The 141,929-nt window shown below is 45.5% G+C and overlaps 5 protein-coding genes across 11 annotated transcripts; 3 read left to right on the top strand and 2 right to left on the bottom strand.

Moving 5' to 3' along the window:
- The first annotated feature begins 269 nt into the window (after positions 1 to 269).
- Positions 270 to 29,697, top strand: MYLK3 (myosin light chain kinase 3). Of its 7 annotated transcripts, none has more exons than XM_082232901.1 (14): positions 270 to 340; positions 684 to 819; positions 13,753 to 13,843; positions 14,962 to 15,373; positions 16,982 to 17,544; positions 18,667 to 18,772; positions 20,581 to 20,674; positions 22,192 to 22,301; positions 23,525 to 23,666; positions 24,405 to 24,475; positions 25,012 to 25,140; positions 25,859 to 26,011; positions 27,189 to 27,321; positions 29,074 to 29,697. In XM_082232901.1, exons 1-14 carry the CDS (start codon positions 285 to 287, stop codon positions 29,143 to 29,145), a joined length of 2,268 nt encoding a protein of 755 aa, XP_082089027.1. In that variant the 5' UTR covers positions 270 to 284; the 3' UTR covers positions 29,146 to 29,697. The 7 variants fall into 7 exon arrangements, with proteins under 7 accessions (XP_082089027.1, XP_082089029.1, XP_082089031.1 ...); XM_082232905.1 differs by lacking the exon at positions 270 to 340 and adding an exon at positions 458 to 607 and having other exon boundaries at positions 700 to 819; XM_082232903.1 differs by lacking the exon at positions 270 to 340 and having other exon boundaries at positions 457 to 819; positions 13,753 to 13,825.
- An 845-nt stretch (positions 29,698 to 30,542) lies between these two features.
- On the bottom strand, positions 30,543 to 37,435 carry ORC6 (origin recognition complex subunit 6). Its single transcript, XM_082233023.1, has 7 exons — positions 37,221 to 37,435; positions 36,208 to 36,337; positions 34,639 to 34,802; positions 34,097 to 34,186; positions 32,863 to 32,975; positions 32,556 to 32,630; positions 30,543 to 31,366 (listed from the first exon to the last, which is right to left on the bottom strand). Exons 1-7 carry the CDS (start codon positions 37,283 to 37,285, stop codon positions 31,239 to 31,241), a joined length of 765 nt encoding a protein of 254 aa, XP_082089149.1. The 5' UTR covers positions 37,286 to 37,435; the 3' UTR covers positions 30,543 to 31,238.
- Positions 37,436 to 37,757: 322 nt separating this feature from the next.
- VPS35 (VPS35 retromer complex component) lies at positions 37,758 to 65,773 on the top strand. Its single transcript, XM_082232909.1, has 17 exons — positions 37,758 to 37,873; positions 42,617 to 42,715; positions 43,362 to 43,458; positions 44,231 to 44,354; positions 44,676 to 44,858; positions 47,117 to 47,330; positions 48,819 to 48,902; positions 49,114 to 49,223; positions 53,960 to 54,056; positions 55,574 to 55,722; positions 56,712 to 56,919; positions 57,128 to 57,283; positions 58,439 to 58,561; positions 59,496 to 59,675; positions 61,448 to 61,687; positions 62,994 to 63,137; positions 64,599 to 65,773. The coding sequence occupies exons 1-17, from the start codon at positions 37,871 to 37,873 to the stop codon at positions 64,776 to 64,778; spliced, it is 2,391 nt and encodes a 796-aa protein (XP_082089035.1). The 5' UTR covers positions 37,758 to 37,870; the 3' UTR covers positions 64,779 to 65,773.
- Positions 65,774 to 68,264: 2,491 nt separating this feature from the next.
- LOC309538133 (histamine H3 receptor-like) lies at positions 68,265 to 76,372 on the bottom strand. The gene is made up of 3 exons (XM_082233397.1): positions 75,656 to 76,372; positions 73,195 to 73,361; positions 68,265 to 71,214 (listed from the first exon to the last, which is right to left on the bottom strand). The coding sequence occupies exons 1-3, from the start codon at positions 75,783 to 75,785 to the stop codon at positions 70,330 to 70,332; spliced, it is 1,182 nt and encodes a 393-aa protein (XP_082089523.1). The 5' UTR covers positions 75,786 to 76,372; the 3' UTR covers positions 68,265 to 70,329.
- Positions 76,373 to 106,806: 30,434 nt separating this feature from the next.
- Positions 106,807 to 130,265, top strand: SHCBP1 (SHC binding and spindle associated 1). The gene is made up of 13 exons (XM_082232913.1): positions 106,807 to 107,192; positions 109,224 to 109,409; positions 110,872 to 110,987; positions 111,857 to 112,068; positions 112,722 to 112,814; positions 117,300 to 117,533; positions 118,672 to 118,840; positions 119,590 to 119,710; positions 124,641 to 124,772; positions 126,848 to 126,966; positions 127,434 to 127,520; positions 128,488 to 128,638; positions 129,339 to 130,265. The coding sequence occupies exons 1-13, from the start codon at positions 106,928 to 106,930 to the stop codon at positions 129,656 to 129,658; spliced, it is 2,205 nt and encodes a 734-aa protein (XP_082089039.1). The 5' UTR covers positions 106,807 to 106,927; the 3' UTR covers positions 129,659 to 130,265.
- The last annotated feature ends 11,664 nt before the right edge of the window (positions 130,266 to 141,929 follow it).

Raw genomic sequence — 141,929 nt, forward strand, 5'->3', positions numbered from 1 at the left:
AGGGAAGAGGAGCAGTATTTTCTTATAATACTTGGAAACAGCATCATTTTTATTAGAGCAACTGATGAAGGTGGAAGCCAACATGTTTCGCTTTAAGAAATTAAATTTTCTGTTTTCTACTCACTGTAATAAATACAAACAAACAAACACACTTTTCTTTTTCTTTAAAAAGAGGCCATGACCTAAACCCGTCTCCAGAGGGCAGCCTACGCCGGCAAACTGCATTTTATAAACAAGAAACAAGCCCTGATTTTCTCCCCAGCCTCATGTATCCTACCTCAAAAATGAGAAACAGCCGGGAGAAGTGTCCTGTCCCTGGCAATGTTGCCAGGATGTATATGTAGATGATCAGCCTTTTGGGGGAAGGTTTAAAAATGGAACGCCTTTGGTCCTGGGGGGATTTCCTCCCTCTGTGTTAAGAGATGCAGGAGACAAATAGATACTAATTAGCTGTGGAGAGAGCCTTGTGGCTCCCTGACCTTTCGCTCTAATCCATTTGGAACGGAGCACCCTATTGAAATATGTTTGTGCCAAGGCAGGACAGTCAGTGTAGCTCAGGCTGCTGCATGATGCCTCTGCGGCTGGAGACCTTGACAGATCCATAAGTGTATGTTCCCCTTTTCCCCTTTCCCCCTGATAACAGTTTGCAACAGTCCTTTTACATCTTTGTTTTGTAATTTAAGGCTTCTGCCCTCCCAGCCCATCTTCCAGGCTTTCAGTGTTGCGCTGCATTCCTTCGTCCCCTCTGCTGCTCCTCGGAAGTGCTATATGCTGGTATCCAATGCGGCTTTGGTGCACGGATGGAAGACGAATGAAAGGGTAGGTACCAGTGGAACGGGCAATGCTGGCTTTTCATTCTATTTGTGGCTCTTTCAGGCATATTTCTTGCGAATCATGAATGTGACGTTGCAGCCTGGGGCCCCCTTCCAGGCTGGTGTTTTTCTGCAACATGCAATCGTAATGGATTAGTGGTGGAATTATCCCGGGCCGTCCACACATTGTGCTGCTTTCTTAGCATTCCTGTTGAGATGCGACAGGTGCACGCAATCTTCACTTTCTGGAAACAATTGAAGACATGCTTGTTCTGACATGCTTTCCCAGGATCAAAGCAGTTTGATCAAAAAGGATAAAATGATATATTTTTTTCCAATAAAAACAATGGACAACAATAATTGAAAGCAATTGAACAAATTTAAAGCAGCAATAAACAAATAACTGAAATAAGCATGAACATTCTGGCTATCTTGGTAGGCTTGTCTAAAGAAAAATGCTTTCAGCAGGAGCTCAAAAGAGTACAGTGAAGGTTGGTATCAATAGGCAGGAAGTTCCAAAGTGGGTTCTTCTGTCTTGATTTAAATATATATGTTTCTGTGTTTGCAACTCTTTTTACGTGTAAATCGCCTTGTGGCGGTGGTTTAGAAGATGATTAATAAATCAGTAACAACCACAATATAATGTTTTGTAATACCTCCTTAATGTTGTTGCATTATTGCCATCTGGAGGGACACTCTTGTTCCACAAAGAGTGGAAGGAAAAACAATAACTCCAGAACCCTGGCAGTATGAAAAGTTAGAGGATTTTATCAGGAAGTTGTAGGACACACAATGATTGCAAATGAAGCCGTCTGTCCACCCTGGAACTTTTGCAGACACAAAGAGTAGGCAAAGTGGGATTGCATCTCTCTGCCCTGAATGTCAGCACAAATCATGTGTCTCTTATTCCCATCTAGTTCCACTCTTTGAATTCTACCGTCACGCTGTCTCATTGTAACAGGAGCAGGAAATTATGGGTTGGGTCCAGAGATCCCTAAACGGAAGTCTGCTCATGAACCAGCGTTCTTTCATCTCCTGCAAGTGGAAGGGTGCCGTGTGTGTGTGTGTGTGTGTGTGTGTGGTACTGCCATTTTTATGGAAAATGGCAAGGGGGCTGCAGGCAGCAGTGAAATATTTGTGTAAGTCTCTGCTGGATTGCAGTCTCTTCTGCAAATGGAAGGGCACTCTCGTTTGGATATCCGAGTCTATGGGTTTCAAACCATAACCAGACACCGGTTTGCAATTCTGATTTGCAGGGCAGTTGTAAACTACAGCTTGGCAGTTCAGATGCAATGACAAACTATGGTTTGCCACAAACCAGGAAGTAGTACAAAATGAGAAGGAAACTTTGTATGAGCTTTAGACTTCCAGGTACCTTTGTGTAGCACCAAACTATGGACTAGCCTTTGTCTTGGGAATTTGATGGCTTGACTTTGCTGGTGCATATTTTTGAAATGTTATTAAAGTCTAGTGTTTGGGAGCCGTTCTGTTTGGAGTAGGTGGCATAAGACTTAAAAAAAAAAAAATCAGTATCTGAAATGATCTGTGCTGCAAAACCTCTCTTGGAAGCAGTTCTCTCACAGCCATGTTCCTGCTTCCAATATTCTCTTGGGAACAGTGTGGGTTAACAGATTTGTAACGCCAAATGAAGAACATGCTGGCCATTTGACTTTTCCTCCCAAATGCCAAACACGTTTGCTTTCTCCCTGCCTGCCTCTTTTCGAATCTGAGAAATATGAAGAGGAACAACATATTCTGGCTTGCAGAAGATAAAGCAGAATGGCTCAGAGAAGCTGATCGATCAGTGGAATTATCTCCACGAATTGCATGTAAGACATGCATTGATTGAAGACAATGCAGGACGGTCGAGGTGTCCTTTTACACTAGCATTCTCTATTTAGAGCCGCTAATGGAGGGTGGCAGGGTGGTGAGTGTGTTTGTTCCAGCCTGGCTGCCAAATTTCCTAACGGGGACCCACTCGATCACGCAAGCCTTGTCCTTTTTCTTCTTTGGCACTCGCTAGTTCTACGTGCATTTGCCGCTATCTGAACGCCTCTCCTCTGCAAAGCACAGGATAATAGTGTTATTTGCAAACAAAAATATTGACTTGCCTCAAGTGCCCCTATCTAAACATGGTTGTTTATCACATTTGCATCACTTCCTTCAATAAGCTCTTTTTTTTCTGCGGGTGGAGCTTAATGGCTAAGATCTATGATCCAGGAAGTTCGCTGTCTGAATTTTGCCTCTGTCGCTAGGGAATGAGACTGATGCACATAGCTTCAGCTGAGAGCGGCAGGAAGCTGGTTTGTAGCAAAACAGCCCATTGTTCCATTTTGTTCAGTACTATCTAAACCAGGGTTCCCCAAACTTGGGTCTCCAGCTGCTTTTGGACTACAATCCCCACCATTCCTGCCCACTGGTCCTGCTAGCTTGGAGTTATGGGAGTTGTAGTCCAAAAACAGCTGGATACACAAGTTCAGGAAACACTGATACACTCACAGGGAATGGCTCTCCAGGGTTTCAGACAGGGGCCTTTTCCAGCACTAGCTAGACATGCTGGTTCTTGAACCTGGGACCTTTTGCATGCAGCTGTGAAGAGCCTTCTGGAAACCATTCACTTCAGGTTTCTATTTGTTTATTTGTCATTTAATCTCAATCAGACAGAGGTACATCTTAGCTGTGGTTAGTGGAAACAAGGTGTCCTCAAGCCATCGTTCATGGGGGTGGGGAGGGCTATCAGTGGCTACTAGCCATGATGGCTATGCTGTGCCTCCACATCTGGAAGCATCTGCTTGGCTATTGTGTGAACTTTGGCCTGATCCAGCAGGCTCTTCTTATGAGAAATTAAATTCAGTTTTCATTTAATGGTGCACTTGCCATTCGTACAATATACCCTTCCAAAACGACATAGCCCTCCTTCAAGAGTTGCACATGAGATGCCAAGAGAAACTGAGATTGACATAGTTGCCCTAGGAGAAACAAGCTAGCCTGGCCCAGTGGATTAAAACTGCCTCAGAGACAAGCACTCTGGGTAGTTTGAGGTAAGTGTCCCCACCTCCCAACTCGGGGCATCATGTGGGGGTGGGGGTGGGGGCGGGGAGAATCAGCCCTCCCTGTGTTTCGAGGCCTCATGACTATTCCTATTGAGCACTTGTATTGTCAATCAGCCTATTCAGTCCTATGCACTGTGTTTCACAGGCACAAGGAAGCCCGTCCCTCACCCTCAAGGGCAAATAAGCATTGTGAAAAGGAGAGAGAAGTATTGGGGATGGAGGGATATGGGCCAGTGGAGTCACACCCTTATTCAAAAGTTAGGTCTTCATTGTTGGCAATGAGGATCAAGAGAATTTCTGGCCAACTCAATGGATTCTGTACAGTGATAGCATAGCAAACCATAGTTTGGTGTTACAAGAATGGGCATGGCCTCCCACTGGGCTCACACTTCCCTTCCTCCGGTGTAGTCAAAAAGAGAGCAGAAGCTTTCCCTTCTGTTTAGTGCGTTGCCTGAACCCTCATCTGTGCCTAACCATAACTATGGTTGATGAAAACAAGGCAGATTCATAAGCTTCACAAGTTTCCAGCAACTGGTATTCAGACACTGCCTCTGACTGTGGAGGCAGAGCACAGCCATGCTGAGTAGCCAACAACATTATTATTTTTTTATTATTTATTGAATCTATATACCGCCCTATACACGGAGGTCTCGGGGCGGTTCACAGAACAAAATCAAAATATAAAACCACAAAATATATAATCAAAATAAAAACCCAATAACCCCCTTCTCCTCCATGAATTTGTCTAATCCTCTTTTAAAGCCAACCAAGTTGCTTCTTGCTCATCCTTATACCTTTCACACACATTTTTTGCTCATCCAATAGCCAAATTACAAGGGGTAACAATGTGGAGGGGGGAGGGTGCCCTCTTGGGGGGGGGGCTTCAAATTAACAGCATCCTCTGTTTTTGCACCCACAGACTTTATCAGTGACCCAGGAAGTGAGCTGTAGGAATACAGATAAAAGCCAGGGCTTGGGAGATAAGGAAGTGGCTGAAATGCCTTGTGTAGTGGCAGATAAAGCGGAATGCCTGTTATGGCAATGTCCACAGAGGCTTTGTTTCTTAATGCAGTCAATAGCTGCAGGGTGCCTTGGTGGTTTGGCCCAGCAACAAGGCCAAAGGGGGAGGGAATGGGGACGCTGTATCAAGGATCCCCGTTGCATAAGACGCTTCGCTTGAACATGGGAGGGTCTTGCGTTTCCGATTACATAAAGAAGTTTGCGGTAAGCAAACATATATATTTATATATTTGTAAATATATATATTTTTAAAAGTAACTTTAAAAACTGCTTGTATGTGAGGTCTAATTGACTGTGTCACATTTTGTCTCAGATATCCAGACCCTTTCCAAGTTAGTCATTTTCCAAGTGACCTAGAGATGTGTGCTGGTTTTAGTTTTAATTGTATGTTACATTTTTTTTTTTTTTGTAAATCTCATTGATGTGCACTGTTTTGATGCATGCTACGCTGCAGTCCTGTCTGATGAATAGTGGCATAAGAGAGGACCAGATTGATAATAATGAATAAAAAGTCATAAATACAACAAGGGATCTGTGTGTGTGTTTGTCCAGAATGGATCCTATTTAAATTACGTATTTTCATTTTGTTCTGCTTTTCTTCCAAATCTTATCACCATTGTGTTGTTGTTTTCCTCTGTCCTGTCCTATATGTGTTAATAATACATCATCATTGGAGGTTGGGGAGTAAGGTCTGGAATGGTTTCACTGGAAAACTGTCACAAATCATGCAAAGAGAGGGATGAACTTCAAGGAGTTTCCTGCTGAAAACTGTTCAGTTATTCTTCTTTTTGCCCAAGAAAGCAACACAGCATAAAATGAAAATCAGATAGGTGGGACTTGGGGAAGCCCACTTAACAATGTTTAGAAAAATAAGGATATGACAAGAATTTGTTTGTATTGTTTGTCTTTTCTGTTTGTGTTTTTTATTTGTGTTATAAAATGAATAAAAAATTTTGGGAAAGAAAGAAAGTACGGTAAGAAAGTTAGATTCTTTGTTTCTAGTTTTTCTCTGAGTATGTCACTTAATCATTTATCAGAGATGGCAGGGAGAGAGGGAGCTTTTGAGGGGTGGGGAATGAGTAATAACCTTGGTGGTTTACTTAAAGGATAGAAACCTTTGCTTTTAAATGTGCATTCCTCTAATCCTGGGATTGGGGACCTTGTGACGCTCCAGATGTTGTTGAGCTCCATCACTCATCAGAACCAGCCAGTAAATCTAGAAGTGAGAGTTGTAGTGGAGGCCTAAAGTTGTCCATAGTTTTTCTAATCCCTTAAATCCACAATTTATTTTCAGCGAAGAACAGTAATGCAGCTAGGGCTGGACTTTGGTGCTAAAATTCTAGGCCCCACAGCCCTTCCCTGCTCTACCCACAAATGACCACCCGGTTAAAGGCAGATGGTGTGGCAGTTGCAAATAGGCTTCATATCAGCACCTGACTTGGCACTGATATCGTAGAATATCAGTTGTCTCCATCACTGTCATTTTATAATTGACGGGCAACCAGCCAACTATAGAGATGTTATGGTAGTTACAGGTGCTCCTCCAGTGGTGTAGCGTGGGTTGTCAGCACCCGGGGCAAGGCAAGTAATTTGCACCCCCTAACCTGTGGATTTGTGCCCCCTAACCCTAACCCCCAGATGTTGCGCCCGGTGCGGCCGGCCCCCCCCCCGCACCCCCCACGCTACACCACTGTGCTCCTCTTACGGTTTTCACCTTGAAAATATATCATACTTTTCTACATCAGAATGAGGGCTTATTTCCAAGCAAATGTGTTGATCGTTAGATGGCCACCAACTTGGATGTCTTTAAAAGAGGGTTGGACAAAGTCATGGAGGGTAACGCTACCAATGGCTGCTAGCCACAATGGCTCGGCTCCGCCTTCACTGTTGGAGGTAGCCATGCTTCTGACTACCAGTTGCGGGAAACCACAGGAGGGGAGAGGGCTCTTGCGCTGGGGGCTGCTTGTGGGTAGGTAAGAAATAAAGTAGACAGGAATATTTGTGGTAGAAAAAGTTGCAGAATTTTGGCAAGGAGTTGATTGGAAGTGAAACAGTATGTCTACCCTTAAATTTTTGCAGGTACAAACAATATTGAAAACTTCAGAGCATGGGAAGTCACCCAAAAGATATATAATTTGGCATTGAATATTTGTTGTTGGTTTTTTATTGTATCATAATTTGGAATGTTTTAATGTGGCTTTTATAGGATTGTTAAAATGGAAAATTTAATAAATATTATTTAAAAAAGAAAAAAAGAAAACACATCATGCATAACTGCCCCAATACAAATGATCATGGATGCACAATGGAAAGGGCATCTGAAGGGACCATTAATGGCCTAACTCCAGTGTCATGGTAAACCAAACCATGGTTTACCTGGGACCACATGAATGCAGCTTCCTAGAGCAGTGTTTCCCAACCGGTGTTCCGCGGCACACTAGTGTGCCGTGAGACACCGGCTGGTGTGCCGTGGGAGGGAGGCGGGCGAGTCGGGCGGCGAGAGGCGGCGGCGGCGAGGATCCGCGTTGAGCCGGGGGCGGCTCCGCGGTGGTGGTGCCGAGCGGCGGGGCAGCGCGCGCAAAAGGGAGGAGCGCGAGACAGCGGAGGAGGAGGAGGCCGGCATGTCCGGGCAGCAGCAGCAACAGCAGCAGCAGCAACTCCCGGCGACGGCTCCTCCTCCGCCCGCTATCGCCGCCACCACCACAACAGCCGCCGCCGCCTCAGCTGCCGCCGTCCCTCAGTCCCTCGCTCTGCTGCCTCCTCCCACCCTGGCAAGGGGAAGGGAAAAAACGTTCACTTTTGTGCGTCCCTCCCGGCGTGATGCTGCGCGCTGACGTCACGGGGCGGGGCTTTAATGGTGGTGTGCCGCGAGATTTTTTTCCGGTAAACAGGTGTGCCGTTGCCCAAAAACGTTTGGGAAACACTGTCCTAGAGAGTCACTTGCAGCCTCATTGCTCCTTCCATAACTTTTTACTTCTACGTCATGCTGAGCTAAGCCAAAGTTTTGCTCCACATGTGCTCTGAACCCAGGCTCATGGGCCCCACCTGCACGTTACATTTTAAGTATCTTCATATGACTTTAAACGGTCATAGGTTCCCTCAAAGAACCGCGGGAACTGTTGTTTGTTAAGGGTGCTGAGAGTTGTTAGGAGACCTCTGTTCCCTGCACAGAACTACAATCTCCAGTGTGGTTTAAAAATTGACCCTCTTCGCAGGGAACTGAGGGATTTTGCCAGGCCTGTAGCTGTTTTTAGAGGCAAGTTGATTCATGTGGAGGCTTCTGTAGGTGGTCAGTTGCTGCTGGCGGACCAGCCCTGGGAATGTGGCTCCAAGTGGGGAGACACCAAAAGGAAGACATCAAAAGAGTTTATCCCTTTTGGGTATCTCCTTTGGGATATGGTGAGGCTGAGAACGTTCCCTTTGATGATGCTTCTGAGGATGGGCTTGCTCCTGGGAGACAGAGAGAAGCAGGTACAAAGATGTGAGTCAACGTGACTTCTACACGAGGGGCAGATGCTGAGGAGCTGTATCTCTGGTGACAGTATGAATGTGGCTTGTGTATGTAATTTCAATATGATTGATGGTGCTTCTGGTGGTTTTTGCTCTTTTATATTTGTATTAACTTATTGTATTTATTTATTGTGCATTTGCATTTACTGTACTTCTATTATATCCTGTATTTATTTTAATTGGTTTCCTGCTTGTGTGTTGGGGGGGCAGTTTGGGCAAAAAGCAGTACAGTGGTACCTCTGGTTACAAACTTAATTTGTTCTGGAGGTCTGTTCTTAACCTGAAAACGTTCTTAACCTGAGGTACCACTTTAGCTAATGGGGCCTCCCACTGCCGCCATGTGATTTCTGTTCTCATCCTGAGGTAAAGTTCTTAACCCGAGGTACTACTTCCGGGTTAGTGGAGACTGTAAGCCGAAGCATTTGTAACCTGAAGCGTTTGTAACCTGAGGTACCACTGTATATAAATAAACCAATGAATGAATACTGTGGTTAGGTGATCAGAAACTCTTGCTTCTCTACTAGAAATCACCCAGAGATCTACCAGTAGATTCAGATTTACCTTCTGTGCACACCTGTGGTAAATAAAATAGTCTTCATTGCCTTTCCTACAGCAGACAGTGAAGGAACCAGGCATATCATTCTTGAGAGCTCATTAGCCAAATCCAGATGTTGCAAGGCACCAGTTGGCAAAGTATTAAGATCCAAGAACTTCTTCTCAAAATACCAGTAGCTTTTAAAAATTAATTAAGCTGTGAATGAAAGAGTTCTTGGTCTGAATTGCATCTCTGCTGTGAATGCGCTGGATATTCTTCTTGGAAGGACTTGGACCCCTGCCCCCACAGCAAGAAGATAATGGTCTTGGCCTACCTCATAGGGTCGTTGTGAGGTTTGCGACAAGAGAACCAATGTGCTGTGCTTTGAATGCTTGACAGCTAAGTATTGCTGTTGCCAGGCATGACTGCTCCTCTGCTCAAGCTGTTACCCCTTCCTTGGCTCTCTGTTGTTGTGGAACTGCCGAGCCTAAGCTTCAACTGATAAATTATTCTTGTACGTGCGACTGACGTCAAATGAAAATGTCACAGAGATCTAAGTTGGCAGGTGAGCATGTGCCAGAGAGCACACACTGAGAGGAAGGTTGTGGGAGACCCGGGTATCGAAAGGGACTGCTTGGGGAGCTATTCCCATGGTTGGTGTGGTGGCTGGGAGCTGTCCCTGCCCCTCCAGGAAATACTCCAGTTACTGCTAATGGAAAGAAGATACTGACACACACACACTCTCTCTCTCTTTCTCTCTCTCACACACGCACACACACACACCTCGGTACAGATGGAACTACCGAAACAAACACATAATCAAAAGCTTGTAAGAATTAGCCTGGCCCAATGATTTCAGCGAGATTCAGGTGCTGCAAACATTTCCAGCGTTAGAGCCTCAGTAATTTTTGTGGGAAAATCATTTTTGAGGGCTAATTATTTTACCGTTAATTGTGGAAACAATGTTGACATGCCATTCTGCAGAGATTTTCTCTCCCCCGTTTTCCTTTTACACTGGGGGCTCTCTTGGCACCGAATGAAGAATTCAGTTTGAGTTGTTTCAGTTGACAAAGGCATGCTGGCAGTAGATATATACTCCATATCGCTGTCATGACTGTCTATTTTTAAATTTCAACTGCTGGCCAAGTTTGGGCGCGGAAGGCATGTATGTGTTTTGATCATTGTGCGCGCATTTCTGCTTTCACAATGCTGGCTTCTTTTAGGCCATACCATGTTGTATCCAGCTCAATTCCATCCTTTCCTTTTGGGACGAAGCAAAGCATTTTATGTCGTTTCAGTGCACACCGCTGGCCTTCCCCAAGGAGTAGGGGAAAAACAGCAAAACATTCTTGCCCTCTCCTTTCTCTGGGTGGGGATGTCTGCTACATGACCATTGCCAATTCTCAACATGGTTATCAACAGCCTCTCAAGGAAAGAATTTTAAACGATTCTGTGACGTCAGAAGGCCAAGAGGGAGGGGGAGACATCCCTCAAGCCCACCGCCAAGTTAAGATCATCATTATAAGCCTGCAGGAGGAATATCTTACATAGCAGCTAATTAGTGACGCCCTCACAAAGTGTTCTAGAATTTTCCTTCCTTTCCAACTCGAGATGGAATTTCATAGAGCTATCCTCTAATTTCAACAAGTAATGGGGCTACCTGCCTAATCCATTTTTTATTTTTTTTGCCACAATGTCTGAAAGCAACCAGGAGATCGACGAAGAGTTTGTAAATAAGTCACAGGTTACGAAAGGGAACAGTTTAAGCACAATGGACCAAAAACTGAACCTTCTCAACGAGAAAGTAGACAAACTGCTGAATTTTCAAGAAGACATGACGGGAAAGCTTCAGAAGGTTAACCAAGGGATCGATGATTTGGGGAAAGGCCTTCACAGGCTCACCGTCTCACGGACGCCTGCCGACCAGATCGGTGGAGTAAAAAGGGGCCTGAAATTTGAAGATGGGGTTCACCAAATGGACACCCAAAGCACATGTACCGAGATCCTGAAGCTTATAAAAGTGACCCACCAAGATGCTTCAAAGTACAGGGAGAGGCTGGAGAAGATGGAGAAAATGGTGGACTCGGTGGACAAGGTTGTGAAATGTTTGGGGGAGACTTTCAAAAACTCAAAGGTGGTGGATTTTATCCTGAAGGGTGTTGTCCCTTGGCCGAAAGGGAGCCTGGTTGAAACCGCAGAAGAGGTGAGTCCCCCTCTCCCCACGTTGCTTGTTCAAGACCTCCTGCATCAGTAGAAATCTTATCACATTTATTTAGTGGGATGGGGAACCCATGACCCTCCAGGTGGTGTTGGCCTCTATCAGTCCCAGCTAGCATGATCAATGGCCAGCAATGTATGATTTTATATTCCAGACAACTGGTCTTCAACTGATGAATCAGGACCTTGAAGTGGTAAAAATATATGAAAATATTAAAACAGAAAACCAAGTATACATAAGTAAGGAACATATTTTCAATATTTGCTGGATTAATATTTCCCATGGGCAGCTGGCTGACCACTGAAAGAAACTGGATGTAATGTTGATAGTTTTTGAATAAAATTGTTTGTGCCCTGGAACTGTAGGATTCAATGCTAAGTTTAGCATTCTCTCTGTCATGGTATTCTGCCCATCCTTTCATATGATTATACTTCCTGAAAGAGAAATAATTTTTTAGTTTTCAGGCAGACATATTCTATAAGCCTTTACATTCTTTTTTTGTCTCTGTTTATGAATTGCTAAAAGAGCTGTCTTGACACATAGCACCACTGTTTCATTGTATTTGTTTATGTGTTCAGTTAATTTTATATGTTTTGCCTTTGTTACATGTTGTCTAAATTTCGGTAAGTCATCACCAAGAGGGCTGGAGCAGATCGCTCCCCCCCCCCCCCGATCCAGACGATCTTTCCTTAAGTTCTTTGGTCTGGATAGACCTGTTGAGATTCATTTGTAGCAGGAGACGGCGTCAGTATTATCAAGTGTAACAGTATAAGCAAGGGGGTGCAGGCCTGGTGTGCATGTGCGCACGCACAAAAATCACCCCAGAAACATGTCTCCAGTTATCTGTGTAAGGTCGTGAGTTTAGACAAGAGCTGGGAGCTGAGTAGTAGGAGAAATGGCAAGGCGGTATGAAGGTAGACTGCTGGAGATTATAGGGTGCATGGTATATGCATGTGGCAATGTGCTGCAGCTGTCACGGCAAGATCAAACTGCAAGAGAAGCTTCTAGACCTCATGGCACTATGGCACAAACATGTGCATTCCCCCCCCCCCGCCCTTCCTCCTCGCCTCACTCTGGATGCTTTAAGTACTTGGGTCATGTAAAATGTAGTCGTTTCTAATATGTCTATTGTAGTACAGTGGTACCTCGGGTTAAGTACTTAATTCGTTCCGGAGGTCTGTTCTTAACCTGAAACTGTTCTTAACCTGAAACACCACTTTAGCTAATGGGGCCTCCTGCTGCTGCCGCGCTGCCAGAACACAATTTCTGTTCTCATCCTGAAGCAAAGTTCTTAACCTGAAGCACTATTTCTGGGTTAGCGGAGTGTGTAACCTGAAGCGTATGTAACCTGAAGCGTATGTAACCCGAGGTACCACTGTAAAGTGATTTGTGTGTGTGTGTTGCTGACACAGCTCCTTGACAAGGGCAACTCTAGGTAAGCCTCCAGCCTAATGTTAAACATGCAGGGAGTTTCAAACCACTGGTGCTGCTACACCGAAAGATGCAACTCTGAACGCAGGCAGAACAAACAGCCTTGCAGAAATGTTCATTGCACACATCGAAGTGGTGGAGCAAGGAGGTCGAGAAACCACCTCCTCTTACTTGCTGTGCAGTGATATGGATTGGGTCCAGAGGGAGAGGGCAACGGAAGGAGCACTGATTTCCATGGCAAGGACACTGAGGCCATTTTGACCAAACGCTTCCCAGCCCGAATCTGAAAATGACACCAAGGGAAGTAAATGAGGAGAAAGGTTATTTAACCTTTGCAAGTTAACCGTGGCAAGTGGGTGGCTATTAGCCGCAATGGCTATGTTCCCCCTCCATTATTGGATGAAGCCCTAAATGGCCTCGGTCCTGTATACCTGAAGGAGCATCTCCACCCCCATTGTCCAGCCCAGACACTGAGGTCCAGCTCCGAGGGCCTTCTGGAAGTTCCCTCGCTGTGAGAAGTGAGGTTATAGGGAACCAGGCAGAGGGCCTTCTCGGTAGTGGTGCCTGCCCTGTGGAACACCCTCCCAGCAGATGTCAAGGCAATAAGCAACTATTTTACTTTTAAAAGACAACTGAAGGCAGCCCTGTTTAGTGAAGTTTTTAATGTTTGATGCTGTATTGTTTTTAATATTTGGTTGGAAGCCGCCCAGAGTGGCTGGGGAAACCCAGCCAGATGGGTGGGGTATAAATAAAAATTATTGTTGTTGTTATTATTATTATTATTATTATTATTATTATTATTATTATTATTATCCCTCTGAATACCCAGTGGCTGAGAATCACAAATGGGGAGAGTGCAGATGCCCTCAGGTGTTGTTCTGGGCTTCTAGTAGGCAGAGTTCTTCTAATGTTCCTTTGCTCATCCCCGACCACAAGATTTTGGGATGGCCACCGACTTGCATGGCTTGTGGGAGGGAGGGATAAGACAAACTCATGAAGGCTAAGACTTGTCAAGAGCTACTAGTCCTGCTCTTGTACTCATTGCCTGCCACTGAGGCATCTGGTTGGCCCCTGGTTGGTTGGGAGAACAGAATATGGGACTAGATGGGCCATTGGCCCTGATCCAGCAGGCTCTTCTTACATTGACCGGACTTTCCCTTTCCCCCCTTTTAGACTAAAGATAAACCAGAAGAAAAAGGTGCAAAAGGGAAGCATGCACCTAGCAGCAAAGGAATCCAGGCAGAAGGCAAGTACTCCTTGAAAGGTATCTATAAATGTATCACACTGAACAGATTTGCAGAGCGGGCACAGCGTCGATTGCTGAGAAATTTCATGGCACTTTGGTCAATATCAGGACCTTCACTCAAGTTGGGGTCTTAATAAGATAAGAAATGCAACAAATGAGCTAAATGTTTATTTTATTTCTTGATTTCAAATATTCGTTCTACACCTTTAGGTGCCAGACAAAAACATTTCTCTTTAACCTGGCCTTTGGTTGCTCGACATCCAATGCCCTTTTAAAATGTGTGTGTGTGTGGAGTTATTGGGTTGTTTTTGTTTTTATTGTGATTTTATCTCATGAACTGCCCTGAGATCTTTGTGTATAAGGTGGTATACTACTACTACTACTACTACTACTACTAATAATAATAATAATAATAATAATAAATGTAGTGCACACACAGAATGGAAGGCGAGATGTGGTTGTGGCACCCAATTTTGGCCTCGCACAGGGCACCGCTGAAATTTGAAAGACCAGAGTCTACCCCTGATACCACTTTACAGTAGCTGCTCCCAAAGAATCCTGGGAACTGCATTTGTTTCTGTTTCTCTCTTTTTAAAAAAATAGTGTCCAGTGATTCTTACTTTCCTCCCAGAGGTACAATTTTCAGAGTGGTTTAACAGTTGATCCCTCTTCCCAGGGAACTCTGGGAATTGTAGCTCTGAGGGGGAAATAGGGGGCCTCCAAACAACTCTCAGCACCCTTAACAAACTACAGTTCCCAGGCAGCAGATTTGATTCCTACATATAAAATTCTATGATTTAATACTTCCCCCCAGAGAATATACATCCTTATTCAGAGGCTCCCCAAAGTTTTTACAATGAAGACACACCTATCAAGCCTTAGTCTTAAGGACCAACATACACATCCCATGCAACTGATACAGAGAACATCATTTTTAAGATTCTATGGGAGAAGTAATAACTGCTTGAAATGGTGTGGTGCTGCTTTAAATGTACAGTACAAATGAAGCCCTAAGCAGTGCTCTCCTATCTTTTTTCCTTTTTTCTTTTGCAAAGTGGGTCCTCCACCCCATATATACCGCCTTCCACTAATGGTTCATCCAATGCTTTCTCTGTTCGTATCATTTCTGTCCTTAGGAAACAAAAGGGAGAAAAAGTTGGATGGCGGTGATGGAGCATGTGAAAAGGTGAACGTGGCTGGTCCGGTCCTTTCGAAAGTTGACTGCAGTCCACATACAGAACAGCAGACGGCCCAGTTGGAAACCAAAGAAGCTCAGGGACAGGCAGGTGACCCCATAGCTTGCCCAAAGCAAAAGGACACTGCTGGGGTCAGTGCCGTGCTCCAGAACAATGGCCTCTCCTGCGTAAGCAGCGGCAATCCAGCTGGATGCCAGAAGACAGACAAAGCCTCTGGCCTGGAAGATCCTCTTAAGAAGCATGCCAATCCAAAAGCAAAGGGAAATGAAAACGAGGTTTCCCGGCTTGGTGCTCCTTCTGTGAAAACTGTGTCATCTGCCTCTAAGCCTGGTGGTGAAGTTATACGGACAAGGTAATGGCATAGCCTAGAGGTGGGCAAAGCTTTTTCACCTTGCAAACAAGGCTTCCGGGGACTGCGTGCTCATGGTGGTGGTCAGGGATAAAAGTGGGTGGAGCAACAGAGGTGACTCATAATTTTGTAGGGGAGGCTACGTTCCAACCATGCAAAAGCCAGAGCCTTTGAGAGACAGGTCTGTCTCTCCTCCCAGGCAAACAAGGGGCGTGGTTGCAGTTCAAGGACATATTCTAAGCAGACAAAAGTTCTCAAGGGAGGCATCAGCGCAGGGTAGCTGAGGGGTATTACCTGGGGAAGGGGCCTGGGGAAAGTCCTGAGGGCTGGGTAGAAAAGCCCAGAGAGCCACATTCAGACATCGGGTTCCCCACCTTTGGCATAGCTTCTTATTTTCTCGTAAAATGCTTCAGAATGCCAGTTGCTGGAAAACACAGGAGAGAGTGCTCTCATGCTTGGGTCTTGCTTGTGGGTTTCCCATTGCGGGCATCTGGTTGGCAGCTGTGAGAATAGGATGCTGAGCTAGGTGGGTCATTGGCCTAATCCAGCAGGTTCTTCTTACGTTCTTATCTGGACTGGAGGGCACCATGTTGGCCACTCTTGAACTAGAGTACGAAAGCTGTATACAAAATGTGGCCAGGGTGGGGCATTGCTCATGCTACAAGATGCTCTTTAGATCCAGGGTTATATACTTAAAACAAACACACAAAAAAATCCCTCCACTGCAGGCTTTTGGAACAATGTTATTGACAAGTAAATCTATTCAGCAACCAGGGACAGCCTGCGCATGAGGCTAGGGGAAGCAATTGCCTTTGGATGGCAGGCTCTGGACTGTTGCAGAGAGGCAGGGAGAGACAAGGGACTGCAAGTTTGCATAGGTTGTGTCCAGCAGATGGCAGTATTAGAAATACAGGCATTGCACCAAACAGGTTACTTTGTGTTCCTGCCATGTTGAAAACTTGATCAGGCGATACCTTGAATTACGGTCAGATTGGTCATGCTGCAAGAACTGAAGTTTTCACCTTGCAATAGTCTTAAGTGAAGGAAGTATTCTGCAGATTTAATTAGGGTAGGTCAGCCTTCCGCAACCTCTAGGTGTTTGGAACTACAACTCCCATCAGCCTCAGCTGGCACAGCTGCTCTGAATCATATTTCCAGTAGGAAGAAATACCCCCACAAAGGTAATACCTTCATTAGGGCCAGCTAAAACAGTGGCTCCCAAATGGGGCAGTGGGATTATCTAGTAGGGCGCTAAGAGGCAAGGGTTTGGCAGGGAGGTGCTAGAGATGCAAATGACCGTCAGACTTTGAAAAGCTGGTATCAGTGGATCAAGTTCATCCATTTGGTCGATTTAATCAAACTAAATAGTTTTAATTGGATTTTGACTAAATGTGCAATTAATTGTTACTGCTTTGAATTTTATTGTCGTATTATCTTCTTTAGTGGGTTGTGCAGAATGCAATTGTGAACAATGCTTTTCATGGGGTAGGATAGGGAGCACTGAGGATGAGTTTGTGGAACTAAGGGGGAAGTGGCCCAAATAAGTTTGGGAACCACGGAGCTAAAAGTTCACAAGGAAACATCTGAAACTGAAAAGTGTTTGCTCTGCAGGCTTTCGATCAACATGGAAATGAGCGATGCCCAAGACAAAGCGTCGAAGGGGAAAGAAGCTGGTGTTGGAAGTCAAGGAGGCAACAGCAATGGAGCATCAGCAATTTGCCCACCGCTATCAAAAGGTGAAGGAACAAAATGCTTGCCAGACTCTTGTAAAGCTAAGCAGCCCTCGAAGAACAGCAGGGCTGAGCCAGCCCAAGAACCAAGAGGAGCAAAGTCTTCGGATAAGCAATCTGAGCAGGCGCCCAAACTGATGGGTCCTCCTCCTCCATCACCACTTAAGAAGACCGAAGGGAGAGCAGAAGTCAAATGCAAAATGGCTCCATGCCCAAATTCAGTGGCAAGGGACTCTGGGAAAGATCCAGGAGGCAAAGTGAAAGCTCCCAAGGAAATGACAAGGATAACGAAAGACTCTGTGAAAGACGGCAGATTGGAGACTGTGGAATCGGGTAGCTCACCTGCAGAAAGGGAAGAGAGAAGAAGACCCAGTCAGGTTGCCACAAAACCGACTGAAGATGCTGCATCTTTAGCTGCCAGTAAAGTGGAGGAGGTCATCATTGGTAAGAAGCGGGACATGTGCTACCCAGACACGCCTGGGTCACATGGACACTACAAATCTAAAACATTTTGAAAATGATTCAGTGGCATTGAGGAGGGGGTTGGACACTATGTCCATTGAGTGCAGTATTGCCCACACTGACTGGCAGTAGCTCTCCAGGATTTCAGGAAGGGGGTTCTTGTGGTCCTACCTGGAGATGCCAGGAGTTGAATCTGGGACCTTCTGCATGCCAAGCAAATGCTCCACCAGGGAGCTTTGGCTCTTTCCCTTGTAGAGTTTCATTAGCAGTTTCCTATCCACCCACTGGCCAGACCAAGACCTGTTTAGGTCCAGCAAGGGAGGACTTTCATTTTTTATTGGAAATTTGATTTACAACATGACATAACCCCCCCACCCCCCAATACACCTTCATTAAACGTGAACATAACACGGGCTTTCAGACCAGGGGTGGGGTGGGGGGACAGCAGGGGCTTAATTTGCAAATAGTTCATTGAGATGAATTGGTCAATTGTGGCTCCCTTCAGTTTCTCATTTTTCCAATCTTAAATTCTATTCCTTTCATTTCCACTTCACTTTGCATTAAAAAAAAAAAAGTCCCGATGAAAATTCACCGGTATCTTAGTGTTAATTTGGTATGCCACTTTGCCTAACATGCACAAGAGGTTCCTAATGTAATGCATTTTTGCATACTAATATATACATTTTGTATGCACACTTTAACCCCAGTACATACATTTTTGTACACATTCCCTTGGCTGGTGAAAGGCATGGCAAAACTGTGAGGAAGACAATGATTTTCAAGTGGGTGGGACATCACACAATATAGACGTAATTGCCTACAGCGTACAGATACGCTTTTGACATTTTCACCTTGTGTCTTAACAGCCTCTCATGTCAAACTGGTTGGGCAGATTTCGGAAGCACTTGAAGACCTATAAGGCTGCATGGAATAATTAGTTGAGCGGTACTCACCATAACCAGTTATGACCAGATCAAGTTAATAGATTCCGTTGATTTAATACATTTTGTTGATTTATTTAAACTAAATAGTTTTACTTGGCTTTTGACTACATGTGCATGCAAGAAAAACTAGTGCAATAAGCACCATTTGTTTCTGCTTCAGATGACAGCCCTCCGCCTCCTGCTCCTTTTGAACATCGGATCGTGAGCATCAAGCAAACTGAGCTGACGGCGTGTTACTCTGTGTGCCATCACGAAGTCTTGGGAGGGTGAGTCCCGCTAAAACGCCCTCCTTATTATTTTTATATTTTTAAAAATCATACCAGGTATGATAACATCTAAACCCAGGGGTGAGAGACGGGATACGGTTGCCAAACCAGAAGAGTAGGGAAGATCAGTGTTGCCCAAAGTGGGCAGTAGTGGCCTCTGGGGGTTGGTGGGGTTACCTAAGCAAGCAGGTGTGTCAACTTTAATAAAATATTGGAAGGAGGCCCAGGTAAGCCATATGCTGCATAAGCGATCACATGATGTGGTGCATGCACACCAGGCTCCCCCATCAACTTAGGGGGAGCCTGGCCCCCTCAAATATTTTATTGTAGGGCTGAAGATGCCTCAGAGTTGACTCCTAAGCAAGGGGGTGGCAGTGGGGCAGTGGAGATGGAAATGACTATCAGACTTTGAAAAGCTAGTACCACTGGATCAAGTCCATCAGTTCTGTTGAATTAATTCAACTACATCATTTTAATTGGATTTTGAATACATGATAAATTAATTGTCACTGTTTCTATTTTTTTATCATGCTGTTATCTTTATAATTATCATTATTATTCATTTCATTTGTATACCACTTTATATATGTTTTAAAAAATAATCTAAAAGCGGTTTGCAATAAAGCATCCAATGAAACAGTCCAGAATAAAACATTGCTGAAGAAAGTACAGTATAAAATAGAGTACTGTACATTCAAAGCAACTTGATTAACGGGAACCTGAAATACTACCTGAAAAGATTTCAAAACAAAACATTGCCAAGGAGGTGAAGTACAGAATACATTTAACGCAGCAGAGTAAACAACAAACCCAAAACCAATTATCTTAACATTTCAATGGAAAACATTATAAAGAAAGTCAAATGTAAAATGCACATTTAAAACAACATAATTAGTGAGAGAATAAAGCATTATTGTCCAATGATGCTGCTGTTGCTATCAGTCTTGCCAATGTTGGTTCATGTTAGGCAGTGGCTGTCGAAGTTTGGGTTGATGATCTGGGTCTGCACTAAGAGGCAGCTAAGATGGTCTTCCTTAGTGTGTTGTGCAAACCGCAGTTCTGAATAATGCCCTTTTAATTCCCACAGTGGTTTAACAACTAGTCTCTTTTCCTAGGAGACTCTGGAAACTGTGTAGCCGTATGGGTCTCCTAACAACTCTCATAACCCTTAACAAACCAGAGTTCCCAGGATTCTTTAGGGTGGAGCCATGCCTGTTTAAAGTGCTATGATACTGCTTTAAACACATCGTGCAGATGGGGCCTTACTCAGGTCCTTTCATGTGAATGGGTCTATCCTGGGTAGGACTTAGTGGAGAAAACCCTACAATGTTACTTTGACATTTCCCAACATCTGGACTGAGGTTGTAATGTAGAAATTGAGAAGGCCCGCCCGTAGCTATTGATTCTGGCATCATTTAGAAACAAACAGATTTAGCACAGAAATATCCACTCGAAGGAAGCTTCGGTAATGTGTTGCTAAAGGACAGAGACCAGGCGTGTCCAGTTATGGAACCCAACGCAGACCACCGTCAGGTTGTCATTCCACGGTGAAAACGAGGAATACAAATGGGGTGTAATATTTTAACGTAAGCACTGGACAACTGGCTGGAAAGATCAAGCCTAATCCCCCCCTAAGCTGGGAGAAAGAAGAGCCCTTAGACCTCCCGACCTCCACGATTCCGTTCCCTTTGTACCAAGTTATTTTTAATTGACGATAAGAATAGTTTGTCTCTGGAGGCGTCTGCGGTGAGTGGGCCTCTAAGCCGTTTCCCCTCCGGGCTTCACTGCTTTGTCTTCTCCATCAACAGGGGGCGTTTTGGTCAAGTTCACAAGTGCACCGAAAAGTCAACGGGACTCTGCCTGGCAGCCAAGATCATCAAAGTGAAAGTAGCAAAAGAAAGGGTAATTATATCCTCGTTAAAAATAAAAAAGACAGGCAAAGAGTGGGGACCTTTTCTTTCAAGCCACGTCTAGCCATTGCCTCCAAGCAAGATATCCTACTCTCCCTTTTCCCTTTCTAGCCTTCTCTCTAAACCCCATGGCTACAGAGCATCCTCAGTCCTGATTAGGCTGTTTTGGGGCTCTTCTGCTCTTTGGGTTTTTTTTTTTTTTTAAAAAAAAGCTTTTTAAAAGCTTTTTTTTGTGCATTTTTGCAAACCTTGAGGTCTTCCCAATCATGGTGATACCAACCTCCTCTCTCAGCTGAATCTGTTTTGGTTACAAACTTGGCAGCACTTGCCAGTTGAGTTTGCTGTTAGAAGGACTGGATAGAAGGACTGGATAGTTCTTCCCACAATCTAAAGCCCAGTGGGGTTAGATCCTGGGACTAATTGGGGTTTGTGAGAAGAGATCAGGAATGGTACGCAGGTGCACAGTACACAGGTTTGCATTTGATCACAAATAGCAGATCCAGGCCTGCAAATGCACAACAGTGAATATTGATTCCTTTTAGGTTATGCACTTGGTTTGTGGTGGGCAGTTTGCTGGTGCGACCCAAAAACCTTTTAACTGGAAGCTAGACTCCACTGAATTCAGCAAATCACACTTCCAGGCTGCTGACATTTTGGGATACAGCGTACTCCCAAGCAAGCTATTGTTTATGGGAAAGTGTCAGGCTTTGGGGGCTCAGCTTCCTCCTCCCCCCTTGGCTGTAGATAAGCAGTACAAAGAGAAAGCAGTCTCTTACCAGTAACAGAAATGTTTAATGAATGCAGCAAAAGAACAAGCAACCATTCTCGGAGTGCAGGTGCTCCCAGTTAAGGTTCCGTCCATTTCCCTCTAGTCACTTCCGTCCTCTCATCTCCTAACCTCCTGATCTCTCAGCCATTGAGCCTTTTGCACAGCCACCTTATCTAATCTCCCAGCCTTGGGACTGAGAGGCTGCACATCTTCCAGTGTGAGAGTCGGCTAGCTCACACTCTTCCCATCCTTCTTGCTGTTCACCTCCCAGTTCTGTCCGACGATTGTCTTCTGAACTGTGCCCCTCAGCAAACCATTGTTCCAAATCAACACTACTCCACTGCTCCTGTGGAGTTTCAGGATCCTGGCCATGAGCGGGGGGGGGGGCACCATTCCTCATCAGAGTTGTACTCCTCAGCCTGGTTTCTGACAGAAAGCCACCTTAGCCTGTGCAGGATCACCCAGAGCCCTAGCAATGGACAAATAAAACAATTTTGGTTCATAGAAATCTCACTGGGACCCGCTACTGTTGCTGGGCCTGTGTGGGTGCCGCCATATTACCCAGCTAAGGGAGGCTTCAGGGGTGGGGTGGGGGTGGCCTGCAACAGGTGGGGAAGCAGCTTTCTGTTTCGCCTCAGGCTGCTCCTGCTGTGTGCCTTCTAAACCCTCCACCCCACTGAAACGCAACGTCTGCAGACTGCTGCTAACGCTCACAATACTCTTAATCTCTAATATTTCAGGAGGAGGTGAAAAACGAGATCAACATCATGAACCAGCTAAACCATGTGAATTTGATCCAGCTCTATGATGCTTTTGAGTGCAAGAACAACCTCACCTTAATCATGGAATAGTGAGTCATAAAATATCTTTTGAGTGTCTTGTGCGAGCAACTGCAGGAGAAACGCTACAGAACATGTCCGTTATAACATTGCATAAACCTGCCCTCCCCGCTGGGTGCCTTCCGGATGTTTTGGACTACAACTCCCATCATCCTTGATCACTGGCCAGACTGGCTGGGGCTGATGGCAGTTGTAGTTAAGGGCACAAGGCTGGCAAAGGTTTGAGCAAACAAAATAATACATAATATATAAAACAGCTTGGGTTGTCCTTTATTCCCAACTTTACCAATTGAAATTGAACCTTTCTGATCTATTGATAAATCAGCTAAACCTGTGATCCTGTGCACACTACAGGATGAGTTCTACTGAGTTCCACTCCTGTTCCCTCTCACAGAGCTACAATTCCCAGGGTGGTTTTATCACCAATCCCTCTTCCCAAGGGGCTCTGTGGACTGTAGCTTTCTGAGGTCTGCTAGCACCTCTCAGCACCCTTAACAAGCTACAGTTCCTGGGATTCTTGGGGGGGGGGGAACTGTCACTGTTTAAGTGGTATGGTACTGTTTTAAATAGGGATGGGGTGGTGCTGTGGTCTAAACCACTGAGCCTAGGGCTTACCGATCGGAAGGTCGGCGGTTTGAATCCCTGCGACGGGGTGAGCTTCCATTGCTCTGTCCCAGCTCCTGCCAACCTAGCAGTTCGAAAGCACACCAGTGCAAGTAAATAAATAGGTACTGCTGTGGCAGGAAGGTAAACAGCATTTCCATGCGTTCTAGTTTCCGTCACTGTGTTCTGTTGCGCCAGAAGCAGTTTAGTCATGCTGGCCACATGACCCAGAAATGCATATTGTTGATGGGGCTATCAGTGGTTCTGCCTGTCATTGACTTGGGCTCCACCTCCTAGCTGCCCTGCTTTCTGCTCCAGTTGTTCCAGCAGGTACCACCACTGCCAGATCCATTAGGTTCAAATTGCAAGACAAGGTATTTTCACTAAAGATTAGGAAGTACTTCTTGGTGGTGCAAGCTTTCTGACAGTGGAATAGGCTGCTTTGGGAAATGGTGGACTTAGGCTGGATGGCTCAGTTGGTATAGTTGGCTAGATAACTTTTGATGTCCTTCCAACACTTATGAGCCTATGACTGATATCTGCTGAAGTTGGGACCTAATGTATGTAAATCAATTGAGCTGAAAAGAGGATACCCATCTCACTTCCATGTTCTGCTCTGTCTCCCTATTAGTGTCGATGGTGGTGAACTGTTTGACCGGATCACAGATGAAAACTACAACCTCACTGAACTAGATGCTATCCTTTTCACCAAACAAATATGTGAGGGCATCTATTACCTGCACCAACAGTACATCCTTCATCTGGATCTGAAGGTGATGGAAATTTCTACTCCATGCCAATTTATAGCCAAAATAATTGCAGTTTATGCAATTGCAGCAAAGAAAATCTGAGCAAGAATTTTGAACCAAACCCCCGTAAGAACAACCCCAAGAAGTTCCAAGGTTGATTTTAAATTTGATTCGGTTTTAACCAGAAATTATAGGAGACTTCTGCTCCTATTTGTTTGTGCATTTTTATATATTGCATTGACTTATGGCTATGCATTGACTTATGGCTATGAACAATCAATATTTATTGTATTGTTAAAATTCAGTAACACCTCCCAATCACAATCCAGTGAGAAGGGTGGCACCATTTTTCCCCTGATCTTTTATACTTTACTTACTTTAAAAAAAACAGGTTTTTTGTTTGTTTTAAAAACGCAGCTTTATCATAATTTATGGTTATGTGTTGTTGATATCTGTGTTGCCAAAGTCAGCTGGTAAGCTTCATGGCTAAGTGAGGATTTCAACCCGGGTCTGTCTGGTCCTAGTCCAACAGGCTAATCACAACACTTCATTTGAAATATCAAAGTCAGGCATCCAAGGCTAAAACCCAGTGGGCAAAATTCATCATGTTTTGGTGCCTGAGCAAATAGCATTTGAGCTTGGGGCTTTCCCCTTGCCATGCTGAAACATAATTTTACACAGATGAGCTTTGGAATCACATACAAAGATTGCAGATGACGACTTCTCAGATTAATCTAAGCATGCTTTCTTCTTCCTCTGCAGCCTGAGAACATACTGTGTGTGAATCGCACAGGAAACCAGATTAAAATAATTGATTTTGGATTAGCAAGGAGGTAAGCCTCCCCACCCCTCAACTTCTTTTGGCTGCTAATTTTTTTTAATCTAATACTTTATATCCATGTTTGGGAGTTCACGCAATAATGTTCATGCTAATGCAACAGGTTCCCCCCTTACTTCTTCCTCTAACCCCACACCCCTTGGCTCTTGAGGGGATGTTGGAAAAATGCCTTGAACAGTGCACAGAGTGGGGGGGGCAGGGGGGGATTGTTCCATTCAGCAAGCTGAAATGCTTGAGCTGATATCATAATAGCATGATGCCGAATTCCTCTCCTTGCAATGGAAAGGCGAAGCCTGCATGTTTTCAATGGCATGATAGAGTGTTTAGCTGTATGTATAGTGCAGCTGGGAACCTCCAGCTCCCATTAGCCCCAGTCAATGTAGCCATTGGTCAAGCACGATGGGAGTTGTAGTCCAACAACCACTGCCAGGTTCATCATCTATGCATGGTTCATGCGCCTGCCTACTGGAGCACCACATCATCGATGACAAATCTGCACCTCTCTCTCCCCCCCCCCCATTGTTCATCAAGGTACAAGCCCCGTGAGAAGCTGAAAGTTAATTTTGGCACGCCGGAGTTTTTGGCTCCCGAAGTGGTGAACTATGACTTTGTGTCGTTCCCGACAGACATGTGGAGCGTGGGCGTCATAGCATACATGCTGTGAGTAAACGCTCTGGAGAACATTAGCTCTGTAGAAAAGGCCACCAAGTGGCATTTTGTAAGGTCAGGATGCAGAAGACTTCTGTCGAGAGACTTTGTGGGCCACCAGGGAGTGGATCATTGCGTTATCCTCCAGCGTGGGGATGATGGATATGGAAAAGAGAAGAGGAGTGGTGTCACATAGCAAAAGAGGGAAAACCCCTTGTGACGCAGCAATGAGTGGATCATTGCGTTATCCTCCAGCGTGGGGATGATGGATATGGAAAAGAGAAGAGGAGTGGTGTCACATAGCAAAAGAGGGAAAACCCCTTGTGACGCAGCTATATTTACACACTCAGACCGTAGCACCAAAGCAGCACTAGTTGGAGCGCATTGGCACATTTTATTTATTTATCTTATTATTATGTATTAAATTTATTGGCCCTCCAGATGTTGTTGCAGTCCAACTTCATCAGCCTCAGCCAGAACGGCCAGTATTCAGGGAAGCTGATGATGGGACTTGTAGTCCAGCAACAACTGGAGTGCTGCAGATTGCCCATCTCTATAGGCTGGATTGCTGCCCCCTTGCAGAATGTTCCAGAGAGTTGGAGCAGCCCCTGAAAAGGCCCTGCACAACGTGCTGTTCTTCCACTGCATCAGACTAGACAGATTGCACAGCCTCTTGGGCATGAAAAGAGGCAGGAATGTCTCCATATGACACCTTGGTTTCCTGTTTCAGTGTGAGCGGCTTGTCACCCTTCTTGGGAGAAACTGACACGGAGACCATGAATTACATTGTCAATTGCAGCTGGGATTTTGATGCGGAAGCGTTTGAACAAGTGTCGGAAGAAGCAAAAGACTTTGTTTCCAGGCTCCTGATAAAGGAGAAAAGGTACAGTGCCTCTCGTTTGAAAAAGCAATTTATTCCTAATAATTCTTGTTGCCACCCCTTGACTTGGATACAATCACCCAGCCTGCCAGATTCCCTTGAAAATTCTCAGCCCAGCTGAATCCACCTCTGTCCTTGTGCCCAACGAACCTGCTTCCCATCTGTTGCACACGAAAGGGATGGAGGGGAATGGGCTTCTATGGTCTGCATGTATACTGAGATATGGAATCTTTCTCAAACCAAAGAATGAGTCCAGGACTGGTGCACTCTCTGTGGGTCGTTTCTGATGCATGGCAGGGCATGCATCAGATTCAGAATTCCTGCACAGGCTTGTCTCTTACCTACAGCATTAAGATCTGAGATGAGTCTCTGCCTGCTATGCCTTAAAAGAAGCAGAATCTTGTCTCCGGTGGTGCTAATACAGTTAATAAGAGATCCCTTGTCTTCCAGTCTTAGCAGTCGGTGCTCAGATTGCAGATAACAGATCTTGCGGATGTGATTGGTCCAGAGTTGGAAAGATGACAAAGTCCCTACCAGAGAATAATGGCAAACCAAGTTGATGGACTATGCCGAGATGGCAAAGCTGACTGGAAAACTCAGAAACCAAGGGGATAAAAACTTTATAAAAGAATGGGAAAAAATTGTAAGTTATCTAGGAGACCACTGTAAGCAGATGGAAACAAGAGCAGGATTCTGACACACTTGTAGTGTAAAAAACATTATGGATAATATGGTTCAATATATAAACTGGAGTACAGACTAATATGCAGTTGTGGATATTTAAAATAAGACTCTATGGACGGGATGGGGGGAAGTCTTGAGATTTGGAGAATCTCCACATACAGTATGACTTTATTGATGTTTGTTTATTTGTATTTTTTATTTGTAAAACTAATAAAATTTCTTGAAAATAGATAACAGATCTCAGTGACTGACAGGTGGGTGTGATTTGCCTAAAACGACCTCGCAGACCAAATTCAGAGGCCCGCAGGCTAGAACTTCCCCACCACTGATGTAGACCATCCCTGCAACCTGTTTGCTTTCATTTGGTTCCAAAATAATCAAACAAGACATTCAAGCCTAATACTGAATGACTGTTGTTTCATTTCCAGAGAAGGTCAGATTCCACCTCATGTGTCCATTCACAAATTCTCTTCCACCCTCCCTCGTATCTTCACAGTGGCAGAACAAGTGCCGCAAATTGCCTTAAACACGAATGGCTGGCAGACCTGCCTGGCAAAGCCAAGAAGTCCAAGGTGCGCTTGAGGTCTCAGCTGCTACTACGGCGTTACATGGCTCAGAGGAAATGGAAAGTAAGCTCTGCATTGACTTCTGACACTTTTTCCAAGCACCATTCAAGGTTATTGTGACTGTCATCCGTGATGCCCACTGGCTGCCTCTCTCAGCTTGCCAGGCCATGTTCAGGTTCTTCTTACTCAGAAATGAAAACCCTAAACAACTTGGGACCAGGGGTGCCTCCAGACGACCTTTCTGTTAGCAAGCATATTCTGTAATATGTCACTGAGGCTCGCCTGGCACCATGATTACATGTATTTAGGCAGCAGGCAAAAACTTCCCTTTTTAATCAGGCCTTTGGCTTTTATCTCTGGCCTTTTTGAGTGGGTGGGATGTTTTCATGTAGGCTTCATGTTTTGTTTTTTGCTTAAAGTATTGTAAGTCGCTTGGAGTTGCCATAGCGAAAAAGGTGACAAATTTAATTATAGTGGTACCTCAGGTTACAAACACCGCTAATCCGGAAGTAGTACCTCGGGTTAAGAACTTTACCTCAGGATGAGAACAGAAATCGCACACCGGCAGTGCAGCAGCAGCAGGAGGCCCCATTAGCTAAAGTGGTACCTCAGGTTAAGAATGGTTTCAGGTTAAGAACGGACCTCCGAAATGAATTAAGTTCGTAACCAGAGGTACCACTGTAATTAATAATAATTGATGCAACAATGGTGCATTTATGCAGTCAGTGTGCTTCTGAGTATCAGCTGCAGGAGATGGCTGTTGCCTTCCAGCCCACCATTTGTGGGCTTCCAAAACACATCTGCTTGGCCACTGTGCTAAACACAACAGAGGATTAATCCAGCAGTTTTCTTACATTCTTATGAGATTTCCCGACAGAACATTTGCTGTGCATGCAGGAGGTTCTAGGTTCAATCCCCAGCATCTCCAGGTGGGCCTGGGAGAGTACCCTGCCTGGAATCTGCTGCTGGTCAGTGTAGACAGCACTGAGCTAGATGCACCAAGAGCCTGACTCAGTGTAAGGCAGGCATAGGCAAACTCGACCCTCCAGGTGTTTTGGGACTACAACTCCCATCACCCCTAGCTAACAGGACCAGTGGCCAGGGATGATGGGAATTGTAGTCTCAAAAATACATATGGAGGACCGAGTTTGCCTATGCTTGGTATAAGGGAACTCCCTCTGTTCCCAGTCCTTTGAATCTGACATCTCCCGCATGGCCAGTGCTGTTCTTCGGAATCTGAGCTGTCTTGGTTGCAGTGCTGGAGGAGTAACCACAAGAAAGGCAGTGACTGCAAAAAGGCGTTTGCTCCACGAAGATATTAAGAATTCCATGTCCCGCCTCCCCAGGAGGGTTCAGGTATCGCTCTGCATTGTCTGCGTGACAAAGACCAGAGGCAGCTGCTGCTTTGTTCTTTGAGCCTGTCAACGCCTTGACATGCCCCAAATGGTTGCAATTAACAGCAGGGTACCTCCAGGCATTGGGCATGCTGGCAACTGGGCAGAAAAAGGATACCCAGCAGGCTAGATGAGAAGGAAGCTGTCCAAAAGGACCCCGTGAGCCGAAAGAGGACATATGCATGTGAGACCCTCCCCGTCAAGAGGCAATACGCCTCTGAGTGAGAGTTGCCGAGAATCGCAGGTGGGGAGAAGGCTCTTGCGCTTGCATCCTGGGCTAGATGGGCCATTGGCCTGATCCAGTAGTGTCGATACGATGAAGCAAGATTCAAACAATTTCCAGCTCCAGCTCCTTCCTGTGCGACACGACACCCAATCCTGTCACTCTTAACATCCCAGTGTTGTTTGTTTTCTTTTGCAGAAGCATTTCTACGTGGTGGCCGCTGCCAACAGGCTGAGGAGGTTCCCGAGCATGACTGAGAATCCTGCATAACCTGTTGTAGAAGACCGAAAATGGAAGGACTCTGGTTTTTAGCCATTGGCCCACCCTCACCCGTTTTGACAATTAGGATGCATTTCCTCCTCTTCCATTATCCCATAGCCACAAGTGTGCTGAGGTTTCTGCCTCTGAGCCCTAATAGGATAGAGCGGGACTTGCTATACAAGGAGGAAATGGGTTCTGTTGTGGAGGGGGGACAGTGACCGTGAGTCTTGCCTCATAATGCCTTCATTTCTCTAATTATATCTTAGTGCTTAGCAGTGACCCTATCTGAGTGGGACTGGTTTCCTTTGAGTAGTTTGAGAACTGTGAGGTGTATGCTATAACAAAGCAACACAGCATGTCCTTGCTTACAGCTGATTTCAGCCGGTTTGCTTTCAAGTTAGTACATTGGGTGGGTGCGACGAAACAAATTGTATATCTTCCCAAACATTTGTTTCCCACTGGACACTTTTGCTTCCCCTGCTGCTGCTGCTTTTTGATCTCATTTGCCTCCTTCCTCTTTGTCGCCACTGCCGGTTGCAATAAATAATTATATTAATTCAGGATGAAGGGTAGAGATGTTTCAGGCTTGCGGGATTTACTTTCTATTTTACAATAATACTGAGGTCCCTTCACCTGAGCCAGGTGTAAAAACAGTGGCTATGAGGGCAGCACCACTTACCTTAAGCATCACACGAGCCTCACAGTGGGACAACTTACACAGACAAGTCTGAATGTTCATCAAAGTTCCTGCAGATCAAGAAGCTGATCTCCAAATTCTTAAAATCAGCCAGCAGGCACTCAAAAGGCAACCAAGTAACACTTCTCTTTCGGTGAGGATGCGATGAGCAATTGAAAAAACCAACCAGCTATCACAGCAAATTAATTCTTTTTCTTTACGTTTACTTAGTTGGAAATTCTTGCAGATAGACCCACTGCAAATCAATAATTACAAATTACATCCTGTTTAAGCCCCATTGCCTGTGGTGATCCACACAAATGTTTGCTGTGATCCATAACATCAGTTGTTACTATCGACTTATTACAAGACACCTAAGGAGGGAGGTGCAGTCTCACTTTGTGGGGAAGGCAGGATATATTAGGGATCCACCTTTTGGGGCCTGTTTGCAAACTGGAGAAACTGTCATTCAACATGCTAAACCACTACACTACCAACTGGCTATTCTCAGTAGGGCGGGTTTCCTTTTTTTACACTTCCTTCAGCAGCCTCAGGCATGCATATTTTATACTTCCACACAGGGGATTCATCAATGACGAGTTCTGCATGCATATGATAATTTGGAATGCGGTTGACTGGCAGTAAGATAGGGAAACAACACTAAGTCTGATTTATATATTGATCTCTGTCATTTGTAAAACAAGACTAAAAAGGAGAAGAAGAAAAAATATAGAAATAAAAGTATTTATTGATGTTGCTGCAAGGGAGTAATGTCTTACACAAAGCCACAATAAAAATAAACCTGAGAGACAGAGTTAAAATGCGGAGTTAAAAATTGTGTTGTCTAAAAACATTTTGGAAGTGGGAATGAGTTGGCAGCAGGCATATTCAGATACCAAATCTTTGCACCCTGATTTGAAGTGTCTTCCATGGAAGCAACCTCCATTGCAAATAATGGTTTACACCTGAGCAAGCATGGTTATGGCTGAGATGCCTGGATTGCCAAATCCAGAATTTGCCATGACATGCAAGGTTCCCTCCACCTCCAATAATCTGACCTGTGGCACAGAAGTTCTTTCTCACTGCAAAAAACAGTTCCAAGCTTCACAGAACAATATAATGTGGAGTTCACAGAGGCCCTTAACAGCAAAATAAAGAGCCCACACATTTTGAGGGCCATTTCAGTAGTGTAGCCCTCCTGACCAAGGAGAACCAATCAGTAGGGCGGGCTTTCTGCACTCATCCCAGAAGCCTCCAAGGGAGGAAGCAGGAAGCAAAGGCCAATTCCCACAATCCATGTTTTGCGCTACGACACCCAGCTGGGAAGTGTGCGCGCTCAAACCAGTGCCTAGAAAAACCATCACGAAGGTTGCTGGCCTAAAAATACCATTGATTCTAAAAATCCCATCAGAGCTGCCTGCTCAGGTCAAACACTGTCCCTTTGTGATTTAGCTGCGCTTTCCAAAATTCTCCTCTTCCATTCTTCATACTCTTCTTTTGCCTCCGTTTCAATTTTCGGACGCTTGCGAGGGGCCTCTGCTTCCATTTCATTTGCTGTCGTGGGGTGGAAAAGAGAGACAAGACTTTGGAGAAGATGCTTGTACAACAAGTAGTCTGGAAGAACCCAAATCAAGTATACTTCTAGCTGGTTAAGGACTTGCTCCACCCTCTCAGTCATCAAGCCCCCCCCCCCCAAGATATATTTACGTATGAAAGTATTTATAATTCCGCCTTCTTGCAAAGCACCGGGGCAGTGTGCAACCATATTAAAATAGTAATAAAAGAAATGCAAAACAATCATTAAAAGGTCTGGCTGCTCAAGGGACCTTTCAGACAGCTGCATAGGCCTGCTGGCATGAATAAAGGCCTTCAATAGATGCTGGAAATTCATAAGGGAAAATGCTTGATGAATCTCCGTTGGATGAGGGCTCCACAGCACGGAGGCCAGTCAATCTTATTTAACACGGAGGACAAGTATTAGCACCACTTCTGCTATATGTCTTGGGGCTCCTTTGAGCTTGCAGACACCTCCCTCTTGTGGATAGATAGCAAATGCTTTAGCTAGATAAGCAATGGCACAACACTGGAAATAAAGGGAGCAATACATGTGGCAGAGAGTTCTCTTGATTAATTCCCATTTCTAATGTTTGCGGAGAATCAAGATGACTAGTGTGTCCTTGTCTTCCCTTTTTATTTTACTCTTATTTATATCCTGCCTGCTGTTTCAGAATTCAAAATGGAGCCCATCCAGGCACTGCCCGAATCATGACCAGTTTAGCTTTTGCCAGGTTCCCACATCTGGTTGCCTTAGGCAAAACGTGGACCCAATCTTCCAGGCCTGGAATGTGGCTTTGCACAATTGCTTAAGAAACACAGTTATGTCTGACTTGAAAGCAAAACACGTCCATCACTGGAGGAACCTGTTTCCTGCTGCAGACATTAACTCAAAGGCAGGGGCTCAGCATGTATTGGCTGTTTTTGTGTTTTTAACTATCTTTACCGCACATTGGTTGTTTAGAAAGCGACTAATAAAAACAACAAAACATTGCTCTAAATATCACTATAAAAACAGCAAGATGACTCTTTCACTTTTACCAACCCTGGACGCCCCAAACTGGTTCATCTAACACAGATGAGAACACTTTCCTATCACTGAAGCTGCTCTTACAGCCTGGCTCCCAAGTTTCCAACAAAGGACCCTGTTTTGCAGAAGCAGTAGGCGAGCGAGTCAAGTTTCACCTACCAGCATTCTTGCCAAGGCCTTCCAGCAAGGTATCTTGAGGTTTGGAGGCCTCCGTGGCCAATGGAACACTTTCACCTTTGGAAGAAAAGAGAACAACCTCCTCAGTGTGGTTTATGTTAAATCTGGACTTCTAGACCAGGGCGGGAAGTTGTTACCATCATTCAGCCAATTTTCAGGGGTGATGGGAGGTGGCATTCAGCAGCTTCACAGACTCCCCACCTCTTGTTTCAGATCATGGGTAAAAATTATCACCTGCACATGCTGGAGAGAGGACTGAGGCTACAATGGATGAATAAGAAATACGTACGGCCCATTTGCTGGCTTATCTTCTCTAGCTGGCCGTGGAGACGGTCAAATATGGTTTTCTTCACCCCAGACGCAGCTACCATTTTGTTCTTATCCACTTTAAGTTTCAAACACCTGCAAGAAGAGGCAGGCTGATTTTCAAAAGGATCATCCAACCAAATATTTCACCATACTCTTCGCTCCGATTGTAAACAGTCATTTGCCTGTAGCAAGTAAGAGTTGCCTGCAGGAAGCCGGACATCTAGAAAATGCAGAGGTGGCCAAAAATGGTGCCCTAAAGATCCTGCTGAACTACAACTCCCATAAGCCCCAGCAAACATGACCCACAGCCAGGTACAGTGGGTGCTTTAGTTCATCTACATCTGGAGTTCCTTGAAGTGCAATTATGATGGAAAGGACAATCCTAGGGAGGGCAATCCTTGTGTAAAGGTAAAGGGTAAAGGGACCCCTGACCATTAGGTCCAGTCGTGACCGACTCTGGGGTTATGGCACTCATCTCACTTTATTGGCTGAGGGAGCCGGCGTTTGTCCAGACAGCTTCCGGGTCATGTGGCCAGCATGACTAAGCTGCTTCTGGTGAACCAGAGCAGCACACGGAAACACCGTTTACCTTCCTGCCGGAGCAGTACCTATTTATCTTCTTGCACTTTGACGTGCTTTCGAACTGCTAGGTTGGCAGGAGCAGGGACCGAGCAATGGGAGCTCACCCCGTCACGGGGATTCGAACCGCCAACCTTTTGATTGGCAAGTCCTAGGCTCTGTGGTTTAACCCACAGTGCCACCCACGTCCCTAATCCTTGTGTACTGTCTTCTAAATTGAACTGCACTCCCCTCTGTCCATGAGCTGTTGGGCAGGCTGGGGACAACATGATTGTGATGGGGAATGTGTGTGTGTGTGAGTGAGAGTGAAATCTTGTGTTGCAGGGGGTGGACTAGGTGACCGTTGGAGCCCTTCCAATTCTGCAATCTTAAGCTTCTATGAATGGGTCCATTTACTATCATCTCAGGCCCCAGCCATGAGCATGTGGCCCTTGAGTGCCTACTCCCTGCTGCGTGTGGCCCTCTGGGGCAAAAAGGCTGCTAATTTCTGTCCTAAACGATCTCTGCATTTCTTCCTGGTGCAGAATCCTAGTTGCTATCCCCACCTGCCCATCACCTGAGCAGAACGAACACAAGGAGAACTTCTTAGTACCAACCCCACCCCAAATACAAAATGGAACCTGGCCAAACTTTACCTGCAAGCTGTAAACAATGCTGTGGTGGTGAATAAGGACTTGGACAAATCGAGATCCATCTTCTGAGCTTCTGGCAGGCTGGATTCATACCTGAAAGAGCAAAGCCACTTTCTGAAACTGCAGCTGTTTTGTCATGACACTAACAGAGGTTGCCCAGAAGGGAGTGAAGCTCTCAGAAAGCAAATTGATGCAGCCAAACAGCACCATCCATACAGAGTATCCTCACCGGCTAGAACTCTGAACAGGAAGATAGGCAGCGATTGTTTTAGGCACATCTGATATGTGCGTGACTGCACACAAACACATTGTGCCAAACCCGGAAGTGACCTGAAAGTGTCACAAAAAGGGACTTGCAGGCTTCTCAATGGTGTTTCAAATACACGTGATTTCACGTAAATGTGTGATGCCTTGGAAAGTAACCCCAGTGTAAATTGAGAGTTGCCTGTACTACAAACCAGAATGTTTTGTTACCGGCCCCACTGACCTTTCCTAAAAGCAAGGGTAAAAGCTTGGGCAGCATGGTCTCCTTAAAAATTCCCTACCTTTGCAATATTTTTGAGGCCATATTCACTGCCTCCAGGCAGCAAAACTGAACAGCCAGATCTCGGATGCCAAGGCTGGAGTTCACACCCAGGAGGCTCTCAAAGGACCTCAAGCAGCTCTGGTAAGTAGTCTTGTTCATGCCAGACAGTTTCACTAAATAAGCCTTGAGAGGGAAGAAAAGCACAGAAAACCATGAGAAAATTTCTCCTTGCAAGCAACAGCCTCTTACCTAGTCGCCTGGGGTAAATAAGGATCTCTTCTATGCGACCAGCTTAACAGAAGGTGGTCTTGCAAAGATATATGTAGTGTGTTACACAAGAAACTAACTTCTGTTGAGTTTTCTGCTCTTGTTACAAGCATGGGATCCTTCCCACAGCTGACTTGATTGCAAGTCTGACATTGGTGCATCAGACTTGCAATGTAGATGGGCAATTCTAGTGTTAAGAGTGAGAATGCCACGTGTACAGATTTCATCGTGCAGGTGGGTTCAACACAGAGCCACCCTGATGCGTCTGTGTGTCTTATAGCATCCAAGCATCTGGAAAGCCTTGAAGCTAGAATAACAAGGGGCTTAACTGTCCAAAGCAGTAAGAACATAAGAGCCCAGCTGGATGAGAGCAAAAAAGATCCACCTAGTCCAGCCCTGTTACTCAAAGCAGCCAACCAGATGCTCATGAGAAGCCCCCAAGTAAGATGTGAGGGCAGCAGCTCTCCCACACCCCCCCCTAACAGCTTGCCCCCCAGCAACACGTATCATGGAGAAGGCTATGTCAATGGCTACTAGCCACGAAGGCTATGATCTGTCTCCACAGTCAGAGGCAGCAATGCTTCTGAATGCCAGTTTTGGAAACCACGGGAAGGGAGGGTGGTGTTTTGCTTGAGTTCTGCTTTCAGGCTTCCCATAGGCACCTGGTTGGCTACTATGAGAGAAGGATGCTGGACTAGGTGATCTGGCAGGCTATTCTTATGTTCTTAATTGATTATGTCAGCTAAGGCTGATGGGAGTTGAAGTACCAAGATGCATTCTATTCACTATCTTGTCCAATAGCCATTGATGGATTTGTTTCCTACCAACTTGTCCGATATCCTGTTAAAACCCATCTAAACCTGCAGGCAAGCAGGGTGCCAGCACCTGGGATGCTGGAAGGCAAAGGCTGCTGCCCCCAGGCCCACCATGGTCGACACTGGCTTATCTTAATTCCCTTCCTCCTGAGAAAGATAATCCTAAAGGACTGGTGCTGTGAAGGGAAGAACAGAACCAGGAGGCTACAAGCACAGTTCACTGCCATTTTTATGATCTGCAATGCACCTCATCTAAGCTGAGTATTGTGTACAATGACTGGCAGTGGCTTCCCAATGTTTCAGATAAGAGGCATTCTATTTGAAGATGCTGGGGCTTGAACCTGGGTCCTTCTGGATGCTCCAGCCACTGAACTACACAGCCCGTCCCTATATCTGCCCTGTCCTGCATTTGAAGCAAAGATTTCTAGTTGCCATGTGCAGTCAAAAGAGATGGCTTAAGAAAAAAGCACTTGGGGTGGGGAGGTGGTCGTATAGCCATTTATTACTTTGTCCACGGGGTTCTTTGTGAAGGCAGCAGCCAAGTCCAGGCAGATCACGGCTTTGCTTGTGGCAGTCATCTGAGCCAGCAAGGTGGCACATTTCACTTGAGACAGGCGCAGATACTCTTCAGCTTTCCTGTGGTGCAGCAAAGGGAAGAGATGTTTAATTCCATTTTCACAGCTGGGACAGCCAAACAGAACCTGCATATATCCTATACCTTTAAAGCACTTTCAAACCACATGCTTTCCTGCAAAGGATCCAGGGCACTGTAGTTAACACCTCATGAAGCTGCAGTTCCCAGTAGCCTTTAAGGAACTACAATACCCAGAATCCTTTGAGGGAAAGCAAGCACTTTGGATGTGCTTTAAAAGTACAGCGTGCACAAGGCTAGAGCCTTCAGTCCAATCCAGCAACTGGGCCCTTATAGCGTTTAGGGAAACATTTAGGTTATCATGAAAATAGTACTTTTGTGTTGTGCCAATTTGAATGCAGCTGGTTTATACAGGTCTGAACATTTGGGAAAGGATCCAGAGGACTTAACTAAAGGAAAGACAAAGAAATACATTCTATGAACCCCCGATGTCATTAAAGGCAAGATAGTTTTTAACCCAAACAGCTTTTCGATGTTTTAATTGCAACTGTTTTCAGAAATGTTTTGTTTTAGAATATTTTTGCTTTTCTCTTTGCTTTTAAATAACGGTGTGTCTGTTTGCCTCCCTTTGAAGGGTGGGATAGAAATAAGCCATCATTGTTAATTTATTGGTCGCTCCCTGCCACCTCCTCCCCGTAACTCAAAACGACAATACGTAAACGAACAGATACGTTAGAACTGGCATAAAAGAGGTGGGGGGTGGGGACAAAGAAAAATCTAAAAGTTTTTTTTAAGGCAGGATTAAAACATCCCTCTAACTTCAAGGAGGCCACAGCTGATAAAAAAATACCAAAGGCCTTTAAATAAACAAATGCAAAAATTCAATGAATGAATGCAATAAAATAAAATCCCTTTCCGCCAATTCACCTGATAACTCCGGGCGCAGTGACGCCCAGCTTGGAAGCCAAACACTGGATCACTTCGCGCTCCATTCCCGGCCCGCTAAACTCAGCCTACGAGTCTCCTTTCCTTTCCCGCGCGCGCATGGAACGACGCGACACCTTCAAAGCCTGCCGGGAACGTTGCGACACGCTTGCCGCGCCCCTTTCGAACGCTCGGCTGCCTCTCCGAACGTTCCCGCCCTGGCTCCACCCACTCCTCTGCTGTCACTCGCCGGAGGCTCTCCTCAACCCACTCCTTCCCTTCCCTTCCTTCCTTCCTTCTCCGGAACGTGACGTAGCGCCGTTCCATCCTATTACCGCTCTCCAGGAGGAAGGGCTGGTGAAGAGGCACCTAATCAGTCAGGAAGACGAGCCCGAGGAGCGTGGAGGTCCTATTGGCGGAGCGGAGCGTCCGTTGCCGCTCCCGAGAGCCAATGACTGCAGCGGAAGGGAGTCTTTCCCCCTTCGGCTTTCGGCCAATGGGGAGCGAGAGTAGAAGAAAAAGAGGCGGGGTCCCGAGCGGGTTTCCTTTGTCACATGACAGTGGTGGGAAGTGGGGGGGCGGCTGAGCAGGCGCCTAGCTAGGAGGGGGTTTGTTGCAAGCGCTGCGGGGGTTGCAGTGAGCGACGCGCCACTATGGTGAGTAAGAAAAAAAGAAGGGGTGGTAAAGAGGGGGGTGGGTGGGGGTCGCCCTGGCAAGAGGGGCTGCTCAGGCCTCCTTCTCCTCTGCAGTCCTTTCTATGGGGCAAGGCTGTTGGCCTGGCTGCTGCTGGTTATCCCCCCCCCCATTTAATTCTATTAAGCCTTATCAGTTAATTGGTTCTATTTATATAGCCGTCGATAAGTGTTCTTTGGGTGCATTGCAGTCAAAAGGAAACTGCAGAGCTCGACTATTGTAATGTGCTTTCCGTGGGGCTGCATCTTTAAGACGGCTTGAGGAACTTCTGTTGCTGCCAAAGGAGGCTGTCAGGGCGCTAAAAGTGAACGGGACAGGAGGTTTGAACACGCGACATGACTTTTTGTGATTAGTTGTGCTGACTGTGATTAGGCGTGTTTTTCAGTGCAACTCAAAAGGGCTGGTATTAACCTTGAAGCCCCCCAAGCCTGCCTTCCCTCAACATCTGGAACAGGTGTGGGCGACCTTTGACCCTCCAGATGTTGCTGAAGAACAACTTCCTTCATCCCTGGCCCCTGGGCATGCTTGCTAGGGCTTTGGGAGTTGTAGCGCAGGTTCCCCGCTGTTGCTCTCGAGATGTTTTGGGCTGTAATTCCCAGGTAGCGCGGCTGTGCTGACCTGGACTGATGGGAGGGCACATTGTTGGGGAAGGCCACCCTAAATTGGCTGGGAATGAATTACTTTAAGATTGCCTGCACTCCTGTGATACTACCTGTAGTCCAAGACTTGGATATGTGCTTGTGTACTGACTGGAGAATTTGGTTAGGATCAGAAGACCTTGTTGGTGGTGGCCTCACAGTTGTGGAAGTTTTCCAGTTAATATTTCTTTGGACCCCTTCACTTCAGGCATTGAGAATGTCTGCCAAACTTCTTACTAATGCCTTTCATTAAGAGAATTCTGGTGATCTTATTAAGAATCTCTTACACATCTGTCTTCAGCCACTCAGTGCTTTGTACTGTAAAGTTCATTTTTCTCCATGGCTTTATAAGGGATTGGCTCTGAAATGGGACGAACGTATAACTGTAACAAGCATATCAATATTAAAAATGCAACAATAATAACTGAACATTTTAATGCCGCTCTTGTTTCAGGTTCAGGACAGTGTACAATATAAAACATATATTTTTTTTAACCCCCCCATGATATACACTTAAAAAAAAAGTTGAGCACAACCCTAAGTATGTTTACTATTGAGCTCAATGGGGGTTTATTATCTTCAAGAAGTGTGCTTAGAATTGCACTCTACAACTAAAGTAATTTAAACTGCTAAATTAAAAGACCATTTGAATTAAGGAAGTCTCTAGTTCATGTGGAGCAGCAAAGGTCCTGCTTAGCTGGCAAATACTTTTCCCAGAAAGGGGAAGCATTAAATAGCCCCAGGTGTGGCTTCCTTCATGACTAATGCTGCCATCCTGTGGAAGCCTACTCAGAAGTAAGCCCCACACTATGTAGTAGTGTCCTAGTAAGTACAGAGCCTTGCAGTGTCTTAAAATACTGAGAGGTTAGGGTAGGGCTGATGGGAAATGGGGGTCTGGCAACATCTGGCGGTCCAAAGGTTCCCAGCTCTTACATTGGGTGCTTTGTGTACATGGAAACCTCTTCATATGCAGATACAGAAATTACAAAAGAGGGGAACAAATGTGAAATCTGGATATTTTTAAATTGTTAACCTTATCAGAGCAATGAAAAAGCTACCTCAATCAACAACCAGGTTTGATAATATGCTAATTGCAAAAAACCCCATAAGTCCTACATAAGTTTGTGCAAACAGGAACTCCTAGATTTGGGTAGCTTTCTTACGTACCATTCTTTTGTTGGAAAGGCGCCTTCTTTGAGCCCAAAGAGACCTCTTCCTCTGCTGTTGGGATAGCCAACATGGAGTCTTCCAGAGATTATTGGACAACAACTCCCACCATCCCCACCTTTTGGAAGCACTGGCTGGGGCTGATGGGATTTGTAATCCAAAACATCTGATGAGTATCACTTTGAGGAAGACTGCATTATACTTAACAAAGCTGTGCAGCTGCATGGAAAAGCTGGCATTGAGGTAGATGGTTGGAGGTCAGGAACACTATTGAGTCTTGAGCTGAGGAACTTAAAAGCTCTGAGTGTGTTTGAAAATAGTAGGGATGAATAATCTTCAGATCAGAGCAGCGATAAATCATCTTCACCCGAGGAGCTTGTTGAAATAGCTGGACCAAGAGTGATGATTAATTTGTCAGCTTATTCTTTTTGGTTGTTTGCCTTGCTGGCTGTTATGACCATCATTGGAGGTCTTCCTCTTGGTGCCTGCACCATCAGACGTGACATGGGTGGCATCCTCGTTTCTGGAACCCTCCCCATTTCTATTCAACTGGCGCCTATTGTAATTTATATACAGTGGTGCCCCGCAAGACGAATGCCTCGCAAGACGGAAAACCCGCTAGACGAAAGGGTTTTCCGTTTTGACGAATTTCCCTATGGGCTTGCTTCGCAAGACGAAAACGTCTTGCGAGTGTTCCAATTTGTTTTCGCTCCCCCCTTTTTTCTAAGCCGCTAATAGCCTTTTAGCCGCTAAGCCTTTAATAGCCGCTAATCCGCTAAACCGCTAATAGCGCTAATCCGCTAAGCCGCTAATAGGGTTGCTTCGCAAGACAAAAAAACCGCTAGACGAAGAGACTAGCTGAACGGATTATTTTCGTCTTGCGAGGCACCACTGTAGTTAATTCATTTATAAGGATATATACTTGTCCCCACCACCAGAATTCCCAGGGGGGCTTCCAGAATATGAAAGTACAATAAAGCAAATCAGGTTAATGGTCTTTGGGTGTCGGCTAGAAACACTTTTGCTTATGGGGACATTCAGAGGCCTTGACATAGAGTAGCTAGACCATGCCAGCAGGGGCTGATGGGAGTTGGAGTCCAAAACATCTGGAGGGCACCGGTTTGGACTCCCAACTCCCATCCGCTCCAGCCAGCACAATTGTGCAGAAGGGTACCAGTTTGGTGAAGGCTGGGTGAAGACAGTGTTCTTCAACCCTAAGTCCCCAGATGTTGCTGGACTATAACTCCCATTATCTCTGGTGATCGGCTAAGCTAGCTGAGGATGATGGGAGTTGTAGTCTAACAATCTCTTGGGACCCAAAGTTGAGGAATACAAGAATATTCAGATTGCAGCCCTGTACTCACTCACCTGAGAGTGAGTGAACTAAATTTTCTTTACTTTTTAAGTAGACACAAGCTTGCTGTTTGGGTCTCCACTGTGTTTTATGTTTTACGTTGCAATATTTGAAAACTTAGATTGTCAGGTTGTCCTGAAAATGTGTCTTAAATGATACACTTTTAAAAATATAAACTAAGAGTGTTGGGCGTGTTTTCAAGACAGGAGGGAAATGAGTCATGATTGTTAGCTGTCAGTATACATATGGCTATAGAATATATTTTTTAAGATTACTGAAAGATACGGGGGGCGGGGAGAATATAACAGCATGGACTTCTAAAAGCAAATGTACTTCACAGAGTACAATTATTCAAAATAATATACTCGGAAGATACCGTAATTGGCTTTGTACACTAAAATAAATACAGTTCCTCTGGAATTTTGGTAAATCATTCAATGTGGTAACCAAGAAAAATAAAATCATTGTAAAAGTTGGCTGTATTGGCATTTCATTAAATGGAAACAAGGAAACTTTGCAAGACATGTGAAATCCTTTCTAGGCCAGACTTTCTTGCGCTACCTTGGAAGAAAATCCCATGTGTTGACACTCTGCAGGACCTTATTTACTTACTGTGAGGTGCTTATATCTTGCCATTCAATCAAGGAATCCTCAAGGTGGCTTACAACAGATTGCACCAATACAGCGCAAACAAAGGCCGCACGTTCAGCCCCACAGCCTTCAGTTCTTTGGCCGGTGGGTGGGGTGAGAGTATGCTTCTCTATGGCCAGAATGGACTTTCTACTTTTACATCTGCAGTCCCAGGTCCTTGCTGATCCTAGGGTCTAGTTGTCTTTGCCTACTCTTGGGCAGCTAAGTGCAGCATTCTCTATTACTGATCACCAGTAGTGTTGGTCCCATAAGAAATCACCATTCGCTTACTCCCACAATGGATAATTAACTTAAGAAAATGGTTGCTGGGAGATGGGCCCTAAACTCAGATTATTTTAAAAGGGAATTAGACGAATTTAGGGAGGAGAGGGTGATCAGCTGCTGGCTTAAAAGATCCCCCCCCGCCCCTTTCCATAAGGTTCTAGGTGGGGTTACAACAGTATGATATACAGCTATGAGAAGAGATTGAACCGCTACAATTATGAAAGGAGAGTTGTTCCAAGTGGAATGGAACCGTATAAACGGTATTTAGCCATGTGACCTACTTATTTAAGAAGTCCTGCCCTTCACTACAAGGTTGCAGGGTGGATCCCCAACCATACAGTAATGAAGCCCAATAAAGCAAATGAAAGCATGTACATCAGGCAGCAGAGGTATAGGGACCCTGCGTTGCTCGAAGATTGCACGCCAGTGGAAATGAATTCCTGGGGAGCAACAGCAGGGGAGAATGGTAGCTTCCTAGAAGCCTACAAGGAGGGCTTGAAGGGTTCTGATTGGTTTCTGGTTGGGGGAAGTGGGGTGATGGACTAGGTGGAATATCACTCCGACCCAGCAGCTCCTGCTCCTATGGTCTTGCTAGGAAGTAATCACCTGTTTCCCTTACCCCTTTTTCCTAGCCGACTACACAGCAGTCTCCTCAGGATGAGCAAGAGAAGCTCCTGGATGAAGCCATTCAAGCTGTCAAGGTCCAATCCTTCCAAATGAAGCGGTGTTTGGTAAGAACTGTGGGGCTTGATTCCCTTAATAGTTTGGGCCCAGAGTTCTTCAACCTCAGGCCCCTCAGATGTTGTTGGCCTGCAGCTCCCATTATCCTCACCCAGCTGTTGTTGATGATGGGTGTTGCAGCACAGCAACATCTGGCCCAGTGTCTGTTAAGGAGCGCCATCTCCCCTATGAAGCTACCACTTACTAAGGTCTGCCAAGGAGACCCATCTCTTCAAGGCAATGCAGAACACCACAGGCTGCTGCTCTGGAGTATTCTTCCCCAAAGGCTGCCTCTCCAACCATTTTTAAGCATAAAATTACATTTCTTATTCTTCTCAATTCATTGATTTCTGACATTGTCTTTTCAGCTTCTGCTGTTTTATTTGTGTTTTGTGTTTTAATTTTATTTATCTTTGGATATAATCTTACTGCTGCAAAACTGCCTTTGAATGCCTATTCAAAATAGTGGCCTGGACGTCATATCAAAAATATATTTCAGGTTGTTCTGGAAGGGTGAATTGGCAGGTCGCTCCTTGACCTCCAGAGCACTGGATATTCCTGAAAGTTATAAAAGGCAATCACTGCCTGGCGGGGAACTAACTGGGAAATGAGATGTGTGACCAATAATCTTACTTTTAAATGTTTTTGTTTTGTTAGGACAAGAACAAACTAATGGATGCCCTGAAACATGCTTCTAACATGCTTGGTGAGCTGCGGACTTCAATGCTTTCCCCAAAGAGCTATTATGAGCTCTGTATCCTCTTGAGACTTCCCTTGCTGCTAGCTGAGTCTTGTTTGGGGTGATGGTGATAGGGAGGGAATGAACTTGGAACAACACCTGCAGATGGAAGAACCATGGGAGTGATTTTCTTGCTCATTGTATGATCCAACTCCTTGCTCCCATGCAGGGAATCCAGAACTGTATTATTTATTACATTTCTCAGGGTTGGGTGGATTAGCGCAGTGGTTCCCAAACTTTTTCAGGCCACCGCCCCCTTGGTTCCACAAACTCAACCCCAGTGCCCCTATCCCTATTAAAAGCATTCAGAACAGCAGTCTGCACGACTCACTAGGGATAATAAGAACATAATAAAATTCCAAATAATAACATTTACGTGCACATTTGTTCAAAATCCAGTTGAACCATTGAGTTGAATTAATTCAGCAAAATTGATGAAGTTGATACCAGCTAATAGTTATTTACATCTCCAGCACTCCCTGCCACTCCCTTGTCTCCTAGGTAATCCCACCACCTGCAAAGGTTGGTACAACTCACTTTGGGAACCATTGGATTTCAAAGTCTTTCATTCTTCCTCTTGCCTAGCTATCTCTGCTTGAAGACTTGAGCTTTTTGCCCTCTGAAATGTCAGCGCCTTCCTTCCCGCTGTCCCCTTCATCTGCTTTAAATTCTGAACTCTTCAAGGGCTATTGATTTTCCCTTGGTATTTCTGGGTAGTCACACACCCACCCACACAGCACATTACCTACCTGCTGCTCTAGTCTGAATCCTTAACCGCAAGGAAAAGATATGGCAATCTCCGATGAGCTACACTACCTGGAGGTGTACCTGACGGATGAGTTTGCCAAGGGAAGGAAGGTGACGGATCTCTATGAACTGGTGCAGTATGCTGGAAACATCATCCCGCGGCTGTAAGTAAATAAGAATCGAGAGTGACGTCTTGTGTTCTGGGCCCAGTAATCTGCTTTCTGCAACTGCAGTAGCTTTTCCATATCACCTGAAATTTTCCTGTGGTAGAAGGGAGCATGGTTTGGTGGGCATCAAGTAAGTGGCCTCACTTGGACAGATGTTTTGGACTACAACTCCCATCACCCATAACAACCACACGATGGGAGTTGTAGTCCAAAACATCCAGAGAGTACAGTGTACGAGCAGGTTGCTTTTGCTTCTGTGATTTCACTTAAGTATCCTTAATGGTTTCACTTTCTCCTCCCTCCTCCCTCCTCCCCTAGATATTTACTCATAACTGTTGGGGTTGTCTACGTGAAGTCCTTTCCTCAGTCCAGGAAGGATATCTTAAAGGACCTGGTGGAAATGTGCCGTGGTGTCCAGCATCCTCTGAGGGGCCTGTTTCTGCGCAACTATCTCCTTCAGTGCACGCGGAACATCTTGCCTGATGATGGGGAACAGACAGAGTAAGGAGCCTGGTGGGGCGGAAGTGGAGCTTTCGTAAGTGTGTTGCGTGTGTTTGGTAGGCAGACACTGGAGCAAAGCTGTCTGGACCCCAGGCATGGGCTGACGTCACCTGAAGGCAGCAGCAGCAGGTGCAATTAGTACCTGGAAGAGAGGTCACCTAAGACCCCTGTGTGCACTGCCTTGGTTCCAAGATGGAAGACGCTGGAGTGTAAATGGAGAGTCCAATCAGGAGCTGCCAATTTCACCTCTGATAACAGCGATGGCTCCCAACTTGGGCAGCCTTCTAAGCAGATCAGACAAATTCACGGGAGGATAAGGCTGTCAATGGCTGCTAGCTGCCATGGCTGTATTAAGAATATAAGAGGAGCCTGCTGGATCAGGCCAGCATCCTGTTCTCACAGTGGGCCAACCTGATGACCTTATGGAAAGCTAGCAAGCAGGACCAGAGCACAGACACAGTCTCCAGCAGCTCTTGAGACCCAAGATGCTGATGCTTGGTCTGATCCAACAGGGTTTCCGTGCAGTTTGCTAATCATTTGAGGTTCCTTTTCCTGTCTGGAGAGCGGCCCAGAAAGTCTTCCAGGATCATCTTTCTCAGTTCAGCTCATCTGCTGGCAAATTCCCACATGGGAGTGAACATCTCACCCATTCTAGTTCTGCCTAAAACATTTAACTTGAAGAGTTAGCGTTACAACTTATACAAACTGCTGGTCTAAGGAAAACAAAGTAAAAAAACTATGTACAGAGAATCCTTCCGTCCTGTCTGCTCTGGACAGAGTAACATGCACCTCTTTCAGAGCCCGTCTAATAGAGAAATCGGTTGCTGGGGAGAAAACTTGTTGCTAGGGGCAAAACTTTGCAAGGATCATTTCAAGCCTTATTTTTTAGACTACACTTACTCTTCACTCTTTTAGCTCTTCTGATGTTCTTAAGTCGTGGTTGGGCAGGGGAAGGGAGGAAACCTGGCTCTCTGCTTTGGGACGTTTGCCAGCTATGCAAGTTGCTTCCCAAGAAGCTGAACATTGCAAGTTGGTTGCATTCTTTCGCTTTCGTTCCTTGTTTAAGAAACAAAATAGCTTGGCCCTCCAAAGTTATGAGCTGATCTTCTATTGCAGCCCCAGGGGTATAATGTGCCCCTCTAGCCTTCTCTCTCTGGCCTTGGGACTCTTACCGAGTGCACTGCCATCACTGGCTCTGCCTTTTCCCCTCCTGGAGTGTTTTCTGCTGGGTGGAATGTGTCCTTGAATTCTGAGGACTCTTGTTTGTCTGGATGGAAGATAGAGAGGGTTGTGTGTGTGTGTGTGTGTGTGTAGAAAGTAGCCTCCTGTACAAAAGCTACCGTATTTTTCGCCCTAGCACCGACCCCTCTTGCTCTCCAGGCTTCAGGAAGCTATCAGCAAGCCTGGGGAGCCCTGCGGGAGTTCCCGCAGGGCTCCCTAGGCTGCGGATAGCAGTCTGCGCCCGGTGCGCGGGGCGCCCTGAAGCAGAGCACCCCTCGTGCTGGGCAGATATCTGCAGCCTGAGAAGCCCTGCGGGAGTTCCTGCAGGGCTCCCCATGCTGCGGATAGCAGCCTACCGCCTGGCGCGTGGGGCGCCCTGAAGCAGAGTGCCCCGCGCTTCGGGCAGACATTGGCCAGCCCCACAAGCTCGGGGGACAGCAGGGAGGTGCAGCGCCGCCATCCCGCTGTCCCCCGACCTGGTTTGGGGGGGAAATAAAGGAATTTCCCCCCCTTTATTTCCCCCCCAAAAAACTAGGTGCATCGTATGGGACAGAGCGTCCTATGGGACGAAAAATACGGTAAGTTTGTATTGATTTATTTGCCTACTTTTCCTTGAAAGGAAAGGACCCCCCCTTCACCCCCATTGCCTGAAACATTGTCATGCACAAAACCTCCCTAGCTGAAGAGACACACTATGTACAGGAGCACAGCTTCATGTCCATGAAAAGGACACTCAAATCTTGTTTGGAAGAGATGCAAATTGTATGTTACAGTGTGCGGCTTTCTCCCTAATCCGGCACAGGCTTTTAAAATGGAGTGGTTCCCAGCGTGTGTTTAAATCCAGACAGGGGGTTCTTCAAGCTGCGTATATTTAGCCCAAAGAGGGCTCTTTTTAACGAGCATCTCTCTTCGTGGTTCAATGAGGATGCTGCTTTGTTTTATTTAAAAAATGGATTTGACCCTCATCTTGAAAGCAAATCTTCTCTGACCTCCTGTACACCCGTAAAAAGGAAGTGCTTGCTCTCTTGACTTCACAGCGAAGAAACGACCGGGGACATCAGCGATTCCATGGACTTTGTGCTGCTGAACTTTGCTGAGATGAACAAGCTCTGGGTGCGAATGCAGCACCAGGGACACAGTCGTGACCGAGAGAAGAGGGAGCGCGAGAGGCAGGAGCTGAGAATCCTGGTGGGAACCAACCTGGTTCGGCTGAGTCAGCTGGAAGGAGTCAATGTGGAGAGATATAAGCAGGTGAGATGGTTTCTTGGCTTGGCTTGGCTCCAGTTCTGAGTTGGCCTTTTCTCTGCTTGTGGAATGCTCTTCTATATTCAGGCACACCTGGTGCCATCACTGTGTCTATTTCTAGGCAAAATCATTCCTTTTCAACCAGGCTTTGGGCCCTTAATTTGGAGGGGTTTAAGTAAATTTGTGGTCACTCCCTTTCTTATCTTTTAACCATTGGGTTGTGTTAAGCCTGCCTTTTTACGTACATTATGGAGGCGTTTTTAGATTTTTCTTTTGGTTTTAATTTTTGTGTTATTTTGTAAATTGCTCTGGGTAATCTTTTATGAAAAAGTGTGATAATATGCTATTAATAATAAAAAGAAGAACAGCAACAATAAAAATGAATTGGTTAGTTGTAGTTTTTTACAGCTGCAGAAAATAAAGTTATATTATTTTGTCCCCAGTAGTCATAGCTTTTAATTCAGATTGTTAGTCACCTAACAGAGAGTTTTCTTTAGGCCATTGGTTTTCAAGCAGTGGGTCGTGGCACCCTGGGGTGCCTTGAATGATGGTCAGGGGTGCCACAGGCAACACTGGCCTCTGTCCCTCTTTCCTTCCCTCCCTCCTCTTGACACCCTCTCATGTTTCTGCCTTCCCAAGGCTTGCACAGCTATTTGTCATAGCAGCCCTGGCTGCAGGTTCCCCAGGTGAATGGTGCCTCTGGGGCTGGCCAGGGGGTGCTTCCCAGGCCCCTGTGGGGCAGTGTGAGGAGTCACTTCTCTTAGGGGTGGGGTGGGGGGCAGCTCAGAGACCAGGGGCAGCAATGGCAGCTGCTCAGAGGATTCCCAAGGAGAGGGGAGAGATGACTGAGGGAACACTCCACAAGGGAGGGTGTTTGAGAAAGGGCGAGGGGCTGCCAGCTCTACAGGCAAGGGGTGACATAACTGGGCTCCTGAGCCCTACAGGGGTTCTCCAGAAAGAAATGTAGTTGGAAATGTAGTTGGTCCAGGGAGCCGTGGACTCAGAAAGATTGATAGCCTCTGATCCAGGCGACTAGGAATACAACTTAAAAACCACACAAAATCAAACATCAACCACCAGCCATCAAATTTAACAAATCAGTAGCAAAACCACCAGCAGCCTCCACAGGAAACAAACTAGCAACTCTGAGCAACACTAACATAAAAATTTGACACAGCTGGATCCCATTCAGTCCAAGTGCCGGGGTGAAGATGAAAGTCCTAACCTGGTGTTGGAAAGCTTGGTGGTGACACCAGGCAGGCCTCATTCCAGAAAGCGTTCTGTGTTGGTGGTAGGGGAGTGGACAAGTCAAAAAGCAGCCTTCCAAGTCTTGGAGGGAAACACTCAGATGAGGGTCTTGGAGGGTCTGGGTACGTGCATCCTGGGAGAAGTGTTTAAGTGGGGAATAGATTTTAGAGATGGGAGCAAGCGGGCAAGCTTGCAGAAGGCCCAAAGGAGGGAATTGACACACAGCTCTTTTTTTCTTCTGACCAGATTGTCTTGCCTGGCATATTGGAGCAAGTTGTCAACTGCAGGGATGCCTTAGCTCAGGAATACCTCATGGAGTGCATCATACAGGTGAGCCTGCAGAGGGATATTACAGACTGCTTTGGTTAAGTGGCATGGCCAGTACATAACAGCATGCAGGGTGTTTCTTCCTTTCGACTCTTCTGGGCCAAGGAAACAGGAAGCAACTGGGCATGGTGGTGAGTCTGTGGGAAGTATGGCAAGCGTAGAGAAACCATTGCCCTGCTCTGCTCAGCCAACTGACTCTTACTGCTCTGTCTAGGTCTTCCCGGATGAATTTCACCTCCAGACCCTGAACCCTTTTCTACGAGCCTGTGCAGAGTTGCACCAAAATGTGAATGTGAAGAATATCATCATTGCTTTAATTGACAGGTGCGTAAGGAAGCATTTTAATGACACATCAGTTGGGGAGGAAACCGATAGGCACTCAGAAAGAACAGCTTATCTATCTTTTCCCGGTTATGAATTTCTCTTCATGGTTTCCAGGTCCTTTGCTCCATGCAGTCTTGTTATCTTAAGCAAAAAAAGCCCCCACTGGTACAATTCCTTCCAGTGATTGGTGGAGCTCCTGTGATGTCATGGAATGCTCACAACCTTTCTTTGGAGTCTGGCTAGAGTTAACCCAGGGAAGTCTTATAGACAGTGTAGCTTTCTGTTGGGATTAAAACACATAGTTGGGGGTTAAAAAAGAAAAGCTGGTCTTGTTTGTAAGAAGTAAAGTTAGACTGGGAGTTTGACTAGAAAGCGGAAGCAGGAGTGGAGTAAACAGAAGACTGAGAAGAAGGAGCCAGGGCGAAGGCTGGGCAAAAAGGCTGCAGGAAAAGTTTTGTTAAGGGGGGAATGCATATTGCTGCTAAGCTATATGCCGCTTAACTCCCAAAGGGAGTTCTGAGTGGCTTATAAGTATAAAACCAAAGCATGAAGATGCATATTTAAAATACACAGTATAACGATTCCATCAGAATAAACACCCATAATTAAAATGTGTGAAGAAGCAAGCCAATTAAAACAGCACGGCAATTAAAACTGCTTAAATAGCCATTATAAAACAGGAGGTTAGGTCAGGTGGAACGCTTGTCTGGAGCAGGTGTGCTTTTCAAGAGCCCACTCTGCAAAATCATAATTGAGGAAATGAGGTTTTATCTGATTTTTGTTTTTGTTTTTTTTGGAGGGGGCAGAAGAGATCTAGCATTGGCAAACCAGAATAGGGATTCTCAAGCTCACATGTGGCCCTCTGGATCTCTCTCTCTGGCCCTTGGGAGCCTTCCCAGGCCACAGCCCTCACTGCCCTTACTTCACATCTTCCATGCATATTTTTGCCTGCCTGAAATGTGCCCTTGAAGTCTAATGTTTCTTGCTTGCCTGTGTGGAGGGCGTGTGCAGAAACCAGCCTACTGTGCAAGGGTAAAATTTATATCCCTTGCTCTGCCCACGTTTGCATGTGGCCCCAAAAAGGTTACCCAGAAGATACTGCGGCCCCCGGACTGCAAAAGGTTATCCTCCCCTGCTTTAAGCAGTAGCAGTTGTGTGCTGTTGGCAGGGAGGCAGATAGGGAGGAGGGAAGGATGTCTGCAAGCCAGCAAAGGCTCTTGTCCATGCCGACAGCTTGCTAACAGGAATGGGGCATGTGCTGTTGTCAGAAAAGGGTATTGCTGGGTTTGGGTGCTTGGAGGGCAGAAGAAATTAAGACGCATAGAGGCAACAGGAAGGTTGAATTTCACATGGATTGTTAAGCCAGCCAGCTATGCCTGTTTTGCAGGTTTTGGCATGGTGGTTTGGGAGATGTCGAAGCAAGAGTTTTGCCATTCCCTCTTGCCTTTTCCCTTCCCTTTCTGCAGATGGATAGCTATGGTTGGAGGCAACAGTGCTTCTGAATGCCAGTTAAGGAGGGGAGACGGCTCTTGTGTTCTGGTCCAGCTTGCTGGATTCCCATTGCAGGCATCCGGTAGGACGCTGGACTAGATGAAGCCATGGGCCCGATCCATCAGACACCTCTTTTTAAGTTGTTGGTTGCATCCAGCTAAGCTTTACTCAGAGTAGACCTACTGAAAAGAATGGACCCCAATTAAGTCGTGCTCATACGCCTCTACTCCAAGTAGGTCTGTCTAGCGTTGGATACAAGCTCGGATGGCAGCGTTATCAGCATCTTTCCGGGAAATGTGTGTGGTTGCGTCAGTGTCTGTGTTTATAAAGCTGATTGCCTTTTCAGTATTGGCAAAAGTTTGCTTTTGCATGGCAGACAGGGATAAGCTGTGCATTTGTGTGGGAGCAATGGGTGATTCAGCCGCTCGGAGTGAGCTGAGCGCCTGTATGTTTGGAGGTGGCTTTGCTTTGACGACCTCTCTGACTCACGCAGGTTTGCATTGCTTCGGGAAAAGCCTTTGTGCAACGTGAAGCAGGCAACCTTTGGGTGACTTTTTGTACTCTCTCGCTTGAGTGTTTTCCCCGGTTATTTCTCTGGAACATCCAGTCCTCTCTGCAGCTTGAAATGGCGAGAGATGCAGGTGCAAACCATCCATTTATTTCTCTAATTCCAGTGTTAAAAGCCCAGCGCTTGACAGATTCCCCCCCCCCCAGTTCATCCTTTTGGCATCTACAGTGGTGCCCCGCAAGACGAATGCCTCGCTAGACGAAAGGGTTTTGCGTTTTTTTGAGCTGCTTCGCAAGACGATTTTCCCTATGGGCTTGCTTCGCAAGACGAAAACGTCTTGCAAGTTTGTTTTTCTTAACACCGTTAATACAGTTGCGACTGACTTCGAGGAGCAACTCATAGAACGCGGTGTGGTAGCCTTTTTTGAGGTTTTTGAAGACTTTGGTGATTTTTGAAGCTTTTCCAAAACTTTCCCGACACCGTGCTTCGCAAGACGAAAAATTTGCTAGACAAAAAAACTTGCGGAACGAATTACCGTATTTTTTGCACCATAACACTCACTTTTTTCCTCCTAGAAAGTAAGGGGAAATGTCTGTGCGTGTTATGGAGGGAATGCCTACGGGTGGCATGCCTACGGATTTTCCTCCTCTAAAAACTACGTGCGTATTATGGTCGGATGTGTGTTATAGAGCGAAAAATACGGTAATTTCGTCTTGCGAGGCACCACTGTAATGCCTCTAATGCAGGGAGAGACTGACTTGCTCAGCTTGCTGGCTTAAATCTGTGGATAAGTTTGCACTGTTCTGGTTTTTTAAGGCCTGTGACCTGACCACCTTTGGAAGCCAGTGGCGGCACCAGGGGGGAAACAAAAATCTGGGGTGGCACAGGAGGGGGCAAAGTATATTTCTAGGTGGGCATGAAATTAAAATAACAGTGTATGCTAATGACAGGTGTTCAGAAATGGGCAAGTGATGGGATGAGCTCCTTGTTGGCAGGGGGCATTCCCCTGTATCACCTATGACTAAAGCTAAGCAGGTCTGTACCTGGTCATTGCCTAGGTGGGAAACCACCTGGAGACCCCTCCCATGCTGCCTTGAGTGCCATTGCAGAAGCAAAGCAAATCTTTATCGTTAACGGTCAGTGACCAGCACCCTAGAAAGCACATAAAACACATTATCGAAATGTGCATAACAAGAGTAAAAGAGAGCAAAATAAACTAAGAACTCAACTTTTGCAGTTTGTAACTCCCTGCCTATTGACCTCAGGAAGGCGCCTTCACTGTACCCTTTTTGGTGCCTGATAAAACAGGTGGCGCTGTGGTCTAAGCCACTGAGCCTCTTGGGCTTGCCGATTGGAAGGTCGGTGGTTTGAATCGCCGCGACGGAGTGAGCTCCCATTGCTCTGTCCCAGCTCCTGCCAACCTAGCAATTTGAAAGCACACCAGTGCAAGTAAATAAATAGGTACTGCTGTGGCAGGAAGGTAAACAGCATTTCCATGCTTTCTAGTTTCCATCACTGTGTTCTGTGTCACCAGAAGCGGTTTAGTCATGCTGGCCACATGACCCAGAAAGCTGTCTGTGGACAAACACCAGCTCCCTTGGCCTGAAGCAAGATGAGCGCTGCAACCCCATAGTTGCCTTTGACTGGACTTAACCGTCCAGGGGTCCTTTACCTTTTACCTCAAAACACGTTTGTTTAGACACAGATGTTTGGAAAGTTGATGCGAGTTTTAATCTGTTTTTGGTCTATAGTTGTTTTACCTTTTCGAATGTCTTAAATTAATCGGTGTACATTTTTCTTAGTGATTTTATTGTTTTATCATTTTTGTAAACCTCTTTGAGGTTTTTTCTTTCTTTCTCTCAGTCAAGTGGTGTATAAATGTGAAATGACAAATAAGTAAATAGAAAAATAAATAATAACCTAGAGTAAAAATTAAATGGGCATCGTCAACTTAAAAGATACAATCCTGCCTCAAAAGCCAAAGAGCAAAATGTTTATGAAGTGTCTGGGATCAGTTTCTGGCAGGTTTCGCTCACTGCAGCAGAATTTTTGGCTGCACTCAGTGGTACAAATGCATGTTGATCGAAGCAGAAGGACATAAAATGATTGCCCTGGCAGATTTGGTAAAATGGGTTCAATAAAGGTTTTATGCAAGCCGCGGTAGAAGGAGCAGCACAGGAAGATTTGCATCTCTGACTCAACCTCTCCAAAGCTTCAGGAGCACTTACATTTTTGGACTCCAACTCCCATCAGCCTCGGCCATCCTGGACAATGGGTCAGGAATGATGCAAACTGTAGTCTAAGAATCTGAAGGGCCACACGTACTGATGTAATGCTTCTTAATGTAATGCCCACAGGGGCTAGGAATTGTAAGGCGGCTGCTCACCATACATTTAAAGTGCATTCAACACATACTGGAAGCACTGATTTCCCGCTCCAAAGAATTCTGGGAAGTGTAGTTCCCCCTCATAGACTTACAATCCCCAGTACACTTAAGAAACTACGACTCCCAGGATTCTTCAGTGAAAGCAATGTGCTCTTAAATGGGCGTTGGATATATTTTAAATATAGGATGTCTGTACGCTCTAGAAACCTAGATTTTACTTTGAGAGGAAGTAGATGCTAACGCCCCAGCTCTCAAGCACCCTGACTTGGGAAAGAGCTTTGGTGGGTATTGCTTATGAGTAGGATTGGCCTGCAAATCACATTTCCCCAAACTTCCTTTCCATGGCTTTAGGCTTGCGCTCTTTGCTCACCGAGAGGATGGGCCAGGGATCCCTGCTGACATTAAGCTCTTCGACATTTTCTCCCAGCAGGTGGCTACTGTCATACAGGTAAGTGGAGAGTGCGGCCACTTCCCTCAGCAGTTTTTTTTAAAAATCGGACTTACTCTGGGTAGTCCACAAGTGCAGCTTGTCTGACGATTGGCTAGTCAAAAGTGGCTACTGGGCTGGGTCTCCTCCCGGTCCTTGCAGTGGGCTTCGGAGACCCTTCAAAGTGACCCCTACCGCCCCCACCTCTTGTGTCATGCATGACATCAGGTGTAGGGCTGGTGGGTGTGGCTTACCTGAAACAACTTCACAGGCCAAATGGGGAGGTGTGGTGGGCCAAATATGGCCCGCAGTCCAGAGGTTTCCTGCTCCTGATGAAGTGTGTCGAGGGCATCTGAAGGCAGCCCTGTTTAGGGAAGTTTTTAATGACTGATGTTTTAATGTATTTTTAATCTTTTGTTGGAAGCCTCCCTGAGTAGCTGGGGAAACCCAGCCAGATGTGTGGGGTATAAGTAATCATTTTATATTATATTATTATTATCGGCTCCATCCTAGCTTCCTTGCGTTGCACGGGAAAATCTGAAAGATTCTTCTAAGCCTGTTTCCCAAACTTGGGTCTCCAGCTGTTTTTTGAGCTACAGTTCCCATCATCCCTGACCACTGGTCCTGCTAGCTAGGGGTGGTCAGAGTTGTAGTCCAGAAACAGACCCAAGTTTGGGAAACACTGTTCTGAGGGGAGGGTTGGACTAGATGACCCTTTGGTGCACTTCCAGTTCCACAGTCTTGTGCTTCTATGAAAAGCCTCTCTGCAATTAGGGTCCCTGACTGCTTAATGCAGAAAGGTTGGGAATGGAGGAGCTGGTGTTGGGACTCACTTTATGCACCCCAACCCATTTTGCAGTGGGGATGCGGGTGGCGCAGTGGGTTAAACCGCAGAGCCTAGGACTTGCTGATCAGAAGGTCAGCGGTTCGAATCCCCATGACGGGGTGAGCTCCCGTTGCTCTGTCCCAGCTCCTGCCAACCTAGCAGTTCGAAAGCACGTCAAAGTGCAAGTAGATAAATACATACCGCTCCGGTGGGAAGGTAAACAGCGTTTCCGTGCGCTGCTCTGGTTCACCAGAAGCGGCTTAATCATGCTGGCCACATGACCCGGAAGCTGTACGCCGGCTCCCTTGGCCAATAAAGCAAGATGAGCGCCGCAACCCCAGAGTCGGCCATGACTGGACCTAATGGTCAGGGGTCCCTTTACCTTTAACCCATTTTGCACCCTTATACATCTGCCTGAGTGCCTCAGCAGTGCTTGTGTGTGTTAAGAAGGCATTTGGGAATCCAAAAGAGTCTCCATACGAGTGCCTCTTCCAGTCCCAATGCGTGTAGGCCTTTGACGTGGACATCTTGCAGAAGTTGCACAAGCCTGGGCTTGAGCAGCGTCTGAAGGAGAGAGCACCTGTCCCGCCCCCCCATCAATGCTGCCCTGTCTGTGCGTGAATTATAAGTGTAATAAATGCAAGTGCCCTTTCTGCAGCCGCCTGACATGCAGATCTCCTCTTTATTTTCCCCGCGGTGTCCGCAACTCCAGTCTAGACAAGATATGCCTTCGGAGGACGTGGTGTCGCTTCAGGTCTCTCTCATTAACCTGGCGATGAAGTGCTACCCGGATCGTGTTGACTATGTCGACAAAGTGCTGGAGACAACGGTGGAAATCTTTAACAAGCTGAACCTGGAGCAGTGAGTGGAGGCCGTCTGGCTCGCGGCAGAGCAGGCCGCGCTCCCTGCTAATTGGGGGTGGTGGGCGGAAGGGGACCGAAACCAATTAAGTCTGCCTGGCTAAATTGGCCTGGCTCTTTTTCTTCCAAGTGCAGCAGATGGTTCTGTCCTAACAATGAATTGTTGCTGAATGGCTGAACCTTGACAACAGGAGGTCTAAATGTTTGCATTGGGCAAATATCACTTTGCTTCTAGATCTGTTTCTGCTGTCCCCCCCCCCTCTATTTTCCTGAGATGTCAGCTTCCAAAAGCAGGGCTAGGGGGTGGAATCCATTTGTTGTTTTTCTCCAGAAGCCAGAGGGCCCTTGAGTGGCTCCTGCGGCAAAAGAATGAAGTAGAAGTAAAAAAATGAAAGAAAAGAATATTGAGCCTAGGGAAACTGGTTTATGAAACCAAACTTGTCTGGAAACCAAGCCCCCATGGGGTCACATTTAAAGGAGCTGGGGATATTTAGCCTGGAGAAAAGGAGTCTGAGAAGTGGTAGTGTAGTAATCTTTAAATATACAAAGGGTTGTCTCAGGGAAGATGAAGCAAGCTTGTTTTCTGCTGCTCCGGAGAGTCGAACCCGAACCAATGACAAGAAAAGAGATTCCAACTAAACATTAAGGAGGACTTTGAGGGTAATTGCTGTTGGGTAGTTTCCAACTCTTCAATTCTGTGAGAGTACCAGAGAGCTCATAGCCCTTCCATAGTCATGTTTTTACTCCTGGTTTACTCCTAGGCGACCTTTATTTCAGTAATATAATTTGGGGGCGTGGAGTCACTTTGTTCCTGTTAAGAAAACAACTGGGAGTCAAGAAATCCTTTGCTGCTCTGCTGAAAATCACCCAGAAATCTACCAACAGATCCTGATCCCTCCTCTGCTTCACCTGTGTCCTAAACTATAGGAAACTTGATACGTGCCAATCCATTGTTGCCTGCTTAATTCTTAATTCATTTCTTTTTTTTAGCATCGCCACAAGCAGCGCCGTATCCAAGGAGCTGACAAGGCTCTTGAAGATCCCGGTCGACACCTACAACAATGTCCTGACTGTCTTGAAACTGAAACATTTCCACCCGCTCTTTGAGTACTTTGACTACGAGTCCAGGAAGAGCATGAGTTGTTACGTGCTCAGCAATGTGCTGGATTACAACACGGAAATCGTCTCCCAAGACCAGGTAGGGAAAGAGCGTAATGGAGTTGGCAGCATCCGGACTTCAGAACTGCCCCCTCCCTGTTGACGTGAATACCTTAGTTGTATTTCTTTCGGTGCCTGCCTAAAACCTTTTGGTTCGTGGCTGTTTGATCCAGGCCAGTATGCGTTGCATACTGAGCTGCAGGGAGCATGAGCTGGGCCTCACTGCCCTTATCCTCCGCCTCCTGCAGGTAGATGCCATCATGAACCTCGTGTCGACGCTGATCCAGGACCAGCCAGACCAGCCGGCTGAGGATCCAGACCCCGAGGATTTTGCAGACGAACAGGGCCTCGTGGGCAGGTTTATTCACCTCCTCCGTTCCGACGATCCTGATCAGCAGTACCTGGTATGGCTTCTTTAAAGTGTTGGAGTGGGGCTGCTTCAAAGAGATGCTGTTCAGCGGTGGGGGACCTTGGGCCCAGGGGCCGAATGCAGCCCCCCCAACCACTCTTTCTGACCCTTGGGGCTCTCCCCAGGCCACACCCCCCCTCCTTGACCACACTCCCTAGTGGCCCTTGCTTTACACTCCTGAGCGCAAAAGCAACCGTATCCTAACTTGTGATTCCCAGCAACTGCCATTCAAAAGCGTTGATGCTTCTAACTGTGGAGGCAGAGCATAGTCATCAGCCCTCAATAGCCCCCTCCTCCATGGATTGGTCAAATCTTTGTTTGAAGAGAGCCAGCGTGGTGTAGTGGTTAAGAGCAGTAGACACGTAATCTGGGGGAACCGGGTTCGCGTCTCCACTCCTCCACATGCAGCTGCTGGGTGACCTTGGCCCAGTCACACTTCTCTGAAGTCTCTCAGCCCCACTCACCTCACAGAGTGTTTGTTGTCGGGGAGGAAGGGAAAGGAGATTGTTAGCCGCTTTGAGACTCCTTAAGGCAGCCTTTCTCTACCTGTGGGTCCCCAGATGTTGAACTACAACTCCCATCACCCCTAGCTAGCAAGGCCAGAGCTCAGGGATGATGTTGAGTTGTAGTCCAACAACATCTGGGGACCCACAGGTTGAGAACCGCTGCTTTAAGGGGTGTGAAAGGCGGGATATCAAGTCCAAACTCTCCTCCTTCTTCCATCCAAGTTGGTGGCCATCCCTAGCTCCTGTGGGAGGGAGTCCCACAGTTTTAACTCTGCGATGTGTGAAGGAAGTAAACCTGATACTTCTTTTAAACTGGAAGGGTTGAGGGCTGAACCTGTATGCAAAGAATCTGCTTTGCTGTGGTTCCTCCGTAGCCATCATTCTCTTGTGCTTGCACATTGGCAAACAAGATTGCCTGCTGACTTGTAGAATCGTGGAATTGTAGAGGTGGGAGGTAACCCCCCCCCCGGTCTTCTAGTCCAACTTCCTGCGATGCAGGGATCTTTCAAAGCCAGGTTGATGCCTGTTATTTAGTTCATAAAGCAGGGGGTTTGTTTTTTCGGAAGGGGGGGTGGCGCCTCCCATCTTGCCTCCCGTCAGTTATGGACCTATCATCGTGTGATATATATATTCTCTTGATTTAGATTTTAAACACGGCCCGGAAACACTTTGGCGCGGGAGGAAACCAGCGCATCCGTTTCACGTTGCCTCCCTTGGTCTTTGCTGCCTACCAGCTCGCTTTCCGCTATAAGGAGAATTCTAAAGTGGTGAGTGAACTGAGCCCAAGATGCAAATCCCGACAGGTTTTTCCTCTCTTAAGAAGAGCCTGCTGGACCAGGCCAGTGCCCCATCTAGTCCAGCATCCTGTTCTCATGGTGGCCAAGCAGGGAGAGGCTTCTTCTGGGAAGCCTGCAAGCAGGATTCAAGTACCAGAGCACACACTTCTCCTGTGGCTTCCAGCAACTGGTATTCAGAAGCATTGCTGCCTACGAAAGCGGAGGCAGAGCGTAGCCATCATGGGTAGCAGCCGTCAGTGGCCTTTATCCTCCATTAGATGGGGCTTGGGTAGAAACAGCTGAGTAAGAGGACAGTAAAATGGCAAGCTTAAAGAGAGAGGGAGAGAGACACATTCAGTGATCAAGGGTTAAATATCTTAAAACTTTCAGGAACCGCCCCCTCCCCCGTGGGGAATAGAGCGAGAACAAGAAGCAGCTTCCTTGAGCCTGTCTATATGGAACTGGAACCCTTGTCATCTCGGGTTCCATTCTGGTGGGATATAAATATTCACAGATTTGGGTTTTCCATACAGTGGTACCTCGGGGTACAGACGCTTCAGGTCACAGACTCCGCTAACTCAGAAAGAGTACCTCGGGTTAAGGACTTTGCTTGAGGATGAGAACAGAAATCGCGCGGCGGCAGCAGGAGGCCCCATTAGCTAAAGTGGTGCTTCAGGTTAAGAACAGTTTCAGGTTAAGAACGGACCTCCAGAACGAATTAAGTTCTTAACCCGAGGTACCACTGTAATTTGTTCAGGTTGCGGAATTCCAGTTCTTGTTGCAGATAAATGTGGAAATGTTAAGTGGAGCCCTCTTCTTGGCCCTGTCTACCAACTTTGCTTCTTTTTTCTGTTGTACTTTTGTGACACAGTATTTTCCTTTGATGTCTTGGGGTTGTCCCTCTCCCCCCCCCCCCCGCTTTTAGGATGACAAATGGGAAAAGAAATGCCAGAAGATCTTCTCGTTTGCGCACCAGACGATCAGCGCTTTGATCAAGGCCGAGCTGGCAGAGCTCCCTCTGCGGCTGTTCCTCCAGGGGGCGCTGGCAGCAGGAGAGATCGGGTTTGAGAACCATGAAACGGTGGCTTACGAATTCATGTCCCAGGTGAGCTCGGCAAAGGTTTTTCTTCCCACTCCTTCCAAAAACATAAGTTTGATGTGTAGACTGGTCTGATAACAGAGTTGCACATGCTTATTCTATGGGGTTGAACCCTGTGCCGGATCAAGAGCCATAACTGAATAAGGACCTAATTAGTGTTTTACTGGAGAGCATCCTGTTCTCACCAGTAGCTATCAATAGCCCTTCGTGAATTTTCTTATCTTTTAAAGCCATCCAGGTTGGCGGCCCTCACTGCCTCCTATGGGAAGGTGTTCCGTAGATTAAGTATGCACTGCATAAAGTACTTCCTTTTATGTGTCCTGAATCTTCTAGCACCCAGTTTCATTGGACGTCGATGAGTTCTAGTGTTACATAATTATAGTAATAATAATTTATTATTTATACCCCACCCATCTGGCTGGGTGGCTCCCAACAGCATATTAAAATACAGTAATGCATCAAACATTAAAAACTCCAGATGTCTTCTAAAAGTCAGAGAGTTTTTTATTTCCTTTGACATCTGACGCCACTACCGAGAAGGCTCTCTGCCTGGTTCCCTGTAACCTCACTTCTTGCAGTGAGGGAACCACCAGAAGGCCTCAGCGTAGGACCTCAGTGTCCGGGCTGAACGATGGGGGTGGAGATGCTCCTTCAGGCTGTTTAGGGCTTTAAAGGTCAGCACCAACACTTTGAATCATGCTCAGAAATGTACTGGGAGCCAATGTAGGTCTTTCAGGACCGGTGTTATATAGTCACCAGTCCAGCTGGAAAGAGGGATACATTTTTTTTTGTCTATCCACTTTCTCCATGGCATGCATAATTTTATAAACTTATATAAGCAGCCTCGGTCCAGTATATCTGAAGGAGCACCTCCACCCCCATCGTTAATATCCAGAGATTTCAGGGACTGAAGCAGAGACTTCGCACATGTGAATCAGGTGCTCAACCCATTCCCCGCTCTCCCTGAAAAGTGCAAAAGACCCTGTATAGCCACCCTCTCCTGGCAAGGAGATCCAGCTGAAATTGATCCTACGAAGCAGAGCAAGATGTGCTACTAGACCATAGTTGTCAACGTTTCCCTTTTTTAAAGGGAAATTCCCTTATTCTGAATAGGATTCCTTGCAAGAAAAAAGTTAACAGCTATGTACTAGACAGTATGTTAGGAGACTGGCCAGAAGCATGGCATCAAGTCATCAGAGAAGTACTTCGTCCTCCAAAGTGCCATGCAAACACTTTTATTTATTTCATAAAATTTGTACATCGCTGGATTGGAGAACAACAACAACAACCCTCAAAAGTGGTTTACCAAAGATAAAATAATGACACGATCACTAAGAAAAGTTGACAATATTTTCAACTAGGAATACTTTACGACTAAAAATTTAAAATAACAATAGACTAAAAACAGATTAGAACTCTCATCAACTTTATAAAACACCTGAGTTAGGCTTGTCCTAAACAAAAGTGGTGTAAGGGGATCATATAGGCCAGGGTTTCCCAAACTTGGGTCTCCAGCTGTTTTTGGATTACAGTTTCCATCATCCTTGACCACTGCTCCTGCTGGCTAGGGATCATGGAAATTGCAACAGCTGCAGGGCCACAGATTCCCCATTCCTGCTGTAGAAAGTCATCTTGAACATCCCCTTCTCTCATGTTCCAAGGAGCTGAGAGCTCTAGCTTTCTTCGCTTGTTTGTTTTTGTGAAAGCCAGGAATTGCCACAAAGCCAGTAATCAAAACTTCCGGCTGTCCGTCCTCCCTCATTTCTCTTCTGAATCAGGCGTTCTCTCTGTACGAAGACGAAATCAGTGACTCAAAAGCCCAGCTGGCTGCAATCACCTTGATAATTGGGACATTTGAGCGGATGAAATGTTTTGGCGAGGAGAACCACGAGCCCCTGAGGACCCAGTGCGCCCTGGCGGCTTCCAAGCTGCTGAAGAAGCCGGATCAGTGCCGAGCTGTCAGCACCTGCGCCCATCTCTTCTGGTCCGGCCGGAACATGGACAAGAACGGAGAGGAGGTGAGGGAGTGACTTGGACCGCAGCTCTTCCATCAGCTCCAGGAAGCACAGCAGCTGCTTGGCCCTGCTCCCGGGGTGGGGTGGGAGTCGGCTACTGTCCCAGAATCTGCCCAACCTTTCTACTTGCTGATGCTGATTCTGACTTGGATTTGAGGGGTTGTCCGTGTGCCGAGGGCAGTGGTCCTCTGCGTGGTCCCAAGACACTTCTGCGTTGTGGGGGTAGGACTATAGATGACTATTTGCATCCCTTTCAACTCTGCCATTCTCTGATTCTGTGGTCTAAAGGCAAACTTTCTGAAGTTAAGCAGGTGTGAGTCTGATCTATGCCTGGATGACAGACTCTAGGGCTGGGTGATTCCTGGTATTCAACATTGCGATATATCGCCAGCTAAACGTTGTAATAGACTGATATATCACAGTGTCCGAAATAAGAATGGAGCTGTGTAGAGGTGCTGGCTTGCTTCACAGTTTTCCCCATGTCGTGATTTTGCATAGCACACAAACACACGTCATGATTTGTGATATATTCCCCGGTCAAAAATTACAAAACCGATATCACAATATGGGCTTCAAACCAGTTTTGGATGATACATCAGTGTCTCTCCCAGCCCTATGATAGACTGCCTGGTAACCTCGCAGTCTCTGCCTTGAGTTTCATGACGGAAGCAAGGTGGGAATCGAAATGTGCTTCAGTCAGGGGTAGGGAACCAAAAGTGCCCCTTGTGGCTTCTCTTTCTGGCCGTTGGGACTCTCCCCAGACTACACCTTTCACCAGTCTTCCTCCACACTCTCCTCTTGAGTGCTTTTCGCAAGGGAAGAATGTGTCCTTGAGCTCTCAACTTTGGCTTTTCTGAACAGTGGGGGATTAGAGAAAGGGCAGTGTGTGCTCGCTGTACTCTACCAAGCTATGTTTTGTTGCCTCTGGTCCCACCCAGTGCTGGAATGTGGCTCTCACCAGGTTCCCTGGAAAGGAATGTGGCCCCTCTGGCTTTGGATAACTTCATGGGCCGAGGTGAACACTGAAGCTGAAAAAGGATCCCCACTCCTGTACTAAATGAAATAGTTTCTTGCGAAAGAGCCCCGTTGAATATGGCTGGGCTAAGCTGAGTAAATACTCATAGGTTGGAGGTGGAAAAACAAGTTGGTGGTGACAGTGACTGTGTAGCTATTTGCATGCAGTTGGGACTTGCTGGCTCAGTTGCAGTTGCAGTGGGGTGAGGGCAGGAACGGGGTACGTTGTGCCCCAAGAAAGTAAGACTTGGATATATGGGAAATGCTGACCAGCTCTTTTCTGTTTGGTGCTTAGCTCCACGGCGGGAAGAGAGTCATGGAGTGCTTGAAAAAGGCATTAAAAATAGCAAATCAGTGCATGGACCCCTCTCTCCAAGTCCAGCTCTTCATAGAAATTCTCAACAGATACATCTACTTCTACGAAAAAGAGAACGATGCGGTAAGCGGAAGAGTGCCGAAACAGCACATGGGTTTGGAGGTCTTCTCAGTGGGGAAGGCTGGACTTGGATGCCAGTGGCCTCCCAGATGTTGCTGAACTACAGCTCCCATCATCCCTGCCTGTTGGCCTTCCAAACTGGCTAGGACAGATGGGCATTGGAGTCCAGCAACATCTGGAAGACTGCAGCCCCCCCCCAGTCTAAATAAATACTTGATAAACAGCTCCGCGTTTTCCTCTGAATAGCAGTGGAGTTTTCCCTCTGCTCCCTTTCCATCTTTTGGAGATCCTGGGTATTTCACAAGCCGGTCGAAGACCCTGCATGGGAAAAGCAGCTGTGATGGAGGGAATGCATTAAACACTCCACCCACTTTGGCAGCAGGTTCCTGCCTTGTGGAGCTGTTTTGCAGTGTGGCTGCAGACCTACAGAGTAGTGCTAAGTGTGTGTGTGTCCAGTTGCTGGGGATGATAGGAGTCAGAGTCCGGCACAATCTGGAAGGCTGCAGATTCCCTATCCCTGATTTATGTAGTTACTTAGAGTTGTGTTCAACATAGCGCTAGGCAAAATATTACACCAGTGTCCAGATTTCATCATGTGCAGCAGAGCCTTGTCCCCTCCCCCTGTGCCACCCCCTAAATCTGTTCTGGGGGCTCCCCCAACCCTTCATAGCCAGATTAGGGGACTGCAGGGCATGCATTGGGGGAGGGGAGGAGCATGGGGGGGCGTTGGAGCTAATCCTTACACTATCACAATTATGTAGTTGAATACCGCCCCTGATCATCTTAGTCCCAAGCACTGCGAGGAAAAATAGTTGCAGGGTAGCTTATCTGCAGCTACCGATTTCTTCACTGGGAAGCACCCAGAATATTTTTATTTTATCTGTTTCTATAGAGCTGTTCTTCAAAGCAGATTGCAGGGCAGGAACCGCTGCATGGTTCAGTTGGGCGACTAGTTCCATGGACTAATAAACCCAGCTGCCTTCTGCATCCTGCCTTCGTTATATACCGTATTTTTCACTCTATAAGACGCACCAGACCATAAGATGCACCTTGTTTTTGGAGGAGGAAAACAAGAAAAAAAATATTCTGTATCCCAGAAGCCAGAACAGCAAGAGGGATCCGGCTTCTGGGATAGCCTCTTGCTGTTCTGGCTTAGCCACGCGAAGCCTCTCCCGGGCAGTGGGATGAAGTCTCCCCCAAGAGCCGCGCTCCCCTCCTTGGGGAAAAACCCCCAAGAGCCGCACATATGCTCCACGGGGCTCTTTAAAGGGAGCGCCGAGGAGAGCCTCCTGCCTGCATTCGCTCCATAAGACACACACACATTTCCCTTTACTTTTCAGGAGGGGGAAAAGTGTGTCTTATAGAGTGAAAAATACGGTACATTGCTCTCTTCCTTCTGATCAAAGGTTCTGACTTCCTGTTTTTTTCACACGCCGGGCATTGTTGGTTCTTTTCCTTTCTCAGGTGACAATTCAGGTTTTGAATCAGCTCATACAGAAAATCCGGGAAGACCTCCCAAACCTTGAATCGACCGAGGAAACGGAACAGATCAACAAACACTTTCACAACACGCTGGAGCACCTGCGCTTGAGGAGAGAGTCCCCCGAGTCGGAGGGCCCCATCTACGAAGGGCTGGTCATATAGAGGGGGAGCCTCCTGTGTGTTTGCACCACACCCAACCGGATCACCTTCCCATTTGCAACACAGTACCTGGCTTTTGTTTTTATTACGGCGATGCTAGAGTTTTCATAGATTTGTGCCTTTCGGAAGTGCCAAGTTAGGCTATCTGCTCTCTCTGTCTCTCTCTCTCTCCTTTTTTTGCTTTCATTTCTGTACTTGGCATGTATGTGCGACGTGTTCAGCGCTTTGCTTCCAAGCACTTGCGTTCACCACTTCTACCAGGTTTCTTCCCCCCCCCCCCAACTTCTTGGACCAGCAGCTCTGTAGAGACCATCAGAAAAATTAGCATGGCTGAAGTCATTACTTCCTTTTTTAAAAAAACAAATAAATAAAATCCATGTGGCAATGCCTCCCCCTGCCTCTCTTCCCCCCCTCTCTTGCATTCTAATTTGTCTTAGATAACTTCTCTTCTCTGCCCCCCCCCCCAGCTCAGAAACCTTTAATATCCTAACCTGGCTTTCCACCTGCAAGTGTTAATAGGTAGGGGGGTGTTGGTTAGTTTTTACAGAGAGCTTTCATTTTCTTTATAGGTTGGATTCTGCTTCTACCCTTTCCCCCCTCCCTACCCCCTGAGGTTATGTCAGATTTTTCTTCCCTCCTATCCCTCCCCCAGCCCTCTTAAAAACTAGAATATATTAATGCATGTTTTTGGAGTTGTAAAGCACCATGCTTAAAAATTAAATTCAGAAGTTTATATTTTGCATATGGAGGCTCTGTGACCCGCGGTGGAGGGCCAGTCATTGTGCACAGGGCGATATTTATCAAGGAAACTTTATTTCCGCATAGTATGGAGGAGGAGGAGGAGGTGGAGAAAAGTAATAGATGAATTGTGGTCTCTATATAGTTCTATGTATAACCTTCGTTACTGTAAAATTTAGAGGGGTGGGGGAACGCATTACACAGTTCTGCTCCGTATCATGAATTTGCACCAGTGAAACCAATAAAGTTGCTATTAACGAGTCTGGCTCTGAATGTCTCCCATTGCGTCTAAGGCGGAGGGGTAGCCATCGTGGTGTCCTGCGGGTGCCGTTGAACTACAGCTCCCATTGTCTCTGCCCCGTTGGCCATGCTGGCTGGAGCCGATGGGAATTGGAGTACAACAACATCTAGGCAGGGACACAGGTTCTCCACTCTGTTTTAAAGGTTGGATTTCTCCCCCCACCCAGGTTTGAACAAGGTCCCATCATGCCCCCCCAAAAAAAAAAATCAAGAAAGGACAGCCTTTTGGCTTAAGCTAGGGATGAGGAACCTGTGACCCAATGGTCGGGGCCATAGTCTTGGCCATCAACAACATCTGTCTTGTGTCTGTCCCTACCCCAAACTCATTCAACACCAGGAATCTATCTACAGCAGGCATAGGCAAACTCCGGCCCTCCAGATGTTTGGGACTACAATTCCCATCATCCCTGACCACTGGTCCTGTTAGCTAGGGATGATTTGCCTATGCCGGGTCTGCAGAGTGAGCAAACAGATGGCCACAAATGACCTCAGGTTTATATTTATAGTTATTCTTGGTTGTAGTTGGCTCTTCCACCCGTAGATACCTGGAGCGACCTGCAGAAAAAGGAGGCAGAAACACTAAAAGCAACCCCTGTTAAACCATCACTGAAAGTGGCAACTAAAACAGCAGCAGAATTGGATAGTAAAGCCCAGAGGAAAAGATACAAAAATCCAGCATTGTCAGAAAGGAGTGACCCATTGCAATGAGTAATGCTTGATGTTTTATCGCGTTTTTAATATTTTGTTGGGAGCCGCCCAGAGTGTCTGGGGGAACCCAGCCAGATGGGTGGGGTATAAAGAAATTATTATGTAGCACAACATGTAAAGGTAAAGGTAAAGGTACCCCTGCCCGAACGGGCCAGTCTTGACAGACTCTGGGGTTTGTGCGCCCATCTCACATTTATTGGCCGGGGGCCAGCGCTGTCCGGAGACACTTCCGGGTCACGTGGCCAGCGTGACAAAGCTGCATCTGGCGAGCCAGCGCAGCACACGGAACGCCGTTTACCTTCCCGCTGGTAAGCGGTACCTATTTATCTACTTGCCCCCGAGGGTGCTTTCGAACTGCTAGGTTGGCAGGCGCTGGGACCGAGCAGCGGGAGCGCACCCCGCCGCGGGGATTCGAACTGCCGACCTTTCGATCGGCAAGCCCTAGGCGCTGAGGCTTTAGCCCACAGCGCCACCCGCGTCCCTTAGCACAACATGTAGCACAACTTAATTTTAAATGGATGTAAAGCGGCCCCTGGGGGCAGGGATTTAATGTCAAAATTCAGCACTGATCAAACAGAAAGGCCACTGAAAAGCAGACCTCTCCTACAAACTGTGACCTCTCCTGTGAGCTCCTCAGAAACTAGCCTCCTGTGTGCAACTCCTATGCCTGGTCTACTGCTTCATGTTTTCAAGTGACTCTTGGCTGCTTTGATGCCGACATTGTTAAGGTGGTGAGCCAAAAGGTTTCTGGTATGGAGATGCTGGCCTGGATCCAAAGAGCTCTTGCGTGAATGGAAAGGCACTTTCGCTCTTGGAAGACTCCCGCTTGTTGTACAGCACCTTCTCCCTCCCTCCTGGGAATGTCTCACCACCTGCCGTTTTAGAAGGTCATTGATCCTTGGGAATGCTGGCTGCCATCTGATTGTGTTAGATCCTGCCAAGCTGTCAATCTACAGCAGGAAGTGCAGAACATAAGAGTCTGCTGAGTCAGGCCAATGGCCCGCCTAGGCCAACATCAGTTCAATCCCCAATAGCATCTCCTAGTGAGTCTGGGAGATGCTGCTGCCAGTCAATATAGGCAATACTGAACTAGATGGACCAAATGGTAGGCAGCTTCATGTGTTTCTGTGATATACATGGAGCGGGTGGTGCTGTGGGTTAAACCACAGAGCCTAGGACTTGCCGATCAGAAGGTTGGCGGTTCGAAACCCCGCAAAGGGGTGAGCTCCCATTGCTTGGTCCCTGCTCCTGCCAACCTAGCAGTTCGAAAGCACATCAAAGTGCAAGTAGATAAATAGGTACCGCTCTGGCGGGGAGGTAAACGGTGTTTCTGATTTGCCAGAAGTGGCTTGGTCATGCTGGCCACATGACCCGGAAGCTGTACGCCAGCTCCCTCGGCCAATAAAGCGAGATGAGTGCCACAACCCCAGAGTCAGCCATGACTGGACCTAATGGTCAGGGGTCCCTTTACCTATACCTTCTTAGAAGATGGTCCTATCTAGCCCAGGACTGGCCCTCTCCAGATGTTAGAGTCAATTCCCATTGGCCCCAGGAGGCATGACCAATGATTAGGGGAGATGGGAGTTGTTTAGTCCATGAAACATCTGCAGAGAAGTTTGCACTGGCATGGCAGTAACTCTGAAAGAGTTCCAGGTCTTTTAGTAGGAAATGGAATTGGGCCCCTTTGGGCATGCAGATCTTGTCATTTGCTAAGCACAGAGCTGATGCCAATAAATCCACATCTTAGCAGCTTTCTGTGTTTATTTTCCAAGTTAGCAAGGTGCCTGCCTTAAAGCATTTCCATAACATATTAAAGGTGCTTCACAATCATGAAAGCCGATAAGCTGACTTTGACTAGAATATCAAAGTGGATTACCTAAAGTTGAGCAAATCACCTCCTTTTGAGCCATTTCTCCAATATTAAAAACATTTATGAAATACATACAAATGCACCATTGACCTACCAAAGGCTAGACCAGTTCACGGTTCATGATGCCAATTTATTATGATACAATGAAGCATGGGATTCTTGAGGTGGGAGATGCCAAGAGACACTGACTACAGGAAATATCTCTAAAATACATAGGAAATGGAAGTCTGTTGAACTGAACTTCAGCAGGCCTGAATGGGTCATGTTGCTAATCTTTCCTTCTGTATGAAAATTATGTACAGGAGGTAACAGCCCAGTCTGATGAACTGCAGTGACTGCTGTGTTGCAGCAACTTGCAGTGCTAAGCTATGTTATGTTGTCCTTTGTAGCTATACACATCAGGGGTGGAGGAACCCGTGAACCTCCAGCTGTGGTTCTGCTCTCACAAGGTCTCACCAGCATGGCCAATGGCCAACCCTAAATGACTCGGGCCCCAAGAACCTGAAAGACTGCCTCCTTCCCTACAGACCCTCTTGGGTGCTGAGATTGGCAGACGGGAGCCTCTAGGGCAGGGGTGTCCAAACTTTTTTCAAAGGGCCAGATTTGAACATGTGTGAGGGCTGACCAAAGTTGTTGACCTTTTTTTAGGATTGAAGTTGCTGACCTTGTTTTACGGACTTTGGACATGCCTGCTCTAGGGTGCCATCAGAAGCACGGGGAGGTGGCCTTCTCTGTGGCAGCCCCTAAGTTGTGGAACTCCCTCCACACAGAGGTGCACCTGGTACTTTTTATTACACAGCTTCCAGAATATGTATTCATTCATTTAATTTTAATTAAGTTGATTGATGACATTTGTATATCACCAATTCTTCCAAGGAGCTCAAGGTCCTGTACATGGCTTTCCCCTCCCAGTTTTATCCTCACAACAACCCTGTGAATGAGGCTAGGCTGAGAAACTGGACCAAGGTCACCCAATGAGCTGCATGGCAGAGTGAGGATTTGAAGCCTAGTCTCTCCCATGTTCTAGTTTTGGCACTCTAACCATTTACACCACACTAGCTCTAAAATGCAGATGACGTAAGTCTTTAACTTTTGACACTTTAGATGTATATCTTTAGGTTTGTTTTGATACACAGGCAGCCACAATAATCCAGCTATTGAAGGCAACTCATCATCTGCTTTAGCACAAATCTTGGGAGTGGTCTTGAATTCAACTGCACTAGAATCTGCAGCTACAGTAACTAAAAACCTTTCAGGTTAAAGCTGCTGTGTTAAATCTTGCTGCCCTGTTATACCTGCTTGCCTCGGGTTAAGCCTTTCCTCCCCATTTGCACCACTGCAATGCAGCCAATGCAGTAATCAGGCTTGGAAACAGCCTTCCATTGGCTCTAATAGAAAAGGGGAGAAAGGAGGCAGTGGGGTAGATCGAAAGCCCCATGGGCCTCATCTGGCCTCCCATCCCATAATTCCCCACCCCTGCTTGAATGAAAACCTTGATTATTATTTTTTGCAGTTAAGTGCACCAACATACAGTGCCAAATAGGCAGTGCATTTCATAACATTGTAGACAGAATTCCACTGACTGCTAACTCTTAAGAGACAAGGCTCCAGTTTTAAGATGCCCAATGTATGAGTTGAGTTTCCTTACAACAATATCAATAATCGATCAGTCCTCATTGAGCATACATTAGCACTGCAGAATATTAGTCGCAAAGTCTTGTATTTTCTCAAAACAGCACTGAATTTTCTAAATTTCTGCAGCACTGCAAAATAAAATATAAAAATCCAGCACATGTTTGAGGGTAGAATGTTGCAAGGCCATCTTTCAAATACGGACAAGTCTTTAGGTCTTCAGACTAGCGTACAATCAATGTTTCTTTCTCAAATGAAAAAAAACCCACATCACTCTTAAAACCTGTTCTCTCGCCTTAAATGTTCTCACAGGAACATATTGGGGTGGATCTTAGCTTTCCCTGGGCACAACAGTTTGAAAAAAGCTTTTCTGAAACTCATGTGGCACAAAGGGTATAAAATGGGGTTAATGGCTGAATTCAACCACAGGAGCCAAAAGGAGGCTTCGTAGAGAGCATGTGGGATGCATTTCCCATGGCAAGCTGCTCTGATGATCATCAGCAGTGTGTAAGGAGCCCAACAAAGAGCAAAAATGCAGACGATGATGGCCAAAGATTTGGCCACTTTTTTATCCCGGGAAAGCCGGAACCGGCTAGCCATAGTGTTAGCAACCTCTGTTTTTCTCTTGGTGGTGGAAAGACTCTCCAGAGCTTTGTAGAAACCATCCCATGGGGATTTAGTCTGAAGTTCCACTTGCAAAGGCAGAAGATCTTGGTTGACGTTAAAATCGGCCGGCTGGCTCTGGAGGTGGCCAATGCTGAGCTGCTGGACTGCGGGTTCAGCAAAGGAGGAACTGCTTGCTGTCTTCTCCTTACTCCTTTTCTGGCTCACTTTCATAAAAAAGTTGGGGTGTTCTTGCTTCTCTCGGGGGCGACTTTTGCCGCCTCTGTGACTGAGTGGCAGCGTCTCCCTCCTCAGGGGGGTCCTCTTCCTAATGTTGATGTAAATGCTTAAGTTGAAGTAGGAGACGCTGATGAAAGGAGTGAAGAACTCTATCGTGGAGGCAATCATGAGGAAGTACCAATTGTAGAAGAACTCAGCATAGCACTCTTTCTCGGGCAGGATGCTTCGATGTGCAATGTATTCCCAGCTGATGATTGCTGGGCCATAAAGGAGAAATGCTGCTACCCAGACCATGACCATTTTTACCACTGTGTTCCTGGTCATCCCCTTCTGAGCTCTGTAACTCACCTAGGTGGAAAGGTAAGAGGAAGAGTCAAGTGATGACTATACCATTAAAAACCCATTGCCATTAACAAAACAGCCCATGTTGTTTCCGGGATTGTGGAAGTGCTCATGGAATAGCTGCACTAGCTGCTGCTCTCAGCCGGAGGCTGAAATTAATTTTCAGCCTTTCTGCAGCCAGGTGTGTGAAGGTTGAAAACAGGTTTGTCCTGCTCCCTTAGGGCAAGAAATGCAAATAGGTCTGAGAAGAGGGCTGGGATCGGTGTGATGGCTGCTGGTGTCCCAAAGTTTTCTGCTTAGAGCAGGGGAAAGTGGTGGGGACTGTGACATTAGCTCGGCAGGGATGCAGAGATACCTAGTGGGAGTTGGAATGATGTGATGAAGTTGGGTAGAATAAGGAAGGGTGGCTTGAGCTTCACAATAGTGGGTGCCAGAGAGCCATGGGTGGAGGGGGGTCACAAAGGAATTGGGACAGGAGGAAGAACAGCTTGGCAGAAAATGAAAGGCAAATGGGGGCTTTGGGAGGGGGTTTTATTTCTTTTGCAGAGGGGCAGCTATGGGTACCAGAAGGTGAGGCGGGGAGAGGTAAATACCACACCTCTGAAATCCATTTCAGCTACAGGTCCTTGAACAGACAAATGCAAGAAATTTCCTAATATTCAAGCTATGACAGGAGTGTACATTTTTGCTTTGATAAGTGACTTCTCATGGCTGTTCTTTTGTACCAAGAAGCTCCTTGCATGTGGATGAAATGGATGCACTCAAGCCACTTTGCGTTTTGCTCTGGCTTGTGTTTACAATGCTAGAGGTGGTGGAGAAAGAGAGGAGGGGAGGGGAGCTTATTTTCCAAAGGAATGTGAAAGCCTCACAGTGTGCATCTGATTAGCATAGGGCAGTGAGGGCTGCGATTAATACCTAGAGGAAATTATGCTAGCACCATGAACAAAACGTTGGGAAGAGGAATGCAATAAAAGCACTTTCCTTTCACCGCAAGCCCTTTGATAAAGGGAAAGTGATCTCAATGATAGAACGAGGTCCAGAATAAAGTTGGTTTTGCTGGGGGTTTAGCTCTCACAGCTCCCTGAAGGTCACTCAAATTATTCAGGGTGGCTGGCTGGTGCGGTCCTGAAATGCTATGGACAAAGATCTGGAGCAGGGTTGCGCAGCCTGCAGTCCTAAGGCCACATGTGTCTGCCGAGGCTAATTTTATGTGGTCCTTGCACTAATTTCAGGTGGTTAGTAAGGAAAGGTGAAAAGAGGGGAAAGGGAGTGGGAGGGAGGGAGGGAGGGAGGGAGAGAGAGAGAGAGAGAGAGAGAGAGAGAGAAGGAGATGGCAGGGAGAGAGGGAGGTAGAGAGTGAGAGAGTGAGTGAATGAGAAAGGGGTGGAAGAGAGGAAGAGAAGGGTTGGCAGAAATAGAGAGAGAAAAGGAGAAAGAGAGAGATGGCAAAAAGAAAAGTGAATTGGGGTGGCAGAGAGACTGGGATGGCACAGAGAGAGACACAAAGAGAGAAAGAGTGGCATAAAAAGAGAGGGAAGGGGAGAAGGGAGGGCAGAGAAAGAGATAAAAGACACAGAGAAAAAGAGATAAAAGACACACAGAGAGAAAGAGATAAAAGACACACACACAGAGAGAAAGGGAAGAGGTGGAAGAAAGATAAGAGTCCCCACACACTTTGACTCTGGCCTCATCCACAAATATTATGCAGCCCCTAGGGAATTTGGCCCTCAGCAATTACAGAAAAAAATGGAGCTACACAGCATATAACCAATTTTTCATAATTGGGAGGTATTGATAATGGGAATAACCAGTAACATACTGATGGAGTAACAGGAGAGCAAACAAAAGCAACTTCCTAGGTTGGCGTTTTGCAATAGTGCTGTGCTCAGGCACCTCCTCTCACTCCAGGGACACACAAGCAGCCCTGGGACTTTGGAAGGCCTTAAGAAGCTCAGGGTGTCAGTAGTAGAAAGCGATGTTCCTTACCGCCTTTGTCACAGAGATGAATCTGTCAAAACTGATCAGAACAATGTTGAAGACGGAGGCGCTGCAGACCAGGTAATCGGCCACCAGCCAGAGCTTGCACAAGCCCTTTCCAAACTTCCACTCGCCTGTCAGGATGTAAGGGATGTACAGAGGGATGCAAAATCCACCTGTGGATATTGACCAAGAAACAGCACTGGTGAGGGAGTCTTAGCCTAGCTTTCTTACCAGAGAGACAGGTTTTGATGTGGAGGAACTTTCAAACAAATATACATCCCACCCTCCCCATTACACAGAACATGAATTCTGAGGTGGCACAGTCAAATATCAGTTGGAGACCTCCATTTTGTCAGAATACTTAAGGCAGGGGTGGGCTAGGTGATTATTGTTTGCACTCCAGTTGTCCAGCTGGGGCTCTAGTTTTGTGTCTGCAATGAGGTTAGCTGACACAAGAGGGGGAGTCTTCCTTTGGTGGCCCCGCACTTGTGGAACTCTGTTCCTATGCAATACATCAGACTCCATCACTGCAGGGCTTTAAATAAATGGTGTGTGCGCGCGTGTGTGTATACGTGCATATGTAATAATTCATGCTTGTGAATGGGGGTGTATGCCATTTCCATGACATATTTTATTTGCCATTCTGTGTAGAAAAATACATTATGGCAGTGTCTTCCTGGTGTATGTAGTGAGATGAAACATTCTGCAACCTTTCTTACACCACAAAAAAAATCATACAGCTTGTACAGCAGGAATCAGTTCTCATTCTGCTTTCTCCAGACTTTCATTTGCTGCAAGCAGACAGCCACTGCTACTAAATAGTACACTAAAGGTTCCTTAAAGATTTAGTTTAGCACATGTTTGTAGGCTCAAATACACGAGCGATTTCATATATTGCATGGTATTACAAGATAATCACTCTTGAGTGGAAAGCCCTCCCTTATTCCACATGTTGCAACTGATTAGATGCCACATAAAAATAAAAGCCACCTTTAAGAGCCAGTGTGGTGTAGTGGTTAGAGTACTGGACTAGGACCTGGAAGACCAGGGTTCAAATCTCTACTTGCCCATGAAGCTCACAGGGTGACTTTGAGCCAGTCCCTGCCTCACTGCCTAACCTACTTTGCAGGGTTGTTGTGGGGATGAAGAGAGGAGGGGGAGAACCATTCACACCCTCATGAGTTCCTTGGAGAGCAAACAATACTTATTGAGAGGTGGTGGAAGCAACCTAATGCAATGTCTACTGATACAGCTGCAAGCTACAAATTTTCTCATGTACAATTAACCCAACCATGTGTTGTTGATCATCTGTATAATGCATATGCAAAAACATTTTCTAATCTTGTTTGTGCTTACAAATACACCTGCATAGTGACTTCCTCTATCTACTTCCATACATGGTAAGTTGAGGGTGAGAAAGATAAAGCCACATAGAGGCCATTTTAATGGAAGCATCTTAGCTGCAGTTTACTGTTTATCATTTATACAGCGTGTTCATTTTGCCAAGTACCGTACTTTCATCTTGGGTTTCCCTTTACCAAAATCCCCATTGTGTATTATTGTTGTGTTTACACACACACACACACACACACACACACACACACACACCACATTTAAACCCTGCCTTTGCTCCAAAGAGTTCAAGGGAGCCACATGCTTCTCTTCAATTTGATCCTCACAACAACCATGTTGGGTAGGTATAGCTGAGAGACAGTGACTGGCTGAAGGCCCTCTCCCAGTGAGTTTCATAGATAAGAGAGGATTTGAAACATGGGTCTTTTTGGGCTTAATCTGACATACCAGTCACTACACTGCACTGATTTTGTTACACACACACACACACACACACACACACAATTTTTCAGTTAATGTTTCCAAAGTGGTGCCCAAGTAAATAACTGCATTAAAACAATTAAAAATATAAATATCAAATTAGCCTAGCACACAGGAAAAACAATATTAAAACCCCCATCAATCAGCAGGAAATAGGCAACATTAAAAAAGGTTCTGTTCCAAAAACCCAGCAAAACTAGTTTGCTCACACTTGGTTAGGGAGCCATATGAAAGAGGGTGAAAAATGACAAAGGGTGTTCTGCTTCTGTGGGGCTGCAACCATGAAGTTTCTGCTGCTTGTGGAATCAGTCACACCTCCAAATAAGTTGAAACTTGAAACACGGTTTCATTGGCTGACTTTAAACTTTGGGGGCTTTCCATATATAATTATTAGTGTACCCCCCATGGGGAAAAGGGGCCAAGAGAGGAAGCTTGGGGCCAGATTTCACTCCACCAGATCCAACTTTCTTGATCCCCTGGCCCAGTGTCCTTGAACCTTGCAGCCCAGAAACATCTGGGGACCCAACTCCCATCACTCATGACGATTGGCTGAACCAGCCAAGGGTGAAGAATACTGTCCTGGCCCCTGCCCCAAACTCAAGTTGTTTGTGGGGAGCTCCCTGGCTTCACTCACCTACTAAAAGATCAGCAATGGCCAAGTTGAGAAAGAAGAAATTCCCTTGGGTCCGGAGGCTCTTGTCCACCACGAAAGCCAAGATGACCAGCGCGTTGCCCAGCACCGTGATCAGAACCACGAGTCCCATCAGCGAGGCCAGTAGGGCGGAGACGGGCGCGGAGAACTGTCCGTGGTGCTAAAAGTGCCGCTCCTCGCCCGCCGCGCACCCGTTGCCCAGCGAGGCTGAGACGCTGGAGAAATTGGTATCCAGCCGCTCTTCCGCCATAGCTGCAGGGGGAGGGGAGGAGAGAAGAGGCAGGGCGGCCGGAGACCCCCAAATTGCAAGGGCGCGATTTCAAAAAAAAAAAAAAAAAAAGTATTCGTGTTACAAGAACGACGAGAAGCGTTTCATTCCTTGACTGAGACGCTCTACTTGGGAGGGCGAGTGAAGCTTCTGGCTTGAGCGCGGGACTTGGTCGGCTTGAGTGAGTCAGCGGTCGATGGGCTCCCCCCGCCCTCCGGCTGGTGGGGGAGGACGGAAAATGAACGGAGGGACGCGGCCGGGGGATCCGAAAAAGAAGCGGCGGAGATAGAGAGGCGAAACGCAAAGCAATACAACCTGCTTTCCTACCTAGCGCATCTGCCAGAATCTGCATCCAATTCAATGCCATTCCCTTGTACGCTTGAAACTTGCAGAAGGTGTGTGTGTGTGTGTGTGTGTGTGTGTCCCTCTCCCGCTTAGTGCTGGACTACCGAGTGAACAGACTAAGCACATGCTTAGGCACTTTTTCCTTAGCAAAAAAAGGAAAAAGAGAGGGTTTGGTTTTTTAAAGAAAGAATTTGATATTTCAAACGACGACAACGACGACAAAGACATAAGGGCAACAAAGAGCACCCAAGTGCAGTAGGGGAAAATCAGAACTTTGATAGACGTCCTATCTCCCAACGCCACACTCTCCCCACATTTTTCTGTTCTCTTTTTATTATTTATCCCCACCTAAAGCAGGGGGTGTCCAACAAAAGCAGATCAAAATAGCGTGAAGAAATCACATCTGGTCATGCGTTGCAATAAATCCATGCTTTGTTATTTTAAAATTTTGTTTTTATGCTTGAATTACATATGGGGGGGGGGAGAGAGACTATAATCCTTTCAGTGCTTAGAGACTCCAATCGTCTTAAATCCAGCCCTGGCCCCACTATATGGACTTTGGTCCTTTCCCCTCCAGATCTTGCAGTTCTCCCTCCTTGTAGATTCCAGAGCTTTGCTGAATATTATTTCAATTGAAAGCATTGCAAGGTACAAAATGGCTCCTGTTGTCCAGCGGAAAATGCCTACAGCTGTAGAGGGTGGGGACCATGCTTTCCCCTCTAGCCAATGGGGAGGGTGGGGGGAGATAGGAACAAGACTTATCCTACAAACCTTTGGAAAAACCAAAGTGATTGTGGTTAAGTCAGCATAAATGGACAAGTTTCTAGAACAGAGGAGGTGGATGTGTGGCCCTCCAGATGATGCTGGACTACAGGTGACCAGGGAACACGCTAACTGCAGCCAATCCAATGTGAATCAGGCTTGGGGAACTTGGCTGCCTCCATCCCAAATGTTGGACTGCAACACATTTTCTTTTGCCTTAAGCTTTGTTCTGGGCAAGTAACTCTGAAATAGGATGATGCCACAAAGCCAGTTTTTTCCTCTTTTTTGCCACTCATACACCAGCAAAGCTCACTGACAAACTGGTGCAGGTGCAGAGAAGTTCAACCAGGTTGGTGAAACCAAGTCTGATAATGAATTGTTGAAAGAGCTGGACACGTCTAGGCTAGAGAAGGGATGACTAAGAGGAGACGTGCTAGAGGTCTTCAAGTGGTTTAACATTGAGAATGGCTTGAGGAAAATAAGTCTCTGTCTCTCTCCCAACCCCAGCTGTCTGAGAACAAATTCGCTGTGTGTGCATGTGTTGTTGTTTTTTTAAAGAAAAACACTTCCCCAATTTTTTTCTTCTGCATATGTGTATGTTGAGTATATCCACATGCTCCCTGCATACTTGATTGTTTGGCAAAAATATTCCCTGAACATTTAGATCTCCCATAATATTTGGATTTAGTGTTTGACAAAATGGGACAAAGAATAGTGTTCAATATTTGGTAGCTGCCATGAAGTGATATTTCATTCTTGCCAGCATCTGATGGCTGCTGTACAATGGCATTTAAAGTGCGAAATTGAATTTGCTAGATGACATGCAGTCACATTTTATATATATATATATATATATATATATATATATATATATATATATATATATATAATATGATATTTATTAAGTTTTCAAAGGAAAAGAAAATACATAAGTAAAAAGAATAGAAAAAAGACAAAAAGGGGAAAAAAAGAAAAATACAAAATACAGAAAAAAGATAAAAAACATTTAAAAAGAAAACACATCAATCTTTCCATGTCATATATTCATATCCTTGCTTCCCTGACCTCCTCACACCTCCCTTTTTTGTATTCCAATTTAGTTAGTTGATTCAGCAATTTCTTTCCCTCTTTGTTTTTATCTTAATCCTTTAACTTAATATAATATAACTTTAAGTTCTCACCTGTTAATAATCCATTTTTCATACACCTTTTAAACATAACTGCTTAAACCACTTAACTTCATTCTGACATCATTCTAACATTCATTAATTTTACAATATTTCTGTAAATAGTCTTTAAATTTCTTCCAATCTTCTTCCACCGACTATTCTCCCTGGTCTCAGATTCTGCCAGTCATTTCCGCCAGTTCCATGTAGTCCATCACCTTCATCTGCCATTCTTCCAGGGTGGGTAGATCTTGCGTCTTCCAATACTTTGCAATAACTATTCTTGCTGCTATTGTGGCATACATAAAGAAAGTTCTGTCCTTCTTTAGCACCATTTGGCCGACCATGCCCAGGAGAAAGGCCTCTGGTTTCTTCAGAAAGGTATATTTACATACCCTTTTCAGTTCATTATAAATCATCTCCTAGAAAGCCTTAATCCTTGGGCACGTCCACCAAAGGTGAAAGAATGTACCTTCAGTTTCCTTACATTTCCAACATTTATTATCGGGCAAATGATAGATTTTTGCAAGCTTGACTGGTGTCATGTACCACCTGTATATCATTTTCATAATATTCTCTCTTAAGGCACTGCATGCCGTAAACTTCATACCTGTGGTCCATAACTGTTCCCAGTCAGCCATCATTATGTTATGTCCAACATCTTGTGCCCATTTAATCATAGCAGATTTCACCATTTCATCCTGTGTATTCCATTTCAACAGCAAGTTATACATTTTTGACAAAATCTTAGTTTTGGGTTCTAACAGTTCTGTTTCTAATTTTGATTTTTCCACCTGGAAGCCAATTTTCTTGTCCAAATTGTATGCCTCCATTATCTGATAATAATGAAGCCAGTCTTGCACTTTGTTTTTTAATTTCTCAAAACTCTGCAATTTCAGTCTCAGTCACATTTAATATAAACATATTGCAGAAAGAAAAGAATGTGGTAAGACTGCTGGTTGAAAGAAGAAAGATCTTTATAAAGGAACTCCTGGCAAACCCCTGATGCTTAAAGTCAGGGTATTGTGTAGTGGGTTTTGTTGCTGAAATTATTCCCCATTGGTTAAAATGTTTTCAATCGTCTTTAACTGCTTTTTAAACTCACGTGTTTTAAAGTTGGGTTTTTGTTGTTGTTGACTTGATATGGGATGTGTCTGGGAAGAGAGGAACTGGGGAGATCAGGGGGTCCCCAATCACAGCGGTTCTGGGTAGGAGGAGCTAGGGTGTAGGAAGCTGGGCAGGCCTGGTAAGGGATGCGGCTCTGAGTAGGACCTCCCTCATCCATGACTTGATTATGGATGAGGAAGCTAATCTGGTCTGTATCACAGAGAACTGGGTGGATGAGCAGGGTGGAGTTGGTCTCACCTGGCTACTCAGGGCAGCATCAGGGTAGATGAGAGTTGGGGAGGGGGAATTGCTGTAGTCTATAGAGATTCCATCTCTTTCTCCAGCCTTTCTGTCCAGTTGTGTGTGTGTGGGGGGGGGGGGGCGGGATCTAGAATATGACTACCAGTCAGTTATTTTTGTTTTGTTATACATTTTGTGTTCTCTGTTGTATTTTTATGTTGTGAACCACCCTGTGACCTTTGGATGAAGGGCAGTATACAAGTTAGGTAGATGATAGATAGACAGAGCCATTCTGAATACAAGCTTGGTGGCATGGTCTAAGACTAGCTGACTGAAGGAAGGAAGTGAAGCCTGGAAAAACAGGTGGTTACATAACAAGGAATCTGCAAGGGAGGAGTATGTTACCTCTCTGTCTATTGCCCCCACCCCCTGCTCTAGTCCAGGCAACTTATTGCAAGTGCTGTTGCTTTACTTCCAACCAGAAGAGAGCAACCCCCGTCCCAGCTTAAGAGTTGGTCTTCAGGTGTGTATATGAAGGAACAACCGAAGCATTTTGGGGATCAGAGGCACAGACAGATACAGCACATGACAGATCGCCCAAGAGCTAGCTGGAGGCTCAAAGCTGTTTTGGGGTACTGGAGTGCCTCTGTGGATCAGATGGGGTTAGGAGATTGTAGATTTGCACCTTCAGCTGTTTGCCTGCGTAATAACATATGAAGAGCCTGCTGGATCAGGCCAGTGGCCCATCTAGTCTAGCATCCTGTTCTCACAGTGGCCAACCAGATGCCTGTAGGGACAGAGCATAGCCATCACGGATAGTACCATCAGTAGTCCTCTCCTCCATGAATTTGTCGAATCCTCTTCTGAAGTCTTCTAGGTTGGTGGCTATCACTGCTTTCAGTGGGAGCAAAGTCCTCAGTTTAACTATGTGCTGTGTGAAGAAGGGCTTTCTTTTCTCTGACTTGAATCTTCCAACATCCAGTTTCACTGGATGTCCTTGAGTTCTAGTGATGATATTAGAGAGGGAGAAAAACATTAATCTATCCACTTTCTTTGTGTCATGCATTATTTTATAAACTTCTATCATCTCGCCTCTGACATGCCTTTCCTCTAAGCTAAAACATCCCAAATGCTTCAGCCTTTCCTCATAGAGGAGTTGCTCCATCCTCTTGATAATTTTACTTGCCTTTTCCAACTCCACAATATCCAATATCCTTTTGCAGCCTTTCCTTGCAAAGCACTATATTCACAAAATATACTTGCAATTCTCTGAGGCCATGAAAAGGAACATTTCTGTATGTATCCTGAAAACAAAACATCTCCGGAAAAGCAATGAAAAGACAAAGAAATGGCAATAATAGTATACGCTAGGCTCACAGGAATGCCCAATAACCAAGCCATACTACAGGGTATAATGTATATTGCCTATGCCTATTGCAATTGACCTTTAGCTCAGTGGTGGAACACCTGGTTTACAGAGCCTGGGTTCAATCCACAGCATATTCTGCTCACAGAATCTCAAAAAAACAACTGCTGTTTGTTTGGGAATGATCTGTATCCAAGATCTTGGAGAGCTGCTGCCAGTCCGAGCAGGGGATTCTGGACTGGTGGACACATTAGGGTGGGGGACGGGGGATGGAGGACAGGACCTAAAGCCCTTCAGATATTGTTGGACTTCAACTCACATCAGACAGCATACCCAATAGGCATGGAAACTGTATTCCAACAATATCTGGGAGCCTGCTAGGTTCTCATCCCTGCATTAGGGTTGTATTCAGCTCAGTCATACTTAAGAGTTGTGTTAGCAGAACCACTTCAATAATGCATATGGAGTCCAGAGAGAAAAGAAACTGATAATTCTTTACTGTGGGAAATTGAACGAAAGCAGGGTATAACACGAGCAGAAATAAACAGAGAGCTTTTGTCCTTCTTAATAGTTCAAGCCCAGTTTGTAGCAGGAAGATTTCCAACATATAGGGGGAAATTCCCTATGGCCTACACAGAAAGCCAGAGCATGAGTTACCTCAGCAAGGATCATGCCATTCTGACTGCTTGCTAGTCAACACTCCCCTTGTTTGGCTGACTAATTGTCAACAGAGTTAACCCTTACATGACTAACTGAATGATCCCTGCTGCTGTACTTCTAAGAAGTAGGCCATTTGAGATTAATGGACCTATGCTAATCATGCCTAATAATTTCTATACTTCTAATCTGAGTATGACACAGTTGGAGGCAACCCTTGGGGTCTGACTCAGTAGAAAGCACCTTGGCATGCAAATGTTGCTGGCTGGAAGTGTCTGAGGATGTTTTATGAAAAGAGTAAGGCGGCAGGAATTACTTGATCACAGGCTGCAAATCATTCACAGCCAGATTTGAGCTTTGACTCCCTGTGGTGCACAAAGAAGATTGATCTATAAATGTTAGAGATTGGTAGTTAAGAAAGTGCTTCAGTTCAACCCAGCTCTGAAAGGTTGCAGCCAACGATTTATCAGCCAGAGAATTCAAAAAGCTTTCATTAGAAAAAGTCTAAATTTAATTAAGTGGCTGGAGAAAATCTATCACACTCATTTCCTATCTGCTTACTTCGCTGTGCTTGACAAATTAACATTTTTGCGTCCACATGGATTTATTTGTGGTTACAGCATCTCCGCTGCCCTTGGGTCATTTCCAGGCAAATAATAAAATCTTACTTTGTTTACAGGAGTGACTCTTTCCTCTACATGCCTGCACTGTAAAGTGGTAATGACAGGAGGAGTTGGCTGCAAATTCCTGAAACGTTTATTTGTGGAGAGAATGCAGTTAGAGCCCCTCACTGGCATGACCCAGCTATACTGCCACCTGCAGCCCTCCTCCAACAGGATCCCAGAAACTTTTCAGCGGTGAGCAGCAGTGCTGCTTTTGAATGGAGTCCCTTTCAACTCTACATTTCTGTGTTTCTAGGAACAGGCACCCAGCTCAGCTCCCTTATGCAATGGCTGCACACCATTTTAAGTGACTCAAAATTTCAATGTTCTGGCCCACAGATCTATTGTTTTTGATAGATCTCTTGACCGAGACACTGTATTTTGGTTAAGATGGCTTGGTTCCCAGACCCTTTATCAACTTTGTCACCCTCCCCTGCACACATTCCTTCTTAACCTGTGGTGCCCAGAACTGGACACAGGACTCCAGGTGGGGTCTAACCAAGACAGAATACAGTGGTATGTTTACTTCGTTTTATTTGGGTCTTATGCATCTCTTGATGCAGTCTAGCACCGCATTAGCTTTTTTTGGGGTGCTGCATCACACTGTTGTCTCGTTTTAAGCTATATCCCTTTAACATGTATATGTCAAGCCAGGTGTCCCCCATCCTATACTTGGGCTTCTGGTTATTCCTTCCTAACTGTAGAACCTTACATTGGTCCCTACTGAAATTCATTTTGTTGGTTTTTGCCCAGTTCTCCAATCTGTTCGTGTCATCTCGAATTTTGATTCTACCTTCTGCAGTATTAGCTGCTACTCCCAGTTTGGTGTCTTCTGCATGTTTGATTATCATTTTCAGCTGGATCAATGTGATCTGGAGGTGAGGAGAGCAGAGATTGGCATGGAGAAAGAACTGAGTCAGATTCAGCTTGGGTTGGGTTAGCCCCAGAACATCCTGAGTCAGAACAGGCCACCCCAAGGCACCAGGTTGCACTCCAAACTGGATCCATGGGCCTGTGCACAGCCCTAGTTTCCATCACCATATCTTGTGGGGAGAAATAGGTACTTTGTTTTGCCTTGGCACACATCTGTGCTCCTTGGGGGAAACCATCACCTGTAGCACTGGCAATTATTGTAAAGTGCTCAGTCTGAGCTGAAATGGAAAATGTTCCATCTTCTTGACAGCATGTTCAGTATGCCAACTATGGCAGGAACACTGGCCCAAATGACAGGGAACTGACACCCGTCTGCTTGCTTTTCTGGCAGGCTTGCACCAATATGTTCCAGTGGAATGGTGCTAATTTGGAGCTGAAGCAAGGGTGCATTGGCAGAAATTTATTTCATTTCATTTATGTATTGCTTCCTATTAAACATGATTGCATCCTATGATCGTTGCTGAAGAAAACAATATAGTGGTTGTTACATCCATGTGAGGTACCATTCAGACAGAGTCTGGCTCTTGTAAACACCTGAGCTGTTGCTGTGATCACATATACCCTTTGCATAAAACATACTTTCACCCATAAGAACATGCTCTATCTGCTTTGTATGTTTCATGCTTGTTGATGTCTCATAGTACTAAAACTGGCAGCTTCAAGTGGGATATATCATTAAAAAAACCAAATCTGAACACAACTGATGAGCCTTCTAATTTCCCTGAGTGCTTGGGGTTAATTAGCACTTGTTAGCTGAGCACAAAACTATCCATTCTGAAGGAAATCAGCCCTGAGTGCTCACTGGAAGGACAGATCCTGAAGCTGAGGCTCCAATAGTTTGGCCACCTCATGAGAAGAGAAGACTCCCTGGAAAAGATCCTGGTGTTGGGAAAGATTGAGGGCACAAAGATAAGGGGACAACAGAGGATGAGGTGGTTGGACAGTGTTCTCGAAGCTACAAACATGAGTTTGACCAAATTGCGGGAGGCAGTGGAAGACAGGAGTGCCTGGCGTGCAATGGTCCATGGGGTCACAAAGAGTCGGACACGACTAAACGACAACAAAGCTGAGCAGCATTGGATGAATGTGTATAAACTCTTAATTTTCCAGATGACAAAAGGAGTTTGAAACAGGAAGTTTTGAAAACTTTTTTTTAAAACTTTCATTTTTAAAAGATGGCAACCACTTTATTTTAATTGAGACAGGGATTTATCCATAGAAGTAAAATAACACCATTCTGATGATAAAAAGCATTGAAACCAATAATGAAATGATGGCAGCAAACAGCTAGACTACATCTCTCTCTCTTACTAGCTTAGATTGTAAGGCAGTTGTCACATTGCAGCATTACTCCCCAGTAAGGGAAGTGACATCAGGTGATGTTGCACTGCGTAGATTCACATTCAGTAAGGTCACACTAAGTAGAGCCATTCTGGTTAACGGTCGGAAAAAGGGAACTGTAGCATGGCTCATTCACGTTCAGGAAAACTAGACGGAAACCCTGGAAAGCTCACAGTGTGCTATGACTGCTGGGAGCTCTTAGGAAGTCATTCATTCAGCAAAGCGTTGACCTCATCTGAATTGATTGATTGAATACATTTATAACTCACCTTTCCTCTTCTCCCTGTCTCCATTCTTACCTGCACAACTACCCTGTGAGCTAGGTCAGGCTGAGAGGCAGTGACTGGCCCACGGTCACCTGGTAGGATAAAAATACAAAGATGGTAAAATAATACCCTTATCAGGATGAACATTCGCATCTTTTAAATTCTGTGTTCTGTACTCTCTGTATTTCATCTCCCTGAACCTTTAAAAGAGCTAATTAAAACTGGGAAACACCCCCCACCCTGTTCAAAGGCTGGCAGGTATTTATGATTGAAAGCTTGGTGGTTATTTAATAATTAGTGAGTGGCAAAAGGGCAGGGGGAATAGGGTGGGGATTTGAATGGGGCAGAGGGATGCTCCTACTTCATCCTGGCAACAATGGAAACTAAAAACCCTTCATTGTTCACACCAGTGGGATGGAAAACCGGGAGCGCTTTAGAGAGCTCTTTAGAACATCATGAGGAACTGGTAGGGGTTCTCAAACAGAAATTAGACAGAATGGCAAGCTAATTATTAGCTGAAACAATGAGAATACAAAATACAACGTGAACGGACACTACATTTAATTATAAGAACTAGCAAACCTTAACCTTTCCATTAAAATTGAATATTGATGATACAAATGGACATCTGTACTAATTTAGACTCTCCACCCAACACCCTTCCTCCAAATTTAGCAGGAGGATTAAATTTGTATGATCAAAACTAAACGCTTTGCAATATAGCTCTTTTGATCAGCTTGGATCAGAGATGTGCCGCAAGATGCTTAGCTTTAATCTAGCAAGTCTGGTTCTTGAGCTGCTAAATTGCTGAATAACCATGACTCTGTGCAGATATTTGGTTTAAGGGTGGAGGAGGGTAATGATCACACCAGGCCTGAGCCCCTCACTCTTCTTGATATCTATATATTGCACATAAAAGAGTTGGTTCATGCTTAGAGTAATGTAAGCCCCGTTGAGCTCAATGGTTCTGCACTAAGCATGACTAAGTTTGAATTCTGTATGAAGAGTCAAGCCCTACCATTAGGCAGAATGAGGCAGCAGATGCTGCAGTGCATAGAGGTCTCTCTAGTAGGGGTGCATAAGTGGCCTGCCTAGTCTAGTTAGCAGGTCCTGTCTGTGGAGGTGGCATTGGGTGGGGGGTGGGCTGCCGAGGAGGCAGCAGATCTGACCTCCAAGGAGCGTGCCTTCATGGCAGCAGCAGCGGGTGATGCATTCCTCGGAGGCCGGATCTGCTGCCTCTGTGGAGCCTGCCATCTGAGGTGGTTGCCTTCCCTTGCCTCATAGGTGGGCCTCTAGTTCTCTTTGCTCCATTCTCCTGGCTGAGTTCTACAAGAACATTGCTGAGAGGGAGGAGGAGGAAGTTGACAGCCCTTCTACTGGATGTAAGTAGGTAGGGAATCAAGGAGTAGGGCTGAGTGAGGACAGCATCAAGTTGGTGGGGCAGCATTCCATTTGCCCGAAGGGACCAGGCTCCACTGTCTCAAACCTTGGTGTAATTCACCTAAATCAAGGGATGGGGAACGTATGGTCTTCTAGATGTTGTTGGAGTATGTTTCCCATCTTAAGAATGTAACGACATAAGAAGAGCCAAACCAATGACCCATCTACTCCAGCATCCTTGTCTCACAGAGACCTACCGGAGGCACGTGGGAAACCCACAAGCTGGACCTGAGAGCAAGAGCACTCTCCGTTCCTGGCCATGCTGCCTGGGGATTCTGGGAGCTGGAGTCTAATGACATCTGGAGAGCCATCACTTCCTCACCTAAATGTTCCCTTTGTTGTCAGCTGATGTGTTGGATGCATGCATTTCTTCCTCCTTATTATTCAAACTGCTGCAATGCCATCTATGGAAGCGTTCTGCCTTTGTTACCTTCTTTGTCAATGGAGATTGAGTATCCGAGTCTCCATGGTAATGTGACCCCATATTTCCTGTTTCTTGGGCACGGTACAATTGACATAATTATGTCTGCCTGCTGAATGGGAGGCATCATTTGTGAGTTTTTAGTTTTTAATAGCGTTGCGGTTCAAGCAGAGAGATGGTGTTTCATTCTAATTCATCTCGTATGGTTCAAAAGCATCAATTCTTTGGTAATCAGCCTTCTTTATGGTCTAGCTCTAACTTCCATACATCACTACTGGGAAAACCATAGTTTTAACTATACGGACCTTTGTCGGCAAGGTGATGTCTCTGCTTTTTAAGAAAAGCACTAAGGCAAATTCAGACATGGAAGGTCCCTTTATGATAATCATAGCCATGCCCTCATCTAAGATTATACAATAAACTTATAATTGTGCAACAATCATAATAAATAGGGATGCATTGCAACAATGCATGTGCTACCTTATAGCAAGACCTACCATGGTCTGTGTACGTACATGGGCAAGTGATCTGGAGTGCTCCAATATCTTCCTTCAGCATGACTTAGGTTGTGTTTTCTGCGAAATTCCATTATATGTGACAGAATTTGTATACCCTTCCCTTGAAACTGAAGCACCTTGTGTTGTCAGGTTTACTTTGGAGCGCACAGAACAACTCCTCCTTGGTGTTCTTCCTACACACCTTTTCTAGACCGTCACCCAAGGAGCCAATCCTCACTGGTTCACTAGACTCCTTTCACTCTGATTGACTCCAAACCTCCCATTTCAAGCTGATTGCATGGAACTAGGAGGCTTCAGGCTGGGACCCTGCTGCAGGAAGAGTAACTTGTCTTTGAGCCGCAACCTTGGACCACAATAGCACTGAGCTCACTTAAAGAAGGGGAGAGGAAACTGTGGCCTTCCAAATGCTGCTGTAACTACAGTTTTCATCACTCCTGCCCATTGACTTTGCTGCCTGGGATTGATGGGCCTTGCAATCCAATGAGAGAAAGTCGCTATGTGCACTCAGGTAGCTACTGTGCTCTCAAGAGCTGGGGAACTCTAGCAGCTTAACCATGGACTCTGTCTGTAGCCTTGGGCTAGCCACTTCGTAACCTCACAAAGATGCCCCTTCAGCATCTGCAGTACGGAACTGTTGTTGACATCTTTACGAAGGTCAAATGCGAGGGGGAAGGGGGAGGCAGATAGTGCCTGCCAACTGGACTAGGGAGGCCACTTATGCATCCCTACAAGAGAAGACAGAGATTTGCACAAAATTTGCAAGTGCTGATTTATAAGCATCAATGCCAATTTAGAGAAAACTGTTGTTTCAATAGAAAGGCAATTGTTATCACTGTAACGCGGGGTAAAGACAGTGCCCATGTGGTCTGTGTGCTTCCTCAGCCTGCTGTCTAGGTACCAGAGGTGGATTTAGGGCAGCACAGCCAGTTCCCCTGCACTGGGTGCTGGGCCAAGGGGGGTGCCGCAGGGCATTGCAACTTTGACATAGTGCACACTCAAAACGGAAGGCGAGTGGCGGGGGCTGGGGGGCTCATACAGGGCTCTGCTGAAAGACCAAAGTCTGCCAGGGCAGGAACGGACTGTCAATAGACTATGGTTACCAGATGTTCCCACTTCCCGGGGACAGTCTCCGGATTTACAAATCTGTCCCCCGACAAAATCTGTCCCCGGAATGCATTTAATGTCCCTGGATTTATTTTTTAAGTGTTGTCGATTTATTAGTTGGGAATGAAAGTTCCGTGATTGGTTCAGTGGCACAAGACACAACATATGGGGACTTCCGGCAAGGCAAAATGGCGGGTGGCACGGCAGCGAGCAGCTCCTGAAGCCAGGCAGAGCCAACTGTGCTACCAGGCTGGCTCTGGGCTGCTGAGACTGCCACTGCCACTGCCAAGGGGGGACCAGGGACACCCAGCGCATCAACTGGGGGAACTGCTGACCCCCTTCCCTGCGACCCAAATTGAGCAAGAGCGCCCAGCCACCCGGCTGAATGCCCAGCGGCGCTCCGGGGCGAGAAAAACCCCAGAGCCAATGCAGGGAGAAGGAGGAGAGAAGGAGAAGGAAGAGAAAGAAAGAGGAATGAGAAAAAAGAGGGGAGCCCCGACCTTGCCGCTGAGGAGAGGTAGGAGAGCACCGGGAGGGCAAGGACACATGGCCAAGCCCAGGCCCTGCCCTACTTCACGGCGGCTAGCACTTCAAGAGAGCAGGCTAGGGCCCAGAGGAAGGCTGTGTGACAGAGGAGACCACAGAAGAGAAGATATTACTTCTTTTTTAAAAAAACAACAACACAACTTTTTAAAAATAACTTTTTTCCCTCTTTTCAAAAAAAAAGTGTCTCCGGATTCTTTGGAAAAAATCTGGTAACCTTACAATAGACAGCTTTGTCTTTAAACTAGGCTTGGGTCAGACTACCTCTGACAGCTCTTCAAATAAAAAAGTAGGACACGTGGCCACTCTATATTGGATGCTTTAGCAGAGGGCAAATTTTCGAAATCAAGAGTTTAGCCATCACCGCATGTATTGTTCCTTGTAGACATTTTCATTCCACGGACCTTGACAGACATGAAAGAGCTCAGATGTTCAAGTCTGGCCTCAATTAACTTTTGATTTCAATAACTGTTCAGACGGCCTTCCACTGTACAAATTGCAATGCAACCTTGCCTTGTACTGCTGGAAACATTGATACATTTGCTCACTAGGCCTGGCTCTTGTGTCAGTCTGTATTCATGGAATAAACATGTGGATTTAGACACCTTGTTGCTAGGACTGAGGACGTCTCCCTCCTCCCACCCTTGTTTTAACTGGGACAGTGTGTTGGACTTGCAGTTGGCTCACTTGCTGATCAGCGATGAACCTTTCAGCTGGTTTTTGGGCACAGCTCATATATTCAGCCATTTATATAACAACAATCGCAGTGTCATTATTCACCATGGCTACACCACTTCTAGGATCAGAGGTAGCATGGAGGATATAACTAGACCTGACTGCTATGCTCTTCTCTCCATTGTTGGAGGCAGTGATATTCCTGAATTCCAGTTTCTGGAAACTGCAGGAAGAGAGAGTGGTCTTGTGCTTGGGTCTGGACTGTGCACTACCGCCCTATACCCTCAGGTCCCAGGGCAGTTCAAAGAATACGATACGATACGATATGAAACAATACGATAATCTTTATTGTCACTGTCCCATACAGAACAATGAAATTGCAAAAAATCTACACCAGACATTCAAAAACCAACAAGCCTGCTATCCCAGCTATCCCAGCCTGGTTAGCCCCCTAAAAACTCTGATACCCTATAATTAAGTACAATGTACTCCCATAGAGACTACCTTATTTAAAACCAAAATTGCATTTGGATAGAAACTGTTTCTCAGGAGGCTAGTCCTAGTCTTTATAACCCTGTACCTTCTTCCAGAAGGCAGAAGCTGAAAGAGATAATTTCTGGGGTGCGCACTATACTGCAATATCTCTGCAGCTTTCTTATGACTCCTGGAAGCGTAGATTTGATCCAAGGTGGGAAGAGTGCACCCAGTTATTCTCTATGCAGTCTTTACAACCCTGGACAGCATTGTTAAATGGAAGATTATGGCTATCAAGATTATTGCCATCATTTCCTCCCATTTGTCCTCTTTCCATAGGTATCTGGTGAACCACTGTGGGAAACACGAGGCAGGAACACTAGAACTCATGGACATGCAATGAAGCTGAAACTTGGAAGATTCTGGAGAGATAAAAGCAAGTCCTTCATGCGGCACATACTTAAACTATGGAACTCACTCCTGTGGGAGGCAGTAACGGCCACCAACCTAGATGGCTTCAAAAGAAGATGCATGGAGGAGAAGGCTATTGATGGTTATTAGGCATGATGGCTAAGCTCTGCCTCCATGTTTGGATGTAGCAATGCTTCTGAATACTAGTTTCTGGGAACCACAGGAGGGAAGAGTGCTTGCAGGCTTCTCACAGACATCTCGTTGGCCACTGTGAGAATGGGTTGCTTGACTAGATGGGCTATTGGCCTGAGCTCTTCTTTCATTCATAGTAATTCTCACTTGATTTAGTAGGATTGCCAACTAGGATTTTCTTGGTTACAGGATGCTGTTTGTACCTGTGTTCCCCCTCCCGGGGATGCCTGGTCTGGCCATGGAGACAGCTCCTTCTAGCCCTCTCCTGAGGTCCAGGTGTGCCCCCTCAATGTAACCCTGTGTTTCAGGGATGCTGAAGGTCATAAAGGGCTCCAATCATAGGAACTGCAATCCAATTGTGAAACGGCAATAAATAGGCATTCCGTTGATAGCAGCTAATTGCAAGAGTTTGGCAGGCTGATGATGCTACGCAGAGTTGCCAGGTGCAAATTTACTCTCCCAACCTCCACTGCGTGGGATGTGTAACCTTTACATAATCAACACATTCCCTTTGGGAAGACCTGCTTCATCGCAGCAGGACAATGGCGAACAAAAGGAGTGTGAGGTTCTGAATCACAGCGGATTGCCTTGCCAAGCAAATCTCTGGGTGGGCTGTAAACAGTAGGGGAGCAGCAGCAGGATGTGTTTGGTGCCTTTGAGAGCTGCAATTCTTTGTTTCCCCTATTGTCTGAGCTGTGAATACTATCACATTTTGCAATTATTCAAGATGCAGCCTTGCTTCCATTTTATTTTGCCGTGCTCAGAGGTGCCCCCGAGGAATATCCACAGCCTGCTCTGCCTTGGTAAACCTAAAGAGTTTAATAGCTCCTTTAAGCACTCCTTGCTATAGCATTTATGTTGTCATCATTATTTGGAAATAAAGTGGGTCCAGGAAAATGGAGGGGAACATATTGCCATGGCCTTGGATATAGGTCAGTTGCTCTGATGGGGTGATAGATCCACTCCCCAGTTCTTGACACAACTGCTCCCCAGTCCTCTCCATGTCGCTCCCCAGAACTACCACCTCTTCCTCTGAATCACAAGGGACGCAGGTGGTACTGTGGTCTAAACCACTGAGCCTCTTGGGTTTGCTGATCAGAAGGTCGGCACCCACAACGGGGTGAGCTCCTGTTGCTCTGTCCCAGCCAGCCTAGCAGTTTGAAAGCATGCCAATGCAAGTAGATAAATAGGTACCACTCCGGCGGGAAGGTAAACAGTGTTTCCGTGCGATCTGGCTTCCGTTACAGTGTCCCGTTGCACCAGAAGCAATTTAGTCATGCTGGCCAAATGACCCAGAAAGCTGTCTGTGGATAAATGCCAACTCGCTCGGCCTGAAGGTGAGATGAGCACTGAAACCCCATAGTCACCTTTGACTGGACTTAACTATCCAGGGGTCCTTTACCTACCTTTTACCTGAATCTCAAGACACCCCTGGCACAGAAGTCACCCCCTCTCCAGCAAGAACAATACAATGCACTTCTACTTCCCAATATTTATATTCTCTAAAGTAGCTGACAGTTTCAGTGACAAGCTTTAGGAGAGGAAAGGCTGAAGCTTAGCTTAGACTACTGCAGGCAAGCCAATACTGGTTAACATGACACATCAGAAAGGAATGAGTATGTTATAAAACCAAGGTTGAAATGTCAATTCTCATGTATTGTACTATGTATTGGACTGAGAAGCTAACGGGAACATGATGCTCTCCATACTGTGTTGAAAGGCATGGTTGTAGCTGAAAAGGAGTGGGTCCGAGATATTAATTCTTTAGGATCAGGAACATCTTTTTGTCCTGGAATGTATTGTTATCTTATAGAAGAGCATTGAAAGGTGACTAATAGAGTGTGAGCTGAAGTGCAGAAACCAGAGGGGCTGTGCATCAAAAGTATTATTTTATTCTTGTATTTATTTGTAAGCGTATTCACACACCAGACTCTCATAAAATATCAGGACAGTTATTTAGAGGGAGCTGAGCTGGAACTGTATGTTGTAAAAATAAAAGTTGCTCCTACAGTAGTCATGTTTTGTGTCTGTGTTGCATGAACATGTTGTTCAGCTGCTATCATGATTGTATCTCCCTATACATATAAAAATGTAAGGTTGCCATCGCACAGCCCCCATTGGAGGATCTGCATTACAATATTGGATTTCCATGATGGCAGGAGAGCAAAAGGGGGAAATGGTGGTTTAAAATAATGGCTGGAGTTTCAGTCAAGCAAGGATGGAGTAAATTGAGAGGAAAATGATTTTTTTGGTATAAAAATATCTATAAAATTGATTTTCAGGTATTACAACAATAAAATAACAAAAGGGAAAAAACCCAATAAAAACATAGGAAGATTTAACATCAAGTCCAAAAAGAAGCTTCTCTCAGGGTTATCTCCAGCGAACATACTATTGTTTTCCAGAAAAGAGTTTAAGATATAAATAGAAAATTGCATGTTTTCTTTTTACAATGGCAGAGATTTGAGTAAAAACTTTCATATAATGGACTATCTGAGGGCTCTGCAGCCTTTAGTTCTCTCACCCGAGGCAGCTGAGAAATGGAAGAGGGAGAAATTTGAGCACAATGAGAAGGGAGGAACACTGGAAAGAAATAAGTGGCTATTTTCAAAGAGTCCCCTCCAAAAAAAAAATCTTATTGATTTTGCAACAATATACATTAAATGAGCATAATAAACAATGAGAAAATATAAACATCTCCTCTCCACTTCTCACACCAGAAGCCAGGGAAGTGTTCTTGTCTTCCATTGTATGATCTTCACTCGTGCTAGTTTACTGTCTATTTTTACCATTCCTTCAGCAGGCATATTGTATATCTTATTTGTTTATTTATTGCATTTATATCTCACCTGTTCCTCCAAGGAGCTCAAGGTGATGTGCATGGTCCTCCTCCTTATTTAATTCCACAACAACCCTGTGAGTTAGGTGAGGCTGAGACGGAATGACTGGCCTAAGAGCGCTCCCAGAGAGCTTCATGGCTGAGTGGGGATTCGACCGGGAGCTCCCAGGTCCTAGTCCGACCCTCTAACTGCTATTCCACATTGGCTCCCATATCATCACCGTCTCCATCAACCAAAGGAACCAGAACACACACAAGCGTAGTTCTAACAAAGGGAAAGCAATCAGAAAGTCCAGAACTGCCCTAATGTAGCTGACATGGTGTTCTCCAATTCCGGATGTATTAATATGTCTAATAAATGGATACCAACTGGCACGGAAAGCTTCTGGTTTCTTTCCCCCCTTCAATACTGCTACAATATTTTGCTGCAGGTTCCACTTGCTCCCTCTGCAAGTGCTGCTGCCTATGTAGCCCAAATTGCTGCCAGAAACAACAATTTCCTGCCCTTTCATGATACCCTGAATCAACTGACTGAGACGGATGCTTCAGTCTGTCTAATTGTAGGACTGGCCCTGTTTATGCATCACTTTGGTTACATGATTTATTTTATGCTGTACTCTGTTGGACACCCTGGCCGGGGCACCTGTTTCTACAGTCCTCCTCTTGCTTTGCAGAAAGCTACATGGGGAATTCTCAACTCATGGCTTTTATTAGGCATTAATGTCTAATAATGTCAATCAACATTTGATGATCTCCTTCTACCGGTCAACAATAGAAAGTGTCCTTTCATACTGCATCACGGGGTGGTACGCTGGTTTGACATCATCTGATAGGAGGTGCCTACAGAGGGTGGTGAATACAGCACAAGATATTATGGGCTGTCCCGTGAATCTGCTGGATGAAATAGTGGAAGAAGGTTGCCTCAGGAGAGTGAGGAAAATTCTCAGGGATGATTCACACCCTGGCCAGCACTTTCTTGATCTCCTGCCCTCAGGCAGAAGATATAGAAGCATGGGTCAAGAACAGCTTCTATCCGTGGGCTGTTAGGCTGCTGAATGCAAAGATAACAACAGGGCAACTGACTTTTGGGTTTGGTGGGTGTGCGTCAGTAAACAAGGGGAATTAAGACTAAGAGAGCTGAGTGTGGGGTGCTCGTGTAATCACACTGTATACAAGTTGTACAAGTGACAATAAAGTATTTCAATTAAGTCTCACACAGCACCTTCTAATTACCCCAGCCAACACCAGTGATGCCTCCCCCTGCACGTTAAACCAGTCTTCTTGCATTAGGGGTTTACACCAGGGGTGGGAACTGTATCGACCCACCGCTGCCTTCATTCCCTTATCCCTCACTCTCTAAATTTACATGTAGGGACAGGCTCCACCTGTCAGTTGGGTGATAGGGTGCTTTCCTCCCCAAACGTCTGAACTTCAAGCACCATGCCGGGCTTGAAAAGAACCTTGCTGGATCCACTGAAGTACTGATATCCCCTATTCCCCATCCAGATCTGTGGTTCTCAGAGTTTCCTGTGAGGAGGCTCTAATTGTTACACAACAGGGAGGGGAATAGAGGCCTCCTAACAACTCTCAGTGCCCTTAACAAATGACAGCTCCCAGAATTCTTTGGCAGATGCCCATGCCTGTTTAAAGTGGTATCATGCTGCTTTAAATGTATGGTGTGAATGAAGCCACCATCTAGCTCCTTTTATGAAAAAGCCACTATTGCTATTTTGGAATATTTATGTTTTCCTAATGTACTTCGGCTTCTATTCAGTGAAAGCCACAGAAATAGCAACAAACTCTGGACCAGGGACACAGTGTTCTAACGATAAATGAAGGAACTGTGACCCCATCAAGGCTTGCTAACACAGATGTTCGACACACTTTTGAGATGGAAATCAAGCATCTTTTGTACATGCAACAAAGGTAGAAAGCAAAGGAATGGCCTTGGGAGCCCTATTAGGCCACTTAAGCAAAACAAAACAAAATAAATATCCTGTCAAGAGTCAGGATATTTATGAAAGCTATGGAAAGCATGTTTTCCAGACATTTTTCGCTGTCTGCTTTCCAGCTAGTTTAATAATAATAATAATAATAATAATAATAATAATAATAATAAAGCAGCGTCTGGATTAGGTATGGTTATTGAACAGCACTGCCATTTTCATAGACCAAGGGTTGACTTGTTTATTCTACATCCCACCCCTTCGAGATAAATGTTATGTACCCAAGGGGCAGCTCACAAAGCACTTGAGTATAACGAAATAGGAAATAGGAAATGAAGGTATACAACCCCCCCCCCATCAAAAGCAGCAGCATCCCTTTCAAATAGACAGAAATAGCAATAACAATATACGCAGTTTTTATATATAAACAAATCATTGAGCAAAATATTTCTAGCCCATCTTTCTCCCTCACAAAGTAGAACCCTCCATCCTAAGACAGCCAGCAATGAAGGGTTGATTCTAGTGCTAATCCTACTCAGAGAAAACCTATTGAAGCTAATAGGCAATACTAATGTAGGCCCATTAATTTCAATGGGTCTAGTCTGAGTAATATTTAGTCTGACAGGACCCTAACTTGTAATTTAGTTTAAAAAAGCAAACAGCAACCAGCAGCAAAAGCACCAAAACAAACCCAAGACAAGAAAACCCATTAATTAAAATATGCAAACAGGAAAAGGAGAGACCTTAGTTGTCTTCCCAAGGGAAGTCAAAACAAAACAGCTTAATGTTAAAATGTATATAGAGGGAACCATATGAGCCTCCTGCAGTTAGGAATCTCAAAGTCTTGGTGCCACAAGCAAGATGTCCTTGGTCACAACATGCATTTAAAGCAAATTTATAGTATTTTAACAGTCAGGTAGGATGGGGAAAAGCTCCCACCTGGAACCCTGGAGTGTGGCTGCCACTCAGCAATGCTGAGCTCGATGGCTTAATGATCTGACTCTCCATAAGGCAGTTTCCTATGTTCCTTACTAAAGATGCCAGATTGATCTTGGGAAGTTTGGCATGCAGAGCATCAGTTTCCCTGTTCAGACTTTATATATTACCATCACAATAGCAAGCATTGGGATAACTAGTGACTGTTTTCTCTTGGCTTGAGAAAAAGCTATGGGCAGTGGAGGCTGGTCCCCATTAGGACTGGTAGGGCAAAAAGCAGGCGGGGCAACAGTAGGAGGTAAAAGGTACCCCTGCCCGTACGGGCCAATCGTGTCCGACTCTAGGGTTGTGCGCTCATCTCACTTAAGAGGCCGGGGGCCAGCGCTGTCCAGAGACACTTCCGGGTCACGTGGCCAGCGTGACGAAGCTGCTCTGGCGAGCCAGCACCAGCGCAGCACACGGAAACGCCGTTTACCTTCCCGCTATAAAGCGGTACCTATTTATCTACTTGCACTTAGGGGTGCTTTCGAACTGCTAGGTGGGCAGGAGCTGGGACCGAGCAACGGGAGCTCACCCCGCCGCAGGGATTTGAACCGCCGACCGTATGATCGGCAAGTCCTAGGCACTGAGGTTTTACCCACAGCGCCACCCGCGTCCCTCAACAGTAGGAGGAGCCAGTGTCAATAATGGTTGGAGCCACTGGATTCTAGTTTTGACCCCATTGACCTCCTCCCTTATAAGTTGTACAAGGGCAACATTGAGTCCAAGGAGGAAGAAGCTGAGTAGTGGCAGGCAGTACAGTGGTACCCCGGGTTAAGTACTTAATTCATTCTGGAGGTCTGTTCTTAACCTGAAACTGTTCTTAACCTGAAGCACCACTTTAGCTAATGGGGCCTCCTGCTGCTGCCGTGCCGCTGGAGCACGATTTCTGTTCTCATCCTGAAGGAAAGTTCTTAACCTGAGGTACTATTCTGGGTTAGCGGAGTCTGTAACCTGAAGCATATGTAACCTGAAGCGTATGTAGCCTGAGGTACCACTGTAATGTCTTTGGAGAAGATGGTGCCCTTATTTTACTATCCTTTCCTACCTGTGGTCTTTTATTAGAAATTAATGTGCACTCCTCTTAAACATTTTTTTTTTTTACAAAATGGCTACCACAGGTCCTGAGCCAGGGATCCTAGAGTGATAAATCTTGGGTGCTTGACCCTTATCTCCGTCACACAAATAGTGAAAATATTTCAAGCTCTTCTGTTCCCAACATAACGGCTAAGCAGACAGGGCAACAAAAACCTCAAGAAGATTATGGCACCTTTGCAGGGCTTGTTCTACAATTGAGCAACAATGTATTTCAAGAATAGTGGAAGACAACAACTCCTCTGAAATAAGAAACAGCTTGCCTCTCAGAAGCTCTATAGGACTTAGCAAAAACAGCAGATGGAGCCTCTGAATCATGAATAGAACAGCTGTAAAGCAAATCAAATGCACACAGGTCAATGTAAAACTTCAGCTGGAGGACCTCTGTGATTGCAGAAGACAATTAAATATTAAGGCTGGGGAAAAGGATCCAACCACTGCATTCACAGACTGGACACTACTTTCCCTACTGCTAAAGTGCAACTGCAAGTTTAAGAATGTATGCACCACTCGCTGAGACTGAAACCTAAACCGGGTGAGAGACAAGGGCCATCATAAAACATTTTGCACGTTTCTTGGTTAGAAATTCTTTAACGCAGCTCTTTTGTGCAGCGGGGGTCTGTTAAATGCAAGGTCCAAGAGGCATAAAAGGAGGAGGAAGCTGCCAGGCAGGGCCACTTCCTAGGAGTAAGTAAGAAGGCAGTCAGGTGGGGGCTGGTTTAGGGCAGTGTGAAGCCGGCGGGGCAGTTACCCATTTGCCCCAATGGCTTAGCTTCCACTGCCCAAGCAAACAGCGCCTGCATTTTCTAGAATAAACCTGTCACTTAGACTTCCTCATCGGGTGTATAGTACATCATGTTATGAGCCATTATTACTAGAAGACATTAAGCTGACACACCACATGATTCAGTGGATGTCCTCAGATGCTTCCGCATACTTAGACACCGATGAACACCCACATATAAAGACAAATGAGGACACCACAGAAGTGAGCATAAGATAAGCACATGAGATCAGACCAAAGGCCTGTCTAGTCTGATTCTCTTTTTTATTTTTTATTTCCATGCTTATTACATACAAAAACAGAAATAATAATCATAATAATAATTTATTTGTACCCTGCTCATCTGGCTGGGTTTCCCCAGCCACTCTGGGCTGCTTCCAACAAAGATTAAAAATACATCAAAATGCCACACATTAAAAACTTCACTGAACAATACTGAAAAGGGGGTACAACTTAAGAGGGGAGGGAAAAGGAAAGAAAAGGAAATTTACACAATCTGTTATTAAGATAAAAATTATGACAAAAAATTGTGATTACAATTTCATGTTACAATAAAAGTAAAAAATCTCATTATCTTTTATACCCACCTTCCCATTTATTCCTTAATTATTTTTGCATAAATTTACTGCCATATCTAAATACTATTTATGTTAATATTTTCACAATTTATAAATGTTTATATTTATATAAGCAATTAATAAAAAATGCTGGGATCACTCAAAAGCTGCTACAGAGTTTAACACGGTATAATTTTGTTTAAGATATATCCTGAAGGCCTCCTATTTTGATACAAATTCAATTCTCAGTTTGTTTTTTATTTTTTTCAGATAGACTATCTAATTCAGCATATTCAGTCAATTTTTGTATCCACTCTTGTCTAGAAGGAATTATGTCGCTCGTCCACCTTGTAGCTATAAGAACTCTCGCTGCCACTGTTGCATACAAAAAAAATCTTCAATTTTTTAAGGAATATATGTCTAGTCTGATTCTCATGTTGGCCAACCAAAGGCCTCTGAGCAGAGATGCCCATGAGCAGAACATAAGCACAACAGCCTTCTCCCTCTTCTGTTTCCCAGTAACTAGTTTTCAGGGACATACTGCCCTGAGGTACTACATGGCCATCATGATGACAACTAGTAGCCATTGGAAATAGCCTTAGCCTGCACAAATTTGTGTAAGCCCCTTTCAGTGCCCACTATGTTGGCATCCATTGCTAGATCTAGAGGTAGTGACTAAATAAGGAAGTAAATAAGTACTTCCTTTTGTCTGTGTGGCATACACAACTCTATTACCTTTAGAGGAAGGGGGCTGTGAGCAGGGGAACCTGAGCACGATAGGTTTCTGCTTCTCAGCAACTGGCAACAGGACAACATTCTCTCTGCCTAATGATAGGGCCGGCCCTGATTCCAGATAATAGCTGTGGAACCCTCTCCCCAAAATATTCCTTTTTTAAAGACTGATTTGTTATCAGAATAAAAAGGGGGTCAGCAACAGAATCCAAGAAGCAAAGAGAGAGAGAGGTCAGTCTCAAAGCAGGGCACTTTCTCTCACACACATACATGGGACACATCCAGGCACACAATAACCCTTGCCCCCACAGCTAATCTGTGATTTATTGCCCAGGGTTGTGTTAATACTGTACTTTAAAAAGGTTTGTTATTGTTGTTTCTGCTGCCTGGACGGGATAAAAAATTACCCAGGGCTCCCCATCAGGTCCCTGAATTGGGGGTTGGGCACTCTCAGTACAGACCATTTAATTATAATAAGCAACATATTTGTACAAGGCAAAATCAATTATTCATTCAAAGAAGTAACCGACGCCGTGTTCCTATCCCAGAAACAATGTGATTTTGTGTCGATCACATTTATTCTACAGGAGAGGTGAAGGACTAAGGGGAAAGTGATGGCTTATGTTGCCAAATAAATTCTTTCTTTTATCCATTTCCCCCACAAGAGCTCTGGGGAAATGTTGGAGAAGACTTTCAGTTAGCAAGAAAGAGAGAAAGAGATTGTCAAGAAATAGCAGGTTACCCTTGCACATCTTGCACGTGGTTGCTTCATCTCCCTAGAACTAGCTGTTCTTGGCCTGCTAGAATGTGTGACAATCTGCCTCCCTCCTGCCTCTCATCGGTAGCTAAGCTTTCAGGCGACCTAGGGAGATCAAGACCCTTGCTGTTGCTAAACCCAAATTGCATTAATAAAAGATGATGTTAGCGGGCTCTAATCTGGCCAGCCTTGAACTAGCAGGCATCCAAAAAACCACACACAGGCCATGTTTCCATCCCCACGTATATGGCACATTGCAATAGGCATCATATTGAAACATAATCCAGGAAGGTAGGAAAACATGCTGTTTTGTTAAAAAAACCTGCAAGGTGTTAAAAAAAAGAGTTTGCAAAGTTGCACCTCTTGGTTGGTCTGCTCCCTCACCACCCAACAAAGGCTACCAACTGCCTTGTGGGAAGGATCCTGATAATCTATGCTACTGTATTGTATTTTTAATTATGCATTTTCATTGGTGTTGCTAGTAAGCTGCCTTCGGAGGATCAGTATCCTGAAACATTGGATATAAAGATTTGAAATACAGAAGTAATAGGGGGATTGCTCAGTGGGGCTTACTCAACCTAGCAAGCATGTTTATGATGGCAGTTTAACAGTGCAATCTTATACATTTCCAGTTAGAGCAGGGGTCAGCAAACTTTTTCAGCAGGGGGCCAGTCCACTGTCCCTCAGACCTTGTGGGGAGCCCGGAGTATATTTTTTTGGGGGAAATGATCGAATTCCTATGCCCCACAAATAACCCAGAGATGCATTTTAAATAAAAGCACACATTCTACTCATGTAAAAACACGCTGATTCCCAGGCCATCTGTGGGCCGGATTGAGAAGGCGACTGGGCCAGATCCAGCCCCTGTGCCCTAGTTTGCCTACTCATGAGTTAGAGGAAAGCCCCATTCAGTTCAATTGGATTTTCTCCCAGATCATGGAGCAAAAAGGATTGTAGCCTAAATCATGTTTGCTACATCTCTTTGTGGAAATTACTTACAAAGGAAACCTCTTGTAACAGAAAGTGAAGCCTCAACAGAGCAAGGCTCAGACTAACAAAAACCAATAAAATCTCTATTACTTCCAACTCAGGAAGGATTTATCCTTTAATCATTTGAACGGAGTGCCTTCTTGCATCTACTTAATGAGACAGCTCATTCTGTTCTGAGAATTACAGAGAGCATTGTGGTTTATGGGCAATCAAACTAATAAGGTTGTTTATCGAAAAATGGATTACCAGGCAAGAATCTGACCATGGAAGCAGAGTGCCTGTTTCCAAGGGCTTCATTAATGGACACTTAAAACAAAAACAAAAAAAACCCATATGTTTACTGCAGGCTGTCACTCACCTAGCAAAAAACAAAACAAAACAAAATTACATCTATTCCACACCATAGATATACACACACTTCCAAAGTTCCATCTCTTAGTTACACAAGTCCTTTCTGAAGGTGTAGTCCCATCAGACATCTTCTCTGTGGCCTGTCTATCTCTAGATCAACAAGTCTGGGACTTGCAAACAGGGATGCAGATGGTCACCTGGGGTGAGGATAAATCTTTTTCAGGTGACTAATTGGGTAAATGGACCATAAAGAAGGCTGATCGCCGAAGAATTGATGCTTTTGAATTATGGTGCTGGAGGAGACTCTTGAGAGTCCCATGGACTGCAAGAAGATCAAACCTCTCCATTCTGAAGGAAATCAGCCCTGAGCGCTCACTGGAAGGACAGATCGTGAAGCTGAGGCTCCAATACTTTGGCCACCTCATGAGAAGAGAAGACTCCCTGGAAAAGACCCTGATGTTGGGAAAGATGGAGGGCACAAGGAGAAGGGGACGACAGAGAATGAGATGGTTGGATGGTGTTCTTGAAGCTACTAGCATGAGTTTGATCAAACTGCGGGAGGCAGTGGAGGACAGAAGTGCCTGGCGTGCTCTGGTCCATGGGGTCACGAAGAGTCGGACACGACTAAACGACTAAACAACAACAACAATTGGGTAAAGTTTTAATTCTTCTTCTTATTTTTCAAATTTATATAACGCCATTCATCCGAGGATGACAGGGTGGTTTAACAATATAAAAACACCAAAAATTATTTATTTATGCATTGCATTTACATCCCACTTTTCCCCCTCCAAGCTCAAGGTGGCACACATGGTTCTTCCTCTCCTCATTTGATCCTCATAACAACCCGGTGAGATGAGCTGACAGAAGACTGTGATTGGTCCAGGGTCACCCAGTGAGCTTCGTGGCTGAGTGGGGATTTGAACCCTGGACTCCGTGAGACAGGAGTGTGCAAAGTGCTGGCAACTTCTTCACCCAGGATGTTGGTTTTCGTCAAGCTGATGGTGAGGCCAATACATCTTTCAGATAAAGACCTGCCATACTTTCGTCTTGGGGCAGAGATTTGCCAGGTTGAGTCTTGGAATGAAAGGACACACCTCACACCGCTGGAAATAAATCACACTTCCTAGTTTCCCATTGTTTGTGTTTCCCCTCTTATAAGGTCCCTGAAACAGAAGCATTGGCTGCTGTGCAATTTGATGCTTCTCCTTCTCAGGCTGAAAAACAAAGGATGGCTGTTTTTTCTTGTATGCTGAACAGACAAGAGAATAGGTGGGATAGACATTGCCCTGGAATCCAAGTTTTTCAACAGGATTTGAAATGTTACATTGCCCCCTTGTGGCAGTTCTAATCAATTCCAAATCCTTCTCAACTAGTCTATTTCATACAGCCTGGAAGTTTACAGGCTATACAGACTATAGCCCTTGATTTCTTTTAACTATCCCTGCCAAACCATTTACTGAGGCTGCACCCTACCATCGTGAGCTTGAGAGCAGACACAAGGCGAGGCCTTTAACGAAACCCTGCTTCTGCTGTGCACTTTAGATTATTTCTATTTAGGAGGGATGAGGAATCCTGTGACCTTCTAGTTGGTTGTTGGACTATTTATTTTTACCCCTAGCAAAGACTCAAGCTGGCCTGGGCAGGCCTGGTCGTCCTTTTTTATACCTGCTGGGATTGACAAAGCTGCCTCTGATTGGTTGACAAGGGATTCTGGGATTGACAAAGCTGCCTCTGATTGGTTGACAAGGCATTCTTTGATTGACAAGCCATCTGACCCTCCCCTTCATCTCATTAACCAATTAACCAACTCTAGGCCAAACCAATCAACCAACCAGAAGGATTCCTGTTAATCTCTTTTCCTTAGGGTGTCCCTATTTTCAACGGAGAAATGTTGGGGGGTATGGAGTTATCGGACTCCCGAGCCGTCTGAAGGCAATCCTGTACAGTGAAGGGTTTTTTTCAACGTTTAATGTTTTATTATGTTTTTATATATGTTGGATGCCGCCCAGAGTGGCTGGGGCAACCCAGTCAGATGCGTGAGGTATAAAGAATAAAATTATCATTATGGAATGGGGAGTCCCTAGTTTCATCCGAGAAATGTTGGGGGGCATGCTAGGCATATTTCAAAAAGGAAAGGGTATGAAAAAATCTGGATTGGGAGAAGGTAAAGTGGGGGAACGCACAGATTTGGAGGAGAAGGGGAAGAAGAAGAAGAGCTTGCTATCCACATTACATAACAATACAGAGGAGTTCTGGACGTCTGGGTGACCTTGGGCCAGAAACCCAATCTCAAACTCAATCATCAACGTTCTGGCTCCTCCTAACCGTGAACTCAAGATGGTGGGTGCACCTCAATTGTAGCCAAAAGGAGGGCACTGAGAAATATTACTGTGCTTGGGGGAACTTGTGTTTCTTGTTCCTGATCACAAGGATGCAGCCGATGAGGCCTGACTGCAATATCCAGACAGAACATATACAGAAAATTTAAAACACATGGGTTCCCCCCAAATAATCCTGGGAAATGGTAGTTTACAGAGCTGCAATTCCCAGCACTCTTAACAAACTACAGTTCCCAAGATTATTTCAGGGAAGCCATTCGTCCCTGCCTCTGCCCTGCCTCCCCTCCATTTTTCCTTTCTCCTCTCTACTGAGGCCCTCCATAGAGAAATGTTTGGGGCAGGGAGAAACTGGGACAAGAGCTAGAATGATTCAACTGAGAATGCTAAATAAACCATGGAATATAGATTGGCACTTGATGTGTGTGTGTGTTTGTGTGTAATGCACTTGGAGGGAATAGCTGGCTGGAACCCTAAACAGAAGCAGCAGAATGCACTGCAACATTTTGTTGCGGGTCCCATTTGTGATTTACCACAGATGAAGTTCCCACTTTGAAGCACTTACCCTATAGAAATCCTCCTCCTCCTTTTGGACTCACAGTTGTAAAAGCATGAGACAAAAGGAGCTGGAAGGAAAGAGGAAACTTTGCACAATCTGGAAGAGAGTGAAAGAAGGAAAGAGTGGTAAAGGAATTAAAAAAACAAAACAAAAAAATCTGAGAATAGGTGCGCGGGGAGAAGAAGGGCAGGCCTATGGCCTGGGCAGTATTGAAATGATTTAAATAAAACTTGCTTAGAAGTAAGTCCTGTTGTATCACAGAGTATCATAGAATTGTACAGTTGGAAGGGACCCTAATAGTCATCTAGTCCAACCCCCTGCAATGCAGGAATCTTTTGCCCAACATGGGGCTCAAACCTTCAGATTAAGAGTTTCATGCTCTGTTCAAAGAAAGTTTCTCTCTCTCTCTTTTGCGCACACATATACACACTCTCTCTATATGTATATGTTTTCCTATATATATCGAAATAAAATGACACAAACGAAACAATAACAGAAACACTATACATAAACAATATACTCCCAACATTGTATTGCATTCTATTTATTGCATTGTCTTATGTTTCACTTTGTACGTATGTTACAGATGGGTAGCCGTGTTGGTCTGCCATAGTCAAAATAAAAAAAATTCTTCCTGTAGCACCTTAAAGACCAACTAAGTTAGTTCTTGGTATAAGCTTTCGTGTGCATGCACACTTCTTCAGGTATCTGAAGAAGTGTGCATGCACACGAAAGCTTATACCAAGAACTAACTTAGTTGGTCTTTAAGGTGCTACAGGAAGAAATTTTTTTATTTGTACGTATGTGTATTCATATTGTTGTACCCAACCCTGCTCCCTGTTTGGCTGGACATAGGAGAGCTCTGCTGTTGCACCAATCTAAACCACCATCCTGTCTCCCCAATGACCAACCAGTTGCCCATTTGGGAATCCCGCAAGCGGAACCTGAGCGCAACAGCAACTCTCCCCACTTGTGATTCTCAGCAATTGGGATTTGGAGGCACATACTGCCGCTCAAAGCAGAGGTAGTAGAGACATCGCGGCTAGAAGCCACTGAAAAACGTATGTCTTTTAATTAAAAAAAATTTTTTTTTGAAAATTTTATTGAATAATACAAGAATATCAAATCAAATTTCAAACATATCCATATACACATAATTGTTTACATATTTGCCAAACAAAGACTATAGAAAAAGATAAAGAAAAAAGAAAAAAGGAATAAAAAATACTTTCCATAAACAATAATACCAAATTTGTACTTACACACATTACAAAATACAAATCTTAGTTAAAATATTTTAAAAGACTTCCACCGCCTAAACCACTTTTATTATCTAGTTCACCTTAACTCTGTTCTTCACTTCCTTCCCTTAAGTTCTTCCCTAATCCATTAGATCTTTGTATTCTTTATAGTCCTCACAAGGTTAATCTAAACACAACCAAATTTTCGTGGTTGAGCCCTGTTTATGTAAATATTCATTTAAACAACCCCACTGTTTCTGTACCATAGTTTTGGGTTTTTGCCTTATTAAGTCTGTCAATTTAGCTAACTCCAGGTACTCACATAGTTTACTTAACCATTCTCTTTTTGTTGGGTTATTATTTTCTTTCCAGTGGCCGGCTATCAGTATTCTTGCTGCTGTTGTTGCGTATAAAAATATATTGATTTTGTCTTTAGGGATATCTTTACTCAAGATTCCTATGTCTTAAGAGCAGTGCTGGATTTACGAATAAGCTAAAGAAGCTATAGCTTAGGGCCCCAAAAAATTTAAAGGGAAAATACCCTGGATGTACATTTCCAAAATATAAGATAAAAAACAAATAAAATAAAACCTACATCATTTTAAGTTAGAGCTTAATAATTATTTCACTATTAATATACTTCTTCTTAATTGTATTTCGGTTCAACAATTACTTTGATAAAATACATATTTTGTTATATGCAAATAGCTTTAGATACCTATTAGGTCCATAAATTACCATATAGCATATATGCAACACAAAAAACAGCGACAATTTGTTGTTGACAAAGGACAGCTGGACATATAAAGAGCCCCATTACATTCAGTAGCTGAGGGCCACATCAAACTGAAATCAAGGCCCTGCTTAAGAGAGATTTCAGAGCTGTCTCTCTGCACTTTTCTTCTCAACCTTCCATTACTTCCTTTCCCCCGCCCACTTCGAACGCTGGGACACCGCCCTGAAGTCTCAACGTTCCAAAACTCCCCCGCTGCCAGCGCACCGATTGGCTCCCGCGACGTTCCGAGTCTCCCCTTTCGGCCAATCCGAGCTCTCCCGCGCCGTTACGCAGAGGAAGACGGTGAGCTCATTGCCCGGGAAGGTTTGAAATTTACAAGGAAAGGCTTGTTTGGCCGCTTGGCGCTGTCGTTGAGGGTTGAAGTTGCGGGGACCCAGGCCGGGTTGAAGGAGAAGGGGGACGATGGCTGATCCGGCGCCCGAATCGTTGACGCCGCCGCCGCCGCTGGAAGAGGCAGCGATGGAGACAGAGGCCTCGGATGCCCCAGCGAGAGGGGAGGAAGCGAATGAGAACGGACCAGGCGAGACGGTGAAGGGCGCTGTGATACTGGAGACGGAAGCAGGAGAAACGGAAGAAGGGCGTGATGGACGGGGAGAGGAGTCCCTGGAGCCCGCGCCAAATGCCAGCATTTCTGAGCCACAGGAAGAACCAGAAAACCTTAAACTAGGTAAACAAGTGGTTTGTTTGTTTGTTTGTTTGTTTACCTTCTGCCTCCTTTAACAAATCTCATTATTGCGTACTTGTTTTAAATCCTATAACTGACATTGGGGTTTTTGTTTTCCAAACTAAGCTGTATTACAAAAGTACAATATGGATCACAGTGTAACTATAAGTTTATGCCACTCCCTCTATGAACAGTTTTCCAGGATTCAAATTACATTTGTTTGAAACACAATCCATTCTATGAGTAGGATTAAGTATCTGGTTAATATCTTTGTTCTACTACAATACAGTGGTACCTCGGGTTACATATGCTTCAGGTTACATGCGCTTCAGGTTACAGACTCCGCTAACCCAGAAATATTACCTTGGGTTAAGAACTTTGCTTCAGGATGAGAACAGAAATCGTGCAGTGGCAGCGCAGAGGCAGCAGGAGGCCCCATTAGCTAAAGTGGTGCTTCAGGTTAAGAACAGTTTCAGGTTAAGAACAGACCTCCAGAACAAATTAAGAACGTAACCAGAGGTACCACTGTATCTAGTTCTAATTCCCCCCCTTTACAGTGTTCATTGTTTCCCATAACGTATAACCAAAACAAATGATGCCTTTAGTTAACTCCACATTTCATTTTATTAATCCAACCCTTCTTCAGTTGATCCTGTTTTCCATTTAAAAAGACCAAACCATTTTATCTGTAGTTGGAGCTGACGTTGGTTACCATTTTTTACATTTTCCATGCCATTGTTCCTTCCAAAGAACTTGGCTTGGTGCAAATCCTGTTGTTGTTTTTTTTGTAACAACCACCTTCTTAGGTAGGTTAACCTGAGAGGCTGATGCCGTGACCCCTCTGAACAAAACCTCTTTTCCTAAACATAACGCTGTCAGCAAAACCTACTGTGTGAATGTATTTGGAATACTGTGTACACTTCTGATTGGCTCACCTCAGAATAGTATAAATGTAGACTTGGAAAAAGTTAAGAAAAGGGTAAGCAAAATGGTCAAAAAGATGAAGTGACTCCTCTATGACTGAAGTTTGCAGCGTTGGGGATTTTTTAGTTTTGAGAGCAGGTGAGTAAGAGCTGACATGATAGAAGTTTATAAAATTATGTGTGTGTGTGTGTGTGTGTGTGTATAGTGGTACCTCGGGTTACATACGCTTCAGGTTACAGACTCCAGAAATATTACCTTGGGTTAAGAACTTTGCTTCAGGATGAGAACAGAAATCGTGCAGCGGCGGTGCAGCGGCAGCAGGAGGCCCCTTAGCTAAAGTGGTGCTTCAGCTTAAGAACAGTTTCAGGTTAAGAACAGACCTCCAGAACGAATTAAGTTCTTAACCTGAGGTACCACTGTATATATACTTTTCTGTCTCATGAAACTCTAGAACTTGTGGGCACCCAATGAAGCTGAATGTTGGAAGATTCAGCACAGATAAAATAATTTCTTTATGAAGCACGTGGTTAAAGTGTGGTGCTTGTTCCACAGGAGGTGGTGATGGCCAACTTGGATAGTTTTAAAAGGGGATTGGACATATTTATGAAGTAGGCTATTGCTAGCTATAATTGTTATCTTCTACCCCACCCCCCACGGTCATGCCTCTGAATACTAGTGGCTGGGAGTTGCAGGAGGGCAGAGTGTCCCTGTGCTCCTGGCCAGCTTGCAGGCTTCCCATTGTGGCCACTGTGAGAACAGGATGCTGGACTAGATGGGCCACTGGCCTGATCCAGCCAGGGCTCTTCATATGTCCTTACACTGGGACCTCTGAATCTGAAGGAATACTTCTTCCCATATGAAGCCAACAAGGCCTTAAAACCAGCAACATCTGGAGCACAGCTGGGTCCCTACCTGGGAATTAGGCCTTGCACTTTAGTAGAAAGACATTATGGGTGTGCTAAAAGCGACCAGTGTTTAATGCATCACAATTTTTTATATATGGAACTGCAAAATATTTAAGTAGCATGTTTTTTTTAAAAAAAGGCTTCATCTGATGTGTTCAAGAATAAATCAGTTGGATGTATGATTTTTCTCTCTCTCTGGTCTAAGACGAGGGCAAAGGCGGAGAAAGCGATAGTGAATGCAGCAGCTGCAGCGATTATGGGAGTCATGGCAAGCCAGGGACATCTTTGCAAAGGCTCGTGCCAGAGAGGAATGCCCTCTTCCCAGACACTTTCCAGACAAACAACCTCCTGTTCTATGAGCGCTTTAAGACCTATCAGGACTACATGTTGGGTGAGTAGCCTCTTGGTTTCCGAGGCTGTGCTCTTGATATCAGGGTTCCAGATTTATTTACGGTTTCTGTATTTGTCAATTTACTTACACCTTGCCTGTTTCAGGTGCAAACCTTCACAAGGTGGCTTACAGAACGACCAATAAATGAATAAGTATAAGCATGAAAACCGATGAGTTAAAACAGCAGCAGCTAAAACATTACATCGGGATGGTCAATAAAGCCAGGCAGAACAACAGCGAGTCTGTTTTAAAATGAGGGTTGTGCGGGGGTTGAATTCTGTTTATTGCCATTTCAGCACAGATTAATATCACCATTAAGCAAGTTCAAACCTGCGTCTGAGTTAACTACAGGCCAGGGATTCTACCAGCTGAGCCTTTCCCCCCTTTAAAATCCGGCTGGGATTCAGGCGCCATTTCTGAGCTGCAAATCACCCAGTGATTCACCAGTAGATTCCAACCTCTTATCATCTCTCTGCCCAAATGGAAACTATAGCCCATTGTTGCAAGCCTTGTCTCCTAGGAGGTATTTGTGTGGGTTTGCAGCAGATTGTGAGCCCCTTCTAGTTTCTGCAAGGTCTGTGCTGCTCAAATTCTTGCAGCTAGCGAAAGGGGGTTGGGGACTTGCAGCTTCTCCATATTTCATTGTCTCCAACCCTGCTCAGCCCAAGCCAGCATGGCCAGTGGTCAGGGAAGATGGGAGCTGGAGTCCTGCAGCACTTGCAATGCCTTGGGTTCCCTAACCCTGGCCTGTTGGCTTCCTTAATGTTGCCCAGTAACAATTGAACAGTTCTCATTATATCTCTTTGTGCATTGAAAGTGCTCACATAAAGTAGTAATAATAATAATAATAATAATAATAATAATAATAATAAGTTTCCCCAGCCACCCTGGGCAGCTCCCAATCGAGTGTTAAAAACAATACAGCATTAAATATTAAAAACTTCCCTAAACAGGGCTGCCTTCAGATGTCTTTTAAAGATAGGATAGCTGCTTATTTCCTTCACATCTGAAGGGAGGGCGTTCCACAGGGCGGGCGCCACTACCGAGAAGGCCCTCTGTCTGGTTCCCTGTAACCTCACTTCTTGCAATGAGGGAACTGCCAGAAGGCCCTCGGCGCTGGATCTCAGTGTCTGGGCAGAACGATGGGGGTGGAGACGCTCCTTCAGGTATACAGGACCGAGGCCATTTAGGGCTTTAAAGGTCAGCACCAACACTTTGAATTGTGCTCGGAAACGTACTGGGAGCCAATGCAGATCTCTCAGGACCAGTGTTATGTGGTCCCGGTGGCCACTCCCAGTCACCAGTCTAGCTGCCGCGTTCTGGATTAATTGCAGCTTCCGGGTGACTCCTTTTCATTTGTTTTCGGTCTGCTCTGCTCACAAACCCATTCAGGGCATTGCCTGTGTCTTTTCTGATGCGTGGATGTGTGTAATCTCCCCTCCCCAACCCATTTGATTTCCAGCTGACTGCAAAGCCTCAGAGGTCCAAGAATTCACAGCATCGTATTTGGAGAAGGTCCTTGAGCCGTCTGGGTGGCAGGCGGTGTGGCGCACCAGCGTGTTTGAGGTCCTGGTTGAAGTAAGTGCCGCTGGGCAGCCCAGAGGCTTGGTTCCACGTGAACCATTGACAAGAGCTGTGTGTTTAGATGCTCGCCTTGTTCCAGGGGGATTGCTTTCGTTGCATGACCCAATGTGCAATATAATAACAAAATAAAAATTCAAAACACTATTACTTGCACGTTTACTCAAAATCCAGTGAAAACTGTTTCATTTAATTAATTAGGCACCATTGATGATTTTGATCCAGTGGTACCAGCTTTTCACAGTCTCTTTTTAAATAATATTTTTTCCATATAGAAAATTACATTTGTTAACAATTATATACCAATACCTCCAGCATCGCCCTGCAGTCCCCTTGCCTCTTAGCACCCTCAGTTGGCAATACCACCCCTGTTGGGAGCTACTGTTTTTAACAGGGTGTTTTAATTGTTGTAATCCGCCCTGGGATGTTACGGTGAAGGACGAGGTATTAGAATCATAGAATTGTGGAGTTGCTCTGGGGTCCTCAAGTCCATCCCATTTTAGCACATGAGTTGCAGCTAAAGCATCCCGGACAGGTGGCCACCCAGTCTCTGTTTGGAAACCTCCAACAAAAGAGAGTCCACTTTCTGAGGGTGTCCGTTCCACTACCAAAAGCAGATCTCGGCGTCCAAAATTCCTTCCAAATGTTTAGTCGGAATTCTCGTAACTTGAATCCAGTGATTTGAGTCCTACCCTCCTCCGGAGCAGCAGAAAACAAGCTGCTTGTTATTAATTAATAGTAATATTAATACTATTCTTATTACATTGAGTTTTTTGGGAGGGTCCTTGAAGCCATCCTCCTGCCTCCAAATGGCGCTGCGCAGACCATGAAGGTGCCTCTTCTTGCCTCTCTTTTTAACACAACAGGTTTTTGATGTGGATTACTCTGCTCTGAAGGCGGTGGTGCACCTCTGTGACCCTTTCCTGTGTGAGACTCGCGGGGGCGATGCCTTCACTCAGGAGTGTATCCAGGAGCTTTTAGAAGTGAAGGGGCAGCGGCTGCCGTTGCGGGAGTTGTGGGTTGTCTTTGACGAGTCGGGGGAATTTGACCACACTGCACTGGCAGTCGAGCACGTCAGGTAAGATTACGTGGCCTGCCTATGCTGGGGACCCGCTCGCCCATGGCTTGGCCTAGACCCAACATGATAGACATTTATGAAAGAGAGAGAGAGAGAAGTTTTCTCTCTCGTAACGCTAGAACTCATGGACATGTAATGAAGCTGAATGTTGGAAGATTCAGGGCAGGCAAAAGAAAGCACCTTTTCATGCATTACTGTATTTTAATATTTTGTTGGAAGCTGCCCAGAGTGGCTGGGGAAGCCCAGCCAGATGGGCGGGGTATAAATAATAAATTATTATTATTGTTGTTGTTGGGCAGGGTATAAATAATAAATTGTTGTTGTTGTTGTTGTTGTTGTTATTAAACTGTGGAACTCAATGCCACAGGAGGATGTGGCATTGGATGGCTTTAAAAGAGGATTGGGCAAATTTATGGAATAAAGTTCTTCCAAAGGCTGCTACCCAAGATGGCTATGCCCTGCCTCCATGGTCAAAGGCACCAATGCTTCTGAATGCCAGTTGCTGGGAACCACAGAAGTATTTTTATCCAGCTTTCCCATAGGCATCTGGTCGGCCACTGTGAGAAGAGGATACGGGGCTAGATGGGCCACTGTCTTGATCCAGCAGGCTCTTCCTTGACATCCTTAACACTTCCCCCTTTTTGATTTTGAAGGTTTTTCTACAAGCACCTCTGGCGGAGCTGGGATGAAGAGGACGACGACGACTTCGATTATTTTGGCAGATGTGTTGAACCTCGGCTCAGGCTGTAAGTACCTCTTGAAAACATTTCTGAGCTTGGGAGTTGACTAAACAGCTTCCACTCCCAACTCCAAAGGAGTTATGTTGTATTGCAGATGTGCTGGTGGCAGTGAATCTTCCCACATAGTTTTGGCGCAGAGTTGGTGTCCTGGCTGGGAATGTCCAGTTACTTGGGCAACAAACCCGCTTGCAGTGCAGCTCCTGTGAGGGAAGGGGAAGTTGTCAGCTTGACTGAGTGTGAAACCTTGTTGGCGAGGATGGAGAACTGGAAAGGTCCCAAGAAGCATTTGGGGTTAAGAGGCAAGAAAAGGGTGCAGAGGAGGAACACCTAGGAAGTGTATGTGGAGAATGAGGCGAGGCTTGAAGAGATGGGGAATTGAGTTGAGAGGTTAACTGGAGAGCGAGCTCTGAAGAAACGTCAGCACAATACTGGGGCCTGGGGCCACCCAATGAAGGTGAATAGGAGAAGCTTACAGGACATGTAAGAAGAAATACTTTTGGTCAGTGCTTAGTTGGACTATGTAATTCACTGCCGCAACACTTAGAGATGCCTCCAATAGACACCAGACAGATTGGTGGAGGAAAATGCTGTCGATGACTATATACTAGTCATGATGGCTGTATACTAGGGCTGCACATTGGTTTTGTGTGTACCCCGAATGACAAGGCAAATCGGGGTGATTTGGGTCAGACTCTCACGCTTCTGAGTCAGATAGCACAATTAGCAAGCTGTCTCAAATTGCATCATGGACTGTCTAAGCTTCTGAGCCGTTCTGTGGCTTTGGCTGCCTCAAAACGTAAACACACAACTCCCTGACCCCTCCACTTTAGTTCTGAAAACATTGCTGTGGAATGAAAAGGAATCTTGGGGATAGTTCTAGGGGTGTTTTCTAAAATATATCCCGTGCATGGGGTCACTTTACCTCTAGGTGGTGCTATAACACCAACAGTAGGATTTTATAGGCAAGAAGAGGCGCTTTGAGGAGTTCTGTCCAAATTAAAATAAAATTGGGCGTTCTGAGTTTCCCTTCAGTGGCCCAGGGCTGTATGATAGATTTAAAACAGGGTTGTATCCCCTTTCTACCCCCTCTTTTTTTTTTTTGCTAAGCCCATCTTAAAAATTACCCACTTCCCCACATGCTTCTTGCTTCACAACTCTCTTTTGCTCGGAAAGATTTTACTGTTCCATTTCTGTTGCACCTCTCCCCCCCCCCCCCGAATCTCAAAGTGGCATAGACCTCTCCATTTCACCCTCACAACAACCCTGTGAGGTATGTATGTTAGGCTGTGAGGGTTGGTGACCGGCCCAAGGTCACCCAGTGATGTTTGTAGCAGAGGAGGAGTTCTGAACCCTGGTCTCCCAGGTCCTAGTCCAGCAACTCTAACCACTGCATCACACTGGCTCCAAAGTATCGCAGGTCATATTACGAACCCAAAGTATCAAATGTGGTGACAGTAATAATAATACAACAAAGCAACACCACCACAAACTGGCTTATAAGTATACAGTGGTACCTCGGGTTAAGTACTTAATTCGTTCTGGAGGTCTGTTCTTAACCTGAAACTGTTCTTAACCTGAAGCACCACTTTAGTTAATGGGGCCTCCTGCTGCCGCTGTGCCTCCAGAGCACGATTTCTGTTCTTATCCTGAAGCACTGTTTCTGGGTTAGCGGAGTCTGTAACCTGAAGCGTATGTAACCTGAAGTGTATGTAACCCGAGGTACCACTGTAAAACCATATTTACTAGAATAATAGCTAGAATAGACTTGTAACCATTCAAACAACAAACATGCTAAGGTGCCATGTGCAAGACAAAGCCCGGAGATACTGTAAACCAGTGTTTCCCAACCTTTTTTGGGCAAAGGCACACTTGTTTCATGAAAAAAATCTCGAGGCACACCACCATTACAGCCCCGTGACGTCAGCACGCAGCGTCACGCCGGGAGGGACATGAATTGCTAGCAAATTACATAATCACCTCCTTGAGGGCTGGCTCATCTTCTCCGAAGGCAGAACCCCATTAATTAACAGCACAGACTCACACCATAGCCAAGACGAGGGGGGAAAACCTCAGTCATGCACAGTCATGCACATGTGGGGGCTAAATGAGGACGAAGACCGGGCAGAGAGCAGGGTTCAAATCACCCCACCTGGCCAGGACAATCCCTGGGTGCTCCCTTGGGCCACTCACCTGACCCACCTCGCAGGGCTGTTGTTGCGAGGATAACACGGGGAGAACCACGCACGCCCCCGGGAGCTCCTTGGAGGAGAAAGCGGGCGATGAATGCAATGCACGAAATATATGAGAGGCGACCAGGTTTTGCAGGTGAGGGGCCCCCGCCAGCCTCCGCTTCCAACACCCGGCGCAACGACGCCGAAGTTTCCCCCCGGGCTCGGCTCGGGGAGCAGCGCTGCTCCCCCCCGGCTCCCCTTCGCCCTCCCGGCTCTCTCTGCCGCCCACTGGGGACCCCCCTCACCTGCCAAGTCCAGAGCGCCGGTGGAAGTTGCATGCATGCATGCAGGGCGCCGCGTTGCCATTGCATTGCACTGCACTCCATGCAATGCCTGCACGCATGCATTGCCTTGCAAGCCCGCCAAGGGGTCTCCCCGCGGTCCGATGCGTCCCCTCCGGCGCGGATGCAGCATTGCAAAAATAAAAAAACCCCGACGCAGCCCTACCTGGGGGGCAGCCTCCGCCTCCGCCGCTCCGCCTCCGCGGGGATCCCCGGGCTCCATCCTGCCGCCCGATCTCCGCGGGGGCGCAGGCAGGCTGCGCGGGGTCTGCGCAGAAGAGCCCCTGCCCGCCCAGCCGCCACCACTGCGCTCATTCCATGGCCGGGAGAAGAGCGCTTCAAACAAAACGCCCGGCCCGCCAGGCCACGCTGGGAAACGTAGTTTGCGCACCCCGCGCGGGCGCGGAGCACAAGGGCGAGGGGACTACGGATCCCGGCAGCCCCCGCGCCAGGGACGGAGGGGGAGAGGCCGGGTGCAGGGATGGAGGGACGGGTGGGCGAGCGAGTAAGTGAGTGGCAGCCACCAAGCCTTGGCCGAGAGCCAGGAAGGGCCTCCCCGGAGGAGGAGGAGGGAGGCGCAGAGCGGGAGGGAGGGAGGGAACCCCAGGGGTCATCTAGTGACGGCGCCCCAAACGAAAATTTGACTTTTAAAAAAAATCTTTCGAATTTTTTAATTTTTCCCGCGGCACACCAGGCAACATCTCGCGGCACACTAGTGTGCCGCGGAACAGTGGTTGGGAAACACTGCTGTAAACATGGAGTAAATAAATATACAACTGTATCTCCAGTCTTTGTTTTGCACATGGCACCTTAGCATGTTTGTTGTTTGAATGGTTACAAGTCTAACTCTATTCTAGCTATTATTCTAGCAAATTTGGTTTTTATTCTAGCTATTATTCTAGCAAATTTGGTTTTATATTTATAAGCCAGTTTGCGGTGGTGTTGTTTTGTTATATCATATTATGAACCCAGCCTTAAGAAGAACGGCTGAGGCAGCTGGGTATATTTAGCCTGGAGAAGCATGAGTGGTGATATGATAGCCCTCTTCAGGTATCTGAAGGGCTGTCATGTGGAAGATGGAGGAAGCTTGTTTTCCTCTGCTCTGGAAGGCAGAATCTGAACCAGTGAATTCAAATGACAAGAAAGGAGAGCCTGACTGAGCATGAGGAAGAACTTTCTGACTGTAAGAGCTGTTCGGCCATGGAGCAGCCTCCCTTGGCAGGCGGTGAGCAATCCATCCCTGGAGATTTTTAAACAGGGGTTGGATGGCCACTGTCAGATGGCTGTTGCGGTTGCTCGAGAGTAACCAGGCAGGACTCCAACCTGTCTTTTACAGGCTTTATTTTGGTGCAAACTATTTACAGTGAAGAGCGTCATAAGTTCATGTCTGGCTCAATCGCTAGCAGAATCCGGGAGTGGTCTTTTTTTTTGGACCTCCCCCAACATAAAAGTTTCATTACTCCCAACCGTTTCCACCCCTCCCTGCTCCTCAGACTACTGCGCAGGATGGGCGATGGCAAAGGTGAGCTTCCCTCCTCTCCGGCTTGCTCAGGAGCGACGTTAAGGCTCTTACTAGCATCCTCTGGTCCTTGCACCTCTTCTCCACTAGAGGTGGGGCTTTCCTCCTCCCCGGAAGAGGAACTGCTTCGCAAGATTTTCGGAGGCTCTCTGTAACACAACTGCCCTTCTATTTCTTGCCTCTGAGCCGATGGCACTTCCCTGGCAGCCACCTGTCAGGGAGTCATTAGCTGTGATTTCTGCATTGCAGAGGGTTGGACTAGATGACCCTTCGGTGTCCCTTCCAACCCTAGATTTTTATGATTCTAAGGTGCAACTAGACTCTGGGTTGTAGTCCCCCCCCCCCCAGCAGACTACCCTGGCTGTTCCACCTGGAATTTCTTTATTCTGGCTTCCTTCATGCAATGTTTGATTCTTGTGCCTCTTCCCCCAATCGATGATGTCCGAATTTTGAATTCCAGGTACTATGACATTGCTGAAGATCGTGTCCCTTCCGCGCTGGTGGCGGACTACCACAGCCTCCTCTCCCAGTGTGAAGAGCTCTACCGCAGGTTTCTAGTCCTCAGGAACAGCCTCGCAAGTAGCGATTCCGACACGGAAGCAGAGAACGTCTCTGTGGTGGAAGGGATGAAACTCTACAACAGGATAGAGCACCTGAAACAAAAGTTAAAGCTGATTGAAAACCCTCTTTTGAGGTAATGCATTTTTATTTTAATTGAAAAGATTTATTTATTTTTTACTGCCTTTTGATTAAAAAAATAGCAACAACGCAGTAGGGCTTAGTGACCAGGGTTGCATTTGGGATCTTGGAAGATCTTTTCTTTCTGGATTCAGTCCAACCATGGATCAATCTGGGTGGCTTTGCCCAGTCTTGGGGACAAGACAGACAATATTTTAAAGATGTGATTGCATGTTTAATCTATCCCCCCATTTTTTAAAAGTAGCTTGTGTGTGAGGGTGGGTTGGATAAGCTATCAGGACCATGGGGAGGGGGCTTTCTTTCCCACACTGTCTTCCATTCTGGTGGGATACTGGTATAATGGCCACATTCCTCCAAGAACAAGTAACTGCTTGGAAGTGGGAGTCTAAAACGGATTAGATAAATTCATGGAGAATAAGGCTTGCAGTGGCCGCTTGCCGTGAAGGCTATGCTTCACCTCCATAATCAGAGGCCGTCATGTTTCTGAATCCCAGTTGCTGGAAGCTACAAGTGGAGACAGTGCCCTTGTGCTCAAATCCTGCTTGCTGGTTTTCCCACAGGCATCTGGTAGGCAACTACAGCGGTACCTCGGGTTAAGTACTTAATCCGTTCCGGAGGTCCGTACTTAACCTGAAACTGTTCTTAACCTGAAGCACCACTTTAGCTAATGGGGCCTCCTGCTGCCGTTGCGCCGCCAGAGCATGATTTCTGTTCTCATCCTGAAGCAAAGTTCTTAACCTGAAGCACTATTTCTGGGCTAGCGGAGTCTGTAACCTGAAGCGTATGTAACCCGAGGTACCACTGTATGAGAACAGGATGCTGGACTAGAAGGGCCCCCTTTGGCCTGATCCTGCAGGTTCTTCTTCCCATCAGTCAACAATGGCACCAGGTTCTCATGGTGCCATTGTTGACTGATGGGAATTGTAGTGCCTCACATAGGCTACCCATGGGTTAATCCTGAACTCTACCTTCCCCCACATACTATAGTCCTGACCCTGATTTTTGTGTGGGTGGTGTGGGGTGTGTCCCCTCTATTTTTACAAGAGAAAATATGTTCTGTACAATTATTCATTTGTCTGTAACGTCCATCTAGGAACTGAATGTGCTTAAGGAACATTCTCTCTTTTTTGCAGGTATGTGTTTGGCTACCAGAAGCATGCTCGCCTCCAGGCGAGGGGAGTGCGCCCCTCGGGCGCCACCATCACCCATATTGTGTCTGCCACCATGATGTCAAGCCTGCTGCAGTGTCTGCTCAGGGACAAATTTTCTCCAGAGTCTTGTAATGAAGAAATGGAAATACAGGTACGGTGGTCCAGGGTTGTTTGGTTTGTTGTTGTTTGCCTGGATCATAGAATTGTAGAGTTGGAAGGGACCCTGAGGATCATTCAGTGCAGGAATATGCAAACCCAAATGGGGATTGAACCTGCAGCCGTGGCGTTATCTGCACCGTGCTCTAACCAACTGAGCTATCCAGGCTGAAAACATTGCTGTAGGGAAGCAGCGCTTTCTTGACATACGGGGAAGTTGCAGTTGGAAGCGGTGACTGCATGCTGTAGGCTGTCCATCCATGAATTTACATTATTTATTGCAGAATTAAAATTTCTGGAAAGAGACAGAGTCTTTAGGTAGCTGCCAATGTTCCTAGACTACAACTCCCATTATTCCCAGCCAGCATGGCTGATGGGAGCTGTAGTCCATCAACAACATCTCAAGGCCACCAGGTTGGTGAAGGCTGGAGCATGGCGTTGACTTGGTCAGGCATCTTCCCATTTTCATGCAATTTCCCCTGGTAATAGGTTGGTGGAGAGAACCTTGATGTGGCCTTCCAGCTTTTGCTGGACTACCCCTCCCATTGTCCTTGGCCCTTCCCATTGGAAATGGTGGGAGTTGGAGTTCCACATCATATGAGTGGCCAAAGCTTCCCCACCACCGCCACAATGTCCTGGGCACGTGTCCTCTAAAACTGTGAAGACCTGGAATGGAGAGAAGGTCTGAGTCCTCTCCCAGCACCTGAACATTGCTTTTGATGGTATCTCTTTCCTCTTCCTCAGTTCCACAGCGACCCGCTGTCTGCTATGAACGCCTGCTATGCAGGGGACAGGATTGTGGTTTGCCCTGGTCACTACATTGTGGAGGGCACCTTGTGTGTCGCCGACAGCATTGAACTGGAAGGTTAGAGCTTGTGTTTGTTAAAAGTCTTGGTGGGTTTTCCTTCTTCTCTATGAAACCAGGAGTGGGGGAACCTGGACTCCAACTCCCATCAGCCTCAGCCTATATGGGCAGCTATATGGGACTTCAATCCCAGGAGAAATTGGGTAGGGAGAAGTATTATTTCTTGTTTTTTCCTGAAACTAAAACTCGCGGACATTCAACGAAGGTTCAGGACAGATAAAGGAAAGGAAGGACTTATTTATGAAGTAAATAGTTTAACTGTGGAACTCAGTCCCATAGGAGGCAGTTATGGCCACCGACTTAAAGGTAAAGGGATCCCTGACCATTGGGTCCAATCGTGGCCGACTCTGGGTTTGTGGCGCTCATCTCGCTTTACTGGCTGAGGGAGCCGGCGTACAGCTTCCAGGTCATGTGGCCAGCATGACTAAGCCACTTCTGGCGAACCAGAGCAGCACACGGAAACGCCGTTTACCTTCCCACTGGAGTGGTACCTATTTATCTACTTGCACTTTGAGGTGCCACCGACTTAGTCAAATTCATGGAGGAGGAGAGGGCGATTGATGGCTACGCGCCATGATGGCTTGGTTCCACCTCTACAGTTGGCTTCTGAATACCAGTGGCTGGAAACCACAGGAGGGAAGGGGGATCTTGTCCTGGAATCCTCCTTCTGGATTTCCCACAGGCACCAGGTTGGCCACCGTGAGATCAGGATTCTGGACTAGATGGGCCATTGTCCTGCAGGATCTTCTTATGTGAGCCAGATATTGGCCCTCAAAGGGGTGGGAGAGGAGACTGTACAGTGGGGCTTACACATGTGTAGGTCTTTATGTGGAGCAGCTGTCTAACATGTTCTGCACATCATGGAGGAAGGGGCATGTATGAGGGAGCAGCACCCCTTTCCGGCTAAGTCAGTGGGCCTGTCCCCTTGTTCTGTACAGAAATTTAATAGATAAAATATAGGAAGAAACCCGTGTTCTATAGAAATGTGTATATATAAAAGCTATGGCGATCAGTCAATCCTCTTAGCTCTGTTGCTATTCCTTCATGTTCTGATATTTCACTGGCACCGGCTGGACTTTCTGAAGCTTATCTCCATAGCAAGCCACCCTCATCCAGCAATATGGGTCCAAAATGAAATGCTTATTTATTTGTAAAAACGTTTGTATACCGCTGTGTCATTAAAATAACCAAAACAGTTTACAGTGTTAAAAACATAAAATTAAAACTAAAAACAAACATCAATTAACCATGGTGGAGGGATGTATCCTTAATTGCCTGCATAGGCCTGGTGGAATAGGAAAAAGTTTTCAGTGGGCATTTAAAAGTTGGCACAGAAGTTCTAGTGGCAGAGAGTTCCACAGGACTGGACTGATGGCACTAAAGGCTTGGTTCCTTGTTGTCAAACGAGCCTTGCCAACTCATGCTCCTGCAGGTGATTTCCCTGACTGAGCTTGGATATAAAAGGGTTCATTCAAGCAGTGCTGGAAAGGCTTCTGTCTTGTTTTGGAGAAACAGATACAAACCCCTTTTTGTTTCTACCCTGTAACTCTCTCCCTGGACTTTCTACACTGCGGACAACTCCACCTCCCTTAAGTTTGCAAAAAGAACCTGGGGTCTGCTGTGCGGTTGTTAGCATAATAGGCTGTACGTTGCTGTGGGGCTTATGTTGCAGTCACTATCTTTCTCTTGTCAAAAGTCTTTAGTGGAAAAAGAGCCGTGGGTTTAATTTCCTGCTGTTCAGACTCTTCTTTCCACCCCCCCCTCTTTCCGGCCTCCTTTAAAAACAACAAAAAACCCAACATTTTTTGCTTCCTTTATTTTTATGACAATGATTTTCTTTTTCTCCCAGTCTTTCTCAGATGTTTGATTTATATAGATATGCATGCCAGTGTGTGGTACCCCTGCAGGACAGAGGCTTTCAATAAATTTCTTTATCAGTAGGAGTGAGAATAAGATGGCTCGGGAACTCGGGGTGGTATTTATGACAAATCGCATCCTATCAAGAGAGGTCAGGCGAATGTGAGCAAGCAAATTAAAGCGTACTAGACCAGACATCGCCACAAGCTTTTAAGGAACAAAAGCCGACATCTAGTTTATTCATCGAGTCGACGCTTCTGATTGAACAAGTGCCAGGAAGTCTTATTGCTTGTCGTTTGATAGATCTGCTTTTTCCTTTTTTGGAAGCTGTGAAAAATAAAAGCGCTGGGTGGCATTTTAGCAACGTGGTCTGTTAATGATGTTGGATGGGTGTTAATGATAAGGGAGGAGTCTCTCTCTCTCTCTCTCTCTGTGTGTGTGTGTGTGTCTGTCTGTCTGTCTGTCTGTCTGTGTGTTTGTGTTTGTATGGACCAATTTGAGCCATTGAATGTTATTGTTGGTGCATGACATGCAGCAGTACAGTGGCAAATCCAGAAGTCCTTTCCTGATAGTCGTGGCTACATCCCTTCCAATATTATACTTCCTAGAATTATATAACCTTGTAATTATACAAGATAATAACGGGGAATGCATTGCAACGGTCGGTGCAGATCTCCATGTGTTGCCTTGCACCCAGACCTGCAATTTCCTGTGCAGGTACGTGGGCAAATCATCTGGAGTGCTCTAATATCTTCTCTTGAAGTCCTATCATACAGTACAGAACTTGCACACTCCCTTCCCTTGAAATGGAAGCAACTTGTGTTTCCAGTTTCCCCAAGTGCTTAGCTTTGGAGCGTTTGGGAACAACTCCTCTGTGTTCTCCCCTGACTTCTCCAGAGCTGACCCTAGGAGCTGATCCTCGGTGGCTGACTCCGCCTCCTTCGCTCTGATTGGCTCCAGTTAGCCCAGAGGGTGAGAGAACTTATTTTCAGTGGCTAAAAAGCTCTCTTTCCAAGCTGATTGGGTGGCTCTCTAGGACAATGTAGGGCAGGGGGCCCTGCTACAGAAATAGTAACGGGTCTTTAACACACACTCCCAGTGACCCTAGGCCTCTATACTATATGGTAGCATGGACTCCTTTTTGGAAAGGCAGCGGTAGCTTTACTGATAAATTGATCCAAGACTTTTAAAGTGAGCCCACCAACGCATGCTCCTCTCAGCCGCACCAAAAATTGTAGTCAAATGAAAGTATCTGTATCTGTATGTTGATGTTGATGTACGGTACTGGTTCACACTTAATGGGAAACCGTGGATTCCTGCCACATGAATGAGCCTTGGGAAGCCCCTTGGGAAGAAACTGGGAACTGAAGCCACTTAGAATTGTAGAGTTGGAAGGGACCACGAGGGTCATCCAGTCCAGCCCCCTGCCAATGCAGGAATCTTGCCTCTAAAGTGGGTTTCAAACCCATGGCGCTGAGTTTTAAGAGTCTCATGCTCTACCGACTGAGCTATCTCTGCAGCTAACGTCGCTGCTTTGTGCTGACTAGAGTTTGAAGCAAACCACAGTTTCCCAAGTTTGGACTTCAAGGGAAACAGTGATTTAGTTAAAAGTGGGTGTTCCCAATTTCCTCCTTGCTGTGAAAGGAGAGGTGAGGCCAAGACTCATTGGAAGCTTCGTTCACATACTTCACTACAGTTGAACTAGTGGAAGTTTAGCACTTATTTCCGTGTAGATTGCTACGAGAGAGAGAGAGAGAAAAATCCAGTTGCAATTCCATTAACCCAGAAAAGAACCAGGAGCAAAGTGACAAAATTTGGGGTGGTATATCAGCAAATGGTTCTTCCTGGCCATTTCCGTGGGGGAACAGAAGTGTGCATGTGCGGAAAGGGTGGGGGAGTAGTGGCGTGGCCAGTGTTTAGGGTGACTTGCCAGTATATCAGTAAAAAACAACAGCAACCCCACAGTTCTGTGATGCAACAGTTTCTGCAGTGTGAAAGGAATGTTACAAAGGAGCACAGAAGTGCCAGCATCCTAACTGGGAAAATGCTGCAATAAATCCCGTGTCTGAATTCAGCCCTGCTATGGTTCCTAGTGCTTTCTTCATAGAGTTGGAGAACTGTAGAGTTGGAAGGGATTCCAAGGGTCATTTAGTAAAACCCAGAACCACAGCTAAAGAGCTACTTTTTAGAAGATTCCTCCTTGCTGGATGTGGCTTGTGAACAAGAGTTCCTGCACTTTCTTTCTTTTTAATTCCAGGAAGATCTCATGGCTCTCTAATGGCATCGTTATTATCGCTTGCCTTGTTGTTTGTTCTTGCTAGTGACGAGCCATAAATTTTTTTTTTACATGCTCGTAAATTTCTCTTAAGTGCTTCAGACCGAGCGACTGTGGAGAGCTTAGTTAACTCAGCGTTGCAGCCTTAAAAGGGGGGGGGGGGCATTTGTTGTGTATGTCATTTAACTAAATGCCATAGAACTGAGCAGAACGTCCCTCCTAAAATGCAGAAGTGGGTAAGAAGGAAGGTGGTTTATTGTTACTACAAGTATATCCCACCTTTTTCCATGGAGCTCAAGGTGGTAGACGTGATTCTTCTCCTTTGCTGTGTTATCCCCAAAACATACCCAGTGAGGTTGGTTAGTGCTGAGACTTAGTTACTGGACCGAGGCCACTCTCTGAGCTTTGTGGCCAAGAGCAGGATTTGAACCCCAGTCTCCCAGGCCCTAGTCTGATGCTCTAACCACTACAGCACATTGGCTGGTGGTGTGGCTACTACAGGGTGGTCCTAATAATAATGATAATGTTATTATTTATACCCCGCCCATCTGGCTGGGTTTCCCCAGCCAATGTGGGCAGCTTACAGCATATCTAAAAACATAATAAAAACATCAATCGTTAAAAACCTTCCGGTACAGGGCTGCCTTCAGGTGTCTTCTAAAAGTTGCGTAATTCTTTATCTCCTTGACGTCTGAGGGGAGGGTGCCACTACTGAGAAGGCCCTCTGCCTGGTCCCTGGGTTTGTTGCAACCTGCCAAAACTATTCTTTCCTTTTGCCTCCTGAAACATTCTCCGCAGGCTACGGTTTGCCAGACGACATTGTGATAGAGAAACGAGGGAAGGGGGACGCTTTTGTGGAGTGCACCGCCGCGGACGTGAAAATCTCCAGCGTGAAGCTGGTCCAGCACGATGCCGTGGAAGGCATCTTGAGTAAGTACCTTAAGCAGCTTGCCACCTGGCTTTGCCGTGCTACCCCCTAGCCTAGACTGAGGAACTAAGTGGTGGATTGGGCCCCGTCCCTCTTCTGCTGTGCCAACCCTAATAACAGGTGAAATAGACAGTCTAGGACGATTGCCGCAACTTGATCCATGCCTGGATGACTTCTGTTACTGCTCCTGTATGGTGGGATTGAAATACCCCAAGATTTTTCTGCCTTGGTGGCACTGCCAAAGAGGAGAGGGTTGCCTTAACCCAGCAGGCAAGGCTCATGACTTGGCTTGCAAATTGTCCAGGCACCACCCCCATTCTTCATCTGTTTTTTTTCCTTGTTCTTTCCCTTCCTCCTTATCTGAATTTGGGGTGGGGGAGGCCCAGATCTGTAATTCCGCAGACGAGTGCTTCCGAATACCAGTTCCTGTTAGCCACAGGAGGGCAGAGGGCAGTGCTGTTCATGGGCTTCCCATTGGGGAATCTGGCTGGCCACTGTGAGAACAGGATGCTGGACTCAATGAGCCATTGGCCTGATCCAGCAGGCTCTTTTTATGTTCCTAGCCTTTAATGGCAGGGACCCAGTTTAATTCTTAGAAGCATCATATTCCTAACATCATCCCCCCTGTATCTGTTGCATCAAAGCATCACCTATTTGTTCTAATTCAAGTTTCATCTTCTTACCTTTCATCTCTGCTTTCATTAATAACCTAGTTCTGCTGCCACCATTGTGGTTCACCCTCCAGATGTGTTGGGCTGTGACTCCCATCAACCATGCTGGCAGATGTTGTGCTGGCTGTGGCTGATGGGAGTGGACATCCAAAACATTGGGGGGGGGGACCTCGTTGGTGGCTGGTGATCAATGGTCTGTTCCAGAGAGGTGTGTCATAACTTGGATATTTTACCCGCCCACCCCCATCGTTCAATATCAAAAGTTTAATTTTTAAATTTTTGTTCCATAATGGGAATCTGGCACCCCTCCACCCCTATCTGAATTTGACAACAATCTTGTTGGCTCTGCCCTTCTGTCTTTTGGAGCAGGTGATAATTAACACTTCGTCATCGAGAGGTAGATTTGAATAACAAATGTTACATGGGCTAGCAAGACTATTTCAGCACCTTCTACATGTGAAAATATATTCACGCACCATGAAAAGAGAGGGTTCTTGGGCCACTGCTGGAGAGAAGTTACTAACTGAACATCCCTAAAATGTGCTTACGAAGAGTAACTTTTTGTAAAAATTCTGGCTGTCGCAATAAATACTTAATGGCGGGTGGGGAGGAGAAAAATAGAAGGTCCAGAGGCCAAATCTGGCCTGCAAAGGCTTCCTGTTCAGTTCCAGCGTTGCCCCTGCTTCCAAAGGACCTTCTCACCCCACATACACAATTGTTCATTTGTTTAGAAGATTTTCACCTGCCTCTCAATAGGACACTTCTCCAAAGTGGGTAGCGACAACTCAAACCACAAAATGCAATCCAAAAACAACAACAACAAACCACTTGAGAAAACGATTCAGCAGGAAAAGTTTCCAGCAGCTAATAATTGTAGACCCGGTGCAACGTCCAGCATGGCAATATGTCCTGAAAATAAGCCACTGAAATGTTCCCCCTAAAGACGAATCCATCACTCTAGAACTAATGAGTGACAATTTTGCAGTGGACCAGCAACCAAAGGTTATATTGTGAAGAGTTTCTGTTCTTGATGCTTTTGCAAGATACTCCTCTCCGTCCCTCCAACCCCTGGTTCCCCCTTCTCCCGCACAAAAGACACTTGGGTTTTCTGTTGCCTTCTACTGAATCAGGCCACTGCTCCCTCTAGCTCAGGATACTTGATATAGAATGGCAGAGCTCTAGGGTTCAACACAGGGGACATTCCCAGACCTACCTGGATGTGCTGGACATAGAACTTGGAACCTTCTGCATGCAAAGCAGATTCTCTGCCACTGAGCTTCCCCAGGCTTACGTAACTCAAACACCCTAGAATCCCTTGCTTGTGTTTCTTGGGGTTCACCAGGAACCACTTCTAAACCTGGGCTACAGGTGCAGCAGCTCAGAGCGTTCTTCTCCCTCCCACCCAGGTGTCCATCAAGGGAAGACCACCCTGGAGAACTGCGTGTTGCAGTGCGAGACCACAGGGGTGGCGGTGCGAACATCGGCTGAGCTTTCAATGAAAAATTCCGACTTGTACGGTGCTAAGGTAGGAATTGATGCTCTTCTTGCGATTGACAGATGCATTGAAAAGGAAACAAAAGCAGCTTCGGCAGATACGTTCGACGCCGGCTAATCCACTCCTCTTTCAAAAGCACACGTGAGGCGCTTCCTCGGATACGCTGGAAAATTACAGAAATTGCAAGAAGATTACAAACAGTTACTATAAAATAGGTTTGCCCTTTCAAATCAGTTTATCTAGCATTGTGTGATGTTACGTGGCGCTTGCAACGTGTGACAGTGCTTTTGAGCAACTTTTTGTTGTTCTGGTTGGAGCAGAATGCGGACCATGCAAACGCCACCTTCACCAGCCATTGCTCGCCGCATGCGCACTTGAACTGTTGACCAGAGCAAAGTTCATTTGTCGATTATCCAGGAGTCTAGGCCTTATTGATTTCTCCAACAGCCTCTTAGAATTGCCTATTGATTAGCAACATCTCCGCCTCTTAATTGCAGGGTGCCGGTGTAGAAATCTATCCTGGCAGCATGTGTACGTTGATGGGGAACGGCATACACCATTGCAAAGAAGGAATCCTAATAAAAGTGAGTGTCTGAGAAGAACTGGGGTTAGCAGGGCTGCTTCCTATGCTTCTGGTAACATCGGATTGGCAGAGCTGTGCGGGCAGAGAGAAGGGCATAGTTTCATGATCTCTCATTGGTTTGAATGTCTCAGTAAGCTGCACATCATCTGTGGGGAACCTGTGATTCTTCAGATGCAGCTGATCTGGAGTTCCCACCATTGGCCATGCTGGCTGCGGCTGTTGGGAAGATGCAGCCCAAGAACACCTTGGGGGGGGGGGCACCTCAACCCTGCCATAAACTATGACTTAGACTGTGTGACCAAATTGCACCCTTTTTGCTCATCCTGGCTCACTCTAGGAGGAAAGAAGTCACCATCCTTGGCTTAGTGTTATGCTGGAACCTGCTTTTGGTCTCTCCATTGCGGTCATTATTGTCCACTGTGATCTGATGGGGAGGGTCTGCTGATTGGATTACACAGCGCCTGGCTGTGGTCTAGAAGAGGGCCTTCTCTGTAGTGGCACCTACCCTGTGACCTCCCTGTTGGACTGCTGCCACTGGAAGTTAAAAATGTATTTATTTCTTCACATGATTCCCTGGCCATTTTTCCCTTTCTAGTTTCTGGTGTTGATCTTGTTGTCTGTCTTTGATCTGATAGTTGAGTTTTGTTGATTTTGTTCTTATTAAAGATTACCCTACATTTATTATTATTATGGGAACTGATTTGACAATTGTCACAGTAGAGGAAAACAGAGTACAGTTGTACCTTGGATCCCGAATGTCCAACGGGGCTTCCACGGCTTTCTGCAGCCAATTTTTGAAGCCGTGCTTTGGTTTCTGAACATTCTGGAAGTGGAACGGACTTCCGGAACGGATTCCGTTCGACTTCTGAGGTACCACTGTATAAACTTCCTAATAATAAATATATGAAATGAGAAGATTAGCAATCTTACCTTCTGGACTGGACATGTCTCTCACCCTTGGCTTTTAGGACTTTTTGGATGAAAATTATGACGTTCCCAAGATAACAATGGTGAACAATGTAATACATAATAACGAAGGGTATGGAGTGGTCCTGGTGAAGCCCACTGTCAAAGAGAGCGCTCCAGAAAGCTCAGGAGGCACAATCCTAAGTGGCCCAGGTAAGTTGTTAATGAAAGGTAGTTCTGTCTGAGCACCCAGAAACAGCAGGGAACAATGCCTGTGAACTGCTCTGAGGCCTGCGGGTATAGGGCTGTATATAAATTCAATAAATTAATAATAATAATAATAATGCCTGTTCTGAACCCCAGGATAAGAGGAGCCATGCTGGATCAGTCCAGCATCCTGTTTTCACAGTGGCCAACCAGAGACCCCAATGGGAAGCCTGCAAGCAGGCCATGAGCACAGAAGTTCTGGCCTCCTGTGGTTTCCAGCAACTGGCATTCAGGAGCATTGCTGCCTCCAACCATGGAGGCAGACATAGCCATGATGGCTAGTAGCTCTTCCCATGATGAACTGCTTTGCCTTTGGCCAGGTTGATGCATTCAGAGGGGGGCTCTCTTGGCCGTTCCTCCACCCACAGAGCCTTGGGGGGTGGCAGCCTGGGCGAGGACCCTTCTCTGTTGCAGCTCCTAAGCTGTGGAACTCCCCACAGAGGTATGTTTAGCACCTTCATTATACACTTTCAGGAGGATGCTGAAGATGAATCTTTTGTCCCTGGTTTTTTGACACTTGAGGTGTACATTTTCAGGTCCTGTCTTACAGTCAGGATTCAAAGTTTCAAACTGTTTTTAAGAGGTGGTAGTCAATAAAATCAGTTGTACGTAAGGATTCCACTTAATGTCATTGTTTCTGGCTTAGAGCAAGCAAAGGACCTTCATCCCACGGGCGACGCCCACGGCTCCATCCCGGCGTGCGAAGATGTACACCAACAGGTTGGTGGTGGGTGGGAGCCTTGTGGAAGGGCAGGCGTTTCTGAGCACACGGAAGGCAATTCTGAAATCGCCAACGAACTTTCCGCCGCATCTCTCAAGAAGAGCCATCTGCGTAAGAAGAGGCTGAGCAACCTGGGCATCACGGAAGCGGACGACAACCTGATGTCTCAGGAGATGTTTGTGTCCATTGTGGGCAACCACTTCAAGCGAAATGGCAAAGGGAGCTTTGGAACATTTCTCTACTAGATTTCCCTAGTAAAATGGCATCGGAATAATATATAGCCTGGCTGCCGGCTGGCTTGCTACAGAGTAGCTGAAACTGTTGACACCCATCCCTTAAAAATAATTATTATTTGGCTCCATCCTTGCTTGCATGTGATTCCGGTGTATTTATTCTCCTATGCAGCACACCTGTTGCACAACTGAAATTTCTACTCCTTGGTGTGAGTTTTGAACCCAGCACTTGAGAGCAAAAGAAAACATCCTCGTGGAACCTTTTGAATGGATATACTCTCTTTCTGCTTGCTATACATACATACACACATACATACATACATACATACATATCACTTACTGTATTTATTTCTGATAGAAGACACCTTATTAAAAAAGACATTTGAAGCTCCAGCTGCGGGAGGAAGGAGGCTGTTCACAGTACCGTAAAACTGTTGACCTCTTAACCACAGCTGAAAAGAGTGTTTTGCTTCCTACGTAGTAGTGGTGGTCTATTATTTTCAGCTGTTTTTAAATAAAAGCTTTTTTAAAAAATATATTTAGGAAATTGTCCCCCCTCTTTGTTTTGTACAGAGTTCTGTCCCTCCCTTTCAATAAACATTTCCTGTTACACAGCTGATCCATGTGAGCATTCTTAAAATATATTAGGGTGTAGAACTGCAGTGCTTAGATTTAACGGGTGTTAGAAAACTGTGTAGTCTTGTTCTTTGGTGAAGAAAGACCTGGTGGTTCTCAGGGCAGTCTCAGTTAACGTTTCCCTGAGTGAGATGCTTTGAAAGGTGTGGGCAAGATCTTCCATCTTTGAACTTGGAGGAATGAGAGAGGCGTGGTCGTCCGTCCGAATGCTCGGGAGTTCTTGCGAGTGGCTGAGAGGGGAACTGGCGTTGTACCAGGTCCAGGAATGTACATCTGGTGGATTTCTTCAATAAACACACCACTGAGGCAACTTTGCTTTCGTCAAAACAGCAGTCAAAACAACGAGTCCACAGGCCTGTAATGATACAATGCTTCTTTTGAGATATTCTCCTGCCTTAGCTTGACACGCGCGTAAGGATTAAGTCATGTTCACAGAGGAAAAGCATGCCTGCATTATCAGAGCTGGATGCCCAATTCAATGAAAAGAACAGGGTGCCTGCTCTCTGTCAGGTTAGCTCAAGGGTAAGGGAAATTGGTTCCTAAATGTGGCTACCTGGGAGTCACTCATCTAGGCCCTGACAGAGAAGCAATGGAGACTGGGGAAGCGTTTTCCTGCCTACCTGCTTAGAGTTGGTTCCCAGGGGTCTTGCGTGGGTGATGCTGTTTTGGCTACGTAAAGCAGCACTCATGCCTGAACATCAGAAATGGAGGGAAGGATGACCGAGTGGTAGCTCCATAAAAGGTTCTTTGTTCTCTACTGTGAGATGTACCTGTGTGTTGCTCATGCACAAATCCACTTCCCTTGGACTGAGAAAGGTTCCCTAACCCCTGTTTTAGTGTTAGATTTGCTTTCTCCCCATCCCCTTATTGCAGGCATAGGCAAACTTGGCCCTCCAGATGTTTTGGGACTATAACTCCCATCATCCCTGACCTTTGGTCCTGTTAGCTAGGGATGATGGGAACTGTAGTCCCAAAACATCTGGAGGGCCGAGTTTGCTGCTTTATTGCTTAGGACAGGCTTCCTCAACCTCAACCCTCTAGATGCTTTGAGACTACAATTCCCATCATCCCTGACCACTGGTCCTGCTAGCTAGGGATCATGGGAGTTGCAAGCCAAAAACATCTGGAGGGCCGAGGTTGAGGAAGCCTGGCTTAGGACAGAAAGGCATGAACTGTGTTTGGTCAAGGTATAACTCCCAGGACTTTTAAAATCAGGGCAATCAATAATTAAGTTCTATAGAAAACATCCTTCCTCATGCTGCCTTTAGTTTTCAAAGGGCTGTTGCTTCTGATGTGCTGCTAGCTTGCTTCAAACAAGTTTTTGGCAAAGGCCTTGTAAACTGAAAATTGCAAACTTGCCAGTCCATGGTGCTCATCGTGGAAGGCTTTCCAAAGGAGATGCAGTTGTATAGTGCAGATGTTACATCACAGTTTCTCCACTCGTGACATTTTATGTACAGTGGTTCCTCGGGTTACATATGCTTCAGGTTACAGACTCTGCTAACCCAGAAATAGTACCTCGGGTTAAGAACTTGGCTTCAGGATGAGAACAGAAATCGTGCTCTGGCGGCAGCAGGAGGCCCCATTAGCTAAAAGTGGTGCTTCAGGTTAAGAATAGTTTCAGGTTAAGAACGGACCTCCGGAACGAATTAAGTACTTAACCCGAGGTACCACTATATTTTACATTTCATGCACCTCTGAAAACATTCAGGCGTAGGGACAGACCAGGTGAGCGTGCTAGGCTGTACAAATTTCAGCATTCTTGGATGGGGAGTAACTTTTTAGAGTCAAAGAAGCGTGTTGGGAGGAGAAGCAGAATCTGCCCCTCACTTCAACCTATTTTTCTGGGCTTGGCTGATTCAGACAGTTCTGCCTGTATAAGGTTCCAGGCTCAATCCCCACCTGGGAAAAAAACACCTGTCTGGACACCTGGCGAGACACTGCCGGTCAGTGTCGGTTCAGAAAAGGGAAATCAAAATGATCAAGCAGGTAGAGTGACTCCCCTGTTAGGAAAGGTTGCAGCGTTTAGGGAAAAGATGAATAAGAGGCGACATGATAGAAGTGTATAAAATTATGCATTGGACAGAGAAAGTGGATAGTGGGAGGGTTTTCCCCCTCTCTCATAACACTAGAAATCGAGGACATCCAATGAAGCTGAATGAATGTGCTTCTTCATGCATAGTTAAACTATGGAACGCCACTGCCGCAAGAGGTAATGATGGGCACCAGCTTGGATGGCTTTAAAAGAGGATTGGACAAATTCATGGAGGACAAGGCCACTAGCCATGAGGACAGTGCTCTGTCTCCACAGTTGGAGGCAGCAGTGCTGCTGAATACAAGTTGCCGGAAACCACAGGAGGGGAGAGGGCTCCTTGTGGGATAACCAGCCTCATACAGCCAACATGCTTAAGTCTAATTAGTGCATGAAAGGGTTACCACCATAGAGTAAGCTGTCCTGCCAGACTTAGCTGTGTCCCTTCTCCTTACCTTGGGAGGAAATAGATAATCAAGTCTTTGTTCCCTTCCCAGTCTACCTGAGAATCCAGTGTGAGGAGGTCTGAAATGGTTGCTCCAGCTCAGTCAAAGGACTTTAATCACCCCTTCCTTCCCTTCCCTTCCTTCCTTCCTTCCTTCCTTCCTTCCTTCCTTCCTTCCTTCCTTCCTTCCTTCTTTCTTTCTGGCAAGAACAGAGTCTGAAAGCAATGTTTTCGTATACCAATAGTTTAGGAATTTGTACTCATTTGTAACTAAGCTACGTTTTACTGCTTGTGCAACTTTTCTGACCAATGTAAAGAAAAGCACATGAATCTGACCTTTGGATAATTTGTAAGCAAACATTTTTCAACTTACCAAAGTGTGGTCTTTTCTATGATAGGGGAAATGGGAAACTTTGGAACTTGCTTGGAGGAGCACATTTTTAAATGCTTTTCAGTCTACATTTTACTTTGCTTTATGTTGCTGATTTAAAATCTCTTCAGGGGTGTTCTCACCAGAGTTTTTGTCCCCCAAATTGGACAAAAGGAAATTCTCCTTTTACCTGTTTTTCCTTGAACCAATGCTCGTGTGCTTGGATTCTGCTTGTGGCATTTTGGTAGCCACTGTGAGAGTAGGATGCTGGATTAGGTAGTCCCTTGGCCTGATCCTGCAGGCTCTTCTTAGTGTAAGCATCCAGTGTTCCTAGATATGTGTACTGAAAAGGCACAGTTTTGTTCTTAATGAAATAATGTTCATAGCTCATTACTCCTTTTTTATATATGAACTAGTATACCATTTTTACAGGCTGAACTGTAATTCATCTTTTTCTCTGGCAGCGGAAAGGCCTGTGCTTCTGTTTCCCCACCATGCCTTTACTCTTCCCCGAAGACTTCTTGCCAACGCAGATGCTCGTATAACTAAGCGCTGATATTTAGATGTCTTCATCTCGGTCAATAAAGTGGAATGTAAAATACTTTCTCCGTGTAAGTAGCTGTGTGCCTTGGGGGCTTGTGAATGGTCCTTTGTGGCAAATCAATAACTCCAGAGCTGCTCTTCGAAAAAAAACCCTTTGATAAATGATTAAAAAGGCGAGTTAAGAGCGATCGATGCTGGAATATATTGTCACCTTGCCGTTTACTCTTGTGCATTCAGCTTTTTTTTGGAGAGGGAGATGGGGTTGGGGGGCAGAGAGAGAGAGAGAGGAAGCTAAGATAAATGAACATCTCCCCCCCTCTTTTTCAAATGAGAAAAAGAGATGTGTTTCCAAAATAAAACAGGGACTGTTCCTATTGAACATCTTTTGCATCAAGGTTCCAGCTGCTTTTCAAATAGTCCGCCTAGTTTTGAGAGTTAATATGGATTAGTTTCTTTGGGTTTGCCAAACTTAAAGCTGCCTGAAGCCTGTTTTTCACGAGAACTTGAATACTTGGTTCTAATGCCTAACTTTTCATTTCAAGATTTTCATTCATCTGGGTGAGGCATACTGCAGTTCAATGTTTCTTGCTATTTATTTTCTCACATTCACATATAACTTTTCTTCTACCATGGAACCCAACAGGGGTGCCAACTTGAATAAAATATTGTGGGGGCCCAGGTAAGTCCTGCTCCTCATAATTGATCACATAATTGCACACACATTATTTGAATGGGAATGTCCATAAACTTAGTGGGGCCCCGCCACCCTTAAATATTTTATTGTGTGGGCCAAAGCCCCCACGACCTCTAGGAGTTGGCTCCTATGGAACCCAAGGTGGAGTTCATGAGGTCATCATGCAGTCTCCCTTTCAGGCACTGACCACATCACAACCTGCTTAGCTTCAGCAAGGGAAGGGGGTGGCCTCATATACCTTCAGAGCATTTCTTGGGACCTTAGCTTGCCCACCTCTGCCCTTGGAGTGGCAGGACTTGATTTGATGATGGTGCCTACACTTCATGCTTTCAGATACCAACAATCCTAACCATGACTTCTAGGTCTGTGGGGTTAGGGTTGTAGTCTGACTGGAAGCAGCTGCTGTGCATAGGATCACAGATACAGTAGCGCCTTTATGACAAATCAAATCATGGTTCCATCTTGCTCAGTGCTGTCTACGCAGTGGCGGCTAATGGGCCACAGCCTGTTAGAGAGCTTTGGAAGAGATATTCTTTCTCCTAGCAGAGTTAGTACAGTGGTGATTGCTACCAAGCACAATAAAGCTTTGTTAGATTTTACACCTGCCCTCATTATTCTTTAAACAAGCATTCCCCATGAGAAATACTTAGGCTAGAATAAATTACAGACTGCTTTGCAAATAAGTGAAGATTTTACAGGGTTTCAGAAGTTAAAGCAAACAAGTCTCCTTCTGTTGACAGAAATGATAAAGAAGAAGAAAAGGTTCCAAAAGACTTAAAAAGAAAGAACTTAGTTTGCTTACAAAAGAATCATGCAGTCCTTGCATTAGCAAAAGCATCGGAAATCCCATTTTGGAGAGATTTTCCATTCACATGATTTTTCTACATGAGCCATACTCAGCTGCAGTGTCTTTGAGGAAACAGGAGAAGAGGGAGAGGTAGCAAAGAGATAGGGTTGCAATACGTCTAGAATTTATTGGACATAGACAATTTTCCTTAAAAATAGTTTGTTTGTTTTTTGGTTTGAGTGTGAGTCAGTAACTGTATATTATAACACATCTGACCTACTTTCCTGGTTGGTCTATGAAGGACTCTTCATGCTCTTTAGAAAGTATATCTAAAGTGTAAGACAGAGTGCTTTATCTTCTAATCACCTGTTAAAGCTGGATCATGCTGACTGGGGCTAATGGGAGGCCCTTATAACACCTGGAGTGTCACAGATTAGTCCTTAACATGATGATTTAGCAAGTTGTTCCTTAAGAGTTTTGGATACTTAATATTTTGGCCCTTACGATAGTGTGAACATACCCCAAAAGAAATAGTGTAGATTGGGGAGATCTGTCTATAAAGAGGCAGACTTGTGTTAAAATATTCACTATAATTTCTAAGGGTGGTTTTCAACTTAATTTCACTTGGTGTAGACTTGCTGAAATGAATGGACCTAACATGCCCATTAATTTCAATGGGTCTGCTTTGAATAAAGCATGAATACCACCAAACGTTCTTCCCCTTAATTCTGCCTGACTTTCTTCTTCTTCTTCTTCTTCTTCTTCTTCTTCTTCTTCTTCTTCTTCTTCTTCTTCTTCTTCTGTACTGCTGGCATACTTCCTTTTAAATACGCTTAAGCTACCACCTTATAATTTTATAATCTAGTATTATCTAGTCAGAAAAGAAATGGATGTCAAAATTACATTTAAGTGGGAGGGTGTTGGTGCTGGGGAGAGAGAAAAAGATTATTAGCTGAATTACACTTAAATAAACATCTCCCAATCTCGTTTTGGGGGTGGGGGAAGCCAACCTCGCCTCTAAAGTCTAAAGCACAGCGTCGTACAGAGTTGAGGGTTCCGTGGCCCTTTGGATCTGAGGGACTCAAACGCCCATCAAGAAGGGATGATGGGAGTTGTAGTCCCACTGCATCTAGTGGTCCAATTGTGTTTAACTAGGGTGTGGGTGTGTAGGGCATCAAGAATTAGGGTCCTGGCCGATTATAATTCTTGTATCTATATATGTATATAAAGTTAAATACCGAAATGGCCTTAACTTTGCCACTGTCCTTTTCACTTGCAAGCCAAGAAAGAGGCGAAACAGAGTATCATGCTAGCTTATGTGAAATTTTAAAAATATGTGCTTGATTTATCTTGTCAGAAGTGATAATTAAGTATTATAATACAGCCAGCCTGCCAACAGCAGTATATTATCATGTGTTCGGAAAGACTTTTTTTTTCTAGGGCAAAGAAAGTGCTGTCAGCTGGCTGGCCCCCCCCCACCCCATATTCACTCCTAATTAGTGGAAGTTATTTCTTTCTTACTTGGCAAGTACCAATTTCTTGGCGTGAATCTCGGTGTATCAGGATAGCACTGCTGTGCTGGTCCCACAGAACATGGGTGCTGAGTGAGTGCAACACTGAGAAACCTTGCTCACTTATCTGCATGCAATACTTGGCCGCGGCAGCAAAATATTGTGGAGCGTTTCCACCCCAGAGAAATAATGTCCCAGTCAGCTAGTCGTGCTGTAGAGGGGAAGCAGTGTACAGTGGTACCTCGGGTTAAGAACTTAATTCCTTCCGGAGGCCTGTTCTTAACCTGAAACTTCTGTAACCCGAGGTACCACTGTAGCTCAGTGGCAGAGCATCTGCCTTGCATTTAGGAAGGTTCCAAGTTCAATCCCCAACAGTATCTCCACTCAGAGCTGGAATGTCCCTCGGCTGAGACCCTGGACCGCCTCTGCCAGCCAACGTAGACAGGACTCTGGCTTGGTTTAAGGTGGCATCCTACGGCTAACCTGTTTGTAGCACAAAAATGTACAGGAGAATCCCCATTTACACAGGGGTTCTGTTCCCAGGGGGATGAAGGTAAGTCCATCCCGTCCCACTCCCACTTCACCCCCTTCGGGCGCCAAAATTGGTGCATGTGTCAGCCGTGCGTGCATGTGCTGATCACATGCAAGTGGTAGTGTGCCTGTAGCTGCAAGTTGTTTTAAAGTGTTTTTAATACAGTGGTACCTCGGGTTACATACGCTTCAGGTTTCAGACTCTGCTAACCCAGAAATATTACCTTGGGTTAAGAAATTTGCTTCAGGATGAGAACAGAAATCATGCTCCGGCGGTGCAGCAGCAGCAGGAGGCCCCATTAGCTAAAGTGGTGCTTCAGGTTAAGAACAGTTTCAGGTTAATGATTCAGGAATTTGGTCATGTGGCAGGATTTAAGTTGAACAAGTTAAAAACTAAGGTGCTTGAGAAAAATTTAACACCGATTGAGAAAGAGAGGTTTCAGAAGGAGACAGGTTTAACATTGGCCAAGAAAGTAAAATACCTGGGGGTTAATATGACCGCTAAGAACTTAAACCTATTTAAAGACAATTATGAGAAATGTTGGTCAGAAGTGAAAAAGGATTTAGAGATATGGTCAAACTTGAAGCTTTCCTTGTTAGGTCGAATTGCTGTTATAAAGATTAATGTATTGCCAAGAATGTTATTTTTGTTTCAATCATTGCAAATCTTGGACAAAATGGACTGTATCAAGAAGTGGCAGAGAGACATTTCTAGATTTGTCTGGCAGGGCAAGAAGCCCAGGATTAAATTTAAAATATTAACTGATGCAAAGGACAGAGGTGGATTTGCCCTGCCAGACCTTAAACTTTATTATGAATCAGCAGCATTCTGCTGGCTGAAAGAATGGCTGCTTCTTGAGAACACAGACATTTAGGATTTAGAAGGTTTTAATAATGTTTTTGGGTGGCATGCATATTTGTGGTATGACAAGGTTAAAGCACATAAAGCATTTAAAAACCATATTGTCAGAAGAGCATTGTTTAATGTCTGGACAAGATATAAAGACTTACTTGAAAATAAAACCCCAAGGTGGTTGTCACCGATGGAAGCAAAGGCTCAGAAAAAGCTCAATATGGAGGCCAAATGGCCGAAATATTGGGAAATTTTGGAACAAGAAGGAGACAGATTGAAACTGCAGAGTTTTGAGAAATTAAAAAATAAAGTGCGAGACTGGCTTCATTATTATCAGATAATGGAGGCATACAATTTGGACAAGAAAATTGGCTTCCAGGTGGAAAAATCAAAATTAGAAACAGAACTGTTAGAACCTAAAACTAAGATTTTGTCAAAGATGTATAACTTGCTGTTGAAATGGAATACTCAGGACGAAACGGTGAAATCTGCTATGATTAAATGGGCACAAGATGTTGGACATAACATTATGTTTGCTGACTGGGAACAGTTGTGGACCACAGGTATGAAATTTATGGCATGTAATGCCTTAAGAGAGAATATTATGAAAATGATTTACAGGTGGTGCATGACACCAGTCAAGCTTGCAAAAATCTATCACTTGCCCGATAATAAATGTTGGAAATGTAAAGAAACTGAAGGTACATTCTTTCACCTTTGGTGGACGTGCCCAAGGATTAAGGCTTTCTGGGAGATGATATATAATGAAATGAAAAAGGTATTTAAATATACCTTTTTGAAGAAACCAGAGGCCTTTCTCCTGGGCATGGTCGGCCAATTGGTGCTAAAGAAGGCTAGAACTTTCTTTATGTATGCCACAACAGCAGCAAGAATACTTATCGCAAAGTATTGGAAGACACAAGATCTACCCACCCTGGAAGAATGGGTGATGGATTATATGGAATTGGCAGAAATGACTGGCAGAATCCGAGACCAGGGAGAATAGTCCGTGGAAGAAGATTGGAAAAAGTTTAAAGACTATTTACAGAAATATTGTAAAATTTATGAATGTTAGAATAATGTTGGATAGAAACTAAGTGGTTTATAGCTGTAATGTTATAAGGGAATATGAGAAAATGAACTATTAATAGGTAAAAATCCAATGCTAAAATATTTTAAGATTGAAGATCAGGATAAACAAAGAGGGGAGGGATTTGCTGAACCAACAAACTGAACTGGAATACAGAAAAGGGAGGCATGAGGAGGTCTGGGAAATAAGCAAATGAGAGATAAGTTATTGAAAGATTGATTTTTTAAAAACTATTTTTATTTTGTATTTTTCTTTTTTCTTTTTCTATTTTGTAATATTTTGAAAACCTTAATAAATATCTTAAAAAAGAAGAAGAACAGTTTCAGGTTAAGAATGGACCTCCAGAACGAATTAAGTACTTAACCTGAGGTACCACTGTATAACCCTGCCCTGGGACTTTAGGATGAAGGGTGGGGTAATAAGAATAGTCATACTTTCCCCTCAATCTGGAATTGTTCATGCTTTTCCTCAACAAGCTGCTTTCTATCTAGATTGATTCTGGAATCCTGCCTCTCACACAGGGTAGGTGTGATTCCTTGATACACATTTGAAAACCCCTCCCCTCGATTAGGCCTGCACATACCCCAGGTGAACGAAGAAGGAAATGGGGATTACAATCTTGTTCCATGCCCAGACACAACACTCTCCCACTTTCACTGCTGGGACCACCGCCTACATCTCTTTTCGAATGGACACGCCCACTGGGGAATGCAGAATCAATCTGCAATGAGCATCGATGTTGCTCGACTACAACTCCCAACATGGCTAACTATGGCTGTCCTGGCTGGGGCTGATCGGAGATGGAGTCCAACAGCATTCAGAGAGTTTCAAGTCCCCTCGCTCCTGCGCTCAAGTAAGAGAAGGGGAGACGTTTTTTCGTCAAGCCTACCTGTGCCACCTTTGATGCTGTTCTGGAGGCTCCTTTGACCCTTAACAAGATTTTGAGGCACGGCGGGGGGATCCTGCAGTGGGAAGGGTGACTAGATGAAAATCGCCTTGCTTTCCCTCATGTTGGCAGACGCCTCTACTGAATCAAAAGCTGTTCCATAAGCAGAACTGCGACATTGGAGTTCCCCCCTTCGTTTCTGAATTGCAAATTGATATTTTAATGAGGTTGGGTATGGATTGAAGCAGATACCTAGGATACATCTGTCATTTACACCCTGATGGATTATTAGCTTTCTGTGCCACTCAACGGGTGTACAGCATTCCTTATTTTTAGGCACCGCTAATGAAACTTCTTTAATGTGCTCAGTGATTAGATAGGCTTATCTGTCAAATATCTGCCATGTAGTGCCGGGCCCTCAAACTCACACGCAGCATGAGATGTGAATTAATGGGATGGCGTGCTCGTGTGCTTCCTCCTTCTCCCCATTCCCAATTTTCATTTTCCTCAAATAATTCTGCCATGAATTTCCTACAGTTCATACATGGCCCATGCTGCTTTAAACAAAATGAACAAGCATTTATAGCTGGGCCTAGTTTGGAACTAGCTTGCTGGCTGGGATGAAGTCCTAAGTGCCTCCAGGAATAGGGAACCTTTGGCCTTCCAGGTACCGCCAGACTACAACTCCCATCATCTTTGATCATTGCCTACGTAGGCTACAGACTGTGGGAGTTGAAGTCCAACAGCACCTGGCATAAGAACATAAGAGAAGCTTGCTGGATCAACCCAATAGCCCATCTATCATCCTGTTTTCACAGTGGCCAACCAGATGCCTGCATAATCTGGTAGATTTTATGTAGGAACAAAGTGGAGAACCTAGTCGTCCTGATTCCCAGGAACTTCTCTTTTCCAGAGCTGAGGCTACTGGGCTAAATCCCCGAACCTGCTGTCCATACCAACATATTACAAAGTAGTAATGTAAGGGCTGCTGGCAATGTGTAAAGAGTGTCTAAAAGATAACCACCCACTCTGCTCATGGGTTAAGACAGGGGTCAGCAAACTTTTTCAGCGGGGGCCGGTCCACTGTCCCTCAGACCATGTGGGGGGGCCCCCGGACTATATTTTGAAAAGCACACACAAACCAATTCCTATGCCCCACAAATAACCCAGAGATGCGTTTTAAATAAAAGCACACATTCTACTCATGTAAAAACACCAGGCATGCCCCACAAATAACCCAGAGATGCATTTTAAATAAAAGGACACATTCTACTCATGTAAAAACATGCTGATTCCTGGACCATCCACGGGCCAGATTTAGAAGGCGATTGGGCCGGATGCAGCCCCAGGGCCATAGTTTGCCTACCCATGGGTTAAGAGGAAAGGGTATTCAGGTCTGAGAAAGCTGTCTACTTCAGCTTGCTACCTACAGTGGTACCTTGGTTTGCAACCATAATCCATTCCGGAGGTCTGGTTGTAAACCAAAACAGATTGTAACTCAAGGCGCACTTTCTTTTTTTAAGAATAATTTTTTATTAACCGACCAATCACATCAAATCAAACCAAATTACATAAATTCCAAATTACACAGCCGAATTTTAAATTTTTGTTGGGGGTACCCATATTTCAAGTTCCGAAGGGGATCCAATCAACTTCTTGCTTCTTACTGCTGTTTTAATGCCCACAAATCTAACCTTATGATATTCACAGTACTATCCAGTCCTTTCTTACTATTTTTCCACATCTCTTGTTGTTATTTTCATATATTTTTCCTTTCTCTTTGTGACCTCTGATAGTCTCTGCAAGCTGGTTAGAACAGTTTGTAATCCTGCGTGGATATATATATATATTTATCCAGTAGCCATATCCAGACATTTTCCATATAACATCACTTCCATACATCAA

Source organism: Podarcis vaucheri (genome assembly GCF_965113315.1).
Source record: "Podarcis vaucheri genome assembly, chromosome: 7".
In the NCBI taxonomy this organism is placed as follows: Eukaryota; Metazoa; Chordata; class Lepidosauria; order Squamata; family Lacertidae; genus Podarcis; species Podarcis vaucheri.

Bases quoted from the DNA above. Each gene is read 5' to 3' on its own strand.
- MYLK3 (XM_082232899.1), top strand. From the start codon at position 10,624: ATGTCTGAAAGCAACCAGGAGATCGACGAAGAGTTTGTAAATAAGTCA. The intron at 18,773-20,580 runs GTGAGTCCCGCT...CTCCATCAACAG, and splicing joins CATCACGAAGTCTTGGGAGG to GGGGCGTTTTGGTCAAGTTC. The intron at 23,667-24,404 runs GTGATGGAAATT...CTTCCTCTGCAG, and splicing joins TCCTTCATCTGGATCTGAAG to CCTGAGAACATACTGTGTGT.
- ORC6 (XM_082233023.1), bottom strand. From the start codon at position 37,285: ATGGAGCGCGAAGTGATCCAGTGTTTGGCTTCCAAGCTGGGCGTCACT. The intron at 34,187-34,638 runs GTAGGGAATTTT...TTGCTCTTTCAG, and splicing joins GCCTCAAAAATATTGCAAAG to GTATGAATCCAGCCTGCCAG. The intron at 31,367-32,555 runs GTAGGTGAAACT...ACCCCACGACAG, and splicing joins AGGCCTTGGCAAGAATGCTG to CAAATGAAATGGAAGCAGAG.
- VPS35 (XM_082232909.1), top strand. The intron at 43,459-44,230 runs GTATCCTCTTGA...CGCAAGGAAAAG, and splicing joins AAAGAGCTATTATGAGCTCT to ATATGGCAATCTCCGATGAG. The intron at 54,057-55,573 runs GTAAGTGGAGAG...CCGCAACTCCAG, and splicing joins AGGTGGCTACTGTCATACAG to TCTAGACAAGATATGCCTTC.
- LOC309538133 (XM_082233397.1), bottom strand. From the start codon at position 75,785: ATGGGACTCGTGGTTCTGATCACGGTGCTGGGCAACGCGCTGGTCATC. The intron at 73,362-75,655 runs GTGAGTGAAGCC...CAATATCCACAG, and splicing joins CATTGCTGATCTTTTAGTAG to GTGGATTTTGCATCCCTCTG. The intron at 71,215-73,194 runs GTAAGGAACATC...CTTTCCACCTAG, and splicing joins TCATCTCTGTGACAAAGGCG to GTGAGTTACAGAGCTCAGAA.
- SHCBP1 (XM_082232913.1), top strand. From the start codon at position 106,928: ATGGCTGATCCGGCGCCCGAATCGTTGACGCCGCCGCCGCCGCTGGAA. The intron at 109,410-110,871 runs GTGAGTAGCCTC...TTTGATTTCCAG, and splicing joins CTATCAGGACTACATGTTGG to CTGACTGCAAAGCCTCAGAG. The intron at 127,521-128,487 runs GTGAGTGTCTGA...CTTGGCTTTTAG, and splicing joins AAGAAGGAATCCTAATAAAA to GACTTTTTGGATGAAAATTA.